The sequence below is a fragment of the Podarcis raffonei genome, chromosome 10 (assembly GCF_027172205.1).
Source record: "Podarcis raffonei isolate rPodRaf1 chromosome 10, rPodRaf1.pri, whole genome shotgun sequence".
NCBI lineage: Eukaryota > Metazoa > Chordata > Lepidosauria > Squamata > Lacertidae > Podarcis > Podarcis raffonei.
In genome coordinates, this window is record NC_070611.1 from 19,573,215 (window position 1) to 19,686,938 (window position 113,724).

A 113,724-nucleotide genomic window follows, 5' to 3' on the forward strand; every position below is an offset into this window, starting at 1 on the left:
TGTATTTGGGTAAGCATTGCAAGCAGGTGACAGATCGGTTGAAGGACCCTGCGTGAGAGGTGGGGAAGGGGAAAGAAACCTCACAGGATGAGAGGCTGTGGGAAGAGAGGAATAACTCCAGGTGAGAGCTGGGAGGGCTCCCCTCTTTCAGTATGGCAGAGGTTTTCAACCTTTTTGAGTCCATGGTTCCCTTGACTAACTGCATTCTTTTTGTGGCACCCCTGTGGGGCTCAGGAGCCCAGTTATGTCACCCCTTGCCTGACAGAGCTGGCAGCCTCTCACCCTTTTTCAAACACCCTCCCTTGTGGAGTGTTGCCTCAGCCCCCTCTCCTTGGGAGTCCTCTGGGCTGCTGCTGCTGCTGCCCCTGGTCTCTGAGCTGCGCCCCCTGCCCCAAAGAGAGGTGCCTCCTCACACTGACCCACAGGGACCTGGGACTTGTCTGTCCATTCCCAACAGCAAGGGCTGGTGGACTGGCTGGCTTGCTTACTCCGAAGTCACCTCAACTTCTGGCAACCAGCACCCCCTGACCAGCCCCAGAGGCACCATTCACCTGGGAGCTTGTAGTCTTGGCTGCTGCAACAAACAGCCGTCAAGACTTTGGGAAGCAGAGATACAAGAGGGCACCAGAGGAGGGAAGGAAGAGGGACAGAGGCCAGTGTTGCCCTTGGCAATCCTGACCATCATTCAAGGCACCCCAGGGTGCCACGGCACACTGGATGAAAACCACTGCTTTGTGGGATAAAAGTTATAGCAGTAGGAGAGGATGATATAGTTCTCTTTTCTTCCTTTTTAGTTTCTTTTTTATTACTTCTTTTGATTATTTTTTTTCCACTTTGTTGTATCACGAAAATCTCAATACAAGTTTATAGCAAAAAAACCACCCACATCCATCTAGTTCTGCAAGAGTCAATATAACACATTGAATATTGGTGCTTAATCGCTATTCAAAACCAAACACACCGCCGAGGGCCTTCTGGCGGTTCCCTCATTGCAAGAAGCAAAGCTACAGGGAACCAGGCAGAGGGCCTTCTCAGTAGTGGCGCCCGTCCTGTGGAAGGCCCTCCCATCAGATGTCAAGGAAATAAACAACTATATGACTTTTAGAAGACATCTGAAGGCAGCCCGGTTCAGGGAAGTTTTTAATGTGTGACATTTTAATGTATCTTTAATCTTTGTTGGAAACCGCCCAGAGTGGCTAGAGAAACCCAGCCAGATGGGTGGGGTACAAATAATAAATTGTTGTTGTTGTTAATTTCATCCAAGATTTCTGCTACACATGGCCAGCTCCCATGTTTTGGGGTGCCTTGTCTGCTTCATCCTGCACTAGGTATCTGGCAACTTCTCTTCCCCCTCTGGACAGAGGACATGCAACAGCAACTGTTGGTTGCCAGTATGAGTTGTCCACCTGATTGGGCTGCCAAGCAGTGACATTTGTGACTGCCACTAACAGAAAACGCCAAGAGAAATAGATGCCTGCTTCCTGAGGGGTCAAGGAGGGTGCCCATTGTGTGACAAATGTTTCCTCAAGGTGAGGCCTTGTTGCAGTCCTGAGGAGCACTTCTCCCTTGTGGGCAGTCCCAGGCCTATAAATGGACAACCCAGGGAGGTTGCCTTTCCAATGCCAATATTCTTATTTGAATTTTCCAGTTACGTTGGCCTATAGTTCATCATTACTATATTTTCATAATTACTTGGCAGACACTGGAGCCATTAGGCCAGATTGAGAGCTGGGTAAGAAGGGGTGAAATCCCCCTCAGTGGGCTACATTAAGAGATACTGAGGCTGTTACTTTAAGGTCCAGCTTGGTGGCAGGCGGTTCAAATCCCCGCGACAGGGTGAGCTCCTGTTCAGTCCCTGCTCCTGCCAACCTAGCAGTTCGAAAGCACATCAAAGTGCAAGTAGATAAATAGGTACCGCTCCAGCGGGAAGGTAAACGGCGTTTCCGTGCGCTGTTCTGGTTCGCCAGAAGCGGCTTAGTCATGCTGGCCACATGACCCGGAAGCTGTACGCCGGCTCCCTCGGCCAATAAAGCGAGATGAGCGCCGCAACCCCAGAGTCGGTCACGACTGGACCTAATGGTCAGGGGTCCCTTTACCTTTATACACACGCAGGGCCAAACTCAGGGCTTTTTTTATCAGCTGGAACTCACCGGAACTCAGTTCCAGCACCTCTTAGTTGGGCAGTGCCATTGCCATTCTAAGAGAACAAGGGAGGCATTCATGTTGAGTTCCGGCATCTCTTTTTCTAGAAAGATAGAAGTGGCCAAACTAAACAGGATGCAGCAATTCAGGGCATAGGATTTTAATAGCAAGCATTGGTGGGGAGGGAGGGATTTTGATGGGAATGGCAGGGTTGTAGAAGGAGACATTTTAGCCATTCCCCTGCTGCCACCATCTTGTACAAAGCTGCTCAGTTTCCTGCAATATAAAACATACAGGTACCAGTGTGTTACTTGTGGTGTTGGCAGGAGCAGGGACAGAGCAATGGGAGCTCACCCCATCACATGGATTCGAACCACCAAACTTCTGATTGGCAAGCCCAAGAGGCTCAGTGGTTTAGACCACAGTGCCAACCTAGCAGTTTGAAAGCACACCAGTGCAAATAGATAAATAGGTACTGCTGTGGCAGGAAGGTAAACGGCGCTTTCATGCACTCTGGTTTACATTACAGTGTTCCATTATGCCAGAAGCTGCTTAGCCATGCTGGCCACATGACCCGGAAAGCTGTCTGTGGACAAACGCCGGCTCCCTCAGCCTGAATGCGAGATGGACACCGCACCCCATAGTCGCCTTTACCGGACCTAACCATCCAGGGTTTTTTTTATCTTTTTTACCTTTTACTTGCGGTGTCCTTGCTGGAGGAGTGATGTTTGAAAGAGATAATAATAAGTAATAATAATAAATTTATTTGTACCCCAGCTATCTGACCGGCTTGCCCCAGCCACTCTGGGCAGCTTCTAACAAGTTATCAAAACACAGTAAAACACCAAACGTTAAAAAAGGACAGATTTTAATTGGGAAAACGGCATTGTTAAAAACCCTCCCCACTATGAAAGGACTGATCCAGGACTGATCCCTGCCCGCTCCCCCTCACAAACACATATCGCAGTGACTGCTTTTTAACACTTCATTTTTAAACCAGGAGGTCCTACTCAAGGGAATCCATATCATGTGTATTCTGACCTTCCATGTCATGTTTCTTGGTAATGGTAATTGCAATCACTGTTTTATGTGGGAAAAGGCACAGAAACCCTGCAGGATCCGACCAAGAGCTTTATCTCTTCCAGCATTTCAAAGGCGGCCTTGCAGAGAACATATAAAAGTAGGAAGTTTATTTTTTATTTTTTTTACTTATGAACAGCATTTGTATACCGCCCAATAACTTTATCTGAGCGGTGAGCAACATAGTTTAAACCCCTTTAAAAAGAAATTAGAAACAAGCAAAAGTCAAAACAATCACAATAGAAATGAGAAATGAGAAGCTGCCGAGAAGAAAGCTGCAAAACCATCAGCAGCGATCCATATAAAAACAGCAAGGAAAAAACGCCCCTAATTTTTAAAAGAATTTTAAAACCAAAAGGACCATAATGTGAGTTCTTGGTTCTTGGTTCTCACTCACTGTCTGCCCCCAGTGAGCAGCATTCAGAGCCATACAAACATCTGTGTTTTCATGGTTACAGATTTCCAAAGAACCCCAGATCTCAAAGGACTTTTTGTGCCAAAAAGTACCCGTATGCTTGTCAGTGGATTTTTTTTGTTTTCTTGTTGGGCTGTGTATGTGATAAAGGGGGACCATACAGGGGTGAAAGCATCTTCTATTTGTCCCTGTTTCAGCTTATTGGTTAGTGAAATATACTCGGAGTCGAGAGTGGATTTCATGCTCTTTATTCAGCTCATAGTGGTGAGGAGGAATGGAAGTATATAAACCAGAATGTCTGCTTTATATACATTATTTACACAATGGGCCCCACGTGATTGGCTAATTCCGGGATTCAGCTGTAGACCAATCAGGTTGCGGATTCACTTCCATTTGGAGCTGTATTGGGTGGCACCTGTGGACCAATGATACTGCTGCATTCTGAATCCTATTGTTCTAGGAGTTCTAGGACCAATCAGACTGCTGCCTTTTGGATCCTATTCAACTCAGTACATAACAGTTAGCTTCTCTAATAAGGCTGTTTCCCATTGGTCCATGCTTACTCCTGACAGGTCTCTCCAGTGTCTAGCTATGATGCATCTGGCTGCAGAGAGTAGGTGGGTTATGAGCACTTTATGATGTGAGTGGGCATTATGAAGATGCAAGCATATAGTAAGAGAACCCACACAAGGGACACTGACACAAAACCCCACACATACACTAAGTAGAAGAATAGAAGCATTGCCAGCCAACCCCAACCCACTCACCATTCCCCCCCACCTTTCCCCCGTTTTCTTCCTAGCCTAACACTGTATGTAACACTAATAATAATAATTTATTTATATCCCGCCCTCCCCAGCTGAAGCTGGGCTCAGAACAGCTAACAAAAGTAAAATAATACAGCATTCTAAAAACAATTCATTATAAAATCAGTTCAAATCAAATTGATGGCAACCATTGGGCAACCATGTCTCAAAACTGATGAAACTGATCTGTAGAAAACGCAACTTGAAAAAAGAGACAATCCAAGTACAGTGGTACCTCGGGTTAAGAACTTAATTCGTTCCGGAGGTCTGTTCTTAACCTGAAGCACCACTTTAGTTAATGGGGCCTCCCGCTGCCACTGTGCTGCCACTGCACGATTTCTATTCTCATCCTGAAGCAAAGTTATTAACCCGAGGTACTCTTTCTGGGTTAGCAGAGTCTGTAACCTGAAGCGTCTGTAACCTGAAGCGTATGTAACCCGACGTACCACTGTATTTTTGCAAACTAAGAAATATATATATATCCCCAATAGTCAGCACTTTGGTGGTTCTTCAGATGATATGGGGGGGATGAAATAAGATCCCCTCTGCCCTCCCCCCACAATGTAATTTTTATTACATTATTGAACAAATTGAAAATTTTGCCGGCGTGCTCTTGAAATACAGCCAGCTTGTCTTAGCAGCTGCTATTTGATCGATGCAGCGCCACTCGTTGTCATACTTGCAGCATAGTCTAAGAACTGGATCCAGAATTTAGTAATCTTTCTGCATAATTCTCTGTGAGCAGCTGTGCTGTCATTTTAAGAGACTAGGAGTTCTTCCAAGAAACACAAGGGCAAACAGCTCTTCAAATGCGACCTTCTGCTTTTATTATTTCTACAGAGGTTGGGGAGTTCTAATTTTGTAGTATCGATTTCATGCTGCTGGAAGGGGAAGAGGAAAACAAACTTTGCTCACCATTGTGATCTCTGTCGACCTGGATCCTTATTCTTGCGTCTAATGTCTGAATGGAAAAGTGGAAAGGGTAGGGGACTTGGGCATTTTCAGTCACCTCTGAGGCTTAACATGTTCAATGGTGAACAGTCTGTACAAATGAACAACTAATTTGGAGGGGCTGTTGGAATGCCTGGACCCTGGGCAGGTTCTTGGTTGTATGTCATACCGGTCACAATATCAAAACATCAATAACAAAGCCATAAAATATGAATTGAGACCATGGTCAAAAAAATAGGGCAAAAAAAATGAGAGGCACAAATACAAGATGGGTGACACCTGGCTTGAGAGCAGTACATGTGAAAAGGATCTAGGAGTCTTGGTTGACCACAAACTTGACATGAGCCAACAGTGTGACGCGGCGGCTAAAAAAGCCAATGCAACTCTGGGCTGCATCAATAGGAGTATAGCAGCTCCTATTACTCAAGGGAAGTAATAGTGTCACTGTATTCTGCTCTGGTCAGACTTCACCTGGAGTACTGTGTCCAGTTCTGGGCACCACAGTTCAAGAAGGACACTGACAAACTGGAACGTGTCCAGAGGAGGGCAACCAAAATGGTCAAAGGCCTGGAAACGATGCCTTATGAGGAACGGCTAAGGGAGCTGGGCATGTTTAGCCTGGAGAAGAGGAGGTTAAGGGGTGATATGATAGCCATGTTCAAATATATAAAAGGATGTCACATAGAGGAGGGAGAAAGGTTGTTTTCTGCTGCTCCAGAGAAGCGGACACGGAGCAATGGATCCAAACTACAAGAAAGAAGATTCCACCTAAACATTAGGAAGAACTTCCTGACAGTAAGAGCTGTTCGACAGTGGAATTTGCTGCCAAGGAGTGTGGTGGAGTCTCCTTCTTTGGAGGTCTTTAAGCAGAGGCTTGACAACCATATGTCAGGAGTGCTCTGATGGTGTTTCCTGCTTGGCAGGGGGTTGGACTCGATGGCCCTTGTGGTCTCTTCCAACTCTATGATTCTATGATTCTATAGTAAACAACTTGTGTTGTGTTCCTACTAGACCTGGGCAATTTCCTCAACAAAGACTACCTGCTTTTAGATTTAATGCTGGAGTACTAATACTGATAGCCCAAAGTTGTTCTCTTTTTTAAAAATAAATTTTATTTTTGCATTTTCAATTTTACATAAACAAATGAATTAAATATATGAACATATAATCCCTTCTGACTCCCCCACCCACACACACACTGTGGCTCTTAATGTAATGATTTCCCCCTCTGCATCTCTGTCATAACTCTATTTTTATAAATCCTTTGTCGATCCATAGTTCAAATTTTTGCTACAAGTTTTCTGCCAATCCTACCAATGTATGTAATTGTTCACAATAGCTTTTCAAACAAATTATAAACTTTCCCCATTCTCCTCTTCCTGGTTTCTAATTCCTCCTGTAAGTTTTGCCATTTCGACGTTGTTCATCAATTTTGTCTGCCACTCTTTTTCGGTTGGAGTTGTACCATCTTTCAATTTCTGGGCTAAGGGACTCTGCGCAGCCATGGCAGCATACATAAATGGTTTCGTCTGGTCGTTCGGGATATCTGACCCTATAGTGCCTAAAAGAAAAGCTTTTGGTTTCTTAGGAAAAGTCACTTTCAACATTTTTTTCTGTTCATTATATATCATTTCCCAGACTTGTTGTTCTCTATTAGTTGTTAGCATGCGTCTTTCTTAGGAGACAATGGAAGAGTGTGCCTTCGAGGATGAAGTCAAACCATTGGAGAGTTACAGCACCTGCTGCAGCTGTAGAGATCGCTACAGGAAAGACATGTTTTGTTGCAGCTGGGGCAGATGAAGGCGTCCAGTTGTGCTGCTGCAGATACACAATTTTTTTTCTCAGTGCTCCTCCCAGCTGTCATTCTCCCTCCAATCACTGCTGTGGATACACAACCTGACTATCTGTCTCCAGGTCAGGGGTGCCAAGCCCTTTTGCCCCGTCCTATATTTTTGGTGTAGAGACCGTGCCCCCCTCAATGTCCGCAAAATGCAGAGGTGAAGTGTGGGGCCCACCACGGCACAACTCCAGTGGCCGGCTCCTTCTCCTCCACCTCCTGCCACCAGTGGCGGCACCTGAAAGAGCGTCTCCACACCCATTGTTCTGCCCGGACACTGAGGTCCAGCTCCGTGGACCTTCTGGCGGTTCCCTCCCTGTGAGAAGTGAGGTTACAGGCAACCAGGCAGAGGGCCTTCTCGGTAGTGGCGCCCGCCCTGTGGCATGCCCTCCCATGAGATGTCAAGGAAATAAACAACTATCTGACTTTTAGAAGACATATCTGAAGGCAGCCCTGTTCCGGGAAGTTTTTAATGTTTGATGTTTTATTGTGTTTCTCATATTCTGTTGGGAGCCGCCCAGAGTGGCTGGGGAAACCCAACCAGATGGGTGGGGTATAAATTTATTTATGTATTTGTTTATGAGGAGGAGGAGGAGAAGCTGCCAGCCATTGGAGCCACACGGCTGCCGTATTCGGTTCTGCCCCCGCTACCTCCCAAAGTCCTGACATCACGCGCACAATGTGGGTTCCCTCAATTGCCCTCGCCACTGGTGCCTCACTGTGGTTGTCTGAAAGGGTTTCCCACATGGTGGGGTTAATATTGCCATCCTTCAGGTCACATTTGCAGACGCCGAGTTGGTCTGCCAATGAGCCCGCTGCCTGATGCCAGCTTCCTGTAGAACACAACCTTAGGGATCCAGCCATCTTCCATTCTGTGGGCATGACTAATCCTGGCCTTCTCCATTTAAAAGTGTAGCATAAAAGAAAGGTAGTCAGAAAGTAGCTTTGAGTCTTCTAGTTGATCTTTGGGTATATTGCAGTAAATCAGGCATAGGCAGTAAATCCGGCCCTCCAGATGTTTGGAACTACAATTCCCATCATCCCCAGCTAACAGGGCCAGTGGTCAGGGATGATGGGAATTGTAGTCTCAAAACATCTGGAGGGCTGGAGTTTGCCTATGCCTGCAGTAAATAATCAAAATCTCTATTATTTAACTGCAGCAAAGACAAAAAAGCTTTCTCCTCATTTAAATTAGGTAGCCGAAAAAGAATATGGTGGGGGGGCAGTTCTGTATTTTGTTTGAAAGGATTTATGAACTTGATTCTGCTACTGCTCACAAATTCTTGGGCTCAAAAGCATCCAGTTCCTTAATCCTTAGCATACGTCCATCCAGCCAAGCCAATGTTTGCTTGGTGGCGCTGTGGGTTAAACCATAGAGCCTAGGACTTGCCAATCAGAAGGTTGGCGGTTCGAATCCCCGCCACGGGGTGAGCTCCCGTTGCTCGGTCCCTGCTCCTGCGCACCTAGCAGTTTGAAAGCACATCAAAGTGCAAGTAGATAAATAGGTACTGCTCCAGCGGGAAGGTAAACGGCGTTTCTGTGCACTGCTCTAGTTCACCAGAAGCGACTTAGTCATGCTGGCCACATGACCCGGAAGCTGTACGCTGGCTCCCTTGGCCAATAAAGCGAGATGAGCGCTGCAACCCCAGAGTCGGTTACGACTGGACCTAATGGTCAGGGGTCCCTTTACCTTTACCTTGCTTGGTGGACCTCATGGATCTAGAAAGAAAGAAAAAACAATAGTGTCCAAGTAGACCCCGTTATCCTCCTCACCCCTGGCGTAAAGACCACATAGCTAGAATAAAATGTCATGTATCGTTGGTAATCTTTGGCCCTCTCTAGTCCCTCCGCACACTGAGGAATATTTCTCCACTCTCTTAAAAAACAACAACCCACACAGCCACTTCCAGAAACTGCACAGATTGTTCAAAGTGCAGAAGGCTTTCAATATGTCCTCCACCTACGTCCCAGCGTGACATTCTGCAAATGTCAGACTTGAGGAAATTCGGTGGATGTTGTTTTCCTTCACGCTTTGGAGTTTAGAGAATATTTTTTCCTCCCCTACAGTTCAGGCTTTGCAGTGTACCCTGGATTTTTTTTTGGCCTTTTCCTTGGTAGTGCTCAGATGATGAAGAAAAAGTTGGGGCCGGGGAGTGGGGGTGGGAGAAGGCTTTGTGAAATTCATAGCAAATTCATGGTTTGTCGGAATTTTATCTAAATTATGGTCCTTGAGCTCTCTTGCAGTCGGTAGCATCTCCTCAGATGCGGCCAGCCCAACCATTACACAGAGTGAGCAGTACAGCCTTTCTAGCCTTCCCAAAGCATGTCTACTTTCCTCAGGTGTAAGCTGTTATGTATTGAAGTTCTCACCCTGGCCACCAGGAGTATTGTGTATGTAGTTTTCACTCAGGTCCATGTCAGTTATTTTAGGTGGGAAACCCTGGGTTGTTGTTGTTACATTGTTGACAGCCGGCTGCCTATAAAAGCAGGCCGGCTAGGATGAGACGGTTAAATCTGCAATGATTAAATGGGCACAAGACGTTGGACATAATATTATGTTTGCTGACTGGGAACAGTTATGGACCACAGGTATGAAGTTTACGGCATGTAATGCCTTAAGAGAGAATATTATGAAAATGATATACAGGTGGTACATGACCCCAGTCAAGCTTGCAAAAATCTATCATTTGCCCGATAATAAATGTTGGAAATGTAAGGAAAACGAAGGTACATTCTTTCACCTTTGGTGGACGTGCCCTAGGATTAAGGCTTTCTGGGAAATGATATATAATGAATTGAAAAAGGTATTTAAATATACCTTCTTGAAGAAACCAGAGGCCTTTCTCTTGGGCATGGTCGGCCAATTGGTGCCAAAGAAGGACAGAACGTTTTTTATGTATGCTACAACAGCAGCAAGAATACTTACTGCAAAGTATTGGAAGACGCAAGATTTACCCACTCTGGAAGAATGGCAGATGAAGATGATCGACTGTATGGGATTGGCAGAAATGACTGGCAGAATCCGTGACCAGGGAGAAGAGTCGGCGGAAGAAGACTGGAAGAAATTTAAGGACTATTTACAGAAATATTGTAAAATTAAAGAATGTTGAATGATGTTGGATTGAAATTAAGGGGTTTCCAGCTGTAATGTTTTGAGATAAGGATTTGCTGAGTAAATAATTTGAATTGGAATACAAGAAGGGGAGGTATGAGGAGGTCAGGGAAATATGTCATTGAAAATTAAGTATTGAGAACTGTATGGGTTTTTTTTCTTTTTTCTTTTTGTTTGTATAAAATTGGAAACTTAATAAATATCTTTATAAAAAACAAAAAAAAAGCAGGCCGGCTGAGCTGTTTGCTGTTTGTAAGTTCTGTCCAGCTTACAAATAAAGAGCTGCTCTGGAGAAATCGCTGTGTCGTCTGCTATGTTCGCCCACAACTTAACATAAGCAGTTTTTTTTTTACTTAAAAAATGTTTAGGGGAACTCTCATTCTGTCTGAGACTCAGGAAACACCATGACAGGAAATGAGGTCACTATCGGGGGTAGCAACGGAACTGACGATTCACCGTGCTAGAGAAGAAACTAAATTTTTTACTTTTTTTAGTTTTTTCTCTCCCATCAGATTCGCAAAATGCTTAGGGGTATGCGTACCCCTGTGTCCCCCCCCCCCCGAAAAAAAGCACTGGGTGTGAGATTCAACTGCCTCTCTGGTCAGCTTCTGTCCATAGAAAGGGGAGGGCCATGTTTGGTCCTTTGCCTCAGGCAGCAAAATGTTCTGGGCAGCCCTTTCCTAAGGGGTTATGGTGTACCAGTGTAGTGAGCAAAATGAGCTGAGAGCTGGCAAGTCTGGCTTGAATCTCACCAGAGTTACTGTCTTTCAGCTCTGGCATACCCTTCGACTGCCCCGATTAAATTGGGACATCCCATTTTTGGGTGCGGTGCTCTCAGCGCAGTGCCCCAAAATGTGTGAGAGTGTGGAACCCAAAATGGCATGTGTGGGGCATGTGATTTATGCAGAAGCATGGGCAGGAATATATGCATCCTGATTTTCAGCCTCAACATGTTGGAGGGTCTGCTTTGGCCCCACACATTCACAATATGTGTGTCATGTTTATGGTCTGTCTCATTCGGAAACATGCCTGGCGTGTAAAATCAAAACTCCTCTCCTGGGGTGTAGCTCCCTCCATACTTAAATGGGAACTCATTGGAGACTTAGTCTGGCCTATGGAGCAAATACAGTCATACCTTATGATACGATTGCTTCTGATACGAGAGCCAGTGTGGTGTAATGGTTAAGAGCGGTAGTCTCGTAATCTGGTGAACCGGGTTCGATTCCCCGCTCCTCCACATGCAGCTGCTGGGTGACCTTGGGCTAGTCACACTTCTCTGAAGTCTCTCAGCCCCACTCACCTCATGGAGTTTTTGTTGTGGGGGAGGAAGGGAAAGGAGAATATTAGCCACTTTGAGACTCCCTAGGGTAGTGATAAAGCGGGATATCAAATCCAAACTCTTCTTCTTCTTCTTCTGGTTACATGTTTTCAGGTTGCACACCGCGGCAAACCTGGAAGTACCGGAACGGGTTATTTCCAGGTTTCGCCGCTCGCACATGCGCAGAAGAGCTAAATCGCTTCATGCGCTTGCACAGACACGGCGCTTCAGGATGCGAACGCTGCGGGTTGAGGACGTGCCCTTGTCATGGATTACGTCCACAACCTGAGGTTCCACTGTACTAGCTGCTGTGCTGAGTTGTTAATCTGTCATTTACCAAGAATGACTACTCCTGAAGCTTTTCTGACTCATTATTTATTACGTATTCATTGCATCTATATTTCACTTTTTTCTCCAAGAAGGTGGCATACGTGGTCCTTCCCCCTCTTCAGATAATCCCCAGAACAACCCTGTGACATAGATAAGGCTGAGAGGCAGTGGCTGGCCCAAGGTCCTCTAGTAAGCTTCATGGCCAGGTGGAGATTTGAACCCAAGACTCCGGTCCTAGCACAACACTAATCACCACAGCATACTGGTTTTAGAGCAGACCCTTTTCAAGATTTCCTCACACAGCAATATTAAAATGTGGACACTGTTCCTCTAATCCACAAGATGCTACAAAGCAAATAAATGATATCATCCTCACTTCCAGACCCTCCAAGTGTCCCTATTTTCCAGGGACTGTCCTGGATTTACAGAAGCTGTCCTTCCTTTCATTTGGATTTTTTTTTTTTTTTTAGGGTATGGAGTTATGTGACCCCCAAGCTAAGGAGACTATACAACTTTCAGAAGACACCTGAAGACAGCCCAGTATAAAAAGTTTTTTTAATGTTTTGTGTTTTATTATGTTTTTTATATATTGGAAGCTGCCCAGAGTGGCTGGGACAACCCAGTCAGATGGGCAGGGTATAAATAATAAAATTATTATTATGGAATAGGACGCCTCTATTTTCGTTGGAGAAACGTTGGAGGGTATGCACTTCTCAAATGCTTGCAAGAATTACCTCTGTAGTGGGAAGTGCTTTTGACATTAGTCTAAACCACTGAGCCTAGGGCTTGTCGATCGGAAGGTTGGTGGTTTGAATCCCCGTGACAGGGTGAGCTCCCGTTGCTCTGTCCCAGCTCCTGCCAACCTAGCAGTTCGAAAGCACGTCAAAGTTCAAGTAGATAAATAGGTACCACTCTGGCGGGAAGGTAAACAGTGTTTCCGTGCGCTGCTCCGGTTTGCCAGAAGCGGCTTAGTCATGCTGGCCACATGATCCAGAAGCTGTAAGCTCCCTCGGCCAGTAAAGCGAGATGAGCACTGCAACCCCAGAGTCGTCAGCGACTGAACTTAACTGTCAGCAGTCCTTTACCTTTAGTATATATTTACTGAGGGACGTCGTTGCTTCATTTCCTCGAGGGCTCTCACTGCAAGTGTCAGAGCCATAGTTACAGTACAGCTGGGATGATGGTTGGATCACATTCTCTGTAAGTCAAACGGCAAGTCCTAGGAAACTATTTCCCCTGTCCTCATCATGACTCAAGGGAATAGAATAGAACATGAAGCCAAGCTGGCATGCAGGCCCCAGGGAAAGTTTGCGCAGCTCGCATTCTCAGTTTCCTGTGCAGTTCCGAGAGACATCTTGTTGACACAACCCTCACCCTTTCTCTCCTCTTGACATAGCTTCTCCCCCCTTTTGGAAAGTATCGTAATGACTACTGGGAAACGATCCCTAACCATGCTTTTCCTGACAGAAAATGAAGTGTTTTCCCTTCCCCATCTCATGCAATTCCGTTGGCAGAGAAACATGGAAGGAGAACAGTTTCTGGGTCACACTCTTATGTTTTCTTCTCAGAGTTGTGTGTGTTGTGTTGTGTGGTGTGGTGTAGTGGTGAATGATGTTTGGTTGCCACTTTTGAAGTGAGATTGAACCGCCTGCCTGGTCAGTCTTAGCTTTGCCTCAGGTAGCAAAATGTTTTAGGGAGCCCTCCAACAGTGTACATGTCTTTCAGTCAGAACTTGGTGAAACTCAGTTCTGGCACCTCTCAGGTTGCTATTTTTAAGAGAACGAGGTTCAGGGTGAGTTCCAACACCTCTTTTTCTAGAAAAAGAGCATTCAGTGGTACCTCAGGTTAATAACCTAATTCGTTCTGGAGGTCCGTTCTTAACCTGAAACTGTTCTTAACCTGAAGCACCACTTTAGCTAATGGGGCCTCCCGCTGCCACCGCACGATTTCTGTTCTCATCCTGAAGCAAAGTTCTTAACCCGAGGTACTCTTTCTGGGTTAGCGGAGTCTGGAACCTGAAGTGCCTGTAACCTGAAGCGTCTTTAACCCAAGGTACCACTGTAGAGTACAACGAACCCTGAGCTTTGTGTTTTTACTGGAATGACAGCATTCTATGCTATAGGGGTGACCACCCACTTCCCTGAGCTTTGTTCATCTGCGTAACCAGTTTGAAACATCCCTTATTGCTGCTGTGAGCTCAATCTGTTTTATCTGGGATGGGTTTTTTATCAGGTACAGAATGAATATGATGGTGTGATGCTTGTCGTTGGCATGACATGTGCTGTAGCAGCTTTGATTAGCCTGAATGGGCAGGATCTGATTCTTTTTCCTTCGGAATCTTGATCATCCCAAGGAGCACGGAATGTGTCAACATCAAAAGAGCATCACTGAGTAACCTGTTGCCCTCCATCGGGACTCCAGTTCCCACCAGCAGCTCCCCAACCAGTGGCCAATGGTAAGCAAAGGTGAGAGTTGTCATCCAGCAACACCTAGAAGGTTATGGGGTCCTTCATGCCTGAAGAAGAAAGACTTGGTACCTTCCTTGCAACATGAGACTATTTGATGCACACTCTATTATGGCAGCCAGAGAAAAAATGGAAGTTTGGACAATACTAACTCAATCATGCCAGTTTCCCTGAGGGTTTCTTCTTTTCTCTGGTTATTTTTTCTTGTCATGTTACTGCTTCCATACCATTTATTTATTTATTTTGTTTCAGGAAAGACACCAGGAACTGGGGTAGTTCTGTGGCTCGGCACCATTTCTGTCTTCTCTGAGCTTCTGCGACCCACATAAATACGGTATATGAATCTGGCAGGTTTGCTGCAAGGATATCTGAGATGAGGGGTACATTTTGAGCAAATCGTAGAATTCTAGAGTTGAAAGGGACCCTGAGGGTCATCTAGCTCAACCCCGTGCAATGCAGAAATCTCAACTAAAGCATCCACAACAGATGCTAAAAAACCAGGGAAGAGTGTACTTAATTTCAAAAGGAACAATGTACTGCATTAGTATCTTCTGCCCACATTGAGTTCTTTATTCATACAACATATGAAGCTGCCTTACAAGTAAAGGTAAAGGGACCCCTGACTGTTAGGTCCAGTCACGGGGGACTCTGGGGTTGCTCGCTCGTCTTGCTCTATAGGCCGAGGGAGCCAGTGATTGTCTGCAGACAGCTTCCGGGTCATGTGGCCAGCATGACTAAGCCGCTTCTGGCGAACCAGAGCAGCCCACGGAAATGCCATTTACCTTCCCGCCAGAGCGGTACCTATTTATCTACTTGCACTTTGAGGTGCTTTCAAACTGCTAGGTTGGCAGGAGCTGGGACCGAACAACGGGAGCTTGCCCCATCGCGGGGATTCGAACCACTGACCTTCTGATCGGCAAGCCCTAGGCTCTGTGGTTTAACCCACAGTGCCACCCGCATCCCTAGGAAGCTGCCTCATGCAGAGTCAAAACATTGGTTCATCCAGCTCAACACTGTCTGTATTGACTCCAGGCTTTCTATCAGGGGACATTCCCAGTGTTGTGCAGAAATGCAAGGGATTAAACCTGGAGACCAGGTACTCTACCACTGAACTACAGCCCTTCCCCACTCAGAAACTCCACTGGGATGATAGTGAATTCAGCATGCGGAAGCCTCAGATAAACAATGAATAAAGAAATTAAATGTAAGCGAAAAGCTATAAGGGTACTTTTTTTGGTATAGGCCTGTGCAGACCTTTATGTTGTGCAGAACAGTGTGACTGTATACAGCAGAGTCTCAGGCAGGTACTCCCATGTATGGTCAACTCCTAGGTAGTCCTAATGTACAGGAACTTCGCATCATGTTGATCCATAGCTTTGTGGCAGAGTACATGCTTTGCGAGCAAAGGGTCCCAGATTCAATCTCTTGAATCTCCAGCGCAGTTGGGAGAGGCCCCTGTGTGAAATCTGTATGGTGTCAGCTGCAGGGTGGTAGAGACTGGCAGGCCAAATGGGGGAGGCATTGCCCTGCAAGCTGGAGGTTCTCCATGTTAGAATTCCTGCTCCACGATTGCAGTCATGGGATTGTTGTATTTCAATTGACGGTATATGTTTTGACTTCACAGAGTGGGAAGTGACGGAGACAGGATGTTTGTGTTACTGTGTTCCGTGAAGTGGGGCTATTATCCTTTGTTCTTTTTCTCTTTGCTGTCTGATGCTAGAGAGAGAGGGAGCCATGTTGCAGTGCTCCGTGTGTGTTTATATGTAAATAAAGTAGATTAGTCAAAATGCTGAGTTGCTGAGGTCTGTCATGCAAGTTGCAAAGACTCTGCGGATCCCGACAGACTGTGCCGGTGTCTGTTGGCATCAGTCGCTGTGATGTTCGGACAGAAGAAAGCTTTTGAAGCTCCTGAACGATCGACCAGGAGGGAGGGAACATGCCGGTCGGGCATGTGTCTCTGCCAGGGTCCTACTCGAGTGTAGGCTGAACTCCTGACACTCTGTCCTTGGTGTAGAGAACAGTCTACAACCTCCCAACGGTCTCAGTACAACGTAGTTTCCTATGTTTCTCCTGCGTACATAGAACTGCCGGGGGGGGGGACAAGTCTGAAGTACTGTTTGGGGGAGACGGGGTGGATGGATGTGGGGTACTCCCTGGTCCTGAATGGGGTAACAGTGCCCCTGAAGGACCAAGTGTGCAGCCCTGGACTCACAGCTGTCCATGGAGGCACAGGTCAATTCTGTGTCCAGGGCAGCTGTCTACCAGCTCCATCTGGTACGCAGGCTGAGACCCTACCTGCCCATGGACTGTCTCGCCAGAGTAGTGCATGCTCTAGTTATCTCCCGCTTGGTCTACTGCAATGCGGTCTACATGGGGCTACCTTTGAAGGTGACTTGGAAACTACAGAATGAGGCAGCTACACTGGTGACTAGGAGAGGCCACTGGGTCCATACAACACCGGTCCTAAGGATCTTCACTGGCTCCCAGTACATTTCTGAGCACAATTCAAAGTGTTGGTGCTGACCTTTAAAGCCCTAAATGGCCTCAGCCCAGTATACCTGAAGGAACGTCTCCACCCCCATCATTCAGCCCGGACATCTAGCTCCATGGGGTAGGCAGCTCTCTTCAGTTGTATCACTTCTGCATATATCTGCCACCACAAGAAGAGAATTTCTAGCTTTTTTTCACAGGGTGATCATGTCAAATGAGTCCATCCAAAATCTCAGGTATATCAAGAATCATCTCCTACTATTCCCAGATGCTCCATATCCCAACATAACTTAGGTGACAAATTCATGGCACTCTGGGACAAAGACTGTTTTGTCACATGAAAACCCAAACCACCTTTATTGTAAATTCATGAGGCAGACATCAAAATTAAAATGCACAAGTCACTGAACAATTCCTTCTTTGTATAAAGAACATGTTCTGTGAAGTGGTACTTGGTATCAACAAGAACATCTAAAGAAACTATTTCTTCTTAGAAATCTCATCAGATAAAAAAAAATGTACGTTCCAATATTTACAAATGAAAATGCTGGTGCATCCTTCGAAGCGTTGCTTGATGGTTTAATCGGTCTCTGTTCATATTCAAATATAAGAGTGCACTCTTGAAGCCATTTACATTAGTCTATAGAACAGCTGCAGAACAACTTGGTACCTTTCTCTTAACCATCATTAAACTCTCATCTCGGTCATTTCCATTCCTGTTTCTTTGTTTTTCATCGCAGTGCTTCTGGGATTTCCACCTAAAAAAAAGAGGGGGGAAAGTTTTGTTTTTCTGATTTAGAAATATTAACTGGAAGGAAAAGAATCAGGTGGTCTAAATAGGAAAAGAGTCAATATCTAATATATTGAATGGTTATGAGGTAGTAAAAATATTATCCGTGCTACTGGAGCACTGTTATTGGTTATTGTTTTTAATGTTGGACGTTTTATTATGTCTTTATATGTGTTGGAAGCCACTCAGAGTGGCTGGGGCAATCCAGCCAGATGGGTGGGTTATAAATAAATATTATTATTATTATTATTATTATTATTATTATTATTATTATTATTATTATCGGAACACATAAGGAGAAAATGGCTAATAGGTGGCCTACAAAGCTACTTTATCTGGTACCTACTAGCCCTACCAGATATTAACCAGGATTTGGTTTTGAAAAATCATTTCAGACAGATTTGTAAGGAATTCTCAAAATATTTTGTAAATTTCATATGCATGTTGGATTTCTTTGCCACATGCATTCTTATGAGACAAAAGCCTGCCGCACATCTTTCTACTGAGGGCAACTTTCCAGAAGCACATTCATTATTTCAACCAGGCTGTCAATGGCCTATCTGAGTGCATGTACACTATGCTCTGAAGCTTAGGGCATGGGTGGGGAGCCTGTGGACTTCCAGATGTTCTTGGACTCCAACCCCCATCATCCTAGACCAGCGTTTCCCAAACTTGAGTCTCCAGGTGTTTTTGGACTACAACTCCCATAATCCCTAGCCAGAAAGAGCAGTGGCCAGGGATGATGTGAAGTGTAGTCCAAAAATATCTGGAGATTGAAGTTTGGGAAACCTTGTCCTAGGTCATTTGCTGGGTGGAGCTGATGGGAGTTGGAGTCCAACAACTATGGTTCTATGATTCTGACATCTGGAGGACAATAGTTTCCCATCCTTGCCCTACCAATAAGTGATGACCAACTTTATGGAACCTGAGCATTTATGGGAAGGGTTTGCTCTTGCTCTCAGGCCAGTGGGTGGAGCCTCTGAGTGCCACTTATACAGCAGGTGGCCACAGATGATATAACGGGCATATTCCCATGTCCACTTACAGGATTCTCCTACAAACTCGCTCATTAGTCTAAAAGCCTATTGTGGAAACAAAGCACAAGAGAGGCATGAGCCATACAGCTTGAGATGTTATCTAGACCTCTGGGACTGAGGGCCAATAGCATTTCTGAAACTGTAACAGCAGCTCATGCTACCAAGGCACAGTTCTCAAGCTCTGAGTTGGGTGGCCTTGTTTCCTACTTTACGAGACGCGGCTCTCTTTTTGAAGGAGACTTCTATTTGAAGGGCTGCCCAGTTCAAAGATTTAAAGAAACCCTAAGAAAGGAGGAGAGGGGCATTGAAATTGCCCACAAACAGCTCATGGAAAGCAGATTGGGTGGACACGCAGATCAACTGGTCACAGTCTTACAGAAATTATTTCTAAATTTACCTCTCAGTGTTAAATGGAATGTGAATTGAGTCACCGTTGGCTCATAATTCCCCTCTTGGGGATTACGCATAATGACTGGAGAATGTACAAAATTCAGCAGAGATATGCAGATTCCCCAAAGCATGTTAGGCATTATGTCTATTGACCAGGAAATGTGCACAATTCCCTCTTCGTGGAAGGATTATGAACACATTCTGCACAATGGCCAGCTGTTATGCACATTAGCTGCTCAGCTTACATTCCTCTTAAAATATACAAATAATATGTGTGTGTGCATCAGTACATGTATTTTTACACAAAGCCCTATCCTCCTTCATTCCCCTTTTGTGATGCATAAGTGGCCACCCTGTCAAGGAAGGAGACCCCCACCCAAAACCCAACTGTAAGATTTCATCTTCTCTCTACTGGTCAGAAAACAGCCTGCTTTCTTTTCTTCACTGCTGACCCTAGACACCTGATTTGCTTCCACTCTGTTTTTTATTTTGAAGGTTCAATCCCTGGCATCTCCAGATAGTAGGTAAGTAGAGAACCTTGTCTGAAATGCTGGAGTAGCCACTGTCAGTCAGAGTCAATAATACAGATTTAGATGGCCTGACTTGCAACTTCCTGTGTTGTTCTTATGAGAATACTGGTCTTCGCACAATTGTTTCCTGTGTTTGCTTTTCAGGGTTCTGCTTATACCGCTACCACTATACTACACTACACGTTTTCAACCAGATTAACTGTCATGAAGTTCCTTCTACCCCTCAGACTCACTTAGGAATTGAAATTGGTTAAAACAATGAAGCAGGGCATTTTTTTTTCCCCAGCCAAAGCTCACCAGAGCTCAGTTCTGGCACCTCTCAGCTGGGGGCCATTACCATTATAAGAGAACAAGGGAGGTGTTCACGGTGAGTTCCAGCACCTCTTTTTCTAGAAAAATAGCACTGCAAAGAAGCAAACTTTTAAAAGTGCTGAAGAAAATGTTATTTATTTGCAGCAGCACTCCAGTTACGTGATGCCCAACAGGGCCAGTTCCAAGTTTCTGGGGACCCTCAGGCAAAAAGGATATTACTTAAAGGGATGGGGTTTTTTTCAAAGCTTGGTCAGGCATTACTTCAATAAAAATATCCATACCTCACGTCTTAATTCTCATGTGTATGTTATTTAAATAGATAACTGGGAATGGTTTTAACTGAGACACTATATATATATATATATATATATATATATATATATATATATATGATACAAATTGACACAAATTAATGTGTTGTATTTCTTTTAATGCAGTTAGAAATTTTCCTTGAATATTATGCGCTGATCACCTTACTTTATAGTTTAACTATAAAGGTGGGGCAGGGCGAATAAAGAAAACCTCATGCTACTTTCTAAACAAAATCTATGGCTGGATCTACACTAATCTGAAAAACGCTATTAAAAACCCTATAAAAATATAGCTCTCGACACAATTTCTCATTGGTGAAGATCGTTGCCCTACACTACAGCTCCCTCTGGGGTCACATTTTTATAATGCATTTTTAATGTTATAACTCACCAGCGTAGATTAGTCCTATCTTGTACCTGTGAGATGTGTTTCTAAATCTGCATCAGCTTTCAGAATGAAGACACTTACCCGCCTCAGCTGTTTCATGCTACTTGCACGAATTGCATCCATTAGATCGCTATGAATGGATCTCACTGGAGTAGAAGGTCGTGTGGAGGGACGCGAGCCTTCCTCTGCCTTCTTGTCTGGGACTGATTTTAATGAATTTTTGATTTCCTTCAAGATCTCGTTCTCATATTTTTTGCTCTTCTTGCCTTTCTTCTTTTTCTGCTTATTTTGTGGGGCCTTCTTGGCACTTTCCTGTTGTTTGATAACCTCTGCAATATTCCTGGTTGGTGCCTTCTTTTCGGGAGTTATTTGAGGTGGGGGAGGTGGGGGAGGGGGAGGGGGTGGTGGGGGAGGAGGAGATGGAGGCTGGTTTTTAACAGGGGGAACCTTCTTAGGAACCTTTGGAGAGGAACATGGTGAATTTCTTGGAGAAGAAGGGTGGATTTGAATAGATGAGACTTTCCTAGCCACCTTCGGAGAGGACCAAGGTGAACTTCGGGGAGATGAATAAGGCGAAGAACCAGGAGTTGCTTTTTGCAAAGCTTTGGTCTTTGGATTGATGGCTCCATCCCCGCTGGCCTCTAGCTGTCTTTGCTCCTGTATCCGTTTCTGCCTTTGCTTATCCATGTTTCTTGTCAGGATGCTGGTCATGCTTATTCTTGGTCCTGCAAGCTCAAAATGATACCCCAGTTTCACAATAGTCATATTGTCCTTCAGGAGTTTGACAATGTCCATTTCAACCTGGCTGCCCATTATATGCCTTTGGTTGTGGAACCGCAATTCCGTCAAAACCTTGTTGTTCTGCAAAGCCCTCATGATAGCGAGGATTCCTTTGCCCGTGATGAAATTGGAATCCAGATTCAGATTGGAGATGTGCTGGTTCACTTTTAACATGCCGGCAATAGCCATCGCGGCGTTGTCGTCCGCATGAGTGTTGGCCAAGCTAAAGGTCTTGACCACAGTGTTGTTCTTGAGGGCCTGCGCAAAATGCGTCAGCATCTGTGGTGTGATGTTTTCAATGTTGTTTAAGTTGACTTCCGTGGTGTCGGGATCATTGTTCCTGACTTTTTCCAGGGCATCTTCAATCACCGTCGGATTTCCACATGGGTGCATGGCACCCACCCTGCAGCCCAAATCTTCAGTATTCTTTTCACTGTGGCCATTGGTAACAATTTCATTTGCATTCTTGCTACTTTTTTTTAGTTTAATGCTGAGCGAGCTTCTTCTTTTTTCGGTGTCTGCAGCATTTTTACACGCTTCAGCAGGTTTCTTTTCTTCGTCATCTTCTGCACCACTTTCTTCTCCAGCGTCATCTTCTTCTTCCTCCTCCTCCTCTTCCTCCTTGTCCTCCTCTTCTTCATCTTCTTCAGTGAATGCCTCTTCGGAAACTTCGCTGTTACTTTCCGTGAAATATTCTTCATTAATTTCTTCCGATCCGTCTTCATTGTCTTCTTGTTTAGAATCCTAAAAAAGAACATAGGTCAAAATAAAACATACTGTCAAAATAAAAACATACCTTATCATAAGGGTTCTCAGAGTTTTCTAGGGAGACAACCCTGGGGTTTTCCCAGATGCTCAGTTTGTCAACTAAACATAATGCACCATTATTTTTCATTCATTTCATGAGACCCAGGCATCATTCCTCAAAAAAGCGGTTTTTTCATCAAAAAACATCTCATGTAATATCTCAGTACATTGTGGACTGTCTCGCTTTGGAAAGTTATGGCTATGGACACCCATTTGAGAATGTCCACAGCATCACAATGGGCAAGAAATGCATGATCTAACATTATTGTTCCCCTGTGTTCAAGTAGGGCAGGCAGGGCCAAACTTGGGCCTCCAGCTGTTTTGGGACTGCAATTCACATCATCCCTGACCACTGGTCCTGTTAGCTAGGGATGATGGGAGTTGTAGTCCCAAAACAGCTGGAGGGCCAAGTTTGGCCATGCTGAAGTAGGGGAAGAGTAATGTTGGGAGAAATGGGCATACATGAAAAACTGACATACACCAGGAAGGCCGAACTGGTTTTGCTGGTCAAAAGAAAACTCAGGGCACTTTCCTGAGTAGAAATAACTGTTGGCGTTTTGCAACTTTGACCTGTTGCAGGACCTTAGCCAGACCTTAGCAGAGTTCTCAAAAGCAATCTGTTGCAGGCAGGATGGATGAAGCAGGAACCAGTAACTTGTTACTTATAGGTGTGTTTATTACTTACAGCAGACTCTAAGAGTTACTATGTACAGAACAGATACGCGGATCTTAACTAACTCTCTCTCACAAAACCAAACGACTCTTCGACTCCACACTGACCAAACACATACCAGTCAGTGGGTCATAAATCATTATACCTGTGTGAAACCTTGACCAATGGTAGAGCTGTTTCCAGGCCTCTGTATCTCCAGGCAGAAATTACTCCTTTCTGCTCAGTCATCTTTGGCTGTCGGCCAACTCTTAATTGATTCTGTGTGAAGCTGCACAGAATTGCACGTAGTCAAAAAGCCAACAATAACATGCAAGTTCTGGTCTTGGGGATGGAGGGACAGATACACAGACAACACTGGCCTAACGTGGGGTGTATCGGCTGGTAAATTGCAGTGCATGCAAGACTCAGGAGAGTATAGAGGACTAACACAAAAGAGCTGGACCATAAAGAAGGCTGATTGCCGATTGATGCTTTTGAATTATGGTGCTGGAGGAGACTCTTGAGAGTCCCATGGACTGCAAGAAGATCAAACCTCTCCATTCTTAAGGAAATCAGCCCTGAGTGCTCACTGGAAGGACAGATTCTGAAGCTGAGGCTCCAATACTTTGGCCATCTCATGAGAAGAGAAATCTCCCTGGAAAAGACCCTGATGTTGGGAAAGATGGAGGGCACAAGGAGAAGGGGATGACAGAGGATGAGATGGTTGCATAGTGTTCTCTAAGCTACCAGCATGAGCTTGACCAAACTGCAGGAGGCAGTGGAAGACAGGGGTGCCTGGCGTGCTCTGGTCCATGGGGTCACAAAGAGTCGGACATGACTAAATGACTAAACAACAACAACAACAACAAAAGAAGGAAATAGAGGTGGTCCATGAAGGGAGGCACTGATCCTTCCCTTGCCATGATTGTGTTCCCATGAGCAGGCATGTTCATCTGTGTATTGTACCCATGCAACATTATGTTTAGGTTACAATTAATATGAGATGAATAAAACCTAAACTTTGGCAAGAAGTGCTCGTGTTAACACAAAGAAAGGTGATTCACTAAAAGACAACTATTGGCTTGCGGGGTTTTGTTTTAAATCCTGGTCACCATACAGTATGATGGACCACAAGCTAAGAACAAATATTTCTTGGCCTGTTAAAAAAAAAACCTTCAAATATTCATCCCACCCTGCAAAAAACCAAATGAAAGTATGACCATCTCAGGGTCACACTGGGCTAAGCAAACATTTGTTGAACGTGTGCTTAAAACTGGGCAGCTGCATGGGTCTGCAATCTTTCTTGAGACCGTAGCATGCAAGTAGAGGTTTTTAACCTCTTCAGCATCACACTATTTTCATGCTATTTACCCCACAAAGCTGCTATTTGCAGTAAACAGCGCTGCTGGGAAAAACACCAGCTCAGGGAGATCATTGTTTGGTTAGGAAACATCACAAGGAGGAAAAATTACGAACGCGCCCATTTTTTTTGCTGTTCTGAATCACCACAAAGAAGTGGCCAGTGCTATGTTACTTAGCCTCATTCCGTATTTTCTAAATTTTGTGGCCCATACTACAGTTGCCAGCAATAGCTGCATTGCAGGCAGTGACTGGAACTGAAATAACAAGTGCAAATGCTAGAAAAAATTGTGGGACACTTGACCCATTTGGACTGCACACAGAGGACTCCATTGCCACCTCTCCTGGTATGCCCCGCGGAGGACCTTAAGGTCCACAAATGACAACACCTTGGAGGTCCCAAGTCGCAAGGTGGTTAGATTGGTCTCAACTAGGGCCAGGGCCTTTTCAGTATTGGCCCCGACTTGGTGGAACGCTCTGTCACAAGAGACTAGGGCCCTGCGGGACTTGACATCTTTCCACAGGGCCTGTTCTGCCTGGCCTTTGGTTTGGACTCAGTCTGACTCTTATGTTTCCCTCCCCTTATGGTATTGATCTACGGGCTACTATTAAAATGAGGCTGCATTTTAAATTATATTTTAACCTGTATTTTAAATTGGTTTATTTTATTTTATATTGTAATTTTACTGGTGTTAGCCGCCCTGAGCCCAGCTCTGGCCGGGGAGGGCAGGGTATAAATAAATTTTTATCATCATCATCATCATCATTTCTGACCTGTTGGCGGTGCATTTTGGAGGAACAGGAGTCCTAAGTCCTCCCTCTCTTTTTGCTTGATGCAGGTTTGCCTGTTGCAAACATGACAACAGGCAGAAACAGAGAGAGGAAGGACTGGATGAGATATGAGTTTCATACAGACCCCCTTCATCCCTCCTAGTATCCATTCCACTACAGTGGTACCTCAGGCTAAGTACTTAATTCATTCCGGAGGTCTGTTCTTAACCTAAAACTGTTCTTAACCTGAAGCACCACTTTAGCTAATGGGGCCTCCGCCATGCCGCTAGAGCACGATTTCTGTTCTCATCCTGAAGCAAAGTTCTTAACCTGAAGCACCACTTTAGCTAATGGGGCCTCCGCCGCGCCGCTAGAGCACGATTTCTGTTCTCATCCTGAAGCAAAGTTCTTAACCTGAAGCACTATTTCTGGGTTAGTGGAGTCTTTAACCTGAAGCATATGTAACCCGAGGTACCACTGTACTTCTTTTGGTGCTTGGCTGAGTTGGGGAGAAACCAGAGCTCTGCTCAGTCCTTCTGGAATCTTCTGCACGTGGGGCCATTGCCTACTGTGCAAGTGGATTGTGCCGTAAACGTTTGCAGCTAAAATTACAATAATATAATTGTGCTTGAAACAGAGAGCGGTTTCAGAGAGAAGTGCCAATCAGCCTCAAGTGTAGGCTGAAATTAAGTATAGCATTAACTGTGCTTGTACCGTCCCAGATCTAAACATAATGATTGTTGCTATTTGGGTATAATATACTGCGCTACAGAGCTCTGAATCCTTGTTGCATCCCCATCTTTACTTTAGGTTACATTATTATTCATTCGCTATTTGTTACCTTCAGAGAAGCTGCATGGCAAAACTATAGTAATCCCTTGACTGCATACCAGCACCCTGGGCTGCAGAGTTTGGATACATTCCTCTAGCTGGGTTCTGATAAGCGCCAATCAAGGAGTGAGATAATTCCATGGCAGCCAACCGAATGCTGCTTTGCACTGGTGGAGAATGTGGCTGTATCAGTTCAGTGGTAAATATAGCCCTATAATCTGTATACTGCTAGGAATTTTATTCCCCTCCTTGGTTTGTTTTTCACCACGCTGCTCTACAAAAACAAGTGATTATGTTTCAAAAGAAGCAGAGGCACGTATGAGAAAAATGACTACCTCAAAGGAACTGTGTAGCTCGGCAGTTATTGAAACACTCTCATATATAATTTTGTGAAATACCTTTCATTTAGTCTGGTCTTTGTAAATTACTTTGCCTACCAGGAAGGAAGGAACGAACTCTCAGGTGGGTTGCGGAGAGAAGAAATGGAAGTTCCCAGCTGAGAGATGGGAAAGTCCACTCTTTTTTGTGTGAAATAAGGGTTAAGATATATCCTTCATAGAAGGCTCTGTTTTTTATTTCTCTCCCTCCCTCCTATTTTCCTTCTTTCCTTCCTTCCTTCCTTCCTTCCTTCCTTCCTTCCTTCCTTCCTTCCTTCCTTGGTTTTCTTTTCTTCTCTATTTTTATTTAGATTAGTTTGGTCTTTATTGTATTCTATGTTGAAAACTTTCAACAAAAACTCAGATAAAGAAATAATAAGTTACTTTGCCTACCCAAGAAGGACTTTCTCCCACATGACTATTCATAACAGCCAGAATGATTTGGTAGATAGAATACGGGCCCAATACACATCCTTTTCAATAAATTAAAAGCAAATATAGATCAAATAGTTACTTGCTGTTTGCTCTGTGATGTTTTGATTGAGATACATTTGTGTGTGTTTCACGAATTCTTTGTAAACGTTGTGACAATGATTTATTCTTTTATAAATAAGCCTTCACTATATGAGAAGGGTGGATTTAAAACTCTCCTCAGCCCTGAACAGACTGGCAATTAAACTAATTCTTAGCCTTAATTGTGTAAAATGAGACTGATAGCCCAAACTTGAATTTGTTTTTCAAGCAACGCAGGATATTTTTAATTTGGAAAATATATTTTCATTTTGTGACTAGGATAATCCTTTAAAGACCATTATTGCCTGCTAATGTATGGTGACTGGGATCCAGTAAATACATAATGCTTCGAATCATAAACTACAGTTAAAGGATTAAGGCTGTGATTCTATATTTAATTCCTGGGAGCAAGCCCCACTGAACTCAGTAGGACTTAGATTTTAGTGTACATGTATAGGATTGCCCTGCAAAAATGAACCATTGGATTATGTAGTCCTTTCCCCAATGCTTCATGCACAAATTACACTCTTATCCTGAACAGTTTTGGTTCTTTCTGCTTCTCAGTTTTCCAATCTTAAATTCAGTCCTTCACCTGTTTGCAGAAGTTAATAAATTTTATTTAAAAAAATATTCTCATGAAAATTATTCAGCATTTTAATGCGAACTTCTAATAAACACATTTTTGAATGCAGTTGTGATGAATGCACACATTCTCGCAAGTGATTTCTCCTGATATAATGAATGTCATTTTCACAAATATATTAACCCTTATGCACATTTTTTACCTAATATATACATTTTTTGTAAACCATGGTTGATTGGAGAACTACATTGCATAGTTTGAAGTACAAATTTGGAAGGATGGCTGTTTCAGTTCTCATGGTGTTTTAGAAAGGGCAGGTTTGATAAAAGATAGCTTGAAATGTGAACTGAATCGAATTCACCACCATACCTCATCCTGAATAACCTTAACCGTTATGTAACATGAGTCAGGTTAAGATAACTAGCCTGGATAAGACAGAAACTGGTTGGCATTAACCATGGCAAAGATGACCATGGAGAGATGGACACGACGACTTCACATGAAGGATAGGGCATCTATACCCTTCAATAATGAGTGGTTGCTGTAAAGACCAATAAAATAAAGGCCAAAGAGCTCTGAGTCTCCTGAAATTCTCTGGAGTTTGGGAAGCACATTGGTGTTGTGGCTGCTTTCAGAGGGGAGCCCCAGAAATCTCACTATACCTGTATACCTGAAGGAGCGTCTCCACCTCCATCGTTCAGCCTGGACACTGAGGTCCAGTGCTGAGGGCCTTCTGGCGGTTCCCTCGCTGTGAGAAGTGAGGTTACAAGCAACCAGGCAGAGGGCCTTCTCAGTAGTGGCGCCTGCCCTGTGGAACGCCCTCCCATCAGATGTCAAGGAAATAAACAACTATTTTACTTTTAAAAGACAAGTGAAGGTGGCCCTGTTTAGGGAAGTTTTTAATGTCTGACGCTGTATTGTTTTTAATGTGCAGTTGGAAGCCGCCCAGAGTGGCTGGGGAAACCCAGCCAGATGGGCGGGGAATAAATAATAAATTATTGTTATTGTTATTATTACTATGCACACTGATCTTGGGATCCTGTCTATTGATAGCAATGCAAATTATCTGCTCTGGGGTTATGTACACATTAGCAGCTTAAAATACGGCAAGGTTACCTCCCCCTTTGCATTTCAAGTTACATCAGCAACTCCTATTCCTGAAGCTGTAATTTGCGTGTGCGTAATGGCTGTCGCAAATGAGCTAGGCTAGGCTGAGAGCTGGCTCAAGGTCACCTAGCAAGTTTCATGGTTGAAGAGGGATTTAAACCCTGGTTTCCCAGGTCCTATGGGAAACCACAGAGCCTAGGACTTGCCGATCAGAAGGTCAGCGGTTCGAATCCCCACGACAGAGTGAGCTCCCGTTGCTCAGTCCCTGCTCCTGCCAACCTAGCAGTTCAAAAGCACGTCAAAGTGCAAGTAGATAAATAGGTACCACTGCGGTGGGAAGGTAAACGGCATTTCCGTGCGCTGCTCTGGTTCGCCAGAAGTGCCTTAGTCATGCTGTCCACATGACCTGGAAGCTGTATGCCGGCTCCCTCGGCCAGTAAAGCAAGATGGGCATCGCAACCCCAGAGTCTGCCACGAATGGACCTAATGGTCAGGGGTCCCTTTACCCTTTACCCTTTAACTTTACCTTCCCAGATCCTAGTCCAACACTCTACATGACACACTGCCATGCCTGTCTCAGATACACATGCCTCAGTTTAACTGTGAAGTCAATGTGGCTCGCATTTTCAAATCGGATGGAAGTGGGTTTGCAGGAAAACGCATCAAACCACAGCATTTCTCAAGAAGTTGCAGGACATGTAAGGATCGTGGCTAATGTCATGTATATACAGCTTCAAATGCCAGGAGTGGGAGTGCACTGGAGCCAGAGTAAATTGTAATGTGTATACAACAAAGGCTGCTGTGCATCCTTCAGAAATCTGTATCGGCACAATCCTGCCACCATTAGGCACTTTCAAGTTTTTCATGTGTCAGTGGAAGTGTTTTGCATTTGCTTATTCCCCTCCCCTACTGCAATCAAAGGAACATAAAAGTACTCAAGTCTGTCTCAACCATTCCCATTATTTTCCGCCCAACCACAGGCTCCACCCTTCGCTCTCTACAGCAAAATGTCCTTGAAAGTCCCTTGAGATTTTAAATCTGTTTGTGATGGACTTTCTGTTGAATAGAACGAAGGGAAGAGGCCCACTATAGGAATGGAACTAGGTGGGGAATTCAAGACAATGGCCAATGACTATAAAGAATTTTGTACCTGAAATGTGCTATTGAAACCTACGGTTTGAGCTATACAGTTAAGCCCAATGAAAGAGTCAATTCCTCCTGGGATTCTGCCATCCCTTCCTCATATATAGACTGGTCACATTTTAAAATGATCGCTCATTGTAAGTTAGATCCTGTTGAATGCAAATACTAAAAAAAAGTTACTGGTTTTAACAGGCTTCCTCAACCTCGGCCCTCTAGATGTTTTGAGACTACAATTCCCATCACCCCTGACCATTGGTCTGGCTAGCTAGGGATCATGGGAGTTGTAGGCCAAAGAATATCTGGAGGGCTGAGGTTGAGGAAGCCTAGGTTTTAAGATAATGTTTTTGAATCGACTGAAGGTTTCTTTTTTTAAAGTTATCTTTCCTCCAACTGAAGGCAATGCAGCTGAGAACAATGATGTACAAAAAACACACACCTTGCAAACAACAAAGTAGCATATCATGCCGTGTGTTTTTTTAGTTTAGCCCTCACTTTGTTCTGCTCGTTTTCTACAAGTCTGTATTGTGAAAAGCTGGAAAACATTTTAAAAATCGTGTTCCTGTTTATGGTATTAAGATATAGCATCTCAGAAGCCCTCAACCATTGTTAATATGTACATCAATTGACTCTCCTTCAACAAAAGTGAATTTTCAGTGACATTCTACAGGGATGAGGAACTGACGACCTTCCTGGTATTGTTGGAACACAACTCCCATCATCTTGACTATGCTGGCCAGACTTCAGGAGGCCCTCAGCACAGTTCAGCCACTATCAGTGCCTCCACCACCGCCACCCCTCATGTTGCCACTGGACCTCCCAATTCCTTTTGTGGGGGCAGCTTCACCCTCCTCCTCTGCTCTATCCTGTCACCTCCCCTTCCTCTTGTTCACCTGTGACAATGGTGGTGACACCGGCAGATTTTCTGCCACCTCCTCAGCACCTGGGTTATTATTATATTTATTTAATACACTTGTATACTGCCCTATACCACCCCAAAGGTCCTTCTCTGAGCCTGCAATTCAGGCTAGAAGAATGTCTACCACTATTACTTCTAAAAAATAGATAAAATGCTAAGTCCAGAATGCGGCAGCTAGACTGGTGACTGGGAGTGGCCGCTGGGACCACATAACGCCGGTCCTGAGAGATCTGCATTGGCTCCCAGTACGTTTCCGAGCACAATTCAAAGTGTTGGTGCTGACCTTTAAAGCCCTAAACGGCCTCGGTCCTGTATACCTGAAGGAGCGTCTCCACCCCCATTGTTCTGCCCGGACACTGAGATCCAGCTCCGAGGGCCTTCTGGCGGTTCCCTCACTGCGAGAAGTGAGGTTACAGGGAACCAGGCAGAGGGCCTTCTCGGTAGTGGCGCCCGCCCTGTGGAATGCCCTCCCTTCAGATGTCAAGGAAATAAGCAGCTGTCTTCTCTTTAAAAGACATCTGAAGCCAGCCCTGTTTAGGGAAGTTTTTAATATTTGATGCTGTATTGTTTTTAACACTTGATTGGAAGCTGCCCAGAGTGGCTGGGGAAATTCAACCAGATGGGCGGGGTATAAATAATAAATTATTATTATTATTATTATTATTATTATTATTATTATTAGTTATAAAGTTCTCTAACCACTGCGGCAAACAGGTGGTGGTGCATTCACACCCAGAATGTCTGGTTCTGAGAAGAAGGGCGCTCTTAGCCTTTGCTCAGGCACAACGTGGAGGTGGAGAGTGATGGTAGATGGCTTTCCAACCACTGTGGATGGGAGCTCATTTTGGTTGCCCGCAGCACCACCACCTGGGCCTAGCAGTAAGGCTGGTTGGATCAATGAGGGTCCCTTGGCTGGTGCCCAACCTGGCTGCCTCCTGCTACCTGCCCTGATGCTGGCTGGAGAAGATAGGAGTTCTACATTTCTCCAGTAAATACTGCCCCCATTCATCAATGAGTTAAGCAAGCATTGTGGGAGAAATACAGTTTGAACAAGAATAGAAAATGAGAAGAAGTATTTCTGGGACACAGTTCAAAGCATTTTTGAGCCTACCTTTTCACACGCCCCCATTCTCTCTTTTTCCAGTAGTTTCCTGGTCTCCCTTTCCCAATAGGCCATTAGTGCCTCCCGGCTGAAAGTTCCCGTTGGCGTTTTCTCCGTGAGACTTTTTTGCCTGTGTCCCACCGGAAGGTTTCGGTCAGGCTCAATGTCCTCCAGCTCTCTCTCCAACTCCTTCAGCTCCTCATCGGTCAGAGAAGCCAGGAGCTCATCTTCATCTAGCTCCTCGTATTTACTAAGCTCTCGCCTGTAGCCAAAGGTAGACATGGTCCCTTCTGTCGTTAGGCTGGTGCAGATCTGAAACTGCAATGCGGCATTCACGAAAAGCTTGAATCGAGGCGTCTGTATCTGATTTGGCCAGCAACTGTTTCCCCCGAGTGGCTGCGGCACCCTTTAAAAAGTGTTCCTAGGGGATTGCGACAATGTGCGGAAGGATGAAAGCATGCTCTGTTTTAAGCATCAGACGTCAGACAGCAAGAGAGTCGAACAGAAGGAATGTCCCAACACCAGTGTCTGGTCGTCTCTTAAACACAGGGATTATTGACATACTGACCATGACCATATTTAGCGTAGCATGATACAAGGGAAATGTATATTCATCGACATACTTTGTGGCCAGGAGGATGGTAGGGAAAAAACAGGGACGCTTGCATAGACCTTGTGTTGACTCCACAACAGAGAGTGGATGAATAAAGAACATTTGACTTCTGTAGGATTAGTGTCCTTCCAAAGGGGCACAAAATATTTTCACAGCTGTTCAGAAAAGCACCCCTTATTTTCATGGTTTTTAGGAGGGAGGTTGGCAGGAGAAAGAGCTGTAACTTTGTCAGGCTGGAGATTTGTTATCTCCAGGAATGTAACAAAGCCAGGATACACATTCCCAAGATTGTGGACTGTGCTGCTCAGCTTATGTTCTTCATGTTTTAAATAATTAGATAAGGAGGACAAAAATGAAACCCTTGCAATTAAAAACAAAACAAAACCTTGAACCTAGCTATAATAGTAGCTTTATTATCCCAAGGATTTCTCAAGGTATGAGGGCGAAACCAAAACCCTATTAGTCTCAGATTTTGATTTTGCCCCCCCCCCCAATATCCCAGAGAGCAAAAAGTGCCATAATTACATAGGCCATTTTGTGGGGATGTTTGAGGAACTTGGTCTTTGCGAATTCCTATTCAAAATAATCCGATCCGTTCCTCTTGAACTAATATCTACCTATCCACATTGTCTTGATGTTCTGAGGTGGTTTTCAGCCATTTATGCATACCAAAGCATCATTAAATACATATTTTGAGAGAAAGAACACATTTAAATGAGTATTTAAATATGTATTTTGAGAGGACCAACAAATAAATAAATCACAGATTGGTAGAGGTAGGTGTCTGTGTGTTGGGTGAATGTGTCTCCACCAGCTAAGCCATTCTCCTGCAGGCCCACATTAATGAATTGTGGCTTCAATCCGCAGGTGCAGAACTTCCTATTCCACCTATTAAACACGTGGTCAGGTGGAAGTGCTGCCAGAGCAAAAGACCATGTTTCATGGTGGGCATGGGCTGAGTCAACCCGGGATCCATTTGATCCATAACCAGCCCTACAGCAGCATCAAGGCCAATCCGGACCAAATTGCTGTGTCATCTCCATGTATAGCAGGGCAGCAAAAATTGGCAATAGCACCACTGCTTTGTAAAGCCCTGCCGATTGGAAGCTGGGGTTTGGTTACTCCCTAATGCAGAAATGGAACTGGACTGTGAATAGATGCATGTGAAAGTACAGTGGTACCTCGGGTTAAGTACTTAATTCGTTCCGGAGGTCCGTTCTTAACCTGAAACTATTCTTACCCTGAAGCACCACTTTAGCTAATGGGGCCTCCTGCTGCCACCGCGCCGCCAGAGCACAATTTCTGTTCTCATCCTGAAGCAAAGTTCTTAACCCGAGGTACTATTTCTGGGTTAGCGGAGTCTGTAACCTGAAGCATATGTAACCTGAAGCGTATGTAACCCGAGGTACCACTGTAAATAGATTTGTCATGTCATCTACCGTTTTGCAACTTTCAGCTACTTTGTGTTAGCAACTGTTAAGTATTGACACCATGTTCTATTATCAAAATAATTCACCGTGTGTGTGTGTGTGTGAGAGAGAGAGAGAGAGAGAGAGAGAGAGAGAGAGAGACCAACCAGAAGTTGCTGGACTACAGTTCCTATCAGTCCTGCCAGCAGGGGTTGCTGGGAGTTGAGATTCAACATCTGAAGACAACCATGTTGGCTAAGCCAAAGGTTTAGGAAATGACACTCATTGACACTATGTCTTTCACATATGGTGTTTTTGAAATGGCAGGTTTTAGGCTGGAAAAGCTAGTTAGCATGGATTCTCAATACAGTTCCTCAAGTAAAAACATTTCTCTTTGGTATGGTACCTGAGAAAAGCTATGCACTATAAATCAAGAAAATTACTTTGTACGCAGTACCTTTTCAAATGAATTCTGTTGAGCATCTCAAGAGATACTACAGTCCTAGAGGTGAGTTGCCAGGGTAGCACACATATATTCTTAATATATTAAAATATATTGCATTCTGCCTTGAAGCTTCTGGATTGGGCAGAGCTAATATAAACATAAGGAGTCACTGTCTGCCTCTGGATGCGGAAAGGAGCAGGGCATTGTGCATTTCCTTACCCCAGGAACTCTGTAGAAGTCCCAGAACACAGCCCTAGCTTCGCGCAAACACAAAATTCCACTCTTGTAGGTGATCTCACACTTGCCATTTAATTTCACCGATTATATCAATGCAGCGGGATAGATTTCTGGAGCAGCTGCTTGTGTTTTCCGCCTGGATTTAGTTGATCAGAGCGCTACTGTCAACGATTGTACTCAAGAGCATGAGAAAGAAGAGGATGAATGGTGAAGATCACCACCCCATCTCCTGACGCTGCAGGAGAAGAGGAACGCAGTGTTGCTTTACAGCAGGGGTTTGAGGGAAGTCAAAGCTCATAGATAGGCGAACAGAAGAGTTGGGAAGTGTTAGAAGAGGAGGGGAACTATGGCGGTCCAGCCAGTTGATGTGTTGCCACTGGAGAGTCTTTCTGATCCCCCTTCTCCCAGAACTCGGCGTTTGTTAAGAGCGCAGGAACAACGGAATCAGACATTTGACCATGAGTAGTCACCGTAAGGGCAGGTGCTGCTGCTAGGAAGGATGGAGGAGGAGCCCAGTTTGGAGCAACGCCATGATTAGGGTAGACAGTGTTCTTTTGTCTCTCTCTGTTATGAATGAATAAACTCATTAAAAAGGACTTATCTTGTTTCTCTGCTTCTTACTGCCAATGGGAAGGAGTAGAATTCCTGAAGCCCTGACAGCTACACACCCTTGTCTGTGTTCTTTTCTTTTACCATTGAACTCAGACCCTGGACCCTAAGGAGTAAATAGGCTCTGGTTCTTATTCTCCGTGCCACCGTGGTCAGGGGACTGCAGATAATTCAACTCAGCCGGAAGCAGCCTCTGCAGCTGCTGATAAAGGATGCCAAGCGATGAGTACGTTTCGAAAAACCTGCTCTCCATTCACAACAGCCTAGCTTTCCAGTCTAAGGTACAAAGGCATACTCACCAAGTGTCCCGATTTTCCAAGGACGGTCCCAGAATTAAAAACCCACCCCAGTATCTGATTTGATCTCGGAATGTCCCTATTTCCCCCGCTATTGTCGCTAGTGCTGAGCTTGGGGTGGAGGATGAGTCAGTGCTCATCCTGGGCAGCGGAAGCAGCAGTGAGGGCTGCGAGGGAGCACCCTGTTGCCTCTCCATGGCTGCTGCTGCCGGTCTCTTCCCTTGGGCATCTCATAGCAGCTGCTGGAGAGTGGGCGAGGTGTCAGCTGGGTGTGCAGGAGCTGGGCTCTGTGACCAGTAGGGCTTTGCAGGACTGGGGGCTTCCTAAGTTTGTTCTGGAGAGGCAAGGCACGGCCGCACACCACTGCACGTGGTGGCAAGAGCCGGGAAGGGATATAAGGTCAGCATTTCCGTCAGCATTTCCCTTCGGCTCTTTGCCACAGCAACTCGTTTTCTGCCTTGCTGCGTTTGGCTTCTTGCTTCCTGATCCTCGGACCTTGGCTTCTTGGCTCCTTGCTTCTCAACCCTCAACTTCATGACTCCTTGCTTCTCGACCCTCGGACCCCTGGCTTCTGGACTCTCGTTCCTGCTCCCACCCTGCCACCTTGCCCCTGGTCCCGACATCCTCAGCCGGGACTTTGAACGCCTGTAGACTGGACTGTGAGAGGGGGAGAGGCTGCTGCCACTGAGGCCCAGCCCTGTGTGAATTGCCAGGTCTGAGGGACAGGCAGGCTGAGGGCTGCCCTAGGAGGGAAGGAAGGGGCAGCAGAGTGGAGCGCAAGGAGTCTTGATTTTTTTTTAATTAAAAAAGCATGATTCGTGCATCTGCATCTAATTTTGCTCCTTTCTAAAATTCATTGTGTGCTCTTTTTGTAAATCTACCAAGAAATAAATTAAATTGGGATTAGGGTTTTTTTCTCAGGACGGTGGAGGGTGTCTGTGCTGTGTTTCATTGGTAGGGACACGGGTGATGCTGTGATCTAAACCACCGAGCCTCTTGGCTTGCCGACCGGAAGGTTGGCAGTTCGAATCCCCGCAATGGGGTGAGCTCCCATTGTTCTGTCCCAGCTCCTGTCAACCTAGCAGTTCGAAAGCACGCCAGTGCAAGTAGACAAATATGGCGGGAAGGTAAATGGCATTTCCGTGCGTTCTGGTTTCTGTCACGGTGTTCCGTTGCTCCAGAAGCAGTTTAGTCATGCTGGCCACATGACCCGGAAAGCTATCTGTGGATAAACGCCGGCTCCCTTGGCCTGAAAGCAAGATGAGCACCACAACCCCAGAGTCACCTTCGACTGGACTTAACTGTGCTGTCTCATTGGTGAAGGGTAGTGATACTTGCACTTCTTCTGATAGGAAATGCTCTGCGAAGGAGAGGGGCAAAAACGGGGAGGGTCAAGGAAGGTCAGTTACGGGGGACTGAGAAATGTCCCGATTTTCATCTGAGGAATGTTGGAAAGTATGCAAAGGGACACAGCTTTCTGCCTCTCCCAGCACACCTTGCTCATCCATCATTTTTTCCTGCAAATCCCCAAAACCGTATCTCACATCCCACAAATCCGCTCCACTTCCCAGTTTGTCCCCCGTTGCCCGGGGGATCCCAGCCACGTCAGAGCCTGGCCAGCCAACCCGCTGGCTGGGGGGGGCGTGGCTGGGGCCGTTTAAATGGAGGAGTGAGCCAGAGGACTTCCTCTTGGCTCACTTCCTCAATCACCCGCCCTCCCTCCCTATTTTGCAGGTTAGGCAATGGCCTTGCTATGGACTTCGGTTGGTCGCCTTGGTTGTCTGAGGGGCCTGGTAGGAATTTTTCCACTTGGCAAATTGGCACTGGCCACTTGGTTTTTGCCTACCCCCTTAGCAATCGTCACAACTTTGTTAGGGTTGCTGTTAGGCATTGTTTGACTTTGTGTGGGGGAGGGGAAGTGTGGCCATCACCTGCCCCTTCATGCTTAAGGGTATTCCGTTAAAGGAATCTGGGGGGTGTTGATCTAATCCAAAGCCTGGCTGGGGGGCTAAGGCCTTGACACGACCCCGATGGGAACACCAGGGGGAGCTTGAGTTGGTTTGCATCGACAGGGCTCCCCCTACCAGTGGCTTACCCTTACTGGACTACCTGTACAATGGGCAGGAGTCAGATATAGTCAGGTCCAATCAATGCCTAAGCCAATACCGCTCACATTCTGTAATTCAATAAAGTTGTGGCCAAAATTTGCCCAGTAACATAAACCTAATATCTGTGTCCTTGTGTGAGTTATTTCCAAAGAGGGGGTGGCTGCGGGGTCTCAACACGCAATCCCTGAAGCCCTAACAGTTGTGTGCTGCCACCTGAACCCCCAGATATGCCACTGTAGTGACAAATAGTGCCACGGCGGAAGGTGTGAAAGGTTCCTCGTGCCTCTCACATTCAACTTGTGTCAGCTTGACTTGTGCAGCTACGTAAACACCTTGTGTGTTATCACACAGGTACTACGGCGATCCGTTTTTGGGAAACGAAGCCTCCCTAACGTCGCTGCATGTAAACCTGTCTTACAAAGCTGTTTCTTTAATGGGGGGGAGGCTGAAAAGGGTGAGAGAGGTCGAGACTTTCAGACATCTAAGCGTGGCTGACGGACAGACAGATGAGACCATTTGAAAACTGGGCATACTGTATTGTCCTTGAGAACGATGAGTCATCCCCTACATTTAACAGTGGTATCAGTGCAGCAACGCCAGGCAAAACATATTGCTGAAGGCATGCGAAGGAATAATTTTTCAGCTGAGTGTTTTTGCCAAATGGCCCTGTTGTTCAGGTTATCTGCCCTGATGGTATTGTAAACATGAAGTCAAGGTGGAAATCATGTTCTTTTTCATTCTATCAGTGAGTGATAGAGCAAGGCAGAAACTGTTTGACAGTGGAACAGTCTCCCTCAGTAGGTTGTGGGTTTTCCTTCCTTGGAGGTTTTTAAGGCAGAGATTGGATGGCCATCTGTCATGGATGCTATAGTTGAGATTCCTGTGTGTTGGACTAGATGACTCTCCCAACTCTACAATAATAAATAATAATAATAAATTTTATTTATATCCCGCCCTCCCCAGCCGAAGTCGGGCTCAGGGCGGCTAACAACAATAAAACAATACAAAAGTACAACACAAACAACACTCTAAAATCATTCATTATAAAATTAATTAAATTCAAGCCACTGGCCACCATTGGGCCAGAGCTCCACGAAGATTGCCGAGAGAGGGAGTCAGGCTGTGCCCTGGCCAAAGGCCTGGCGGAACAGCTCTGTCTTGCAGGCCCTGCGGAAAGATGTCAAGTCCCGCAGGGCCCTAGTCTCTTGTGACAGAGTGTTCCACCAGGTCGGAGCCAATTCTGTGATTCTACAGTAAGACATGAGTGAAATATTTCCCGTGCAGACTTTGCCTCTTCAAAGTGTCTAGCACTGGATGCAAAGTTCAAGCTAGGGCAAGCCCACCATTTGACATGGGCTAATTCAAGCAGCAGGTGTCAAAATACCATGACAGGGCAGCAAATTGGTTTATTCAATGTTATGTATACAGTGGTGCCTTGGGTTAAGAACGTAATTCGTATTGGAGGTCCGTTCTTAACCTGAAACTTCTTAAGCTGAGGTGCCACTTTATCTAATGGGGCCTCCCGCTGCCGCCGCACCACCATCGTGTGATTTCTGTTCTCATCCTGAAGCAAAGTTCTTAACCCAAGGTACTATTTCTGGGTTAGCAGAGTCTGTAACCGGAAGCGTCTGTAACCCGAGGTACCACTGTATTTTCATGTACAGTGGCTCCTTGGTACTCGAACGGCTTGGCTCCCGAACAAATCGGCTCCCGAATGCCGCAAACCCGGAAGTTAGTGTTCTGGGTTTGCGAACGTTTTTCAGAAGCTGAACGTGTGACGCAACTTCCGTGGCTGCAGGAAGCTTCTGCAGCCAATTGGAAGCTGCACCTTGGTTTCTGAACAGTTTCGGGAGTCGAACGGACTCTCGGAGCAGATTAAGTTTGAGAACCAAGGTACCCACTGTATATATTTACCCTCGCGGAAGAGGGTCACAATTTGGATTCTCTGCCTCAGGTATCAAAATGCCTTGATCAAACACTCTCACTATATTGTCTTTCTCCCTAAACTCAGTTCGCTTTGCTCACACACTTTTTATAGGGCATCTACATGATGTTGTTTTCAAATCATTGCCCTCCTTTATTTTTTGTTCCTTTCAACTTATCTTGGATTGCATAAAATCCAACGTTTTGAAAATAACAGAACAATAGCAATTATTTCTACAGCTGTAGATCACCTTAATACTGTATTCTTTTTTTAAAAAAAAGGTGTGGCTTTGTTGAGTGCAGTGATATTTTATGCCAGTGAACCTATCTTTACCAGCATACCTTGATTACTGCTTTTTTGGCCAGGCACTATTTTGTCCCCATGCTTAATTTTTAATCCTCCTTGTAATTGGAACAAATTTAAATGCTAATTTTTAAAAGACAGTATTTAAATAGGCACACTTTATGCAAAAATTTATGCAAAGAAGTGTATAGTACTGTCTGCAGATTGATTTAACATTTTTAAACTATGGCCACTGAGATTTTATCCATCTATTTATTTTTGCCCTAAACACTTTCTGATATTCTACATGGTTTTACGTATAATGCTCTAAAATGGACATGATGGGAGTAATCTATTAAAGGAGAGATGGGTCTTATGTTGTTGAATTCCCATACCCATAAGCCCCAACCAGCGTGGCCAATGGACCGCAGTGATGGGGGCAGGAGCCCAACAATATCTGATAGGCTACGTCCTCCATCTCTGTATCATGACTCTGTTACTGTGAAATCACAATTCATTTTAAAGGCTCTTGCCTGATAATAATAATAATAATAATAATAATAATAATAATAATAATAATAATAATTTATTATTTATACCCCGCCCATCTGGCTGGGCCTCCCCAGCCACTCTGGGCGGCTTCCATAGAAACCAAAAATACAGTAAAATATCACACGTTAAAAACTTCCCTGAACAGGGCTGCCTTAAGATGTCTTCTGAATGTCAGGTAGTTGTTTATCGCTTTGACATCTGCTGGAAGGGCATTCCACAGGGCGGGCGCCACTACGGAGAAGGCCCTCTGCCTGGTTCCCTGTAGCTTTGCTTCTCGCAATGAGGGAACCGCCAGAAGGCCCTCAGCGCTGGACCTCAGCGTCCGGGCAGAATGATGGGGGTGGAGACGCTCCTTCAGGTATACTGGACCGAGGCCGTTTAGGGCTTTAAAGGTCAGCACCAACACTTTGAATTGTGCTTGGAAACGTACTGGGAGCCAATGTAGGTCTTTCAAGACCGGTGTTATGTGGTCTCGGCGGCCGCCCCCAGTCACCAGTCTAGCTGCCGCATTCTGGATTAGTTGTAGTTTCCGAGTCACCTTCAAAGGTAGCCCCACGTAGAGCGCATTGCAGTAATCCAAGCGGGAGATAACCAGAGCATGCACCACTCTGGCGAGACAGTCCGCAGGCAGATAGGGTCTCAGCCTACGTACCAGATGGAGCTGGTAAACAGCTGCCCTGGACACAGCAGAAGAAGCCTAGTGGGTGGCACCCTGTATTATTGCTGAATACTTCTGCGTGCTACCAAAATTCCCACCCTAAGAACATGCTAGGGTGTTATTTAAAGAAGAAATACCCAAATAATTCTCACTTGACTTGAATGTGTATTGTTCACATTCACACAGCCCCCTCCTACTGACCTACTTTCCTGGCAAACACTAATTACTCGTTTCTGTAATGTAACTTTTGGGTGTGGAAGTAGGATGTTGTAATTATATGACTTTTCATGCCAAGGCACTTAGTGGTGCAATCTTTCACTCACAACCCCAGAAATACAGTTGTGCACTAAGAGAGGCTGATCCTGAGAGTCTGCGGGGACTCCCTTCCTTTGCAATTTTGGCAACTGAAGGAGATGGCCAAAAGCAGCATGGCAGATCCTTAGTCAGAAAGGAGGCTTTGCATAAAGTAAAGACAATCAGACCTTTTAAGTGTCCCTATAAAGCGAGATGAGCGCCGCAACCCCAGAGTTGGCCACGACTGGACCTAATGGTCAGGGGTCCCTTTACCTTTACCTTACTTTCCAGGGACAGTCCAGGATTTACAGAAGCTGCCCCGGTTTCTGATTTGATCCTGGAATGTCCCTGTTTTCCTTAAAGGTAAAGGTACCCCTGATCGTTAGGTCCAGTCGCGGATGACTCTGGGGTTGCGGCGCTCATCTCGCTTTACTGGCCAAGGGAGCCGACGTTTGTCCACAGACAGCTTCTGGGTCATGTGACCAGCATGACTAAGCCGCTTCTGGCAAACCAGAGCAGCGCACGGAAACGCCGCTTACCTTCCCGCCAGAGCGGTACCTATTCATCTACTTGCATTTTGATGGCTTTCGAACTGCTAAGTTGGCAGGAGCAGGGCCCGAACAACGGGAGCTCACCCCGTCACAGGGATTCGACCTGCCGACCTTCTGATCAGCAAGACCTAGGCTCTGTGGTTTAGACCACAGTGCCACCCACCCCTGTTTTCCTGAGGACGTCCTTATTTTCATTGGAGAAATGTTGGGAGGGTATGGAGTTATGCGACACCCTGAGCCAAGGATATAAGTAACCATATAACCTTTAGAAAACATCCGAAGGCAGCCCTGTATAACTTTATTATGTTTTTACGTATGTTGAAAGCCGCCCAGAGTGGCTGGGACAATCTAGTCAGATGTACAGTGCAGAAATATAATAATAATAATAATAATAATAATAATAATAATAATAATAATAATAATAATTTATTAATTATTATTGTTGTTGTTGTTGTTGTTGTTATTGAATAGGATGTCCCTATTTTCATTGGAGAAATGTTGGAGGGTATGCTTTCACTTATTCCAGCCAGGGAACTATGTGGTAATGTGTGCCTGTCCTTCATCTCTTCTAACTTCTCGTTTGACACTCTCAGTTTCCCTTAAGTTTACCCCCACCCCGCAACACACAAATAATTCAGTGTTTGCCTCCAACAACCTTGGGGCCTAGTACTTTGGTCTTGTACCATAGCCATACCGTGTCTCTCTTCCTCCAAAATAGGCACAAGTCAGCAAGAGATTATGGCCACATGCCTCATAGGCGTATCATTCAGCTAGGTTGCTACTGGCGCTGTCAACAGGGATAATTTAAGCACATACAAATTGGAGGGGACTAAAATAAAACACATCAGGCATGCTTTGTATGCCCCAACACAGATACTCCAGATATATCCAACATCTAGATTGAAATGGGCTACTTTATTAATTCCCAGTTGTTGGTTTTTGTACCAGGGCCAGTTCTGTCAATTTTTATGGGGTGATCAGCTTTCGTATTATATGGAGAACTTGCTGTTTTTCTTGCATTTTGTATACCCTTTTTTCTTATAAGCTGCCTTGGATCTTTGTCGATAAAGGACTCAAATGACATTTAACAGCAAATTATTTGCATCTCACCTGTCAATAGCAAATCATTGTGCGTTCACAGAATTGTTATTAGTCAAATAGTTGGATCGCAATTTAGTTTTCTACATTAAATGTCGTGTTGCTCCCTTTTTCCTTTGGATGCTGTAATTGCCTTGTTTAAGAACTGAACATTTTATAGTGAGGTGTTCACAGAAGTGGCAAAGCTAGGTCCAAAGGGATTCCACGTGAAGATCGTAAGAAGGGAGACTTCCAGTATCCTGCTAAACCCAAGAATCATGGGTACAGATCATGCCTGAATGTTGGTGTTTTCTTTTCTGTTTCATTTCTGGTTTGCGTACCAAGTGTTAGGTGTATTAATGCTTAGAGCTTCAGTGGAGTCCACAGATCAGGTTCAATTTTTATTTCTATTTTTTAAAAAGGAAAGAAAATATAACTGCGTTGTAGGATGGATATGTGAAAATATACAGAATTTAACTGCAATATGTATTGAGAGAGGCAGTTATTTGTATCACGGGAAGAGCACAAATTTATATGGCTTCGTAGAAATACTGCGGGGGGGCGGGGAGGAGGGAAGGAATGTTGGTGCCAAGGAACCACGAGTGAAACTAAGTTTGTGGAGTTTGTGCAAGAGTTCACACAGTGCTATAAGGGATTAACACGTGACAGCAGCTCTCATATTTTTGAAGAACATATTTGAATTTAGTTTCACTTGCCTCACACAACATGCAAGAAAGCAGAAGGTCTCTTCTGGATCCAAAGCCATAGTTCACCATTCTGGCACCCTTATGGTTACTCCAAATTTAACTTCCAAGTAAATGAGTTAATGTCTGGATTCTGCAAATCACGGCAAATGTAGGTCCCTTCCATAAAGATCATACTCTTTGTAGAGGATATAGGCTTTAAGAACTGGTGGAACAGGAAGCCTGTTCATGGACCGCGGCTTCTGTGTCCCCTCCAGTCCCATACATTTACGTATTTTCAGGCGGCACAAATGCTTTAGCGGGCGAGGATTCTCTGGAAGACAAAAATGAAACAAAAGAGGGAAATGCAATGGAAAATATGTCCCATTAACTTAGTGACTAACTAAGAGGCATGGGGAGGGTGATCAGTTCACAATACAAACAACTAGCATAGCACATAGCAAATACGATGCCAGCACAACCTTAAAAATACCGTATTTTTCGCTCTATAACACGCACCCGACCATAACACGCACGTAGTTTTTAGAGGAGGAAAATCCGGAGGCATGCCACCCGTAGGCATTCCCTCTATAACATGCACAGACATTTCCCCTTACTTTTTAGGAGGAAAAAAGTGAGTGTTATGGTGCAAAAAATACGGTATATCTATTTAACAATATGTACACTATATTCTTCCTCTGCCCTCCCTGTCCATTTCCCCTTGTGTGTTGTTTTTCTTTAAGACAATGAGCAATGCAGGCAGGGACTGTCTTGTTTTAACTGATTGAAATGTAAGCCACTCTGGGAGCCCTTTTTTGGCTGAAGAGTGGGGTGCAAATTCTCTAAATAAATAAAATTAATAAATACTGCTGTTTTTGCCACGAATACCCATTTCTTAGAATACTTTATGTGCTGCTGTGACATAATGGCTTATGGCATATGGCTTAGCGACTCTGCTTAATACCTTGCCCATTCATGCATGATACTATAAAAACTAATGATTATGTAGGTCAGGTGAAGCATAGAGCCGGAAAAGGGGGTGGGTCACCTAGTTCAACCCTCTGCAATGCAGATATATATGAACACGCAGTCTCCCATCCGATCTGAAACCACGCCGGACCCTGCTAGTCTCCTGATTCTTAACACATTTATATGGAAGTAAATCCTCTTTATTCTAAGTAAAAATGCTTAAAATCATGGGATATATAATCCCTTGGAAATAAATGGGACTAATGACAGAACATATTCAAGTGCCCAAGATACACACTTTTGGATCTACGAAAAATGTGGTCCAGCTATTATGTACAGAATTCAACAACGTGCATATTTCCAAGCCAGGACTAGATTTTACCTAATATCTGCTGGATCTCTGCCCATTCTTTCTGGGTCTCCAGAACAAACTTAAGTTTTGTGCAAAGGGGAACATAATCCATGTAATCTATCAAAATACGAACGATGGGTCCTACTAAATGTTTCATCCAAGGAACGGTGATAAAGTCACAGAACTGAAACGAAATATATCCAGTGTTATTTTTTAAATCTCCCAAGGTATATGTCCTTGCAATAAAACTGTGCAGAATTCACAAATATATCATGATAAAATACAATGCAATAATCCAAGAACTATGGCACTTTGCTTTAAGAGACTGAAGAGAATTCTAGATTCAGGTAGGTAGCCGTGTTGGTCTGAAGCAGTCAAAATAAATAAATAAATAAATAAATAAATAAATAAATAAATAAATTAAAATAAAATATCCAGTAGCACCTTAGATGCCAACTAAGTTTGTTCTGGGTATGAGCTTCTGTGTGCACGCACACTTCTTCAGATACACAGAGAATTCTTAAAAGATAAAAATGCCATCTTTAACTTCTACTATTCTGCGTGTCTTTGAGAGATATTGGGATGCTACATTCTGAAATGAAAACAGATACATTATTTGACATCTGTTTGTGTTTGCCCTGTGAGCAACCCAATCCACAAAGCTGTGAAACTAGTATTGCCTTTCATACTGATTAACAAGATTTTCTTTAGCTGCACAGCACTGTTGTAGTAATGTTGATTTCTTATGACAAAAAAGATGGCAGAGGTAAACAGATCTATCACTTGTTCATATATCTTTCCCTTAATCTAGGAACTAATATAAGGTCAGCCAAACATAGGACAGACCTCTTTGCACCTAGCACCCAAGAGGCAACTAGGATACCAAGTACTGGAACGACCAGTGGTCTCTTCCAGCTTCCACTGGTACCACCTTAATATTATTTTTCATTTGAGCTATTTTGTGTCTGGGATAGCTTTGTTGCCCACATAGCATTCCACATAATATTGGTGATGTTCCAGCAAAAGTTCTTCCTAGCCCCATGTGCCAACTGAATATATATCATTTGTTCATGGAGTATTCCTTTTACCAATGGCTGATAAGATCAGGTTCCTATGAAGTCAGTGACACTAAATCAGCTGGCTTGGATTTACATACTCTGGCCTAAGTGATTTTAGAAAGCTAGACCAATGGGCCGGTGTTATGTATGCATCCCTAAGCATCCTTATCAGCTGAGGAAAGAACACAAAACACGTGCCAACATTTTCTTCCTACAATAGCCCTTAGCTAGCAGCATCAGCCTCACTCTATACTTGGACTTTGTTATCATGGCTAAAAATAGAGGAAGGGGTGATTATTCATAAAAATCTATCCCCTTTGCTCCATTTTCCATTGGAAGCAGGCACTAGTAATAGAGAAATGCTTACGATCTTAACTATAAAACCCTAGATTTAAAATGTTACTTAAGAGTAAGGTAAAAGTAAAGGGACCCCGACCATTAAGTCCAGTCGTGACTGACTCTGGGGTTGCAGCGCTCATCTCGCTTTATTGGCCGAGGGAGCCGGCGTACAGCTTCCGGGTCATGTGGCCAGCATGACTAAGCCGCTTCTGGCAAACCAGAGCAGCGCACGGAAATGCCGTTTACCTTCCCGCCGGAGCAGTACCTATTTATCTACTTGCACTTTGACATGCTTTCAAACTGCTAGGTTGGCAGGAGCAGGGACTGAGCAACGGGAGCTCGCCCCGTCGCAGGGATTCGAACCGCCGACCTTCTGATCGGCAAGTCCTAGGCTCTGTGGTTTAACCCCCAGCGCCACCCGCGTCCCTTCAATTAAGAGTAGTACAGAGCAGAATGGAAAATCCTGGAAGGTGCTTACTGGATTATCTTTAATGACACAAGATGTCCATCCTGGTAACACCTCTTCCTCCGGAGTTGACCATACGAAAGAATTTCCAAAGATGTCCCCATGCATGCAGTCAAAACACAGATCCACAAGGTATCCATGATTCAGCAGCAGCCTTAGCATCACCTCGTCATTCAAGGCGTACTGAATAGCGCTGGGGAAATGGGTGTCATTCACAAGGTTAAAGTAGCAGTTGACGTTTGCTCCGTAAGAAAGAAGCAACCTGACGATTTCGTGGTTGCCAGCTCTCACGGCCACGAGGAGGCAGTTGAGATGGTCTTTATTTGGGTCTGCGCCAGCTTGCAGTAATACTTCAGTGGACAGAATGTCGTTGTTGGAAACAGCAAAGTAAAGCGCCGTTTTCCTTTCGTCGTCGTAACTTTTAGAAATGTGCTCTGCCAGGGTGGCGTTGACATCAAAACCATTTTCAATGAGGAGTTCCAGGCACTGTGGATTTTGGCCATCTGCCGCCGAGTGGATGGGACTTTGCCCGCTTTTCCGGATTGCAGTTTGGGATGTCACGGGAATGAGGAATTTCAGGGCCCTAAGGGGAGAAAATGAACTTAACGGGGAATCTGAAAAACACAACAGGCTGCCACACTTTTTCTGCCATCAGGAAAGCAACCCTTGTTTCACTGCTGGAACAAGGTGTTGTGTACACTATTATTTTGCTACTTTTTCAGTTGTGGGCTTTATAGTATGTTCTGAGAACTAAAGTCCACTGTGTTAAAGTTATAATTATATGTACAGCTTATCACTTGACTCTTTATGGGAGGACCTGTAGCTCACTGAGGTCGTAAAGTTCAGTTCTAGTATTTCCACTTGAAAAGGTCTCAAGGTAGGAAAACACATTTACCTGTGGTTTGGACTTCTGCTGCTACTTGGAGCAAACAGAACAAGACTGGATGGACCCAGTGGTTTACCACACACACACAAATTGTTGGTTTCCACTTAATCTATGACATGGGTAGGCAAACTAAGGCCCAGGGGCCAGATTCGGCTAAGTCGCCTTCTAAATCCGGCCAGCGGATGGTCCAGGAATCAGCATGATTTTACATGAGTAGAATGTGTCCTTTTATTTAAAATGCATCTCTGGGTTATTTGTGGGGCGTGCCTGGTCTTTTTACATGAGTAGAATGTGTGCTTTTATTTAAAATGCATCTCTGAGTTATTTGTGGGGCATAGGAATTCATTCATTCCCCCCCTCCCCCAAATATAGTCCGGCCCACCACAAAGTCTGAGGGACAGTGGACCGGCCCCCTGCTGAAGAAGTTTGCTGACCCCCTGATCTATGAAATGGGTGTCTAGCCTACATAATCTTCACTGCGGCAGAGGTTCACTGTTGTTGTACTGAAAAAGTGCTCTGGTCTGAAAAGAGGCCTTTCCTGCATTTGGAAACTCTGTGTAGATAACAATACCAATGTATGACTGATGTGGTAGTGCTAGTCATCTGTGACTGGAGGTAGTGTGCCCACACCTTTCCAACAGCACTGTGAATTTCTACATGCTTTATTAGTACAAGGTCAAACCGTCCAAGTGTCCCTATTTTCCAGGGACAGTCCTGGATTTACAGAAGCCGTCTCGATTTCTGATTTGATCCCAGAATATCCAGGTTTTCCTTAGGATGCCCCTATTTTCATTGGAGAAATGTTGGAGGGTATGCAAGGTTGGGCAGCTTGTGACCAAGGCTCCTCTAGCAGATTTGGTTTTTTTAAGGGGTGTGTGTGTAAATTTGTAAGGAGAGTACAATAATTCTCAAAAGCGCTGAGGCACACCAAGTTCACGTCTTGTTATGTACTGTATCTACTTGTAACTTGCGGCCTTAAGAAAGTTAGCACAGTGTCTCTCAGTCTAAGCCTATTTTGCAAAGCAGTGGGAATAAAGTACAATAGGAGTACACTGTAACCAACCTGAGATAGTCCAGGAAACACATCTTATTAAAGAAAAGCAAGTGATTTTCAGTGAGTTCTATGCAGGGCTATTTTTTTATATAGAAAAGATGTGCTGGAACCCACCATGACTGTCTCCCTTCTTCTCTTAGAATGGCAATGGTGCCCACCTGAGAGGTGAGCTCCAGCTGAAGAAAGTCTTGTTTCTATGTATGTTTACTTAGAATAAGGTAAAGGGATCCCAGACCATTAGGTCCAGTCACAGACGACTCTGGGGTTGCGGCGCTCATCTCGCTTTATTGGCTGAGGGAGCCGGCGTACAGCTTCCGGGTCATGTGGCCAGCATGGCTAAGCCGCTTCTGGCGAACCAGAGCAGCACATGGAAACGCCGTTTACCTTCCCGCCAGAGTGGTACCTATTTATCTTCTTGCACTTTTGACATGCTTTCGAACTGCTAGGTTGGCAGGAGCAGGGACCGAACAACGGGAGCGCACCCCGTCGTGGGGATTCGAACCGCTGACCTTCTGATCAGCAAGTCCTAGGCTCTGCGGTTTAACCCACAGCGCTACCCGCGTCCCTTTACTTAGAATAGTTTTCTTAAAATAGAAGTCCCCTGTCACTTGGGCTTATTTCCTGGGTAAATGTGCATAGGGATCCAGCCGCAGACTTTAAGCTCATTTGGGCAGGACCCTGACACCTTCTTTGGCTTATATTATATTGCTATGGTGTCACATATATTGGTAGTGACACATACGTACCAAAGTACTGTACAACTAAAATCCAAAACGAAAACATTTCTATTCTTTTCCACACAAATATATGTGAGCCAGGAGAGCGAATGGAAGAATACTCACAAATAATGCCCCTCGTACGCTGCTCTGTGTATAGGCAGCTGCCCTGCCTTATTAGGCAAATTACCGTCTCCCCCATATTCCAACAGCAAAGTTATGCAGTCTGGATTGCCACCTCCAGCTGCTTCAAACAATATGGATGAGCCATCATCAGCTGTAGCATAAACATCGCCACCTAGCGGAGGAAGACAAACCCACCATTTAATTCAAAACAATATTAAGGAAATACTCACATTAAAAAGGGCAGCAATTTCTTCTCCTGTTTATTATTTTCTGAATTCCAAAACGGCCTCAGAGTAGAACAGAACATTTGAAGAGCTTAAAGAGATATGTTCTTCTTTAAGTGACAATCACTTGCGTTTTAAGGGTGAGCACATTTTTTTTTTTGCAGGATTTGACCACCACTTCTATGCTGACCCATACATCTCAGAGACTGATTTATTTGCAATTGTTATCGGTATACTTGGAATGGAATGACTACAACTCTTCCAATTTTATATAAGCTAAAAACTTAAATGCCTCTGTGGTGTGCCAGGTTGTGATTCTCTGTTGCAGGCACAAAAATCAACCATAAACAAAAATAAATGTTCGTTATCAAGGTGCTCTGTGATAGAATTGTCACATCAAACTTGGCAATTGCTCATTTGTGCCTTCTAGTTTCCTATTTCACTACATGTGTCTAGATGATTTACAATTACAGCAATTATTAGGACTGAAATTGAATTTAAACTCAACAACAGTGGGAATCAAAAAGGAAAACATGCAAGCTAGCCCAGGTTAAAACCAGACAGTTGCAAAAAGAATAGTATGTCATATTTAATCAAGGGAGAAACTGTCATGCTACTAGGTTTTAGAGAATAGGAAATGGTTCATCAACGATGTTTGGGTTATTTCATTTTGGACTAAGATCTGCATTAAAATTACATTTTTAAATTACATTTTTATTTACATACCACCTTTCCTACAGAGAGTTCATAGTAGCATGCAAGGTTCTCACCCGCCCCATATTATCCTTACAACAATGTTGAGAAGGAAGTAAGCTGAGACAGTCATATGGTCAAGGTCACCCAGTGAGCTTCACGGCTCTGAGAAGATTTGAATCCTGGTCTCCCAGGTCCTAGTCCATCATTCTAACCACTACAGCATACTGGTTCATGACAGGCATGATGAGCTTTTTATAGGCTTGGGGGTTGGCGGGACCAGTCCTAAAACGTTACCAGAAGCAATGTAATCAGCTTTAATTTGAGGTGTACTTTAGGGGCTGAGCTAAAGGTTGAGAGCAGAGGAAGACGATAGATATTTTATATCTTGCTTGCTTTTAAAATACCCCAAGGAGTCTTTTCAGATGAGAAAGGCTACGAATCAAAATTAATTGAAGAACAGTTGGTTGGGGACAGTTCTTCAATACAAAATACTTGAAAGAGTCCACTGCTCCCGAGTATAATGAGGATTCGGGTATAGAGAGCAAAACCAAAGAAATGAGGTTTTGTGCCTATGTGACCTTGTACTTCCTTATACAGCACAATATTTAAACACCTGTGCAATGCCACATCTTAATCTCAGTGTCGCAAATTGTCAAAACACTATTACTTTTCTCTCTCCTCGACATTTTATGAACAGTTAGCGTGGTACAAAGAGGAGATTTCTACAGTTGGGTTTTTCCAATTCTTTTTGTATACTGCTCTTACTTGAAGAAAGTCAATGCATTATAGATAGATTATACCATTATAAACTCAGACACAACCCTGTGAGGGAAATTCAGTGACATGCCCAACGACAAAGATGTTCAAGGCTGAGCCAAGAACTGAACCCATGTCTTCCCAGTCTGTCCAACACTCTATATCATTACACCAAACTACTTATTTTCTGGCTAAATAGAATGACAGTTTGACTCATCTAAGGCAGCTACCTATGATCCTAAATGGAGTTTAGGCTGGGTAAGCACAGAAGTGGACTTGAATAGATTCAGGCTATGCCCTCAGAGATCCTGGCTAGGTTCTGCTTGTGGACTTCCCATGGGCATGTGGTTGGCCACTGTGAGAACAAGATGCTGAACTAGATGGACTGCTTGCCCGATCCAGCAGGAATCATCTTCCATTAGGGTTCATTTGAGGTATAGTGATACTAGGGTCAGCCCAAGTCAGACCCATTGAAATCAATGAATGCAAGTTAATCATGACATAGATACCATCCTAGGTTTCTGTTCCCTGGACAGATGTGGCCTGAAAGGAGCCCCTAAAGGCCTTGTAGGAGATGATGATGATGATGATGATGATGATGATGATAACAATAGTACCCCACCCATCTGACTCAGTTGCCCCAGCCATTCTCGGTAGCTTCCAACATATATAAACATAATAAAACATTACACATTAAAAGGCTTTCCTATAAAGGGCTGCCTTCAGATGTCTTCTAAAGGTTATAAAGTTACTAATCTCCTTGACATCTGATGGGAGGGCGTTCCACAGGGCAGGTGCCACTGCCGAGAAGGCCCTCTGCCTGGTTCCCCGTAGCTTCAATTCTCGCAGTGAGGGAACAGCCAGAAGGCCCTCGGCGCTGGACCTCAATGTCCGGGCTGAACGATGGGGGTGGAAACGCTCCTTCAGGTATACAGGGCCAAGGCCATTTAGGGTTTTAAAGGTCAGCACCTACACTTTGAGTTGCGCTCAGAAACAGCCTTGCTGCAGCATAAACTGCTACCTGTTGAAGTACAAACCCACCTTTATGAATGAGATGCTCCAGCACATCACAGTGGCCGTATTCAGCAGCTACACCTAAAGGAGTCACTCCAAATCCATCTCTTAGGTGCACGTTGCCGCCATTCTTCAGCAGCAGAGCAATGATGTCATTGCGACCCTGTTTCGCAGCTTCGTGCATTGCCGACCAACGTTTTACACACGGCTGATTGACGGTGCAATTGAATTCAATCAGAATGGAAGCCATTTCATACGAGCCCTGTTTTGTTGCTTACAAATTGAAACAGACAGAAAGAAGAGATGAAACAATTTAGATATTGTCCTTATTCTGCACTCCTCGCAACCCTACTAAGTTCAATGAGACTTATTCTAACGTAGGTGAGTATAGCAGAGGCAGGAAATCACTTTTGGTCAGAGGGCAAAATCTGATCCCAACCAACCTCTTTCGAGCAGTATTCCAATGATGGCTGCAGCAGAGCAACAAAAAAAATAAACTTTATGGCCAACGATACATATGCACACGCAACAGTTCCAAAAAGCATGCACACCATTCATCCATGTTTGCAAAAGTTCCCTCGTGATCCTCTAACCCTTCCCCCAAACCCTTTATAAAATATATTCAAAATTAATATTGGCAGAGTAGGGCTTCTTCTTCCTTTCTGTACCACTTCTGAGACAGGATATGGGATACGGGGCAGGAATGTACATCCTTAGAAACAGCAGCTTTCTGCTGCTTCTTACCTGGGCTTTTTGATGTTAATTTGAAGGGTTTAAAGTACTTGTGGCCTCTTCCAGAGGGGCAAGACCTGTCTTTTTTTCTGTATAGATGGTTTGTTTGTTTTTTAGGTTTTTATTGGTAGTGTTTATTGTAATTGGTTTTAGTGTTCATATTGTGTGGCATAAAATGTGTTCATTAACATAGCTGTCAACTTATAGATTTGAAAATAAGGGACCAGCAGCCTTGAAAATAAGGGACCAGCAGCCAAAATAAGGGACCTGCAGCCTCACCTGTTCCAGGCACTCCAGACTTCCTGTCCTCCTGCCGTCTGGTCAAACTCATGCTGGTAGCTTCGAGAACACTGTCCAACCAACTTTGTAACCAGAGGTTCAACTGACTAGAATCTGAATCACATGCACCACAAGGCCTATGCAGCCTCAACTTAAGATGGCTCCCCGGCCTAGCAAAGTTTGCAGCAGCACGTGCAACAAAATGGCGTCCAGCATTCAAAAACCCCCTCAGCTTGCATTAACTAGCCACACACACAAGGCATGCAAGCTCCACCCCCCCCAGTCGTTCTTAGACTTCTTATTGGGTGAGCAACACAGCCAAGCAACACAGTTGCAGCCTCCCTCCTCCCTGGCCAGCAGGGAGGGAGGGAGAGGAGCTGCTTCCTTTGAAATGTAAGGGACATAATTTAAGGGACATCCATCAATAAGGGACAGCAGCGGGACATGGCGCTGGAATAAGGGACTGTCCCTTCAAATAAGGGACACTTGACAGCTATGTCATTAAGTTGGGGGGAGGGCATTCTCCAGCTGCATGTCCAGTTTCCAGGGTGACCAGCCTTTGATTCTACATGAACTAGCAGCAAGCCCAAACACTGCAAGCCATTAATGAAGCAATTACCAATCAGAAGAGGAGTCTCTCCTTTCCGGTTAGTGGTATTGGGCCAGACCCCCTTTTCCAACAGTGTCCTGACATTTCCTGCATGGCGAGATTTGGCTGCCAACGTCAACGGTGTCTCTCCATCGCATGTTTTATATTCCCACATTGCTTTGTAAGACGCTAGATTTAATTTTTTTAAAAAAACAAGCAAACACCTGTATCAATGCCACATTTGTAAAAATGCACATATATTTTTAAAATTAAACAATACAGTGGTACCTCGGGTTAAGTACTTAATTCGTTCCGGAGGTCCGTTCTTAACCTGAAACTGTTCTTAACCTGAAGCACCACTTTAGCTAATGGGGCCTCCTGCTGCTGTCGCGCCGCCGCAGCACGATTTCTGTTCTCATCCTGAAGCAAAGTTCTTAACCCGAGGTACTATTTCTGGGTTAGCAGAGTCTGTAACCTGATGCGTATGTAACCCGAGGTACCACTGTAGCTTGCTTATTAATTTGTGTCTTATGAGAATATGCATGTATTTAATACATGCTTTCATCTTAATCCAAGCAGGCTCTTCTGTACAGCTTCTGGATAAGATCTTGCCTGAGTAGCAGAATGCTAGATGAAGGGAAGGGAGCTGGAGAGCATAAATCCAGAACTGTGAATGAATACGCATTGGCTATCAATGGCTGCTAATCATGATGACTATATATGCTAACTCTAGAATTAAAGGCCACATTCTTCCAAATGCCAGTTGCTGGGGGAAAACATGGGGAGGCAGCTTTTGCTCTCACATCCTGCTTGTGAGCGTCCCATAGGCAACTTTGCGAAATAGAGTAATAGAAAATTTGATTTGACTTATTTCCATTCATTCAAATGAATCCCAAAGTGGCTTACAAACAATAACAACAACATGACAGAACATAACAGAACATCATGAATACAGCATCTACCTGTGTTCTCCCTGATGTTGCATGGAATAATGCATGAACCAGACTTTTGAATTTAGTAAGGAAAGCATCTTAAACTTATTTAAAAGTGTGTGGTCTGTTCATTGCTAGAGGCATAGAAAGAAGAGGCAAACATTTTAAGGCAGACGAAATGGGATACGCAAAAGGGTTTAACAACTTATATTCCACACTATGCTGCTGGTTAACTCACGGAGTGTTTTATTTTATTTTTTGTATATAAATTTTTATTAGTTTTTTTAACATATCATTTCCAACAGTAATTAAACATACTTTTACATCTTATTCAAAAAATTTTTACTTCCATCAATCCTGTATGAAAATTTTCCAATCTAATCTCTTAGTATGCATTTCTTATCTTCCCTGTTACATTTCAAACTCATAACCAATATTTCTATCTTTTTCTATTTTGTAACACTTTGTATATATCTCCTTACAAAACTTATTGTAGTCCTACTAGCATAATTTGTTGATTATAGTTGCTCTTCAAGTAATTCATATACTTCTTCCAATCTTCTGTAAATCTCTGGTCCCGCAGGTTTTGAATCCTTCCTGTCATTTTGTCCAATTCTGCATAGTCCATTAACTCTCGGAGTGTTTTAAACCCTGCTAGGAGCTCTGTCCCACTGGAGAGTGTGCAGAACTCCGTTTTGAATCTAGGCACACAGTCAATTCTTTTTGTTAATTACACACACATCTATTTCGCCTCCACAACAATATTTTCCATCTCTGCTAACCTGTGCCAACTTACCATCCAAGATTACTTCAAGTATCTGCTGAATTGGCTGAGCAGCAGCTTCATGTAACGGAAACCAAACTCTCTCATCAGCCTCATCCAGAGCATATTTGTATTTCACATAGTCTTGAAGCTCAGATACTCGACCTCAAAAGAAAAATAATAATCCAGTGTGAAATAAACCCAAAGGCTAATTCCATGAAGAGCAACGGTCATCTTTCAAAACCAGAACGTCTTTAAGCTAAATAATTTGGTCAGGGTTAATTGGCAAAAAATACAGTGATGCTGTTTTGGGGGTAGAAGTCTACAGCCCCACTCAGTTGAGTAGGAGGATGCCTGTTAAGTTGTGGGTGAACATATCAGACGACACAGCAATTCTTCAAACAGCTCTTGTTTATTCACAGGCCAGAACAGAACTGAACTGAAGAGTTCAGCCAGCCTGCTTATATAGAGCTCCACTACAACGCAACTGTAACCACCTTCTGTAACTATCCAATCACTGAATGTCACTTTCAATCCCTTATTTGCGTATGTGGACCTGAGTGAAAACTATCTACAGTATCCCCCTGCTGGCCCAGGGTGAGAACTTCAGTACATAACAGTGCCCAGATGCAGCATAGCTTTACCACAGTTTGAAGTAATACATATAACCATTGAAGGAGCTCCCTCCCATTAGACTACTAAGTTCTGAGTCTACAATTACCCAACTGCACCACCATTCACAACAATAACTGATGGTAATATAACCATCTTAACAGTGATGTCGTTTAGTACTTGTACCTTCTCTTATAGCAGCCACAAGCTTCCTGTTTTGATCGCTGACTGGTAGAAACCTAGTGGGAAAAATGATATGAGAGACAAGGTAGGAATAATATCTCAAGCTTTGGGAGTCTTTGCTGCTAATCTCATTGCATATATCTGCTACTTCCCCAGCCTAAATCATTGTACCTGTGGTTCTGGTTAGAGGTACATCTATGTTGAGCAACACAAAAGGACAGAAGCATGCAAAGGAGTTGCTAATTTCTCAGCACTTGGGCTCAGCATGTTTCCTAGTCCTCCCATATTTCAAACGTGTTCTAAGACCTGCCAGATGCGGTTGGTTTTGGTTGGGCCGAATAAGGATTGCCTTTGTAAGAACTGACTGAATGCTATCACTCTTCAATAGACTGCATATTCTTTTAGGTTTATTAGTATCCATGTCAAACCATTGAAAACAGGCCACAAATTTAAATTATAAACTCCTCCATAGGATCTTACAGCTTACTCTTCCAGAATAACTAGAGATTGTACCCAACACAGTCAGAGGTTCAAACCAACTAGGAGAGATATTGGGGTTAAATATTGACATTCAGGTGCCAGACATTCAGACCTGGGCTGAAAGATTGCTGACATACCTTGCTTCATGATCAGGGGAAGAAGTTTGCTGGCTCCTTGCACTTTCAAGGGACTCCTGGATGCTAAACTGAACAGCATAGCCAGTGAGATGATCTTCATCAGTGCCCTCATTTCCTTCCATCTTCTTGGCATGGGTTTATGAGCTGTTCTCAAGCCACAAAATAAACGAGAGGTCATATCTTGCGTGACTTGTGCTGAAAAGCACTCTAATTGTTTAAGTACAGTGGGGTTAATGGTTAAGCAGAGGTATATAAGAAAATATAGTGTCATAACTATACACAGTAGTAGGGGAAAAACAAAGTTAAAGAATGACTAGCTCCTATGCCAAAGAACTCTTAGGCTTCACTTTCTACTCATCACTAGAATGTACCTCCACATTTAACTAACACTCATATGGCCATCCAAATGAATGATTTTATGCAACCAAACTGATCAGCTGCGGCTCTCTAGCAAGACACAAAGCTTCCCTGTTCAGCATTCATGTTCAAGATTTGCACAAAATATGAATTGATAATTTTCTCGGTTCTTTATTCTAAGGTGAGAGTCCCATGGACTGCAAGAAGATCAAACCTATCCATTCTGAAGGAAATCAGCCCTGAGTGCTCACTGGAAGGACAGATCGTGAAGCTGAGGCTCCAATACTTTGGCCACCTCATGAGAAGAGAAGACTCCCTGGAAAAGACCCTGATGTTGGGAAAGATGGAGGGCACAAGGAGAAGGGGACGACAGAGGACGAGATGGTTGGACGGTGTTCTCGAAGCTACCAGCATGAGTTTGACCAAACTGTGGGAGGCAGTGGAAGACAGGAGTGCCTGGCGTGCTCTGGTCCATGGGGTCACGCAGAGTCGGACACGACTAAACGACTAAACAACAACAAAGATTACATATGTGAGATTCTAACCTAGCTCTTCTAACTCCATATGTGGAAAAACATCACAATTTATTGTAAAAGGACTTGATGGCTTTCTTATTGGTGGCTGTTTGCTAGGTGGTGGCCCCAAACTGGAAAACTGCTAATAACTTGACACTTTTGGCTACAAAAGGCTAGCAAGACAGATGTAAGCACAGAATAGACACACAGACTGATGATTTTGCTGAAATCTGGTATTGCTTTATTCCATATATAAGAGAGACAGAAAACAATTGAGATATCCTCCCTTCACACACAGGCAATTGTAGAATGACCTGTTAAGATGAGCAATGAGAAAAGAGTTCACATTCAAAAATCCCATGAATTAGACACATTAGGTTAAGCTCACCTGCGACAAAGTGCTAGACGTTCAAGGAAACACAGCAAGGTGGAAGACGGTGTTATGTTAATGCTATATTCAATTTTATCTTTTTGGAAATATACTGGTCAAATGATCTGAATTGATATCATAATGGATTGTGTTAACAATTCATAAATAAAAGCATATTTTTAAAGTTCTGCATTCTAAGAAAATAATAAAGTTCTGTGGCATAGCACTAGCAGTTTCCTTTGGAAGGAAGTCAATGGAAGTTTATTGGTGCTTTGTAATATTTGCATTTATTTACAAATATACAGGTTGAAAGCACAGCTGAAACATTCCAACAGACAGACAAAGCTCACTTGCTTACACACCAGATCTTCAGGGAGACAGCCAACACCCTAAGATGCTTGCAGAGCCCAGACTCTGCTTTGTGTCTCCTCTGTCACACTCAAACTGTGTGGTTTTTTTTCCATACACAGATATGAATTTTCATACAGAGAATGGGGGAAGGAGAATATTCAGATGAATCATCTCTTCTGACCATCCCCTGGCTTCTTTGGCTCCCACTGAATCACGTCACCAGAATATAATTGGCTATCAACACTATGTCATGTCCATATTTTTATTTATTTATTTGAAGTATTTATATATTGCTTTCCATCAGAAAGTTTGCAAAGCAGTTTACAAAGTGGTACAAAGTGCCTTAGGGCAACCTACACCGATAGCCCTACTCACAGAAAACTGATAGAAAACCTGCTGTTTTGTTTCAAGCTTTTTAAATAAAGAAATAAGCAGCATAATTCCCTTGGTCATTCTCAAGTTATGATTCAACTAAAAGCTAAGCACTTCAAAGTCAGTAGTTTTTAAGATATTTAAATATTTTTGTTCTCCAAGAGTAGTGTTTTTCCATAATGATTTTTCATGCTCACAAACATCCCTAGCAACCATAGTTTTATTAATATTAAGCACACGGGACAGGTGTTTAATATTATGTGGATAAAAACTGTAAATTGGAGTTGATTAACACATAACACATAAACAATCTAAGTGCCATTAGCTTTCCTCCCAAAAACTGAAGAAAAGGACAATAAGCATGCAGGCTCGGATTATTCAAAGCAAGATAATTAATCGCAATCTATATTTGGATTTATTCCTAGTTTTAAGATACCACTATAAGGTTAATTGACAATCTATAGACAAAGGGAGCTTCTCACCTTTTCAAAATCTTGCCATTGTTTCATTGGGCCCTGAATTTCAAGCATGCAAGTATAGGCCTTGCAAATGGCTAGGTCATGTGGCATTTCTAAAATTAAGTACACAGTTGGTAGTTAAATTAAGATCTGACCTTATCCAGCTGAAACACAAGCGGTCTCCAGCCTGCAGGAAAGTATGACACATGATAGCTCCAAAAGCTCATCAAAAGTAATCCGAGGGCTGACTGGTATAATAAGATTATCTGCAACCTGATTGGCTGAGCCAGACCACTTTAAGAAAACAAATGAGCTGTCATCTTACATTAGCATTGTAATCCCAATGAAACTGATCATTAACATTCCCATTAAGTGTAGTCAAGGATCGCACCTAGATATCGTATTCTAAAAGCACTGCTCCAGTGAATTTGAGAGAACTGAACTAAGATAGCCTCAACCATGAGCTGGTATACTTTTGATCTGAAAGCATCTTAACATATGCCTATGAGGCATACAGAAAATGCATCGATTCTACTGGCAGCACTGCTTGGCAAGATGCCCAGACGAAGCTCACCAGTTCATAATGGTGACAGCTACTGTTATCTGTTTATTTCATTTCCCCTCTCAGCATCTGTTCATTACTAGAAGTACTGCTTCCATTCTGAACAGGAAGGCAGTTTCTAAGCTATCTTGACTTTCTGCCAAAAACATGGGTCAAGGTGATGTTGATTCTGGTAAGTTAGGGAGTGACATTTAATAGAACGTGATGCATCATGCTTCAAAATTAAAGGCCAATGAAGTTTAAAAGATAGCTCAGTGCTTCTTTACAGTCGTTGACATATCTTTTCTGTGCACCTGAATCTAAATTTCCTTTGGCCTCTATGCCTGTTCTTCCTGTGATATTATAGCTATTCATATTGCTTCCTCCCCTTCTAATTAGTGGGATTTTCAAAATGCGGGAGGACTATACTGTTTTCAGTACAGTAGACCCTCGGGTTACATACGCTTCAGGTTACATATGCTTCAGGTTACAGACTCCACTAACCCAGAAATAGTACCTTGGGTTAAGAACTTTGCTTCAGGATGAGAACAGAAATCCTGCTCCGGCAGCGAGGTGGCAGCAGGAGGCCCCATTAGCTAAAGTGGTGCTTCAGGTTAGGAACAGTTTCAGGTTAAGAACAGACCTCCGGAACGAATTAATTACTTAACCCGAGGTACCACTGTACTCTCAAGTAACGTAAACTTTGGGTTGTGAAAGCGGCAAACCCGGAAGAATTTTTCCGAGTTTTGCCACTCGTCTATGCGCAGAAGTGCTCTGCCACATGCAGAGAAACTCTCTAATGTGCTGCACGTGTGTGCAGAAGCCGCACCTCTGGATACAGATTTTGTGGGGTGCGCACAGACCCCTGGAATGAATTAAATTTGTATCCAAAGGGTGAACTATAATGCCAAACATGCTGCAAATACAATCCACTAACTGCTAGGCTAGGGATGTGGGGGGTGCTGTGGTCTAAACCACTGAGCCTTTGACTTGCCGATCAGAAGGTCAGCAGTTCAAATCCCTGCAAAGGGATGAGCACCCGTTGCTCGGTCCCAGCTCCTGCCAACCTGGCAGTTCGAAAGCACTTCAAAGTGCAAGTAGATAAATAGGTGGCGGGAAGGTAAACGGCGTTTCTGTGCACTGCTCTGGTTTCTCCAGAAGCGGCTTAGACATGTTGGCCACATGACCTGGAAAAACTGTCTGCGGATAAACGTTGGCTTCCCTCGGCCAGTAAAACAAGATGAGCACCGTGACTGCAGAGTCGTTCGTGACTGGACTTAACTGTCAAGGGTTCTTTACCATTACCTTTAAACTGCTAGGCTAATTTTTAAAAAATAGATTGGAAAGCAGCTAGGAAAATACTTCTATGGTTGCTGGCTACAAAATAGTTGGGAAGATGTCCTTGTTTAGTTCAGTACAGGATGGTAATTATTCATTCATTTGGTAGGAAGGCAGATGTCTACAAACAGGTAGTTCTCCTCTCACACAGGGGTTATGCTCCTGGCTATCACGGTTAAGCAAAATCCTGCAAAGCCAAAAGAACCCTTGCAACAGCTCTACCTGCTTAAAGCCGGTGCCCAACGGTCCTTGCCATGCAATGTGGAAAGCTTTTAAATCCCCAAGGCTCTGAGAAGGTTGCAAGGGGGCTTCCACAAGATCTCAGAAAGCCAGTGTTAGAAACTGAGATATGAAAGCTAGCAGCTAAATGGCACCTTGAACCTAGGTTATGGGCGCAACAATGGAATGTCTAGGCACGCTTGTTTTTATAACAAGAATGCAAAGCTGAAAATGAATGAACTGCAGCTGAAATATTGTGTTCATTTTTCACATGCTCTAGTCCTTCCCCTAATATTCTTAAGTTCTCTTCTCCAGTCCTCAGCGAATAGATGGAAGTGGGGAGGCAGAAAAAGGTCCTCCTTTCCTTCCATTCTGCAGTTTTAATCTGAAATCTCAGGTGCAGTACTACACCCAGAGCTCAGAAACTGCTCACGCTAATGAAATTCCCTGTCGTAATATGCGCCTAGAACAATGGGAGTTTCGAACACTTCAGACAGTTCTATAAGGGCAGAATTTCTCACTCTGCTACTTATGTATGCATGTTATCCATGTAAAGCTAGGATCACAGATAGCTAGGATAGCTCTGTTGGTAGAGCATGAGACACTTAATCTCAGAGCTGTGAGTCTGAGCCCCCTGTTGCAGGGGGTTGGACTAGATGACTCTCGTGGTCCCTTCCAACTCTCCAATTCTATTATTCTAAGTAAATAAGCGTAAAATGTGAGTTACCTGTACATGTGTGCACATAGAACATGGGAGATTAAACATAATCACCTGAGGTTTTTATTGGAAGCATCTTTCTGAGTCCAGTGAGACATATTCCCGAATAACTGTACCTTCGATTGCAATCTTAGGCCACATTCCAGTAAAAGCACTTGATTATTGAGCTGGCGACAACATGAATGGGGTAAGGTGGAAACACTAATCATGAAATGAAATTTAGTGTGAGCTCCTTATACTAAACTTGGATTTTAACAGGTATAGAACTCATAATTTCAACCCTTTTCTTTAGCCACTTTTATTATGTTGGATCAATATTCAGCGGGCCAACGGGCTATCAGGTGTCCATAAACCGTGTTCACCTTATTGCCAACCCACACAGCACCTTCACATGCAGAAAATTAAGTTTATTGCAAGCCATGAGGTACAACAGGTGCAGTATGCTTTAAACTGGGGTAGTGATGGTAGTTTGTGTATGGAGGGGTCAGTCTTCTTTCTGTCAAGGGCAACGTTTCCTTAGCAGCCATCAATCCCTGTGGGAAGGAAGAAGAGAGTGGAGTTAAAAGCAACCTCTAGGTCTCTAGGGACGCGGGTGGAGAGGGACGCGGGTGGCGCTGTGGGTAAAAGCCTCGGCGCCTAGGGCTTGCCGATCGAAAGGTCGGCGGTTCGAATCGCGGCGGGGTGCGCTCCCGCTGCTCGGTCCCAGCGCCTACCAACCTAGCAGTTCGAAAGCACCCCCGGGTGCAAGTAGATAAATAGGGACCGCTTTATAGCGGGAAGGTAAACGGCGTTCCGTGTGCTGCGCTGGCTCGCCAGATGCAGCTTTGTCACGCTGGCCACGTGACCCGGAAGTGTCTCCGGACAGCGCTGGCCCCCGGCCTCTTGAGTGAGATGGGCGCGCAACCCCAGAGTCTGTCAAGACTGGCCCGTACGGGCAGGGGTACCTTTACCTTTAGGTCTGCTCCAGCTGGACCACTTGCACAACCAGCTTTTATTTCATTTTACTTGATTACTTCAGTATTTTGCAATCACAAACCGCCTTGGACACCTTGGCAGAAAGGCAGCCTACAAAAGCAACGAGTTAAGTAATGCAATGGTCCTTTGAGGGAACCATGCTGGAGGCAAAAAAAGAGAGCGAAGAACCAAATATGTGTGAGGGAGAGCAACAGAAATTAGGAATTTGTGCAGCAAAGGCACTTCTCAAAACTACCTCAGCCGTCTACCACCGCTATGAAAAGGTAGGGCGGTAGCACCAGCTCCGTATTTTAGGTGGGAATTTTTGGTTTAAACCTACCTAGAATTTACCCTAGCAACCCCAACCAAATATAAAATATTTATAAATATATATATATGCATATGTATAAATATAAAATATGTATAAATATATAGAGTGCTATTTTCCTAGAAAAAGAGGTGCCGGAACTCAACATGAACGCCTCCCTCGTTCTTTTATAATGCCAATGGCGCCCACTTGATGGGAGCCGGAACTGAGTTCCGCCGGGTTCCGACCTGAAAATTGCCCTGAATATATCGTTTAAACTGCGCGCGCGCGCGCGACCATTGACCCTCCTTCCGAGCACGAGCCACTCGGGTGCAAAACAACCTCTCCTGCAACACGCCCCGCCCTCTTGGAGAAATATGGAGATCAGCGGGAGGAAACCAACCAATAGCCGCTCGGAGCGACACAGGCTAAGCGCTTCCCGTTTTTTTTTTTTTAAAAAAATCCTCGCTCTGCGCATGCGCATCCTGGCTTGGTCGTACGGGCATATTGAGCTGTACATCTTAAGTCTCTGACACGGAAGCGACCTTACGCGACGTCTCCGACGCAGAGCCCTTTTGCGCATGCTCACGCGGAGGTTGCCCACCCTGTCATGTGATAGAAGCGCTGGCGCGCGCTCCTCCGCCCTCGGAGGCATTGCCTTGCCCTGCAGCCGGCGGCTTGCGCACGCGCGTCGCCTACGCTGGCTAGCCGGCTTCCGTAGGTTCTCAGGATTGGTCTGTTGTTGTTTTTTGTTGCCCCAGAATCCCTTGCACGCGGCAGCTGACATATAGTAGCTATGGCCGGAGTCCTGAAGAAGGTGAGAAGGGTTGAGGTCGGTCGCGGGGGTGGGCGTCGTGCGGCAGCTGGCGGGTCCCCTCATGTTGTTGTTGTTTAGTCGTGTCCGACTCTTCGTGACCTCGTGGACCAGAGCACGCCAGGCACTCCTGTCTTCCACTGCCTCCTGCAGTTTGGTCAAATTAATGCTGGCAGCTTCGAGAACACTGTCCAACCATCTCATCCTCTGTCGTCCCCTTCTCCTTGTGCCCTCCATCTTTCCCAACATCAGGGTCTTTTCCAGGGAGTCTTCTCTTCTCATGAGGTGGCCAAAGTATTGGAGCCTCAGCTTCACAATCTGTCCTTCCAGTGAGCACTCAGGGCAGATTTCCTTAAGAAAGGATAGGTTTGATCTTCTTGCAGTCCATGGGACTCTCAAGAGTCTCCTCCAGCACCATAATTCAGAAGCATCAATTCTTTGGCGATCAGCCTTCTTTATGGTCCAGCTCTCACTTCCATACATCACTACTGGGAAAACCATAGCTTTAACTATACGGACCTTTGTGGGCAAGGTGATGTCTCTGCTTTTTAAGATGCTGTCTAGGTTTGTCTTTCTCCCAAGAAGCAGGCATTTTTTAATTTTGTGGCTGCTGTCACCATCTGCAGTGATCATGGAGCCCAAGAAAGTAAAATTTCTCACTGCCTCCATTTCTTCCCCTTCTATTTGCCAGGAGGTGATGGGACCAGTGGCCATGATCTTCATTTTTTTGATGTTGAGCTTCAAACCATATTTTTCGCTCTCCTCTTTCACCCTCATTAAAAGGTTCTTTAATTCCTCCTCACTTTCTGCCATCAATGTTGTGTCATCTGCATATCGGGTTCCCTCGTACGGGTTGCTTAACCAAGGGCGAAAGCTCGCTTCATAGGACGAAAGGAGGCTGGTTGTGGCTCCCTCAGTGGGGACGCAGCCTGACCCCTTGGCTGCGAAGATACCAAGGATGAGGCACAGAGCCAGATTTAGGTTTGATGAGGCCCTAAGCTACTGCAGGTAATGAGGCCCTTTATATAATAATAATAATAATAATAATAATAATAATAATAATTTATACCCCACCCATCTGGCTGGTTTCCCCAGCCACTCTGGGTGGCTTCCAACAAAATATTAAAAACAATACAGCATCAAACATTAAAAACTTCCCTAAACAGGCCCACCTTCAGTTGTCTTTTAAAAGTAAAATAGTTGTTTACTGCCTTCACATCTGCTGGGAGGGCGTTTCTCAGGGCGGGAGCCACTACCAAGAAGGCGCTCTGCCTGGTTCCCTGTAACCTCACTTCTCGCAGCGAGGGAACCGCCAGAAGGTCCTCGGCGCTGGACCTCAGTGTCTGGGCTGGATGAAGGGGGTGGAGACACTCCTTCAGGTATACAGGACCTGTCAGGTATATGTCCAGCTATCCTTTGTCAGCAACAAATTGTCACTGTTTTTTGTGTTGAATATATGCTATATGGTAATTTATGGACCTAATAGGTATCTAAAGCCATTTGCACGTGTTGCCGTGCAACCAGTCCATGCAGAATGTAGGCATCCCATATATAGAAATGAACAAGCCAGTGATATTCTAGGGAGCATGCTAGGCCCATTATTTACATCATAGGAGCCTACACAACACAAAACACTGCTGCTGTATGTAGTTTTTATTGTATTTGTTTTTTATTGTATATTTTGGAAATGTACATCCAGTTTTTCCCCTTTAAATTTTTTGGGGGCTCCCAAGAGAGTGGGACCCTAAGCTATAGTTTGTTTATATATAAATCCACCACTGATGAGGCGAACCCTATGCATACTGCCTTGAGCACATTAGAGGAAATGCGAGGGACATAAATGTTACCAGAGCCCTATCACTTGGTGTCCTGTGGCAGCTTCCCTGGCAAAAGGGCTGAGTTGTTGTAGTTATCCAGTGCTTTTTTTTTCTAAGAAAAATTTTAGGCATACTCTCATTTTGAATCAAAATCACCATTTTATAGTTCAAATCAGGAAAAATAAATACTGTAAATGGACAAAAGGCCGCCGTCGGGGGTAGCAACAGAACTAACAATTCACTGTGCTAGAGAAGAAATTATACATTTTTTTAATTTTTAGTTTCTTTTCCCGTTAGATTCACAAAATGTTTAGGGGTATGCATACCCCCAGGAAAAAGAGCACTGTAACTATCCTTTTTAAAACTCTGTTCCATGCAAGTGAAGCTGCTCGCCTCAAGTTTCCAGTAGCTTTGGAGGTAGTATCCTGGGTGTAGAGGATCAAGATGATCAAGGGTCTGGAAACCCGTGCATTGCAGTGGGTTTTGGATTAGATGACCCTCGTGGTCCCTTCCAGCTCTACAGTTCTGTGACCTTCCAGCTTGGGATCCCAGCCTCATGAGGAATGGTTGAAGGAGGTGGGTGTGTTTAGCGTGAGAAAGAGGAGAACTTTCTGACAGTAAGAGCTTCTTTGACGATGGAACAGACTCTGGGAGGTTGTGGACTTTTCTCGTTAGAGTTTTAAGCAAGTGTCATGGATTGAGATTCCTGCATTGTAGTGGGTTGGACTAGATGACCTATAGAACCTACAGTTCTGTGATTCTATGATGTGGTAGATGTGTTGCTTGGTGCAGCGTCCAAACAACAAAAGCATCTTCTGAGCTTCAGAAACAATATTTTTATACACACGCAAATGTAAAACTCGTCTTAAAACGATCCTTAATTAAGGATACTTATTAAACTTACCTATTTTTAAATCTCTGCAGACCACTGGACTAGTTGGGCTAGCTGTATGTGAGGCACCACATGAGGTAAGTATAAAGCACTTGCTCATTTGAAATTGAAGAAAACATGAGGAAAGTATGGCTTACCAGGAGCATATTTCATCTTAATAAGTTGAGATATGAAGAACTGTTTTGACTGTCCACACAGCCCCTTTTGTGTGAGCCAAGAAGTAAATCAGCAGTCTTCCAATAACTAGAGTTTTCCATGCTTCTGAATGTTAAGTAGGCTCATTTTATATGTTGCATTAGATTTATAAAAGTAATTAATCTTAACGTTCTAACTACCTTAACATGCAATTTCTCCAGTATCTTGAATTTGAGGTGGTTAAGATTCTAACAGAGTTTTGCAGAATTGTTCCCTTTGCTACTGAAGAAAGCTGTGAACTTTATAGTCATTTTTATTACACTTCTTAGTTCACTGTAATGTTTGCTATCTGATCTTTTCAGCGCCTCCGGGTACTCTACTCGAAAATCCTTGCTGCTCTCGATAGTATGCCCAAAGATGCATCATATAGGAAGTATACGGAGAATATTGTAAATGAGCGGCTTGATATAGTAAAAACAGTAAGTATGTCATACATTTTAAGCATCTCAAATTACATTGTTCAAGTGGCCTACTGTCCCTTGCTTCACTTACCGGATTTGCTTTTTGATTGCTGTCAAATAGAGATGCATCATAAACTGGCACTAGTTGCCATGGGACTGGAGAGCTGAACAGAAAGGCCACTCTGGCCTCTCCTATCAGCTGTAAAATCTAGGGCTGCTGGGAGGCTGCGCACATACACCCCCCCTTCCAAGTAGGGTATTAAGGCAAGGTGATCATCCATTGACCTGTGAAGGAGCTGTAGCAAGTTTGCTTCTCTTAAGACTGCAGAGCTGAAGGAAAACACACTTTGGCATCATCATCATTATTATTAGATTTATATACCACCCTTCATCAAAATATATTAGGGTGATTCACGAAATAAAACTGCAAGAGAAAAGCACAAATAAATAGTTATAACAGAAGCAACAAAACATTAACCCCACCCCCCTTCCACAAACTAAGGGCTACTGGGTGTGTGGGTTTAGTGTATATGTTTTTACAATCTGTTTTAAGATGCCTTGAGGATCGTTCATTCAAATGTTTCCAGTGAATTCAGCAGGGCTTACAGGATTGCAGCCTTGGTTTTAGTTTCATCTTGCACTCATCCCAGAAGAACTATTATAGGTTATACAGTGCATCTGTTTTGTATTGTATGGGTTTGTATTGTCTGTGTGTTCTCTGGAGACCAGAATAGGAATAGTCTACTAACCTAATGTCTTTTAGTAAGTTTGTCAATATCAGATCAAGATATACATTTTAGTCCTCCATGATAACTTAATTTCTGCCCCCTCTTGAATGGTTAAAATGCCAACAACAACAATATTTATTTATTTATTATACCCCGCCCATCTGGCTGGTTTTCCCCATCATATCTGATGTTTGAAAAGCATTAACTTTTCCACAAGGGTAATCTGAACTACTTATTGCTTGTTGAATTGAAAGGGTGTGGACATATGCAGCTGGCAACCTATGGCTTCTTGTTCCTTTTGACATTCTGAGAAAGAACTACTATCCTAGACTATATGCCACTTTTGGAAAAGACTCATTGGGTTATTTTTCACTCTGAGTGAGATATAGAAAGATACTGTTTGAACATACATCAGAGCACATCTGAGCCTTTCACTTGTTCTTGAACTTGCAGGAACCTGATGTGCAAAAGCTGGAACGTAAAATCAATGGTGGACAGATAGAAGAAGTGATTTTGCAGGTAATATCTTCTTCACAAATATCTGATTATTTAGTAAATATAGGACTTGCCAAATATGCAACTGTTTCTTATAGGCTCTTCTGGGGAAAAAATGAGAGGAATCCAATTATCTGTTTAAGATGCTGAATTCTAAAAGTGAGACATTATTTTTTGGGGGGAGGGGGGTTCTCTGTAGAGAAAATTTAGTCAGTTTGTTGTCAATATGGAGACCAGCCTTTACTGCAGCAAAATATGAAATGTTAACTGTCACTATAAAAAAAATCACAATGCAATCCTTTGATTACTTATAAGTAAGTCTCACTGAATCTCACCAAATATGGTGTTATTATACATGGCAAACTAAATTTTGCTGCTGAATAGAAAAAAGAATTTCCTACAATGTAGCCAATCACTTAACCTCTTACGTCCTAATAAGGCAGACATAAAGACGAGTGTTACAGCATTTGCTATACTGATGGAACCTTTTCTAACATAACCTTGTCTATACTGCCCCTTGAAACTATGGTACTCTTTGAAATATTGGTAGCAAAAACCCTTATTACAAAAATGTTGAGGGCTGCATACAACTAACTAGGCATGCAATCAGGAGTCAGTGCAAGGACTTTTAGCACAACCGGGAATAATTTCTCCACCCTGCATACCCCCCAAATAGGCTTGGGGAGGGGGTGCCTGGAAAACCCCCAAAACAGCATGTGGGGGGAGGAGAGACCATTCCATTGGGCTAACTGAAATATTTGGGAGGATGGGACTATTGCAAGAGCACAGTGCTGACTTCCCCCCTTTGTTTTCTCTGTTACCCCATAATGGAGCTCTAAGCAGGCTTTACCAGACTATCTACTGGGTGCACTGCTGTTTCATGCATTGACAGTCAAAAGACCTGGTCAGAAGATATACAGTGTTTATGTATTTCAGTGCTGTACCAATTAAATTGTTTAATAAAAATCAGTGTCAACAAAAATCTGTATTTTAGTATGTAATTAGTGGATCTAATGGATCTAGTGGATCATTGTCTAGCTTAGATGCAGCAACTTTGGGAAGGCTGGTTTTTAATTTCTTTTTTTTTTTAACAGGCTGAAAGTGAGCTCAGCTTAGCCAGGAAAATGGTGCAGTGGCGACCCTGGGAGCCTTTGGTTGAAGAACCTCCATCTGATCAGTGGAAATGGCCAATATAAATGTTATTTGTAGCTTTTGGAAGTGAAAAATATGTAATCAAATGTATGCTGGACATGAATGAAAAATATCTTAATTCTACTCATAAGATTTGTTTGCTATAATTATTGGTTATATATCCAAGTAAGCTGTACTCAAAGGAGACGTGTTGAAATTAATGGCATATTAGTTCAGTGCATCTTCCCTGAATATGACTAGCATTTATTACAACCCATTAGTTGGAAGATCACTGTGAACTTACCACCAGGTGCGAATGGTTCTCAACAATTTAACTGTTATAATCTTAAATTCTATAGACACTTGCATATATGGGAATCTGTATAGGGCATATAAGAACCTTCTTCCTCCACTCTGCCACCAATAACCCTTGAACAAGCAGATGGGCTAGATGAGCATTTGGAAGAAATGAACAGGCTTCCTGTTCCTGGGACTGCTTTGGTGTAGTACCTGTTTGAGTCTCCATGCTTGTGGAATGAGAGGGAGTGCAACCCCCCCCCCAGAACTCTCTTTTTCCCTACTGGACTAATGTGCACAGGAGAAAGACTATTAGGTTCTAGAACAAGCTGCTAATAACATAGGCTGTATTGGAGGAGGACGCCATCCATAGATTACCTTCACTCTCAGAGGAAGAGGAGAAGGGCTTAGTGGTAAAGCATCTGCTGCCTGTTGATGTGGACAACATTGAGCGAGATTACCAATGCCTTGACTCTCTATGAGGCAGCTTCCTATGTGCTAGAGCTATCCAATATTTGTATCCCTGTGGAGGAAGGAACAGTTCTCAGTTTCCATGCTGTTTCAGTTGACAGAACAGGGCTGCCTGCTTTCTCTGAGGAGTTTGGATTTTATATCCCGCTTTATCACTACCCAAAGGAGTCTCAAAGCGGCTAACATTCTCCTTTCCCTTCCTCCCCCACAGCAAACACTCTGTGAGGTGAGTGGGACTGAGAGACCTCAGAGAAGTGTGACTAGCCCAAGGTCACCCAGCGCTGCATGTGGAGGAACGGAGACGCAAACCCGGTTCCCCAGATTACGAGGCTACCGCTCTTAACCACTACACCACACTGGCTAATTAGCCCTTTTTCAAAGTAATAGTTGACCTTGTTCTCTTTTCTAGCTTGGGTAGAATGAGAAAGGGAAGCTTTCAGAAGTGACTTGGTGAGTTCATTTTGTGGCATGGGAACTGGCAGCTTCCCAAACAGCAAAGATTTCCTTCTTCCTATCTTACCAGCCAAAGTGATGCCATCAGGGCAAGAGGCTGCTACAGATGAGTCTGGGGATAGCAAAAACCTGTGCATGCAACAATAAAACTTTTACTCTGTATGACAGGGGTAGGGAGCCTGTGCTCATTAAATGTTCTTCAAGTCCCATCAGTTCCTATCATTGGTCATGCTGAGATTGAAAGAAACTGGAGTCCCAACAACATATGGAGGAGCCACCCCTGGTTTTATGCTTTACTTACATTTAAAGCTGATTGCTGCTCGCTTGGAAATATATTTTAAAGTATTGTAATTCTTCAAATCACTGTGACTGAAGAATGCTTGGTGTTAGATGGCACCTGTAAACACAATTATTTACCATCTTGTAAAAAAATACTGTGTTTTAGAAGAAAAGCTACTAGAGGGCATCAAGTGTAACAGTGTGGTAAACGTTAAATACAGAAAGAAGGGTCACAGCTGGATGAAGATGACTATGGTAAAAAGAAACATAAAATCAGTGCAACACAATGCTCTTGCAAGTTTCACCAAGATGAAAAGCCTGTATCCTTGTGACTAAAGTTTGAATTTTCTTATTGGCTTCAAGCTCCTTTCCTCACTTTTTGTGAAGGTGGCTAACTTCTTGTGTTAATTTCTGGTATGTTTGAACATTGTTTCGCTTATCAAATATTATACAGTTACCATGTTCTCCATAGCAATCTAAACTGAATTCCATAGAATTCCAACTAATAAAAGAAAAGAAAGGCAATATAAGAAAGAAACAATGAAAATACAGTTAAATCTGGATCGTTAATGTTCCATCACATGTCAATCACAAATTCACAGGCTCACCGTGGCGTGGGACCACCTGAGTGATGCTACTGTATGGTTGGTGGTCCACGGGCCACAATTTGGCAAGCCCTGACATAGAGGGAATAAATGCCATGTAGCTTTCCCGGAAGTTGTATTGTGGTGAACTCATACTCTGCCATAGTGTGACACTGCACTTCTATGCCCCTTTTAAAACAAAATGAGCATTTATAAAGGCAGCCAATCATTCAAACCTGTAAAGCTTTTACTTCTAATTTAGTGTGCTTTAAAGTTTAGAATGCAGCTTTATGCACCTAGTTCAAGGTACAAAATACACAGGTGTCAAAGAGGACAGTGATGCCTTTAGTGTGGAGAGGGATTTTCAAGAGGCGCAGCTACAAAAACAACTCTCTTATTGGGCTAGTGCTATCATTAGATCAGCTAGGCAACTGTCTGGGATGCAGATCTCAGAGTGCAGCTTTATACCCATTAGTTTTTGTTATATCTTAAAAAATTCTGATATTTTACTTTTACATGTTGAAGCATTTTATCATTTTAACAGCAATTCATACATTAGAATTAGTTTTTCACAAAATGAGGGTCATCTAGTCCAACCCTCTGAAAGGCAGGGAAAGCTCAGCAGCAAGCAAAGCAAGATTTTTGTGCGCCTGAAACTTGACACTCTGAAGAGACTTAAATTTTTACATCACAATTTAGAAGATGTTTTTGTGCTAAAACATTTTCTTTTGTATTTGAGGAAGATAATCAAAGGTTGTGGTATAACTTATCCCCCCCCAAACATCTTTGTTGAAAGTTAAAAAGTACATAACCATATGTGCACTAAACATTGTGAGAGAATAAAAGAGAAACAGCACCTGTAGAAGGGAAAGTAAACGGGGGGGGGACCCCAAAACTGTATACTTTACAAAATCGTGATTTTACTTCACCAGATCTTAACCTATTACGATACGATACGATATATCTTTATTGTCATTGTCCCATGCAGGACAATGAAATTGAAAGACTACATAAAACTACATAAAATTACCACAAAACCACATAAAAACTACATAAAACTACTACAAAACTACATAACAGTATTTGTAAGAATGGATTCCAAATGAATTTGCCCATGGCAATTCTGCGTTTATATGCAACTTGTTCATATGTTGCGAGTTTGTGTAAGTCTTCAATCGTTGAAGGGAGCTGCATTTTTATTTTTCCAATTCATCAGTATTATTCTTGCACGTTAGAATAAATGGAACAGTCTCAGGTTTTGTGTTTTTTTCTGCAAGGCATCTGTTTTTGAAGATCAAAGTCAGCGATTCTTTTTGGGGTTGTGTGCAAGTAGTGAGCCTTGCCTAGCGCGCAAAATAACAGCCTGGCGCTGGTACTGACAGCCCCGCTTGCACCGCACAGCAGTCAAGCGCCTGCACCCTCCACCTCGCCAGCCCCGCTGTATGGAAAACTCCTGGCATGCAAGAGTGTGTCGCGCATGCGTCCCCTTCAGCTACACATTGATTGGCACGCTTTGTCCTTCCTCTCGCGAGAGTTGGCGGCGCCGCGGTTGCTATGGATACAGCGACTCTCCGTTCCCGCTTGGAGGCGGAGCGGGTCGGGCTGATCCAGCGGCCGCTTCGGGGAACTTACGCGAGGACCTAGCGCTACGGTAAGCTCCTCCGCCTTTATTAATGGCGTCATTAATATCATTATTAACCACCCGGCGTGAGAATAACGCAGAGAAGCTGGAAGGGAGCTGAGGCGGAGCCGCCATGACGTGAATGGCTGGCTGAGCGCTTTACTACAGTTCCCGACATGCTGTGCGCGAGGGCTACGTTTAAAAGCCGTCATGGCGGCGGCGCAAAGCACCTCGGGACAAGTAGTCGGTTGGTTTTGAGCGGGTTAATTGAGCAGCGGGTTTTCCCTGTCCCCTCCCTCGCCTCACATAAATAATGATGGATAGCTCGTGTTGCATTCTGGGAGCTGTAGTTCCTGTGCGCGCCGGGCACTACAGATGCTGTGGTACATGTGATGCCATTTGATTTAATAAATGATGATGATAAAATAAAAAAAATAATTTAAAATTATAATTAAAAAATAAAGGTGCTGCTTGCTGATTTCCTGCTTGCTGCTGCTCCTTAAACAACATTTTTCTCCTGTATTCAGGATTAACTTTCCAAATGCCATCATTTCTGTGTAGTCCAAATAGTTTGCATGTACCCCCTCATAATGTACCGATGTTGATAGCTGGGAGATTAATTTTAATGAGTAGATTCACTAGTTAAGAAACCTAATTTCAATGACAAGTTTTAAAATGTAGATTTATTTTAAGTCCTTCAGCATAGAAAAGTAGAAGTTGTAACTGGACAAAGAAGAAAAGCATGCTGTTCATTTAGTGTCCATGGGATATGCTCTTAACTAGTCTCTAAAGTTGCATTCTGGAATGTAAAAGTAGTCGGCACCACAGCACAGCGAAATTTTATAGTTTGTGTATGCTTAGTAGAATGAGGTTCCCCCCAGCAGTAGTGTTGTATAAAGGACAACTAGTTATTCGAGACAAAGGACTAAATGTACTTTCTAGTTCACATTTCCCTGTAAATTATGCTTTCAGCTGATGTGAAGGTTAAAAAGGTGTACTTCTCCTTTCAGGAAAATGGCTGATCCAGAAGAAAAGGAAGGTGGCCTGGCTGAAGCAGAGGCTGAAACTCAAGTTTTAGAGGACACTTCTGAAACAAAACAAGCAGAAGAAAGTGCCGAGACAGTAGGAACTACGCAAGAGCAGACAGGTGCAACACAGCAGTATGAAACAAACCTGCCTACGGAGCAGGAACAAGGCCCAGAATTAGCAACACGTGAATTGGGTGATGCTGGGGAACTACTACAGGAGCTGACAGCTACTGAGGAACCAGCCGCTGCAGAGGAACCGGCTGCCATGGTGGAAGTAGCCACTGCTGAGGAACCGGCTGCTACTGAGGAACTAGCCGCTGTTATGGTACCGGCTGCCACTGAGGAACTAGCTGCTGCAGAGGAATTAGTGGAGGGGCCAAGCATTGCTGGGGAACAGGACCAGAATCTTCCTGCAGCTGAGGAACCTGTCGCTGCTGCAAAAGGGGTTCAGGAGCCAGCTACTGCAGACGGACTGAGACAGGGTTTGGATGTGATAGAAAAAGAAGAGGAAGCTCATCTAAAATCCCAGGATGTGGTCCCAGGGTTTCAGGAAGCTGTTCTAGAGGTCCAAGATCTTGGTGTCAAAATCGAACCACCTATAGTTGACACAGATGCATCTAATATCACAGTTGCTGCTGATGCTGCTTCTGTTGGTGCTGCTGAAAGTTTTTCTGAAAGGGCGGCTGATTTTGCAGCACATATGCGTGCTGCAAGTGCTTTGTTAACAGAAGCGTTAGCATCTGAAAGAGAAGAGTCTGAAGCAAGTACCGAAGAAGCTACTGTAACAGGTGGGCAGTTATCAGATACTTTATATAGCTTCTGCCTTTACTACTAAGAACTGTTACTGATTAGATGATGTTAATAATGTTAATGACTGAAATGCGTCACTTGCTTAGGTCCAGTAAAATCACTTCCAGCTAGTGGCTCCTTAGTAAATAATAATAATAATAATAATTAATAATAATTAATAATATTTAATAATAATTTATTACTTGTACCCCGCCCATCTGGCCGGGCCTCCCCAGCTACTCTGGGTGGCTTCCAACAGTATATTAAAAACACCGTAAAACATCAAACATTAAAAACTTACCTAAACAGGGATGCCTTCAGATGTCTTCTAAAAGTCAGATGGTTGTTTATTTCCTTGACGTCTGGTGGGAGAGGATTTCACAGGGCAGGCGCCACAGCCTGGTTCCCTGTAACCTCACTTCTCGCAGTGAGGGAACTGCCAGAAGGCCCTTGGCACTGGACCTCAGTTTATATGCTTCTTTCCCACAAATTGAGCCCAATGCAGTGTACAAGGAGGATAGTAAAATAAATCAACAAATAAATCTAAAAACAAAAACTAAACATTGTATAGCAATCACCAATTTACAGAAAAGTGACAAGAAAAAATATCAAATGCCGAAAGCTGTATGGAAGAGTCATGTCTTGCAAAATCACTGCGAAGCAGTTTGCTGAAGCTATAGAGTAGGAGAATGAATGCTACCATTTGGGTCCCTCAACTGAAAAGGGCCAGTTTCAGGAGCTTGCCAAGCCTCCATGGGTTTGGCAACAAATACTTACATGGCGACCTCAACCCAGTTAGGCTCATTCCTAAATGTGGCTTTTGATATTCAGTAAGCATGCCTAGAATTGCACTGTCAGATTTGTATGTGGGAGAAATAATTATTTTTTGTATACATGTACTCCAGCATTTGTACAAAAGCTGTCCATATGAGCAAAAGCTTCCCAATTGATTTCAGTGGTCTGGGTCCCGCACACCCCGTGCAAGTGGAATTAAGTTTTGTTCATATCTAGAGATGCCACTCTGGGTACAAGGTATATATTGCTGGTGTGTGCATAGAGTAAATTGTTGCTGCTTCTGATCATTACAACAGCTAAAGGATTATATATCATTGTCTCTTTTCTGTATGTTTTTATTTTAAATGGTGTCATAGTTATTATTCTATAATAGCAGATCTTGAAATAATTACATTTAAAAGAAGTAGATTATAACATGTCACATAATCTGTTACATTAAAAAAAAAAAAATTCTACCAAGGCCAGAAGAGAAGGAAAGGTAAATTCAGCAGTAACTTGACTTAATTCATCTAACTAAACAGTACAGTTTTTAGAATCTGTTGTTGATGAAATACAATAACAGATGTTTTGTTTTTTCAGTTCGATTCATGCTACATCCTGCTATCCAGGTTTTCACTAAGTCTTTTAACATTAACCAAACCGTGGAGCAAATGAAGAAGTACTTCGCAGGACGCTTAAAAATACCACTGGATATTTTACAAATTATGTTGCTAGGTATGTATAAACCACTAGTGAGAATTAGAGTGAGTATTGATCAAGGTTTGCTTATGAACAACGGCAACAGAAAAGTTGTAATTTGCTAGAGAGAGTTCGTATTTTGCTGTTGTCTTATTTAGTTTTCAATTTTTGTTTGGTCTATGTCAATTTGTCTTGATGTTAATTTGAGTCATTATCATAAAGATAAGTAGTTCCTTTGTTAAACTCTTGCTTTATAATTGACGAACTAGATAGAAGATGGATGTGGAGAAAAAAGCTTTGACTGGGATATCAGTTGGGACAGCATTGCCACAGGCTTCCCCTAAGTTTGGTTGCATTTCCAAAACCATCCTTAATTTTCTTTTCTAAAAAAAGAAAATGTTGATCTTTTTATTTGATGTGAAATATTAATAATCACTGTTTACTTTTAGGGCGAATAACTGACAATAGTGAAACGCTATGGAATCTTGATGCTAAACCTTATGGGACCATACAAGTTGATATGTTCTCCCTTGATGAAGAAAACTTTCCCCTTAAAGCATCTAAACTCCTAGAGGAATACTACATGCCTGATGTTATAACTTTTAAAGTGCAAACAGGTAGACAGCAATGTTGCAACATGCACTCTAGCTCATTCTGGTCAGGTATTACTCTGTAACATCCTCTGTATAATTTAATAATACTGTTTAATCTGAACAGATGCAGAAACATTTAAGGAAGTAAATGTGTCAATTAAAAGGCCAAATTTTCAGAAACCGTTTTTGGGTGGATATAGACATAAAGAAACAGGCACAGAATATCATAATGCAGGATCACAGACAGACCCCAAAAAACGTCCAGACAAAGGCTATGAAGAGTTCTGTAGGTCAACACAGGTATGTTTGCCAGAGTACAAAATAAAGCACTAATATGAAAATAATCGTATAAAGTAATTGGAAAGCTAAGTAGCTTCTAACAAATTAGAATCCTATAATTATATGAGTTGTTTCTTCATCCATTTGTAAGTGTGCTTTGTAGTCATTTTAATTTGTCCAATGTTTCTAGGACAGCCTCTCTTTATTATGTGATCATTAAAATGAATAATTTTATTTCTAGACAGTTGTTGAGAGGAAAAAGCTGCAAAATACGAGAAATTCAACTTCCACTCAGATGACCAAAATTGGTGTCTATATTTCAAATGTCACTGACAGATTGATAGAACCAAAAGGGTATGTGACAGCTGATGAATACCATGCAAGAAGACTTCAGGCAGTAAGTACTCAATCCATTGAATTATCATCTTTAACCCAGCAGATTAAAAGACCCTGCAATCCTATATCCACTTACCTGGAGAGAAGTCCTATTGATAGACACCTATAACATTAAACTGCAAATCACAAATGTGATAAGTGAAATTTACATTTAAAGGGGACTCACATTCATCTTAACACATTACGAGTCACACACAGTGCTTCAAGTGGAGTTCCACTCACACAACAGGACTTTCTCTTCATCTCCTTCCTTGCACAAATCTTCTTTGGAGGGTCCCCCCGGCCTGTGGAGCAGATTTTCAGGGTGCGTAAGGAGCTTGCACCCGTCAGGAGTGGAAGGGGAAATTGGTTATGCAAGTGGAAGTCTGCTCCGTGAACAGAAAAGCAGCACTGGATCCAAATTTATAATCTTTCTTCACAATATCCTGGTATGGAGAAGGCACATAACTGTTTGTTTCTTTTTTGAAATGCATATTCAGTATAAATAGTATCTGAAGCCATTCTTCACTAGCTTTGGATTTGATAGTCAAACAGCATAATAGTGTGTGTCTCAGAAGTGAATTCTTATAAAGGCAAGTCCGTAGCTGTCAACTTTCTCCTTTTCTGGTGAGGAATCCTATTCGGAATAAGGGAATTTCCCTTAAAAAAAGGGAAATGTTAACAGCTATGCAAGTATATGATAAAGGCTTGTTTAAGGCAAGTGTTAATTCTGTAAATTGTCAAAAGTTTAAAAATGAAGAAAGCTTGCTCATTTCTCCCCACTTCAGTGATTCTTAAATTGTGGTCTGTAAATCACCAGTAGACCTTCCAGAAGACCACAGCAATCAGAATAAAACAATCTATGACTTTTCCTGGGCAAATAATGATGCATATGAAATGAAAACCCACCCTTTTCTTTTCATATTTATCATTTTTTGCGCTCTGATATGGTTGTGTTGAATATGTGGGATTTGTCCACGATCTGTGTCGCTGAGATATTTGTCTGTCAAGTCGCTATCGCTCAGGGCCTCTTCTTACATTGCAGTCATTAGCCTCAGTAACAAGGAACAAACCCAAATCAACAATGCATATATGGACTTCCCAGCAAGTCCCCCATCCGTCCCTCTCAATCCGCACATTCATTATTTTAGTTAGCGTTCACTGTATAGCTCAGGGATGAGGAATCTGTGACACTCCAGATGTTGCTGAACTACATGATGTTGTTTCCATCATCCCAGACCACTAGGCCACTTTTGCTGGGCCTGATGGGAATTGGAGTCCAACAACTTCTAGAATGCTACAGGTTCCTCAGCTCTGCTAGAGCTGCATTAGATTGCAGAAACCATCTGTTCTAAATCTAGAAGCATTCTAAGTGGCCTCTATACTTGAATTGCTTCCACCTTAAATTGTGGAACAAACAAATCAGAATAATGCAACAAACTGTAAGAGCTGCTCAGCTGTTCTGAAAGGGATCTCTGCTGAACACAGTGGAGCTTGTGTTTAAACATGTTTAGCATTAGTTTCTAAGGGTATGTCTGCCGTTGCATTTCAAAGCTTAATTTCTGCCCATAGTCACAATTTAAACAACCATGTATGCATTACACATTTTAAAGAACTCTTTATAATAAGGGTCAATTCATCTATTGCTTCATTTAAAGATGTGACATTCTGGGTTGTAAATTACTTACTAAGAAAGCTAGCGAATTTGAAACGTATTTTTCTCATAATTGCCAAAACATATAACAGATGCAGCAGAATATTGCTTTTTTCTTTCCTGCTATCTCCTATTCCTGTCTACAGGTAATTGTGATACAAACATATTTCCGGCGATGGCTAGCTAAGACTTTAGTAAATAAACTAAAAGAAGAATTGCGTTTGAGACTGGAATGGGAAGAACAAGAAGAACTAAGGAGGCAGAGAGAGAGGGAAGAAAAACTGCTAAGGGAGTATAATCGAAGGCTGAATCCTAGAACAAAGGATGATTTTGAATTACTCTATCATGCTTTAGAATGTAAGAGATGGTGTGTTTTTTGTTTTTGCATTTAAGAGATGCATATTTTTGGAAATTCTGAAATTTGCTTGGTCGAAAACAGGATATAACCATTGGAATTTTTTCTGGGAGGTTTTACACCAAAGCACACTGGCTGTCATGAAATCACTGTTGAAATGGGATAGCTCATGCAGTTTTTCAATAAAACCATTCCGAAAGTCCGTTTAGCTTCCAAAATGTTTGGAAACTAAAGTGCAGCCCTGTCGGATGTTCGGCTTCCAAAAGAATCTTCAAAAACCGGAACACTCACTTCTGGGTTTCAATCGTTCGGGAGCCAAGGTGTTCAGGATCCAATCAAACTTCAGCTCCCAAACGCCTCCGTTTTGGAATGTTTTGGCTCCCGAATGCCAGAAACCCAGAAGGAAATGCTTTGGTTTTCAAACATTTCAGAAGCCGAATGGGCTTCTGGAACGGATTACGTTCGACAACCGAGGTTTGACTGTAAAGCGTTTTTTCTTTGCCAACGTAGCTGAGTCCAATGTTAACTAATGAAATGAACTCAAGACACTCATTGGCTGCATAGACATCAGGTTTCATGTAAATTGTGGGCTGGTTTTCAAGAGTCAGAGTTTGTTTGCTGCTGAAGATGGGGTGTGTCTTTAATTCCCGTGTGAACTGAGCTAGGCTGTCATGTTGCAGAAGCTCTTGGAATGCTCACTTTGTGCTAGGAGAACACCTTGCCTGAAGAAGTTGAGCGTAAGCCTTGATTGACTCATATGCTGCTTCTGGCTTTAGATGGAACAGCTTCAGATTGTGTTGCCTCATATCGCTGCCTTGTCTGCGAATAGTGTAGTCCTGCCCTGTTGTTTGCTTCTATTTCTGTTTGCTGTTGACTGGTTGCTTCCCTGCAGTGGCTGCTTTTCATCTTCATATGGGAGCTTAGTGATTCTAGGAAGCGTTGTTTAACTTGCTGGTAGAACTGCTTTCACATTCTTCCACTGTTGCACTGAACTGCTGAGACAGCCATCCACTGAGTTTACTGTCCTTCGGAGGTTTGCGAAGGGCATGCCTATTGATTACAGTGATGGGAGCTTTTTACTTAGGTGACACGGTGCTGCTTGCAAAATGTATGGTTTGATTTCATACCAAAAATGAGTCGTTCTATTAAAAACAAGAAAGGCATTAAATAATACTACAGTGGTACCTTGGGTTAAGTACTTAATTCGTTCCGGATGTCCATTCTTAACCTGAAACTGTTCTTAACCTGAAGCACTACTTTAGCTAATGTGGCCTCCCGCTGCCGCCGCGCCGCCAGAGCACGATTTCTGTTCTCATCCTGAAGCAAAGTTCTTAACCCGAGGTACTATTTCTGAGTTAGCGGAGTCTGTAACCTGAAGTGTATGTAACCCGAGGTACCACTGTACATGGTTAACAAGGGGTTGTCCTACTCAGAGTAGACCCGTTAAAGTTAATGCACCTAAGTTAGTAATATTTATTAATTTGAATAGGTCTTCTCTTGAGTAGGACTAGTGTTGGATACAACCCAAGACGTCCTGCAGCTTCCTCATCCTTTCTGAACCTGGTGCTGTGTTTGAAAGATTTCCTTCCCAACTCTATGCTTGAGAGAAGGTTGGAGGAAATCTTACTCAGCTCACACTTTACCTTTCCAAGCTAAGAGCTGGAGCACAGGGAGAGATGAAGTCCTGTAGCCATACTGGACCAATGCTGAGGCAATGGTGGACACAAATGTTGAGTGGCTACCAGAGCTACCTAGAATGTTTGTCACTCTGATTATTATTCCTGTGTTGCGGACCAGAGGTTGAGGACAGAAAGTTGCAGAAGGGCATTAGCTCAGTGGAAGACCGCATTTGTATAAGGGAGGTTGCAGGTTCCATCCCCAACATTTCCAGGACCAGGAAACTCACCAAATCCTCATGAATAATACTGAGCTGAATGGGCCAATTGCTTGACTCTGAAAAAGGCAGCTTCCTATGTTGGTTTAAAAGTACCTAATTTCATGGCAGAGGTAAAATTCAGACAAATGATTTATGGCTTCCCAGCCACTATGCTATGCCAGTTCTCAAAACAAGTGAAAACTGGTTTGCATATAGAGCTGCAAATTAAACCAGCTCCAAGAAATCTGTTTTGAAAAATCATTTTCCGGAAGCAGGGAACAGTTTCTTTTCTTTGCATTGGCTGCCCCCTCGTGGGTCCTTGAAAGCTGTGTAGACTTTGCTGCATTGATTTGAACAGCGGTGGCAGCTAACCAAATAAAAAAGAATAAAGCTGAAATATTCAGTGATAAAAACATGATCTTGATAGTCCTCTCCTCTGTGCTGTTTTTTTATATCCTGGATGTTTTCTTCCTCACATTCGGTTGAGATACACTAATGGTTGTTACTCATTAGATGAAAATGTTTGAGGGAATATTCTATAACAGTTTTTGAATTAGTATTTTCCCTGAGCTTTTCAGAAATATGTAGAGAGCACGATCTTGATGATCTGGTGCTGTGATCCAGAGGACGTTGCGTTCAACTGGTACATTTGTTCACATTTTGGCTTTGTCATGGATTCACTAGGGCGGTCTTGGAAAAATTGCTTATTCCTCTTGGTTCTTCATCTGTTAAATGGGAGTAATAACCTACTTCACAGGGCTCAGTGAAGACAAATAAGAAAAGGATTTATCAGGAACTTTGCACAGATTACGTGCCATGTACCTTGTAAAGCAATATCTAAAGAAAAAAATGCCTAACTAAAGGCTTCTTCATAGGTTTTCTTGTAATAGGGCTTTGCCACCACACACTGAATTCTGCCTTGGTGTATCCCTCAACCACCTTGCAGTGTATCAAAAGCTGGATTCAGTGCATTGAAGCAGAAGAACATGGCAATTCTGCTGCCCACTGAGAGCAAGTGGCCATTAAAACAGAGCCACTATACACTATATAACAGCGAGAATCTACCTATATCAGGGGTCAGTAAACTTTTTCAGCAGGGGGCTGGTCCACTGAACCTCAGACCTTGGTGGGGGGCTGGACTATATTTTGGGGAAAAAAGAAAAAAGAACAAATTCCTATGCCCCACAAATAACCCAGAGATACATGTTAAATAAAAGGACACATTCTACTCATGTAAAAACACTCTGATTCCCGGACTGTCCCCGGGCCATAGTTTGCCTACCCATGACCTATATTGTTGGAAAGATAACTAATGGTGATAGCAGTGACTTAAGGTCAAAGTAGACCTTGCATGGGAGTTCCATAATTGGAGCTCTTCAGATCTTTTTTCAAAAAGCAAGCTCAGGTTGGATGTGTGATTTGTGTCTAGGCAATGGAGATGGGGGAAGGGAATGATCCTCCAATGCAAATCACACACCCCTCCAGAAGCAGTTACTATCCCCTATGGAGAAAACACTTGTAGATGCCTGTTTGATTTTTTCCCTCCATGCTAATAGCAGCTTCAGTTGGGCAGGAGATTTGCCTAGGAGAATAAATGCTCCATGACCCCATCTAAATCACTTCCATTCCTGCCAGTGAATAAGGCATCAATCATTCTAATCACGGCAGTGGTCGTGAAATGCTGGGCAGATGTAGTAACCCACATAGGTAAGCTGTAAGGATCCCTAGATAAAAATATAAATGACTTTATGGAGATGTTTATCCAATTTGCAGATGACTTTGACCGCAAATTGACAGCACTAGGCGAAAACTGACAAAATAAATTTCAACAGAGATAAGTATAAAGTTCTGCATTTAGGTGGGAAGGATCAGAAGCACCTGGCTTGACATCTATTGGTACATGTGAAAAGGACCTTAGGGCCTTAGCAGCTCACAAGCTAAACACGAGTCAGTAGTTCAGTGCAGCAGCTAAAGAGGCCACTGGATTTCTAGGCTGTGTGAACAGAAGTATAATGCTCAGATTGAGAAAAATAATTGTACCACTCTGTTCTGCTTTGGTCAGATATCACACAAAGTACTGTGTGAAGTTCTGGGAACAAGAGTTTGCAGAGGATATCAACAAACTAGAACACGTCCAGAGATGGGCAACAGAAAACCAGAAATGGTGATGGGCCTGAAGTCCTATGATGAAAGATTAAATGTGTTGGGCATGTCTAGCCTGGAGAAGAGACAGCTATTAGGCAATCTAGCCAGCTTCAAATATGAAAAGGGCTGTTATATAGAAAATGGAGCAGATTTGTTTTCTTCTGCTACATGGGGAAGGGCTCTGTTGGTTCAAATTACAAGAAAAAGCACAGGGGCTTAATGTAAGGAAGAGGTTACTGACAATATGAGTGGAACAGACCATGGCCTTAAAAGGTGGTGGACTCTCCTTCATTAGGGTTTTTTATGCAGAGCGTAGTAGATTTCCTGAATCATCAGGAAGTTGGATTACATGACCTTTGAGATCCCTTCAAATTCTGTAATGCTATAATAAAAAGAAGTCACTGAACTAGATCCATAAGGCTTCTCAAGCATTTACAGAGCAAAGTAAAAGATCCTGTAATTTAAAAAAGAAAGGCTTGTGAGTTTTATACACCAATAACCACATTATATGGATTATGTGTGTTGTAACGTAATTAGGGACGCGGGTGGTGCTGTGGGTAAAACCTCAGTGCCTAGGACTTGCTGATCGTATGGTCGGTGGTTCGAATCCCCGCGGCGGGGTGAGCTCCCGTCTTTCGGTCCCAGCTCCTGCCCACCTAGCAGTTCGAAAGCACCCTTAAGTGCAAGTAGATAAATAGGTACCGCTTTATAGCGGGAAGGTAAACGGCGTTTCCGTGTGCTGCGCTGGTGCTGGCTTGCCAGCTGCAGCTTCGTCACGCTGGCCACGTGACCCGGAAGTGTCTTCGGACGGCGCCGGCTCACGGCCTCTTGAGCGAGATGAGCGCACAACCCTAGAATCGGACAGGACTGGCCCGTACGGGCAGGGGTACCTTTACCTTTTAACGTAATTAGCATCAAGGCTACTTGGTTGTAAATGGTTCTGAATAGTCCATGGTAAATCAAGAGCCTTCTGCTCAAAGTGAAAATCAGAGGAACACTGTAAACCCAGTACACTTCAGCACCCCATTTAAAGACTTTTCCCCAAAGAGACAGAAATAAAAGATGCATGCTTAGTATTCCTCTCAGATGGCAGTAGCTTTACATTTCTGGTCACATCCTGAAAGAGTAAGTTGAGGGTAATGAATACTGAACTTTTGGATAACCCACATGCCTGTAAGACTGATGGAGAGCTTTCTTCATTGCTTCAAGATGGAAGAAATATGATCTTCCCACTTGCCCTGCCTTATTGTTAGAATGCCGCCTTTGGGGATCAACTATAACTATTAGCCTGTGAAAATACAAAATGAAGGGAGAGAGGAAAGTTCATCTCCTTCATTTTGTATTATAATAAAATAGCTATAGCTGATCTGAAGAAGAGCAATACTCGAGAAACATTGGGATCACCATACTTTATTCCATATTCTTTTAGGTGCATGCATATATATATATATATATTTGTTATGCACCTATGTGAATTTCCATATTTTCTTCTTTTTATCTTGTTATGCTGATTGGGGAGGGAAAAAAGGGCTCCAATAAATCAAGCACTTGTAGCACCAGGAGGCTCACTGATTTCAATTTGGATACCTATGCATATAGCTGTCTATATAGGTACCAAAATTAGTTCTTGTTGCTAGAGCAGAACTGTACTGCCAGGAGTAAAATACAATCTAGTCTTCTGATAAAAAAAATAATTCTGTTTCACCTGAGTAGCTTGAATTTAGCTAGAGTTTATCATACAGATCACAGCATTGCAGAACTGAGACTATTACATTCTTGTTCCTACTTTAGAAGCTATTAAAAATATGCACATCCCGTGTTTCTGTCTCCCACTGCTGCAGTTTCTTATGTAGAATAATAACATCTTCGGTTCCTAAGGAGATTATTAACCTTGGCACAGAAGCCTAATTGGATAATTTATGGTTTTGCTTGAAGTATTTGTCTCCTTTGCTAATGCTCCCATAATAGAATGCTGTGTTCTCATTTTAATGCACATTGAAAATACTATTATATAGTAAAAGCAGGCATTGGAATGTTGTATAGGATGGCATTCAACAGATGCAGGTTTTTAGTTACAACATTGTAACTGAATGCCCATATTATTTTAACAATACAGTATTTATAAATTTCAGCTTACTCACTTGATGTATTTTAAATAGCTGTTTGTGTAATATATTCAGTGAATGGCAGTCAATATGCCAGTATGCAATGATACAAGATGTAATATGCTTAATTCTAATGTTGAGTAGGAACCTTGAGACCTTAAAAGCTTTAGGGGGTTTTGTCTGTTTTTGTTGAATAAATGTGCGTTCAGGAGGCAAGGCATTTGGCTTCCAAGGTACCACTGTACTGTATGTTAAAGACAGAAGCAAAGTGGGCACAAATGCATAGGTACAAAACACCAGCTGGTATTGGAGAGTTGCAGGAAAACAGCACACTAAGGCATGCTACCTATGCTCCTAAAAACAGAGTACCAAAATAACAAAGCACAATCCCCTTTCACCGCTGATTTAAGCACCTGATTTAAGCACCTGGCTGGCACATTTCCTATTCATAGCATGTGAAGGCTAAATCAAGAAAACAAGAGTTGAAAAAAAAATCAATAATATTGTCTTTTTGTTGATGTAGTATGGAGGCAAGAGGAGCTTGAGAATATCAACAGCACTCTCACTGGAGCCGAACGGAAGGCAGCTCTCTGTGGACTGTTAGAAAAAGAGGCCCAGCTGATTGCTACCATCGGGAGACACAAAATAAACGCATATGAAGAGAACACGCACCAAGCAATCCTGTCCTTCTTGGAAAAGGTCAGTGAGATAATTTCTGTCTGAACACTGAACGCACCCAGAGTTCAAAAACCTGAATTAACATTTACAAAGTAGCAGCAGACTGAAGAAAAGCACAGTAATTAACTTGACCAGTTGAAGATATGATTTGTGGGTTTCATGCATGTCTGGCAGTAAAATTGGCTCATTAGGTACAGTTATTAAAAGCCTTTTTATATACGCCTATAAAACTTGATGAGTGCTTCTTTTCACCTAAGCACAGAAAAACCACCACTTACATCTTAATTTACTTAATTGTGCCGTCTCATTGGAGATGATGAGTACCGTGCCCTGTGCAACCCTCAATTAATGCTACATTAGAGGCACAAGGAACTCAGTGTATTACGGTAGTCTCATTCATACTTCCCTGAATGTACATTCTAAGAAGATTTGCATGGATGGGCCATTCTTAGAGTCTTGGAGGATCCAGCAGTTCGATGCCATCACAGGGAGATATGTGGTATTCCAGATTTTGTGAAGAGTAGCTATTAAGAGTGGTTGTTTTGGGGTTTTTGAAAGACTTGAAATCTGTTGAGTGATGCCAGGTCCTCCCTCATTAATTATGGTCACAATCTTGCTCTCTCATATGGATGGAAGCGTAGAGTGGCACCTTATGCCAAGTCCCTCTGTCTTCTGATGATGCTCCCATGCAGGGTGTATGGCTGTGCTGGGCACAGCAACATGCCAGGCAATTGATGGCATAGCCTTCCTAGGCCTCACTTTTTAAGCATCCCGTAGTCCACTCTTTTCTCCATGCTTGCAAGCCTGAGTCTCAGGGAGAATACTTTGGATACTTCAGGGTGAGGCACTGGAAGGTTTTAACTTGCCATGAACAGCTTGTCAGTGGTATTGGCATGCCCAGAGTGATATTAGCAGTGCGTGGAATAGAAAAGCTGTGCTGCAGTTCCTTGAGTGGATCTTGCTATCTGCACACTGAGAGAGAAGAATAGCAACCCGTCTTCCCCCTTGATCTGTTCTGCTGTATTCGGTATGCAAAAGCTTTTACCAGAATCCATCTGATTGTTTGGATGTGCGTCCAAGATCGCCACATGACTGCAGACTGCCTAAAGTGGCTTGAGCAGTAATATGATAAGCTGTGATATAAGTGCATGGAACAGCAGTTGGTGGGACGCTTCGCTATGGGTACCCTGATCATCAGAAGCGAGCAACCCCCATCCTGCCCCTTTCAAGGTGTTGTGCAAGTAGTCCTTGTAGTGGCTTAAGCTTAGAGCAGTGGCTTAGTAGACTGGTCAGTTTCTGTAAAAATTAGATGGCCATAAACCTCTTTCAATCTAACTACTGACTTTATAGCTGGATTTCAAGTTTTACGTTGTTATCCTCCATAGTGCTCTACTGATGCAAGCCTCATCCAGCAGTTGTATCCTTCAAAGAACAGCTGCATCACTCAAAATATGGCCTGAAAACAGGAGGGTTTAATTTCTACTCTGTTCTTATAATTCTGGTTTTGCAAACCAGAAGGTTAGTTTCACCATACTTCACCATACATTTTAGACATAATAAGAATAGGACTTCAAAGGTAGGCAATATCTAATTCATCTCTCCTTTTGAATAAAATAAGATAACCATGAGAATAGTGTAGTGGATAAGCAAAGTTGGCCAATTTATCGTATGTCAGAATGCCCCCCCCCCGCCCAGAATAAATATGTTAAGTTTACTTACCCACCACCAGATGTCACTAGCGGCCACTATAGTAGAAATAAACGTGGAGGTTTTGAAATTTCAGTATGTACAGCAACACTTCATTGCTCGCCTTTAATGTCAGGTGTAGGTGAAGGTATGATGGCTCAGGAAATACCTTTTGAAGGAAAATGGATATTGAAGAGCAATGTGAAGGAGTGGAGCACTAGAGTAAAGAATAATAACAATTCAGCCACCATTCAGCTGTTGTGTTGTTGTTGTTGTTGTTGTTGTTGTTGTTGTTGTTCCAAACTCCACTGGAAGTGCATATGGTGAAAAGCAGATTTTCAATCTGGACGGATTATCATGGAGGCTCTGAACGAACTAGTGCCTTCATGTACTGAAATTTGTACAGTTTCTGCTGCTCAAAAAAGGGCTGCATGTACAGTCACACAAATCATGGTGGGCATTATATACAGTCCCTACGCTTTAGCGGTGATTCATGATTCTGGCATTTCCACATGTTCCTAGCTGATGGCCCAGCCTGCTTCTAGGAGATTAGGGACGAACCAACTGCTTAACAAGGCTTCAAGGCTGGCAACTGGACCTTGGTACACATTTAATATAGAAGTGAATTCAGCGAGATATTTCGTAGAGATAAGAGAAGCAGACAGAGGAAGTAGCTTTTGGAAATGAAGACTAGTAAGAAGGGGGAGGGATTGGCAGCTACTTGGTTTGGAGGAAAGAGCAAAATGATCCTAATTGTGCAAGCCCAAGAGGTAAGTGGCTCTATTCTTTCTGCTTAGTACTATAGTATTCTGGGCTTAAGCACAGAATTACTTCCCTGATACTGGTTTCAAATTTTTGTGGATCTTCTCCTTCTTGAAAAAATCCACTTGATTTGGAATGATGCGTTTAGATAACCATTTTCAGTTTCAATGCAGAAATAAAATTTGCTGAAAAGAATTCTGACCTCCCCACCTCCTTGAATCAAATGTCCCCTCTGACCATGACTTGGGCTTTAGGCACCAAAGAGACTTCGTTGACAAATTTTTCCATTGTGTTTTTTTTTATTAAACATTTATTGGCATTTTCAAGAAACACACAACAAACAAGAACAAAAGATAAACAAAACACAAAAAAGAAAAAAAAACACAAAAATCCATAACAAAACTAAACAACAAAAGAAAATAGAAAAAACACCTAAAGTTTCTGATACTTATTATTCTTAACCTTATTTCTCAGACCTCCTCACACCTCCCCTTCTTGTATTCCAATTTAAATTGTCAGTTCAGCAAGTCCTTAACTTATTTCTTTACCTTAACTTGTACATTTGTTCTAACATACTATTGTTTTACTTTGCTTCCTTTTTCCATTTCCTCAATTTATTTTTAACAGTCTTATTTTCAATTAATTTAAAATAGAAGAAATCAATTTTACCTTATTAAAAACACACATCAATACTTATACCTCATTAATTATTCTTAAACCTTCTTCCTAAAGTCGACCGAAGTTTCCCTTCCACGATTTACCCAATTTCCTTACCACTAACTAAATATAAAAAGCAAATTATCCTTATGTGCCCTTTGGATTCCCAACCTCCACCCACCCTTTTCCCGGTTCCAGTCCCCAACCAATATCCATCAGTCTTTATGTTATTTATTTAGCCTGGAGATCTCACGTCTGAGGCCCTTATATCTCTCTCAGTTCCTTTCTGCCGGTCTCTTTGATGGTCCTTGATGTTGAGCCCCAAGTCTCGGAGGGGCTCTGGCCCAACAGAATCCATGTTGCTTCCAGCCAGTCCTCCATACTTAAAAGCAAAGCCTATGGGGAGCTCCAACTCTTGTTTCAAATTTCTTACAGATCCAAATGTCCCCAAAGCTCCAGCTTTCACCTTCAACAAATTTGTAATCCTCAGGTCTTCAGATCTCCTCCAGAGGAGATCTCTCCATTTTCCAGACTCCCATTCAGACCAGGCTTTCCACATCCAATTTTTATTATTCTTTTTTATCATCATGTCAGGCCTCATATTATAACTCTCCTTTAACTCCTGCAAATCTCCTGCTCCTCCTTCATTTTCTTCAAAAACAACACATTGCTCCATCGTTTCTACACTTTCAGTTTCATTTATTTGTTCAGTTGAATAGGCTTCCTGTTTCAAGTCCTTATCAGGCTCAGAACTGTTGTTTACTGTCCAATATAGTAGTGATACCTTTGTAGACAAAACATTGTATTCATCTTTCAAGTTTCCCAAGAGAACGAGTGCTCTGTCCAGTTCTGCCTGGAATTTACATACTCCAGTCATTTTTGTAATGTAATGTCCCTATTACCCCTCTAGGGGGATTTTAGTTTCTTAATGTTCCTTTCAGCTCAAAACCAAAAGTCCAGTTATTTTGTTTCAGCCCTCCTTGTTTTCAACAAAATTGTACCAAATAAACCAGCAGAAACAGCAGAAACAATGTTCTCTTTTTCCAGCTGACAACTAGCTGACTAACAGCTCACTTGACAGCTGTCAAAATCTTCCATACCACAGGCTTTCTCATAGGACGTTCCCGGGTCTCGGGGGGGGGGGTGAAATTTCAGTCCCCAAATTCTTTTTATCCTCCAGTAAGTCTTCTTATAGTGTCAAAACCGTGAAATCAAAATCTTTTCAATAAAGCAGATTCTCTCGACCTTAGCTGCCCAGTCCTTTGCTTTAAATTGTTTACAAAGAGGGGGGGGTGACTTCCTTTTTAGCCCCTTCCCGCTCGTTCCAAATCCAAAATTAAATTTTTAAAAGTTCCAATCTCCATATTACTCACGGGTTTATGTTTTAGAGTCCAGTCGGTCTTGGAAGAAGTTGGCGCTCTCTGTCAATGGCTTGCGGCTTCACTCCGTAGGCGAGGGAGTACTCTCAGCACCACGCCTCACCCTGCCTCCGTTCCGAAGCCTTTAAAAAGGCTCCGTCGCGGATTGGGGGGGCGCAAATGGTGCCCGCCGAGTCTCTATGTTCACAGGCATCCGCGCCTGTGATTTTAAGGGTCTCCGCTTCGCCGCAGCGGCCAGACCCAGACGCTACGGAGCCGATTCCCTCCGGAGCTCGGAGGGAATCCGCCATTAAACACTGGCGCCAACCCGGAAGTCCTGCAAATTTTTCCATTGTGGTCTTTAAGACCAACTGAAGTCACCAATTTGGATCAAATGTGAATGTGTCGAATAGATATGCTGCATGCATGATGTAGACGTTAAGGCCAACATCATAATTTACAATTTTATTTATTTATTTTATATCCACCCTACCTCCAAATGGGACACGGGTGGCGCTGTGGGTTAAACCACAGAGCCTAGGGCTTGCCAATCAGAAGGTTGGTAGTTTGAATCCCCGTCACGGGGCGAGCTCCCATTGTTTGGTCCCTGCTCCTGCCAACCTAGCAGTTCGAAAGCATGTCAAGGTGCAAGTAGATAAATAGGTACCGCTCCGGCGGGAAGGTAAATGGCGTTTCCGTGTGCTGCTCTGGTTCGCCAGAAGTGGCTTGATCATGCTGGCCACATGACCCGGAAGTTGTACGCCGGCTCCCTCGGCCAACAAAGAGAGATGAGCGCCACAACCCCAGAGTCAGCCACGACTGGACCTAATGGTCAGGGGTCCCTTTACCTTTACCTTACCTCCAAATAGTAGGAATGTAGCTACATGTGATGGGATTTAAAATGAGCTCTTGGCTGTCATTGGATAGAGGAAAAGGGGGTAGTAGGTTATCCACTTTCTGCCAATTTAATATACAGAAATCTCCTACCTCCACAAGCTATTCAATCTCCATGACAGTTGAGAGAATCCTGACAGCTGCTCTAGTAAATGTATGTACTCTGGAAATGAAATGCTTTGGGGCAGTAGTAGGAGAACTGATCTTCCTTCTTACACTAGCTATTCAATTGAGATCCTGTCCTAAATCGCATCCTCACTAGCCTGAACAAATGGTCAGCTTTGCTAATAGCACCAGATATTTACTCAAAATATTGGTTCATAGATGTTTTGCTGTTTCCTTCCCTGTTTGTCTTTATTCTCTGCAATTCTTCATTGCATCTCCTCCTGTCTCTCCCAGCGCAAGTTGTATTCCCCACCCCTCTGGCAACACTCTGTGCAGCTTTCATGTGGTGGCAACTGGAATGTAGTTTACAATAGACCTGCTCTCTGAAGCAATTTAGATAACAGGATTATTGTAATTTCCATGTTGCAGCCAGCCAACTAAAAAAGCAGAAGAGAGCTGGCAGGAGAAAACTGGAGATTCAGAATTTCTTGCACCAGTTTTGAGCATATATCTAAAAAAGCCCGAAAACAGAATTTGGGTATGGATAAAAGGCCTTGAGGGGACACTGAGTTCTTTGGCAAAGAATGAACACATTTTATTTAGAAAATTATATGTTCTTATCATAACTTATGAAAATGTGGAGTGTGAGACCCTTCGTTATACATTATACATTTAGTTTACTATATAAATTAAAATGGCTACACCTCCAGGTTTTTATCTAAATTTAACAGAAGCTAAAATGAATAGTAGCTTGTCTCCAAAGAACTCTGGGCAGAGTTCAGCTGCATGTTGGCGTTTTCCATCTATGCATCGCCATTCCATCCTTTTCTGTTGAAAATCTGTCTCTGAAGGTCAAGGAAACCTTTTCACACACTGCTGTTCAATGCATATGGCTCTTCACCTCAGAGGAGCTAGTAGAAATTGAAGGTCTCTACTTAGCTTAAGGGACGCAGGTGGTGCTGTGGGTTAAACCACAGAGCCTAGGACTTGCTGATCAGAAGGTCTGAGGTTCGAATCCCTGCAACAGGGTGAGCTCCCGTTGCTCGGTCCCAGCTCCTGCCAACCTAGCAGTTCGAAAGCATGTCAAGGTGCAAGTAGATAAATAGGTACCGCTCCGGCGGGAAGGTAAGTGGTGTTTCCGTGTGCTGCTTTGGTTCGCCAAAAGCGGCTTAGTCATGCTGGCCACATGACCCAGAAGCTGTACGCCGGCTCCCTCGGCCAATAAAGCGAGATGAGCGCTGCAACCCCAGAGTCGGCCACGACTGGACTTAATGGTCAGGGATCCCTTTACCTTTACCTTTACTTAGCTGAGAAGAAGCACCTACTGCTTACCCTAGGATCTCTTTTGAGCAAAACCATTATGTTCTTATTTGTGGGTTCTATCCAACGCTTGAATTACTGAGAGTAGACCCTTGAGGTTAGTAGCCGTAACTAACTTAAGTCCATTAATTTAAGCGAGTCTACTCTGATGCAGGTGGTACTGTGGTCTAAACCAACGAACTTCTTGGGCTTGCCGATCGGAAGGGCGGCGGTTCGAATCCCTGAAATGGGGTGAGCTCCTGTTGGTCTGTCCCAGCTTCTGCCAACCTAGCAGTTCAAAAGCATGCCAGTGCAAGTAGATAAATAGGTACCACTGTAGCAGGAAGGTAAATGGCGTTTCTGTGTACTCTAGCTTCCGTCACAGTGTTCTGTTGCGCCAGAAGTGGTTTAGTCATGCTGGCCACATGACCTGGAAAGCTGTCTGTGGACAAACGCCAGCTCCCTTGGCCTGAAGCGAGATGAGCGCTGCAACCCCATAGTCGCCTTTGACTGGACTTAACCGTCCAGGGGTCCTTTACCTTTTTACCTTTTACTCTGAGCAGAATGTAGTTGGTTACAAGCCTATGGTTTGTTTAAAAATAAATAAATCTTAAGCTAGGAGAGCAAGAGGACACTTGCTTAGCTGAATAAGCTAAAACTAGTTGTGTATTCAAACAAAAAACTCATCTGTTAGCATTGGCTTTCAAAAAACCAAAACCCGACTTACTAAAATACAGGCTTAGAACTTAAGTTTTATGGTCCTATATGAAGGATTTGTTTTATCATGCATGCATGGGAAAACAAATTAATAAACCTTTAGTTATGCTAGAGCAACAATCCTGTGTTCCAATTTTGCTGGAGTTTGCTAGCTCTAATTGAAAGATTTAGAACTTCATAATTTAGACAAGCCTGTTTCCTGTCGGATTTTTTAATCAGTTTTGGCTGCAACCCGTCAGTTCCAATTATCAGCCCCTCATTTAATTATAGAACTAAGCCTGCTAAGAATCTGTCAAATTCTCATTTATGAACTCTTATTTTCTTTTATTTCCCTCTTTTTGTGCTTACATAACTTGAAAAAATGGATGAATGCTAACACTCTACAGATTTGTGCTTCCAAGAGGAAACTGGCTGAGCATTTGAGTTTTGTACAGAGAAGAGCTTAACTGAGAATATTACTTCTTGGGTTCGGAATAGCACATAGCATAATCAGCTTTGGAGTGTTTTTTTAAGGTCCTTTTTTAAGGACCTGAATGGTCAGGGAAGAAGGGGTGGACTGCTGAAGGCAGGTGAGAGATTGTTTGGGAGTATATGTAGTTTGTTGGTAGAGCACCTGATTTCATGCAGAAAGTCTTTGGTCCAGTCCCTGGCATGTACAGGTAGAGCCAGGTAAGACCCTTGTCCCCAAACCCTGAAGACCCACTGCAAGTCAGTGTGGATAATATTTGGCTAGGTAGACCCAACCATCTGACAGCTCTTTGTGTTGCTAAGAGTGTGAGAACAAGGAGCAAGCTCTTGAGCTAATCTGGATCATTTGAAGCTTTTTGAGTGGGCAGGGGAAAGGGAGAGAGAATATTGCCACAAGCTAGGATTGGAAATCTCCCCCTACCTACCCATCCTTGCTCAGTTATTCATGCCAGCCTTGGTCTTTGCTGGGAAGTAAAGGCTAGCTCTGGGCTGAGGATTTAGTCACACAGACAAGGGGCTCATTTCTAGGCATAGGTTCATGCTTTAAAGCTCTTTTATTGAAGAAGAACAGGATATTTCAATGCCATCATCATCGCAGAGGTGTCTGTGGAAGGGATATATTGATTGACAATGTCTAGCCAACCAGATCAGTAATTGGGTTCCTATTGAGGATATTTGATGAGCCAATACGACAGTGATGTGGTATTCAGGATTGGAGTGATCATCCTGTGATATCAGGGCAGTGGACAAAGCTGTACTGTGACTTGTGAATATATGTTTTAATATATCTATTTTTACGCTGTGTCCAAGCGCTTTTTTTTTTTTGCCGCAGTGCTTTCCTCACAAAAACCTGCTCTTTGCCGCTGAATTGGAGCAAACGGCAATCCACAGAATTGCTGTTTGTTCTGATTCAGTGTTAAAGAGCAGGTTTTCTTGGGGAAAGTGGGGCCAGGGGGGACGCACTCTGGCATAGAGCTTGAAAGCATGGACCTGTAGCTAAAAAGCTCATGGCAAGAGGTAAGTTTGGATGGGCTCCTATGCATCTCATTGACTGGAAAAGGAGCATGAAAATTGGGCCATAGGTCTGAGGCTAATATTTGTGGCATTTTTGTCAAACTCTAGACAGCAAGATTCTGAAATCTGGAGGGAGTCCAAGGGGCGAGAAAAGGGCTTTTTATCCAAAGCCAGCAGGGCTCAAGAACGAACCTTTCCCGTGCATGACATCAAGCTTGCACAGCGACAGAAAAAGGACCCAACTTCTGGCTGAAAAGGAATCTATCCTCAAAAAGGATATTGCAGAGCTGAAAAAGGTTTAGAAAGGTTTAGAAAAATGGCAATATATTCAGGTGGATGGAGCAATTCACTCCCCTGTGATGGGGGGAAAGTTTATCTCCCTCGCTCATAGTACTAGGACACCCAATAAACTTGGGGGCATCCAATGAAGCTGTATATTTGGGACAGATAGAAAATTCTTTCTTCACACAGCACATGGCTAAACTGTGGAGTTAGCTCCCACAAGAGGTGGCGATGGCCACCAACTTGAATGGCTTTAAAAGGGAATTATGGACAATAAGGCTATTAGTTGAAGGCAGCATCCCTCTGTATACCAGTCTCTGGGAATCACACTCAGGAGCATTATTGTCCTCAGGTTCTGCTTTCAGGCATCTGGTTGGTCACTGTGAGAACAGGATGCTGGACTTAGATGTGCCTTTGGCCTGAACCTGCAGGGATGCTCTGGTGTTCTTATGGTTATTTGCTCTTCGTTGAGTTCCGTTATCTTATGAAGGATCTTTCATCTAGCATCACAACCCCTTCTGCTAAAAGAAGGGCTGTGGCTTCAACAGCAGTAAGGCAGACAGAAATTCAGCAGGTACTGTATAAAGTTATCATCACACTCATAGAATTCCCAAACTCCCAGTGTGGCTGGAGAAACCTAGCCAGATGGGCGGAGTATAAATAATAAAATTGTTGTTGCTGTTGTTATAAATAATAAAGTTACTGTAATAAGAAAATGGCTGTTTTTATTGGTGTTACATTGTTCAAAGATGAACGAATTGTTTCCATATTTTGAGAATGTTGGTGGCAGTCCTGATGTTCGCTCATCTCCATGCATTAGCAGAGTTTATTATGGCATAATACTGGTTTTTAGTTGTACTCTGACAGCAACTAGTAAATTACCAAGGAAGCTATAGTGTATGGAATGAACACACACTCTCTCTCCCCTCCCCCCGCTTCTAATTATTGTTTATCTGGTTTTGTGTTCGTTAGGAAACCGCAATTTGGCAACAAATCTACTGAAATGGACAGGAAAATGTCTCGTTTCAGATAGTTGCACATTTCTTGGGACAGCGGCAGTTCTTCTTAGCAGGGCGTCAGATCTGTAGACTCTATAAGCTTCCTTTGGTCACATTGTAAAGCATTGTCCTCGATTCCTTTCTCCTTTCTAACTCGGCGATTCAAAATGTTTCTCAAGTGTGCAGCCCCCAAAAAGTGGAAAGCATTTGATGGCAAAGTTACCGAGATGGATACGCAGTTCACGCTGAGGGCCAGGGAGTTGCTCGAAATCTACCGCAGCATTAGTATGAAAGACCTTCCGCAGGATGAACGGCTGGATGTGCTGCTAACGCTGAAGCACACGGTGAAGGTATCTCTCTCTCTCAAGCTTTTAAAGAAGCCCTACTGAGATCACACACAGTACAGTGTCAATTACGGACGGTTTGCAAGGGCTTAAGGGGCCCCAGCTTTCATCTTTCAACACCAGGGTGCCCACTATATACCGATACTTTTACATTAGCTAAGAAGTGTAAAACCGAAGTCCTAAGCACACTTGAACGTAGCGGGACTTCTGAATAAACCTGTATAGGAGGATTTATTTGCTGCATTAATATATCCCCTTTTGGCCAAGGCAGTTTACAGTTCAAAATATGCCTGAGCTCAATCCCAAACAGCCAGGAAGGAAAATCCCTTTGATTTCAGGAAGCATCAGAGCCAAACTGTACCACACACTGTTCAGCTATTTACAAGTAAATATCGCATGTCTGTCCAATTTACATTAAGAGCCTGGTGTGGTGTAAGGACCTTTAACCCTCTTATTCATGCACACTCTCATAGAGTCATAGAACACAGGTGTATTAAATAAGTCATATAGTAATAATAATATTTTATTATTTATACCCCGCCCATCTGGCTGAGTTTCCCCAGCCAGTCTGGGCGGCTTCCAATCAAGTGTTAAAAACAATACAGCATTAAATATTAAAAACTTCCCTAAACAGGGCTGCCTTCAGATGTCTTTTAAAGATAGGATAGCTGCTTATTTCCTTCACATCTGAAGGGAGGGTGTTCCACAGGGCAGGTGCCACTACCGGGAAGGCCCTCTGTCTGGTTCCCTGTAACCTCACTTCTCGCAATGAGGGAACCGCCAGAAGGCCCTCGGTGCTGGATCTCAGTGTCCAGGCTGAGCGATGGGGGTGGAGACGCTCCTTCAGGTATACAGGACCAAGGCCGTTTAGGGCTTTAAAGGTCAGTACCAACACTTTGAATTGTGTTCGGAAACGTACTGGGAGCCAATGCAGATCTCTCAGGACCGGTGCTCTACCAAATGAGCCATCCCAGAGCTAGCAAGCACACACATGCACTCTCACAAACACACACATACACTGTAGTACCAGTCTGGTCTGGGCAGGACTGTACTTGATACTGCATTGGGGGAAAGAGCTCTTATTCACTCCAGTCAGTGAGCACTTTATATATATAAACACAGCATAAAATTGATCTGGACAGACAGTTATTTAAAGACAGATAGGTGTGTGGATACACGATTCCCATTCCCCAAAAAGCTAAGCTTTAAGAAGCCTTGGAGCATTTGCTCTCTCAAAATTGACAGGCAATCGGTGTAAGGAATTAAGAAATGATGTGCATGTGATTTGCTAAACATCTTGCTTGCCTTTGCAGGAACATGACTCTAAACTCACACATGAGATAGTGGAATTGATTGACAGAGAAGCAGACCTCATGATGAGGGGAGTGAAGGAATGTAACTTAGACGGGCTCAGACAAAGAATATGTACATTATTTCTTCAGTATATCAAAACACCACTTTTTAATCCAGAGGTTGCTCGACATCTCAAGGTATTTTGTTCCTTTTCTTCTCTGTTACAGTTGTTCCTTGGCATGCAGCTAAGTAAAGCTACTCGCTAAAGAGTCCATAGTCTACCCAGAGGCAGTTGAATTTCTGCGTAATGGAGAGAGGAATGGTTTCTTTTTCCTTATTCAATTATTCAACTGAAGACGTTTTGAGAAGGCTGTGCTGTGTATATGAATGAAACCCAGGTATCGCTTCTAAACAGCAGGACAATGGATGCTAACTTGCCCCTAGTTAATAGGAAGAGATCAACATGGAAAGTGGTAAAACAAACTGATAACAGTGGCTAAGAGTATGAGCTGGGAAGTCAAGCTCAAGTTGTACTTTAGACACATAGTCATTAAATTGCCTTAGTCAAGTCATTATTTTCGCAGTCTCTGTCTTCCATTTATCATATGAGGATAATCTGCCAAGGGTGTATGGTTCAAGCATGTTGAGCTATAAATGTTGAGCTATAAACCCAGCCAGATGGGCGGGGTACAAATAAATTATTATTATTATTATTATTATTATTATTATTATTATTATTATTATTAATGTTAGTGTTGCCATTGTTACTGAGCTTGAACTTGCCGTAATTCGCTTGAGTTCTCAGGTTCCATAAAAAGGTAAGATGAACATGATTACAAAATGTAAGGTGCCTTGCTGAAATCATTCAGATGGCACTCATATTTATATGTCATTTTCATGGAGATGTCACCATTCTCTGCTGATTATGACATCTGTCAGAAGAACAAGTAGCTTTCTGCTGATACAAGCAGATTGGTTTTAGGCCAGAGGCATTTTTCCCCAGCCAGCATCATGAAACTAGAATGGAGAAATGTCGAACAGGGTTATTGGCTACAGCTTTATTTCTCCCCCAAAAATTGGGCTTCTGAGTCATTCCATCTGAAGACCAAGGCTATAGGATAGCTATGTTTGGATTTAGTACACCTTGGCAGGAATGCCAGTCTCAGAAATAACATTTAAAGCAGTTTTAAGAACATTAGTGGCAACCAGACAAACCAAACTAATTACTTACTTAGTATGCTGGAAGAGCTGCTCATTTGGCACTGAAAATGCCAGACAGGTTTGAGTGCATGAAACCACATTGAAAAGAAATGGGTGCTTCTCTTTCTTATTTAACTTTATTGCACAAAACACACATGAGAATAGCGTTCTAACCATCTGATAATTTGTGTGTGTTAAAAACTGTTTTAAATAAAGTATTTTAAAGTGTTTCTGTCAAAGCAACTGAATGCTAGCTGGAGGGTGGGTTTTATCAGCTTTGCAGCTGATATTCTCTGTTTTGTAAAAGGTTGAAGGCACTGAAAGTGAAAGGGCACACACATAAAACTGAAAAATGAAAAATATTTCCTCAAAACAAACGCTTGTTGTTATTGGCAAATATAGAGAAGGACCATAACTAAAATGTGCACTTACTGCTTCTTCAAAATCGTTATGGCAATTAAAAGGAGATCATTCTATATAATTTTGTAGTAGGTTGCATTGACAATAAAGGAATAAAGAGATAAAAATAAAATAAATGACTAAACAATGGTTTCTGAAGCCTTTAGTGTTTCCGCCTTCATCTCTTCCTCTGCATCATCTCAAAAACACAACCATAGTAGTCCATATGGACAATTTCATTCTTCTCAAAGTGTTTTTATATAATTTAGCAGAATATTTAGCCCTTTAAACCCATCCTCACATATCAAACTTCAAAAATATGTTCATAATCACTCGGTTTACTGTATATAATGGGGAAACAGATTGCATTTGACAGGCCGCATGCTGTGCTGCAGCATAATTGTTTTGCAGATATATATTTCTTCAATTTCAAAGGTTTCTATGCATACAGTTGTCAGCAACTACTGTACTTTGGGACGAGATCTGTGGGCCAGACTAATGACTGAATGTGGAAAATACTGTTACCGTTCATTAGCTGATCTGTTTTCATTGCAGGTTCCACCTGATCCAATGAGGCTTTACCACAACATCCACTTTTGCCTTGGTTGCAAAAGGTACCTGCCCTCTACGGATTTTGCCATATCTGCTAGTTCCCACACTGTTGGCCGTTGTCGTCTGTGCTGTAAGCTGGATAATGAGGCTCGCCAGAGGGAAGCCTTCTTGAAATACAAACGTATGCTCCGAAATCTCCGAGAATCAGAATTGAATTATAAGGACGGTGCTAAGATTGCCTTCATATTACAGGTATGCAGAGGACAGAGAATAGTGATGTTAAAGATAATATTTTCAGACAGCACAAAATGGAACAGAGTTTTATATTGTGCTGGCTGTAAGTAGTGGCAGAGCACAGAGGCTTTTACATTACACAAAACTTTCCTTTTCGTTTTGTTTCTTGCCTTGATGATAAATCAATTCCTGCCAGTGGCCTGTTTGCAGTTCCCAACCCTTTTGTGACACCAGTCGTGCTATTTCTGCTTCACATATAGACTTGCCTTTGCTTCCACACGTGGACATGCTACCAAATCCAAGTCTAAACCCAATCAGAGTAGACAGAGATGGAACATTTGTGGAAATCTTGAGTCATGGAGATTTTGTATGGTGTGTGTGTGTGTGTGTGTTTTGTTTCCAGAGGCATTTTGGAGAAAAATACTCATCAAATATGATCTTACTTTGCTACTTTAAGAACGTGAAAGACAACTTAGCAGCACATAAAATTGTATTGTTCTATGTAGTCCTAGAACAGGGATTTTTTGGGTGAGGACATGTCATGCTCCTTCTGGGGCAGTTTGCCCACCTTTGGTCCTCACCCTGCACTCAGCTCTCACCTGCGGCTCCTAGAAACATCAGCCACACCCCAGGAAACAGCTTTGACTGGCCAGCTGAACCAGGTGAGGGTAGCCAATGGGTCTCAAACTGTGAGTTAGGGACTTCCTCTACATGCAAAGACAGATTCCGGTGGATTGAGTGGACAAGACCAAGAGTGGGTCCAACGGTCAAGAAGACGGTTTCTGCACATGCTTTAGAGGGAAGGGGGGGCAGATGGGACTTGTCAACTTAGGAAGGTAGCCCATCTAGGAGAAGGAAACCACTGACCCTAAACCTCCGCTGCCTTGTGGGATATCTTCAGGAGAAATCTGGAGAAGAGTCCCGTAGATGATTGGATGGCACCTTGTACACTTCCTTCTGGCAACTCCTACAGCCAGGCTTGTGTCAAGCATATTGCTCTGCTTTCCTTTGGTTGAGGGGTGGGGGGTCTTGTCGTCTGGGCAGCCCAGACCCTCCATATATGCTGCCCGGGCTTGTGTCCCAGGGAGGTGACTTTGGTGGTGCCGACACAGCAGTTTGACTTCACCCTGGGGGTCACACTCCCTGGTATCTCGAGACAGACTGATGCCAGCAACAACAGTTCTGAAATAAAACAGCATAACTGCTGTTGTTTTATTAAAACAATAGCTACAAATATAGGGTTGTGTTCAGTTGTATCCCTTACTTTACAGAATGTTCTTTTTTTCCAGTGGAGGCTTCCATGCATGAAAGGGAGAGGTCAATTATTATTTTTTTACAAATTCCTCCTTTCTCTTGCAGCTCCCCATGCCATGTCCCATTCTGATCCAAAGGGTCCCTCGACCCTCTGGAGCAGATTTTGGATGGGTGGGGGTAGCAGGGGGATGGATAACTCCTCCCCCACTTCACAGAAGCAGCAGCTGGACCAAAGAGCCTTCCATGAGCAGAGGGACACAATCGGATGCAATCTAGTGCCACTGTTGGAATCTGAGCTGCATCCTACCTTACCTAATTATGATGTTCTACCTAATCCAATATGATACAGTCGTACCTTGGCTCCTGAACGCCTTGCAAGTCGAACATTTTGGCTCCCCAACGCTGCAAACCCGGAAGTTCTTTGGAACCTGAATGTCTCAAGCGGCTTCCACAGTTTCCGATTGGCTGCAGGAGCTTTCTGCAGCCAATCGGAAGCTGCGCCTTGGTTTCCGAACGTTTTGGAAGTTGAACGGACTTCCGGAACGGATTCCACTCTACTTCTGAGGTACCACTGTATTCTGTCTGCATCACCCACTCAGAAGAAAAGTGAACAGTAAGCAAGGAAAGGGGGTTTATAGAAGTGGATGAGACATGCTTCATTTTGCCTGTGTTACTTCTTACTCTGCCACTGCCAAAACCTGCCTCTCATCTCTGACAAGTTGCTCAGTTCCTCTACCACGCCACACTCAGCTGCTGTCTGAGAGTGAAACTTGTTTGCACAGGCACTGGCAGAACTAGTTAAATTTCCTGTCACCCCAAACCTTTATTGTGGTGGCACCTACATTTTGGAGCAGCCTCCCAGTACATATCAGGCTCGTCTTTTAGGTTTCCTTTTACAACAAGCCTTTTCAGTGAAGATTTTTATCCCAGTCCTCATCTGTATTAGACTTGATTTTTGTTTTGATATATGTATTTATGGTTAAATTGCTTGCAGACGTTTCACGGGAAACAGATTCATAAATGAAATAAAAAATTAAAAAGCATTTCAGCATAATCTGCAAGAGAGCATGTTTCTTAAGATGAATTTTTAATTTACTCCCAAGTTTTCAGTTTCTCCACTTCAGGCCTCAGGAGAAAAATGAGGGGAAAGGAAGGGATTCTGATATCCCCCCCCCCTTGCCTTCACATCTCTAGGCTCTCTTTGCATTAGTACCATAGTACCAGGCCAATATGAGGCTTTCCCTTACTTTCTGCATTCCCCTTTCTTGTTCTCCTATTATCTCAGTTTTACTTGGCAATTCTGGATCCCAAAACCACTGAGGCCAGCTTTACACAATGCAGCAGACTTTACGGAACATTATAAGACTGAGTGTCAATGGCACTTTTTTTTTTTAATGCTTCTACTGTACGGGGGTACAGTACGGGACGCGGGTGGCGCTGTGGGTTAAACCACAGAGCCTAGGACTTGCTGATCAGAAGGTCGGCAGTTCGAATCCCCGCGACGGGGTGAGCTCCCATTGCTCGGTCCCAGCTCCTGCCAACCTAGCAGTTCGAAAGCACGTCAAAGTGCAAGTAGATAAATAGGTACCACTCTGGCGGGAAGGTAAACGGCATTTCTGTGCACTGCTCTGGTTCGCCAGAAGTGGCTTAGTCATACTGGCCACATGACCCGGAAGCTGTACGCCGGCTCTCTCGGCCAGTAAAGCGAGATGAGTGCCGCAACCCCAGAGTTGGTCACGACTGGACCTAATGGTCAGGGGTCCCTTTACCTTTGCCTTACTGTACGGGGGAGGGGGGGGGACACCTTCCAGTAAGAAATCTGGTATGTCAGAGAGTTACATTGCAACCTAGGTTGCTCTCTTTGTGCTAGTTTTCTCCTTGCAGGAAGTTTCACATAGGGAAACATTCAAAAATACGATCTCCTACCTGGAGCGTTGAATTGGTTCAGTCCACTCTGCCGGCTCAGGTTTCTGCCACCTTTTCCTGCCACATGGGTAGACTGGGCTTCATTCATTGGCTCTTCTCCACTACTCCGACCACCCCACTTGTTGCTGACAGCCAATAAACAGGTTATCATTTTCGTTTGGCAAAGTCCCAGTGAGGTTATTCTTAAGCCATGATGCACAGAGGTCAGGCAACTCAAGGAGAATGTAATAGAGATGAAAATATTAGCAACAGCTCACATTCTAGATTTCGTTTCAGTGAGATGGATATGTCCCTTGGATTAGATTTCATCTTGCTCTCACCTAGTTGTCACTTTGTTTAGAATTTGGGAGTGATTTATTTTAATTGGCACGGATTTAAAAATAGACTGCTATCCTAAGTTTATTGGGCCAAGCACTTTGATTCCCCCTCCTCTCCCTGTGTTGGTGTTCTGAGGGTTCTCCTGAGCCCATTTCAGAAGGGCATGGGCTGAGGAGACGGGGGAAACCCCATTACCCAAGCCACAGAACTTATTAGATAATAGAATCATAGATTCACAGAATTGTAGAGTTGGAAGGGACCCCTCAGCGTTATCCAGTCCAACCCCCTGCAATGCAGGAATCTCAGCTAAAGCATCCATGACAGATGGCCATCAAACCTCTGCTTAAAAACCTCCAAGGAAGGAGAGTCCACAACCTCGCTAGGGAGACCATTCCACTGTTGAACACCTCTTACTGTCAGAAAGTTTTTCCTGATGTTTAGATGAATTGCCCTCTGTAATTTTAAACAAGTCTTCAAATGATTTTGGCGGACATTTCCCGATTGATCGTGGTGAATTTCCAAACATTTATGGGCAGATCATCTTCCTTTCCAGAATCATCCAGTATATAAGGTGAAGGTAAAGGTACCCCTGCCCGTACGGGCCAGTCTTGCCAGACTCTAGGGTTGTGCGCTCATCTCACTCTATAGGCCGGGAGCCAGTGCTGTCCGCAGACACTTCCGGGTCACGTGGCCAGCGTGACAAGCTGCATCTGGCGAGCCAGCGCAGCACACGGAACGCCGTTTACCTTCCTGCTGGTAAGCGGTCCCTATTTATCTACTTGCACCCGGGGGTGCTTTCGAACTGCTAGGTTGGCAGGCGCTGGGACTGAACGATGGGAGCGCACCCCACCGCGGGGATTCGAACTGCCGACCATGCGATCGGCAAGTCCTAGGCGCTGAGGTTTTACCCACAGCGCCACCCGCGTCCCTTATCCAGTATATAGATTACCGTTATTATTTTGTTGCACAAATATGCAATTTCAGTTATTAAGTCAGCAGCCTTTGGCAAATCCAACTTGAACATCCAGGCTTTCACATGTTTGAAGCACAGAGTACCTTGATTTATTTCATTCACCAACATATTGCTATAGCTTTGAATTTAATTATGTGCATATAGTTGAAGGATTGACAATGTGGATTGTTTATTCTTTTTAAAAAGCATGGACTTGGTGTGGGGCAAGCTGTAAGAAAAAGTTCTGACAGCAAGTTAATAGTTAAGTAAGTTGACAAGAGAGGATACAGAATTTCCATCTGCAGAGGGATCCAAAAATAAGCTTTTAGAAACTTGCATTTTAGGCATGCATTTCTTAGAATAATAGAAACTGTGCCTTATTTATTCAAATAAGAGTCTAAATGCTGTTTGAATGTGGCAGTTTTGTAGTGAGCTTTATTTCTTCTTTCCCCCCTCCTTACTTGCTTTTCCATTGCAGCTGCAAGACCTGCGCTATATGGTTGAAAATTTCTGGGGTTCTCAGTCAGCTATCAGTGCCTGGGGTGATCTTCATGATCTTGTCATGGTCAGGTGGAATAAATACCAAGAATGGTCTCCCTGGAACACTCTCCTAATCAAAAAGAGCGAGGCAGAGGCTCACCTCAGACTGAAGGATCTCGAAAAGGTATAGTTAATGCTAAAATTCAAAATGTGTTATAGTGACTAAATTCTGTACGCGTTGCACCTCTGCAGACTAGTGAAATGGAAAGCTCTCTTTCATATACTTTATGAGGGTTCAGTTTTCCTTAGTTTTTGGCTGGCTTTCCCATTCTTCTGATGTAGAGATTAAGAACCTCAGGCCTGGGGGCCAAATCCAGGCCTCACTGTCTGGCTCTTGAGATGCCCCAAGCCTCACACCCTGTGGTAAAAATTTTTATTCATTGCTTTCACCCAAGCTGAAAAAGGTCCCCTCAATTCTCAAGTCTTTGGGGCTGCTTTTAATTGCAAACACTGAGTCATTTCATGTTGTTTTAAAAGAGAATGTTCACCTCTAAATCTAATTTGTAAGATTTTCACATCTGTCCATGCCTTACTCTCTGTTTAAATCCTGCCACTTCTTGCCCTAGTCATTTCTGATAGATTCTTCACCAGGTGTTCTTGACTATATTCTTGTTCTGGGAAGTTGGTTTTTGAAAGGTTTTGTGGTTTTTACTTTACTTACAGTGGAACCCTGGTTCTCAAACTTAATCCGTTCCGGGAATCCATTCGATTCCTGAAACCATTTGAAAACCAAGGCGTGGCTTCCAATTGGCTGCAGGAGCTTCCTGCACTCAAGCGGAAGCCTCGTTGGATGTTCAGCTTCCGAAAAGTGTTCAAAAACCAGAACACTTACTTCCGGGTTTTCGGTGTTCGGGAGCCGATTTGTTTGTCAACTAAGCTGTTCGAGAACCAAGGTTGCACTGTACTTAAAAGCTGGTTCCCCTAGTTCAGAGTCCCACAGCAGTGTCCAGCACTCACATGCAGCTTTCAATAAGCATGGGCTTCCCATGTTGCTGCAGGAAATTTTATTTTTTTAACAAGTATTCACTGACAGTTCAATCCTTTGTATGCCTACTCAAAAACAAGTTCCGTTATGTTGAGTCGGATGTACTTTCTCGTGTGGTGTTTTGAAATTGCAGCTTAAATTAATCATTTCTCAGTATTTTGTAAACACACTGCACAAGTTGATTTGCAGTCGTTATGAACTTCCATTGTAGGGCTATTCTGTTCAGAAACAAACGAATCAAGATTATTATTGTGCTTTGTATTTTTTTAAAAAAGTTTATGACTTATTAAATTCTGGGCTTCTGCGCCTGCAATACAGACACGTGATCAAAATAATAAGGTTAATTAAAATAGATTTAATTAACATTTTATTTTAGCTCATTTAATAACCTTGGATATTTTTCTTCCTTTCAGGCTTATGAGATGATGTTTATCCATAAGATAAGGCACAAGCATATCCTTGCAAGAAACTATTTCTCCCAGTTTCCAGAGCTGGCAGCAGCTTTGCATAGGGATGACAAGCAGACCAACACTGATGATCTTTTAGTAACAAGGTCTTTAACGGCTGGCCCATCCAAGTAACACTCCAAGGATCTACAAGCTTGCTTCTGCTTGAAGGATATACATACAAGTATTCACAGCACTGATTTGTTGTTTGGAGAACCAGTGCAATCTCAAGAGGCAGAAACACTTTTTCTGTCTTTTTCTTAATTGTGCCTTGGCAAGCATGCAACTATGTTAACAAATGGATTCCAAATAATTATTGTTGTGCTGCGTTTATCTCTTGGAAATTTAACTCTGCTTCATATGTAGCCCCATTGGTCTTTACAAAAACTAAGCAAACCCTTTTGTTAAACATTCTTGTTATTCAAGGGCTGTATTATCCTCCTTATGCAACCCCTAGGGCTAGGGAAATAATATCAGTTAGTTCCTTGATCAGCCTTTGCTTTACTTTACTACCAGTCTTTCAGCTGAAGGAAGCATCATTTAAAATCAAAACAGAATTGAGATAGCCGCGATGGATGTTAAATCTTCCCTTCAGCGCAAGGCACAGTGATCAATATTATTAGCAAGTGCACAAATTCTGTTCAAAACACTTCCCCAGCATTAAATACTGATACGAAACAGGTTACTTTTGGGGAAATACTTTTCAAAAACCTCCCTATAAAGAACTATTTCTACGCATTTGGTTAGAGTGAATGAACTACTTTAATTGCACACATAGGCCTCCTTGCACCTAGTGGAATTTTGACTGGTTTTCAATGGCTTCATACTATATTACAAAGAGTCTTTAAAACTCTCCACATTTTCAGAAGGCAGCATGGAACTGCTGTTCAGGAAACACCAAGCCCAAAGGTACCCCCAGAACTGGCTAAAGAGTTTATTTGGAGTTAGGAAGAGGGGCCTTTGCTGTTGTGGCCTGTTTGGTAGCTAACTATTGCTACATCACCTTTACACATAACTAAGTACAAGTAGTTAGTTACATGCTAGTTATTTGGCATACTTTGAGCTGCTGAATCAAAGTGATCAGCATGCAGGTACTAACAGGCTATTAAGGAGCAAACTACAGCTAACTGAACTAAGCCACTTGCAAAGAGGAAACCTGATCGCTAGTATCTGCTGCCTGTTGCAGAGCTGTCAAGCAGTACCGTATTTTTCGCCCTATAGGACGCACTTTTCCCCCTCCAAAAATGAAGGGGAAATGTGTGTGCGTCCTATGGGGCGAATGCAGGCTTTCGCTGAAGCCTGGAGAGCGAGAGGGGTCAGTGCGCACCGACCCCTCTCGCTCTCCAGGCTTCAGGAAGCTCTCCGCAAGCCGTGGGAGCCCGGCACGAAGTCGCGCCAGTCTCCCAAGGCTTCCAGAGAGCTGTCTGCATCCCGAAGCCCGGGGCGCGATGAGAAGTGCGCTCCAGGCTTCGGGCAGCTCTCTGCAAACCTGGGGAGACCGGCGCGACTTCCCGCCGGGGTCCCTAGGTTTGCGGATAGCAGCCTGTTCTGGGGGCTGGGGTCAGGGGAAGCTTGGGCTTCCCCCACCCCAGCCCCACGCCTGGGGGGGAAATAATTTTTTTTTCTTTCTCCCCCCCCAAAAAAAAAAACTAGGTGCGCCCTATGGGCCGGTGTGCCCTATGGGGCAAAAAATACCGTACTTTGTGATATCATTAAACCTCAATATTTATTATGTGAGCTGCGTTTGGGGGCAACTCAAGAGCAACGCCCTTTTCAAGTCCGCCTCCACACTAAGGAAGTCGATAGCATCATCTTCAGTTCTATTCATACAATTGGCATCTGCTCCTTAATAGCCCCCAGTGCTTGAAGTTTATTCTGGGAGTATTATTATTACTTATTGAGTTTACATATCGCCCTATACCTGGAGGTCTCAGGGCATTTCACAGAAAAGATCACAACATATATAATCAGAATAAAAACAACAACCCAATAGCACCCCGCCCCCCAGATGAGTGCACAAATTCTTCTGAATATCAGAGGAGTTCTGTTGAGCTTAAAGGTTTTTTGACATCTACTTGGGAGTCACCATGAACCTTTTGGTCAGTCACAGAACAAGGACTTCAAAAATGCTGGCTGTCAGCCTTTGTATACTATTTATACTGAACTGCTAATTGGGGTGATTCCTGCCTGATGTATTCAGAGAAACATCTGGCTTGGCAATGCACAAGTGGAAAGCTGTGTTTGTTTATGCAAAATCAAACCAAAGTCAGTCTTCCGTTGGCGTTCAGACCCAATGAAGGCACAGGAGAATGCAAAGAACCAAAGTTTCAATGTTTCTTGTATATTGCTTTTAAAAATTCGGCTTACTGAAATGAAATAATCTCTGAATGGAGTGAAGTAAGCGCCAGTTCAGCACATTTACTATAGCTCGGATGGCCACCACTGCAAATACTTGATAACTGCTACAGAAAACAATTAAGTTATATACATAGTATCTTCTCCTATCTCATTGATTGGACAAAATTTATTCACGCTAGTCATTCATATTGCATAAGGAAGTGCAATTGAACCTATTCTTTCCCCTGAAAGATCTTGAGTTAGAAATTTATGCAAAATGGTAGTTAACATTAGTTAAATTTGGCTAAATTAAATATTTATTTAAAATATTGCAAGTGCCTATTGCAAGATTCTGCAGTGGGCCATGGTGTGTTGCCATAGAAATATCTGTGTTGACTGTCAGCAAGCTATGGTTTTGAGGCATAACACATGCACATAACGTAAACACGAATGTTGTCGTCAAAACACACTTTGCAAGAGTTGTTGGTTTCTGCTTGCGATTCTTCCATTTTTGTTCTAGACCAGTTCCCCTGCTTTGGTGTACAGCAGGGGTAAGCAGACTTTTTCGGCAGGGGGCCGGTCCACTGTCCCACAGACCTTGTGGGGGGCCAGACTATACTTTTTCGGGGGAAATGAATGAATTCCTGTGCCCCACAAATAACCCAGAGATGCATTTTAAATAAAAGCACGCATTCTACTTATGTAAAAACACGCTGATTCCCGGACCGTCCGCGAGCCAGATTGAGAAGGGGCCGGATCCGGCCCCTGGACCTTAGTTTGCCTACCCACGGTGTACAGCAATGTCACCCACTTCCAGTCAATCATTTGTCATAATCAAATCTTAAGTCTTGTTCAGAGAGGAAAAGGGGTAATATCCAGTTATCGTGGAAGGAAGTACTGCATATCTGCAATGTCAAAAGAGTTGTTTTCAACAGCAAAGTGGACAAGGACAGGATTTCACACTTCCATCAATTTTCCACAAGCAAGATTTGTGTGCGCACCGTCAGCGTGGATTTGTGTGCATGTTTGAGCCCTTTTGAAATGACTGGATGTGTCTTTTGATGTAAATGGGGATGTACAATTCCTAAGAGCACCTGCTAAGGCATAGCAATTGCTCACAGCAAAGGTCTATGGAGCTGCTTCACTTTACTGAAAGAGTTTGAGTTGGACTGAAATACTCCCAGCTTGCAGTCTCATCAAATCTTAGGCTGAGTAAGGAAATAAAACCAGCTGTGAAGTAAATATATAGGAAGTACGTGGCTGCACTTTGATTATCAAATGTTGAACATAGAACTGAGCATTTGGCCCTAAGAGGAGCACTGAATGGGCCACAGTTACAGCTACATGGTTTTTACAATCGCCTTTTAGCATAAAATACAGTTTAGGATATATCTTAGCCAGTGAGATTAATCTGAGGTGTACATGGTTGTTGCTAATTGAAAACTTGGGAAGGCTTTTAATTGAAGATTTATAATTGAAGACTTATAATTAATGAACTTACCCCGACGAGTAAGAAGGAAGATACCTTTTTAAGTACAGGATTCCTATAGTGTTAATATTATGCTAATTGGGTCACACTGCAATCCTTTTGAAATTAGCTGGATAGGTCAGGCATGTCAAATTTAAATGATCTCAGTGGGACTAAAGCATAGTTAAGTTATTCTGGATCCATTTCACCATTAAAAAAATTATATATAAAAAAAACCTTAAAATTTATCTAAAGTGACTCTCTAAATCAAATATGCACTTACTTTCATTTTGCCCTAAAAGCTGATTTCTTCATCAAAGAGCCTGTATTTTTTGTTGCACAGCATCTCAAAAATGCCTCTTCAGAAATGCAGTTAGCAAATACCCATAAATTGTCTCTTTTACAGCAGTAACCACTTTTAGATCTCTAAATTTATCATTGTACCACACGAATATGGTGTTGACATGTGTTCGCAGTCAAAATAATTTACATCAGGAAGTAAACACTTATACAGCTGGAGAATATATTTCAATATGCAGGAAGGATATCTGTAAAAGAACTGAAGACCAAATAATTCTGAACATCCTCACCTATTACCTGCCTTGTGTACCACAGTGAAAGGTCGTGATTAGCGCTGTCAGCTACTGGAAGACAAAAATCTGGTACCTGGGCAGGGCCCTAAGGTCAAAACTAGAGGTTAAGGAGCAGATAAAATCATCATTAGCAAAAGATTCCTATGGAAGAGGGGAAAGTAATCAGTGGTAGAATTACTGCCACTTCCTATGTAATTAGAGAACAACTTTTTCTCTTTTTACCCCACAGTTTTTTACTCTCATCCCCTCTCCCACTGACACAAATCAGAATCGCAGGAATATGCAGCTGTACCATACCAGGATTGAACCTGCAACCTTGGCGTTCTCAGCACCATCCTCTAACCAACGGAGTTATCCAAGGAGCTATCCAACCTGTGGGAAGGATATTGACTGCGCCAACAGGGCTTGCATAGTTCTTGACCCTACTTTGGACATGGGGGGGGACGCAGGTCAAGCCCCACATCCATAGTTACTCCCCACGTGGGTTGGCCTTTTCCACAAGGTTTCTACCATAGACCTTCCCTCAACCATAGTAGGGGATCCTTCAGGGCCAAGGTACTCTCTGCCAACATGAGCACCAGCCCCCATTCACAGGCAGCTCCTGGCCATTTGTAGTTTTGCAGCCTAAGGTAAGTCACAATTCCCATAATTCCTGGAGGATGTGTGTGCTTTAAATTTATGGTGTGTACGCTAGTGGGCAAAATGGTGGAAACCTTTGGGGGAAAGTGCATTTCCAAGGTTTGATGGCTCATAACACCACTTTTCTTGGAGTAATACCATTTATCAGTGGAAAGAGAATGTAATGCAACAAAGTTTGTTCAATTATCTGTATTTTGTCAATAACCAGAAAAAATAATCAACCTTGCTTAGGTTGATATATGCAGCAGCTTTCCTTCATTTGAATGTAGCCAATGAGCATGAGTGTTTAGAGAGCCAACCAGGTGTTGTTGTTTAGTCATTTAGTCATGTCCGACTCTTCGTGACCCCATGGACCAGAGCACGCCAGGCACTCCTGTCTTCCACTGCCTCCCGCAGTTTGGTCAGACTCATGTTTGTAGCTTCGAGAACACTGTCCAAGCATCTCGTCCTCTGCCGTCCCTCCTTCTTGTGCCCTCCATCTTGCCCAGCATCAGGGTCTTTTCCAGGGAGTCTTCTCATAAGGTGGCCAAAGTACTGGAGCCTCAGCTTCACGATCTGTCCTTCCAGTGAGCACTCAGGGCTGATTTCCTTAAGAATGGATAGATTTGATTTTCTTGCAGTCCATGGGACTCTCAAGAGTCTCCTCCAGCACCATAATTCAAAAGCATCAATTCTTTGGCGATCAGCCTTCTTTATGGTCCCCTTCATGGATCACTGCCTTGCTGTGGCGAAGAGGCTTGAATAACTCAGAGAAGCTATGAGCTATGCCGTGCATGGCCACCCAAATTGGACAGGTCATAGTGGAGAGTTTTGACCAAACGTGATCCACCTGGAGCAGGAACCGGCAAGCCACTCCAGTATCCCTGCTAAGAAAACTCCGTGGACAAAGACAGCCAGGTGTTATGACCATTAAACCTCGGAAATATATTTCCCCCAAAAGGTTTCCACAGTTTTGGCCTCTAATGTATGCAGAGGCTGTGAGAATAGCCGTGTGACCTGTAAGCACACATGTTGGGTTTTCTAAAGGGTGAAGATCAACAGTTGCTTCCCTTTCCCCTTCTCCACTTTTAGTCCTCCTGTTCAGGCAGAACCCCTAAAAAGGACCAGAACTGTCTAGCTGTCTAGGGATCTGGTCCAGCAATGGACTCTTAGGGGATGGTTTTTAGTCACCACTGCACCAATGAGTGGTTTTGCACTACAAATTTAAAGAGAAAAAACAGGATTTAGGAG

The 113,724-nt window shown here is 43.3% G+C and overlaps 4 protein-coding genes and 1 long non-coding RNA gene across 10 annotated transcripts; 2 read left to right on the forward strand and 3 right to left on the reverse strand.

Moving 5' to 3' along the window:
• Nucleotides 1-17,284: 17,284 nt before the first annotated feature.
• Nucleotides 17,285-32,342, reverse strand: LMOD2 (leiomodin 2). The gene is made up of 3 exons (XM_053406055.1): nucleotides 31,655-32,342; nucleotides 20,786-22,228; nucleotides 17,285-17,704 (listed from the first exon to the last, which is right to left on the reverse strand). The coding sequence occupies exons 1-3, from the start codon at nucleotides 31,925-31,927 to the stop codon at nucleotides 17,678-17,680; spliced, it is 1,743 nt and encodes a 580-aa protein (XP_053262030.1). The 5' UTR covers nucleotides 31,928-32,342; the 3' UTR covers nucleotides 17,285-17,677.
• Nucleotides 32,343-43,083: 10,741 nt separating this feature from the next.
• ASB15 (ankyrin repeat and SOCS box containing 15) lies at nucleotides 43,084-59,580 on the reverse strand. Of its 5 annotated transcripts, none has more exons than XM_053406392.1 (10): nucleotides 59,194-59,580; nucleotides 56,747-56,890; nucleotides 56,133-56,185; nucleotides 55,368-55,499; nucleotides 53,670-53,828; nucleotides 52,067-52,312; nucleotides 49,350-49,521; nucleotides 46,733-47,150; nucleotides 44,735-44,888; nucleotides 43,086-43,717 (listed from the first exon to the last, which is right to left on the reverse strand). In XM_053406392.1, exons 2-10 carry the CDS (start codon nucleotides 56,866-56,868, stop codon nucleotides 43,545-43,547), a joined length of 1,629 nt encoding a protein of 542 aa, XP_053262367.1. In that variant the 5' UTR covers nucleotides 56,869-56,890; nucleotides 59,194-59,580; the 3' UTR covers nucleotides 43,086-43,544. The 5 variants fall into 5 exon arrangements, with proteins under 5 accessions (XP_053262366.1, XP_053262368.1, XP_053262367.1 ...); XM_053406390.1 differs by lacking the exon at nucleotides 59,194-59,580 and adding an exon at nucleotides 58,351-59,161 and having other exon boundaries at nucleotides 46,580-47,150; XM_053406389.1 differs by having other exon boundaries at nucleotides 43,087-43,717; nucleotides 46,580-47,150.
• Nucleotides 59,581-62,258: 2,678 nt separating this feature from the next.
• LOC128422362 (uncharacterized) lies at nucleotides 62,259-63,841 on the reverse strand. 2 transcript variants are annotated; one of them, XR_008332489.1, is made up of 2 exons: nucleotides 63,747-63,841; nucleotides 62,259-62,518 (listed from the first exon to the last, which is right to left on the reverse strand). It is a non-coding gene; the product is annotated as an uncharacterized LOC128422362 (long non-coding RNA). The 2 variants fall into 2 exon arrangements; XR_008332488.1 differs by lacking the exon at nucleotides 63,747-63,841 and adding an exon at nucleotides 63,650-63,692.
• A 101-nt stretch (nucleotides 63,842-63,942) lies between these two features.
• Nucleotides 63,943-69,863, forward strand: NDUFA5 (NADH:ubiquinone oxidoreductase subunit A5). The gene is made up of 5 exons (XM_053406285.1): nucleotides 63,943-64,063; nucleotides 66,802-66,846; nucleotides 67,267-67,383; nucleotides 68,547-68,612; nucleotides 69,683-69,863. The coding sequence occupies exons 1-5, from the start codon at nucleotides 64,043-64,045 to the stop codon at nucleotides 69,782-69,784; spliced, it is 351 nt and encodes a 116-aa protein (XP_053262260.1). The 5' UTR covers nucleotides 63,943-64,042; the 3' UTR covers nucleotides 69,785-69,863.
• Nucleotides 69,864-73,230: 3,367 nt separating this feature from the next.
• On the forward strand, nucleotides 73,231-107,773 carry IQUB (IQ motif and ubiquitin domain containing). The gene is made up of 13 exons (XM_053405531.1): nucleotides 73,231-73,454; nucleotides 74,435-75,240; nucleotides 76,616-76,750; nucleotides 77,164-77,331; nucleotides 77,432-77,607; nucleotides 77,828-77,983; nucleotides 79,762-79,972; nucleotides 86,620-86,795; nucleotides 97,194-97,364; nucleotides 98,672-98,848; nucleotides 100,806-101,054; nucleotides 105,965-106,150; nucleotides 107,425-107,773. Exons 1-13 carry the CDS (start codon nucleotides 73,246-73,248, stop codon nucleotides 107,590-107,592), a joined length of 2,988 nt encoding a protein of 995 aa, XP_053261506.1. The 5' UTR covers nucleotides 73,231-73,245; the 3' UTR covers nucleotides 107,593-107,773.
• The last annotated feature ends 5,951 nt before the right edge of the window (nucleotides 107,774-113,724 follow it).

Bases quoted from the DNA above. Each gene is read 5' to 3' on its own strand.
- LMOD2 (XM_053406055.1), bottom strand. From the start codon at position 31,927: ATGTCTACCTTTGGCTACAGGCGAGAGCTTAGTAAATACGAGGAGCTA. The intron at 22,229-31,654 runs GTAGGCTCAAAA...GTTCTTTTTTAG, and splicing joins GAATGGGGGCGTGTGAAAAG to GATTCTAAACAAGAAGACAA. The intron at 17,705-20,785 runs GTAAGTGTCTTC...TCTTTTTTTTAG, and splicing joins GCATGAAACAGCTGAGGCGG to GTGGAAATCCCAGAAGCACT.
- NDUFA5 (XM_053406285.1), top strand. From the start codon at position 64,043: ATGGCCGGAGTCCTGAAGAAG. The intron at 64,064-66,801 runs GTGAGAAGGGTT...AAATCTCTGCAG, and splicing joins TGGCCGGAGTCCTGAAGAAG to ACCACTGGACTAGTTGGGCT. The intron at 67,384-68,546 runs GTAAGTATGTCA...TTGAACTTGCAG, and splicing joins GGCTTGATATAGTAAAAACA to GAACCTGATGTGCAAAAGCT.
- IQUB (XM_053405531.1), top strand. From the start codon at position 73,246: ATGGAAAACTCCTGGCATGCAAGAGTGTGTCGCGCATGCGTCCCCTTC. The intron at 77,608-77,827 runs GTATGTTTGCCA...TTTTATTTCTAG, and splicing joins AGTTCTGTAGGTCAACACAG to ACAGTTGTTGAGAGGAAAAA. The intron at 86,796-97,193 runs GTCAGTGAGATA...ATGTTTCTCAAG, and splicing joins TCCTGTCCTTCTTGGAAAAG to TGTGCAGCCCCCAAAAAGTG.
- ASB15 (XM_053406390.1), bottom strand. From the start codon at position 56,868: ATGGAAGGAAATGAGGGCACTGATGAAGATCATCTCACTGGCTATGCT. The intron at 56,186-56,746 runs GTATGTCAGCAA...TTTTCCCACTAG, and splicing joins TCCCCTGATCATGAAGCAAG to GTTTCTACCAGTCAGCGATC. The intron at 47,151-49,349 runs GTGAGTATTCTT...TTCTCCCCTTAG, and splicing joins GCGTACGAGGGGCATTATTT to GGCCCTGAAATTCCTCATTC.